The 105854-nt window shown below is 44.9% G+C and overlaps 2 protein-coding genes across 3 annotated transcripts; one reads left to right on the top strand and one right to left on the bottom strand.

The window, feature by feature from the left end:
* The first annotated feature begins 20610 nt into the window (after nucleotides 1-20610).
* Nucleotides 20611-81757, top strand: RHOJ (ras homolog family member J). Of its 2 annotated transcripts, XM_063399552.1 has the most exons (6): nucleotides 20611-20730; nucleotides 21799-22005; nucleotides 66193-66251; nucleotides 71559-71723; nucleotides 72839-72934; nucleotides 74204-81757. In XM_063399552.1, exons 2-6 carry the CDS (start codon nucleotides 21828-21830, stop codon nucleotides 74348-74350), a joined length of 645 nt encoding a protein of 214 aa, XP_063255622.1. In that variant the 5' UTR covers nucleotides 20611-20730; nucleotides 21799-21827; the 3' UTR covers nucleotides 74351-81757. The 2 variants fall into 2 exon arrangements, with proteins under 2 accessions (XP_063255622.1, XP_063255623.1); XM_063399553.1 differs by lacking the exon at nucleotides 20611-20730 and having other exon boundaries at nucleotides 21341-22005.
* Nucleotides 81758-84565: 2808 nt separating this feature from the next.
* GPHB5 (glycoprotein hormone subunit beta 5) lies at nucleotides 84566-90021 on the bottom strand. Its single transcript, XM_063397373.1, has 2 exons — nucleotides 89236-90021; nucleotides 84566-86257 (listed from the first exon to the last, which is right to left on the bottom strand). The coding sequence occupies exons 1-2, from the start codon at nucleotides 89431-89433 to the stop codon at nucleotides 86069-86071; spliced, it is 387 nt and encodes a 128-aa protein (XP_063253443.1). The 5' UTR covers nucleotides 89434-90021; the 3' UTR covers nucleotides 84566-86068.
* Between the last annotated feature and the right edge of the window lie 15833 nt (nucleotides 90022-105854).

Raw genomic sequence — 105854 nt, 5'->3', positions numbered from 1 at the left:
CCCTCAAATCTTCAGTCAATACTAATTTATTTTCTTAGACAGATTTCCTGTTTCCCCTAATTAAGCACATTCTGTCTCAGACATCACACATAAAACATTATTTAACATTTAAGTATATCCTAGCATTTATTTTTAATTTTTTTCTCCATCAGTCTCTCCTGGTCTTTGAGCACCATCAGCTCTTTCCAAGGGAGCAAAAATGAAGCAAAACCTTAGTCCTAGCAAACATCTTGCTGCCTGCCTTCAGGAGGTATCTAATGAATTTGTATTCCCTGTCAAAGGAGAAGGCTTCAGCTTTCGTGTGTTTTGTAGGTTATTGTGGAGCTGTGCATTTCTTTGTCTCTCCAAAGCCAGTAAGAGAAGTATCCCCTGTTTCCTCAGCAGATTGTCACTGCTATGTCCTCTGTACCTTCAGAGACAGCTTCAGAGGGCCAGCAACTTGCCAGCCTGAATTATGGATGGCCTGACTGCTCAAATATCACTTAACAAGGTTTTATTTTAAAAAAATAACCCCATGAGGTAGGGCAAGCCAGGCAATTAACCAGGAAAAAAAGAAATGTGTACTTTGTCCTCATGTCCCTTTCACTGACTTAGGATGTGGACCCAGATTCTCTACCATTTTTAAAAGGTTACATATATTCCAGCTTTTTCAACACCCTGTTTTGAAAGTGTAATTTGCTCAGTCCCTGCTCTTTCTGGGTGGTTGATGTCAATTCATCATCTTCAAGTAACACTCCATGGTTGATTTCTGCTATTTATCTATTTAATGTTTCATATTGACAGGGACAGATGCTCTCCTGAGTTGCTTTAGAAGTGTTGCACAGCTAAGTCAGTGAGGTTGTTACCAAAATAGAGGAGTGTTTGCACCAAAGGCTGTTCAACACCTCCAGAGTATTCCTAAATATCCCCTCATGCCAGTGCCACGGGGGTAATGTTGTTGTCACTGCCCACTTTCACCTCACTTTTATTTAGATATATTCTTTGGATGCCAGATGTTGTTTCCTTAGTCATGGTCATTTTGTCAGCCACAAAAGAAAGAAAAAAAGGGATTGTGTTTGTCTTGTGAGATGTCTCCCCGGGTATGGTTTGTTAAAGGATAATAGGTCTTGCAGTCACCACAGTCCTTCCTACCCACGGGGTCCCACAGGTTTCTCCATTACCAGGGAACACCAGGACACCAGTACTGAAGCCAGTACTCCTGATCCCACTGAAAGCAAAGGATTCATTTTCCTAAGCAACCTTTGGGTCACTTCCCCAAGAACCAAGGTGAGTGCACTTTGCAGCTGGTCTCAAACATTTACTGCACACCACCACACTGACAGGTTTTTCTGAAGGACTTCCCTTTATACTGCTAGTGACCCCACAGTCAAATCTTCCACGTTTTAAGTACTCTTTTAGGGAGAGACCTACATAAGTGAGCTGCAGTCTGTCCTGTGAGCTTCCCATTAAATTGTCCCCAAAGCTCTGTGAACTTGGCTGCAGCTCCTGTTCATTATGTCTGCAGACACTTGACTGAGAGCTCTCTGTAATGGAAATATTTAGCAACTGGGCTTTGTGACCATTTTTTCTGCTGCCTTAATTTCTTCTGACCAAATACTGAAGGAATGAAGATGAGATCTGTTTGAAATAATGAGGATATTTGACTTGGGAACATGATGCAGCTGCTTTATTATTAAAAAAAAATAATCACTTACAAATTATTTTGTCTGTCACGTGGAGAAGCACTGCAGAAAGGCACTGGGAAAAGAAAGCTGCTTGACATCAGCAAAGGTTGTTGAAAACTCATGGTGGGAAGGAAAGAACACAATGATGGAACTCAAAGAGAACCTAATTTGGCAACTTTTATCATGAGCCAGCTGTTCCTAGGTGGCCAAGGAGGCCAGTGGCACCTGGCCTGTATCAGCAAGAGTGTGGCCAGCAGGACCAGGGAACTGATCCCCTGTACTGGGCATTGGTGAGGCCTCACCTCAAATCCTGGGTTCATTTTTGGGCTAAAATATTCCCTCAGGAATTCAGTCATCCCCTTGCTTCCTTCAGAGTGTTGACTTGCATGGCCATGCACAGGACTCACATTTCATAGCAAGGGGCTAAGGTAGAGACACAATCCTGCACTGTAAAGACAGAACCCCAGGAATTACTGCAATCCCATCACAATTCCTCCTTAACATTAAATAAAAAATATTTTGTGTAATGGTACACATCAAGAGTGCTAGAAACTGAAATTCATTATGACAGAATGATGGGATTTCCCCAAATTTTCACCTTCTAAGCTGTGAGGAACAGAAGTTACAAACACAGATCCAAGATAGCAATGGTACACTTAGATTTAAGCATTCACTTTCCTTAATGGAAAGACAGGCAAAGGGAAAATTATGAAGTTATTAAAGATAAAAGTGTCTTCTGAATTCTCTGTACTGTTGCCTTGTGTTGTGTTCTGAACAATAAAAAGAATGCAGCAAGATAATAGTTTTCATAAGGGATGTTTGTGTCTAGCACAGCTTATTAAGAAACTTTATATAAGCATCATGTCTCAGTACCTAATCCACCAAAATAGGTCAATCAAGCATTGCCAAAGAAAAAGAAACGTTTTTAAAAAATAAACTGTTTGGGAACTTAGTTCAGTTTTCATTAAACTACAGAGTTCTTTCATTTTTTTTTTTCAAGACCAGGGATTGATGTGGGTATGACAGAAGTTTCATGTCTGACTCTGGCCTGTCAGTGCTTTCAGTCCATCCTTGCACTCTGGAAAAGGCAGGTTTGGCTTTTCCACGCTGGGAGATGGACAGCAGTGCACCTCTGCCAAGATATCAAAACACCAGCAGCCAAATACCCAAATGTTTGGGTTCTGGTGATGCTCCAGCATGTGCAATTCTTGTCTGGAAGACACTTTTCTCCCTGCAGCCCCTCCTGACTGAGCCACCACTGCTGCCACCCACCCTCTGCAGAGGTGGGATGCTGCTGCTGGCACAGCCTTTCCCTGCTGCCTTGTTATCTCTCTGAACATTCAGGTCCTGCCACTGCTGTTGCTCCTGTTTAATCCTCAGGATGACTCAGAACAGTTCCTACAATGCAATATTAGTTTGCTGTTTCTTTGCATAAAATGTTTTGTGTTGCACACCAGGAGAGTAAAGAGAGTACCTCTCACTTTTAAAGGGGCAAAATGAGGGTCTGGGGAACCAAAAATCCATCAGTCTGGGAAAAAAAATAGTGCAAATTATTAAACAGTCTGTTTATAAACACCAGGAGAACTATAAAGTGATTTTTAAAAAGCTAGAGTGAACGTCAAGAACATGTTGTACGCAACCCAAACTCATTTTCCTCTTTGACAGGAAGAGTGGGAAAGCAGGAGGTGGTAGATGTTGGATGTCTTGATTTCAGTGATGAGAAACAAGGGAAGTGTGGTTTCCAGGAGCTTCCAAAAAGGTGTCCCAATAATCTGTCCTCAAACTGAGAGCACACGTGGCCACTGAGCTCCTGAAGTCGTCCCTCTTGCTCAGTTGCACTCAGTATTTCCATTCATCACTTTAATGACCTACAGTAAAGCTTCAGAAACATGCAGGTGGCCTCAGCTGAGAGGGTCCTACCCACCAAGGAGGGCAGGACATGCCCACAGCCAAACCAGAACCGGTGTGACCAGGCAGGACCAGGAGATGGGATGCTGGTGGGGAAGGGGATGCACTCCCCCTCCATGCTTACAGAGCTGTGTGATGCATCATCAGCCACACACCCCTACAAACACACCCTTTAGGTGTTCAAGGTGTAAATTAGGGTTAGCTGTCTACTTAACCTAACTTGCAATTAGTCAGTTAATCTACATTTCACTGCCTTGACAGCTTCTCTGCCACCCTCTGTAAGGGAAACATCTACTGAAAATAAAAATATAAAAACCCCAAGATGTCTAACATTGGCTGTCAGTAATATCTTATTTAAGCAAGCCAATGTGTCCACAGCCCTGTCCCATGCTGTTATATATTTCAGAACAGTTAGCAATAAATATCTGACTGTGTGTTTAGAGAAAGCGACAGCAGCTGGGAACATTGACAAGCAAGCTCCATTTCCCTGTTATTTACTGTTCAGCAGAGGTATTGATAAAAGAGCTAGAGACAGGATGCACATCTCTCTCCATCTGCTTTATTATACCACTGTAAGGCACAGCATGAAGGTCTCTGTAGAGTCAATTGGAGAAAATAATAACTAGGTTTCAGATGAGAAGGAATTTAACTTGCACTTCTTCCATCCCAAACTGATCCCACTGTACCTTTCAGAAACGTGGTGTCACATGTGGAAACCTTCTGCCAGGCCTTTTTTCTCCTCCTCACCTGAGCCACACGATAATTTGATCCCTTCCCATGGGCTTTCAGATTCTCCTCCTGGTTTAGGTATTTATAAAGACAAAGTCAGTCTGACACCTGGGACAAGCGGTGGGAAGTCTGAGGGGAGATGTCTGTCTTCTCCCCAGGGAAGCTTGTCCCAATTTGCTAGAGCTGAGAGCAGTTCAGATCTCAGTTAAAACACTTTATTAGTGTGCAGGAGGGGAAGGCTCATCAGCAAGCAGTGAACTGGGAACCCCAGGTGAGATGGTGGAGTAGCACTGTGAGCGAGCAACCTCTGAGTCCCTCCTCTACCCAGTGCCCCACAGATCACCTGGGTCTGTGTCCAGAGGTGCGGCACAAAGAGCTCAGAGCAGCCTTAAGTTCCATTTTCTACAAAATTCTTCTGGGAAGTTTGGCTGTTGGAGCATGAGCTGATGATCCAGAGCCCTGCCCTGGCCCTGCCTCCACAGGTGGGACAGGACAGAGGCTCCCTGGGACTCTTCTGGCTGGAGAGAAGGACACTCAAGCTGCCCTGTAAATGATAAACCTCTGTCAGCACTTTTGGCATTGCTGCAGTCTTTAATTACAGTTTTCAACTTTCATTTTCCAAGTTTTACTCACAGCAAGAAAAATATCATTACCGTCATTTCACAGCTGCAGATTAACAAAATTGCAGTGAAGCTCTGGGAAACGCAGCAGGAGATCATCCAGTTCTGAGGCAGGGAGACATCCCTGGGTAACCCAGAGTCAGCACATATGGAAAATAACCCAGTGAGGTCTTGTCACCTGCTCTAGAAGAGGGGTAGCAAAAAAAAAAAAGCACTTCTTTCCCAGAAAAGACCCCTCCCAAAGGATATGTGTGGCGAGCAGTCTCAGGGAGGGCAGTGGAATGTCTGGTGTACTGTGATCATATTTTTGCCTCACATATATTTTCCTCATGTTACTGATAACACCTTAGGGCATCAGAAGAATTCAAACTTTGCTTTCACTGCTTACTCTCCTGACTTCCTTATTCATATTTAGGCCAGTCAGCATCAGCTCTGCTTAACATCAACATTCATTTTAATTTCATGTTCCTCTCCCCTCACCCGATGCCACACTGTTTGCAGAAAGAATTAACCACAGCCAGGCCAAGCACACTGTTGAGTAATGAAGATGTTTCTGTGCCTGTCACATTTCAAACTTGCTCTCACTCACCACAAAACCCACAGAAGGAGGATCCCAGTGTAAAGAGAAATCAGTGGCCACAGCCCTGATTTTTGGGTTGGCCACAATCCAATCATTGGTTCACAGTTGTTTCCTGCCATCACTTCAGTTTCTTACCCTCACCTTATTTTAAGAGTGTATTGGGAAAAAAAGGGAATCCTCCAGGGATGCTCCTCTCTGCTTTTATCTGAGCTAGCTAACCTACACCAAAGAGAGCAACTCCCTTTATCTGCTCCCTGATTTTCCCATTTCGTCGAAAAATCAGAAAGTGGATCTGCTGCTGAGCACCCTGGTTGAGGCTGCTGTCCTGTTAAAAGGCTCTTAGTGACCACTAGGTGGGGAGAGAAACTTATTGTCCTTAAACCCCACGGAAAATACGCGGGCAGCACGGCATGCTCTCTCCAAACGCTCAGTGTTTAACCTGGTCTTTTCCCTCCCTTCCCAGATGAGTAGTGGGGCCATGAACTCGATGTGATTAGAAGAAAAAAAAATCTCAGTATGATCTGCAGGTTTCATTTATGACCTGTAGCTTTTCTGGACTCTGTTGCAATCCCTGAGATATAGAATCTTAAATTTGCTGATGGTGCAGGAGTAAGTTTGCTATTATGTACAGGAAATGTTGGGCCAAAGTAATTTTTAGGGGTGAGTTCCTTACTGACAGATTTATTTGGCAGAGGGATTTGGACTATTGTGTATTTCTTTGGTTATTAAATAGAAGGTACTTTTAAAAAGAACTGGGTTTGCAACTTGTGAGTCCTAGGAGAGAATGATCAGATGCAGAGAGTTTAAGAAAGATGACTGAAGAATTATCTCTCCAGTTATCTCAGAGGTGCCAATATTCCCTCTTTCCAAAGATTCCCTCAGCTAAGTTCTCATGAGATGAGTACTTACAGGGCTGCTTGGGGTCTGTGGAGGGGTGGATCTCCCCAAAGAATCACCAATTCTCTGTTGGCAAACAGAAGCCCCAAGTCAGCCACTTTTATGAGCTGCATTCCTCTGTCTGGCATGACCCTGAGCCTGTGTGCCTGAATGCTGCCTTGCAGAGCACCGTGGGCCCTGGCAGTGTTAGCTCTGGGCAGAAATGCATTCTTCACCATTTTCCCCTGAAAACAGACAGGGCTGAAGAGCTCAGCATTGCCGTGGCCAGTCCCTACTCACACCCAGCTGGCTTCTTCACCCTGGGCTGGGTCTGCAGCACAAACACGTCCCCAGAAACCCAACTCCTGCTATTTGCTTTAGAGACAGAACCAGCAGCTCTCCTTCTCACTTGCAGCCTGAGCTGAGAACTACAACAGCGCCCACAAACAACTGTGGTTGCTATAAAAAATGTCTCTTAGTCACCTTTCAGTAGCAAATACCTTGAAAGCATTTGGCTTCAGTAGCTGCAAGTTTCTCACTTCATGCCTGGTAGTAAACAACATTATCCTTCAAACAAGATGTGAAGGTTGCCATGGAGCTCCCAAATCTTGCTGGTCCAAGAGAAGTTACCCAACTACAGCATTTTGATGAGGATATTCTGTGTGGTCCTATTTTCCTCCACATTCTCTGATGGAGGGATCATTACCTATGACCAAATAAGAGAAGCACTTGGCAGCTACTGCCCTCATCTACCAGGTTCAGTGTAATGTACTTCCAAGAGGAACATCTGGCTCTGTAATTTTGTTCCTTGGCAATGCAGCTGTTGTCTGCATGGCTGGCTACCCCTCTCTGCTGGCAGCTGTGAAACTGCAGTGGGGTGTGCTTTGGACACAGACTGCTGCTTTGGGATGTCTGGATGTTCTCTGTCCTTTCCTTCTTCCCCAAACTGCCTGCACCTAGCAATGAGTTCACTTTGCAAATGAATGCAAGGTGCAGTTCCTCAAATTTCACCTCACTGCAGACGGAAGCAGCTAGGGGAGAGCAGCAGCATGTGCCTGTTTACCTACTCAGCAGAATTAGCAGCAGGTGGTAGTGAATTTAACACCCCACCTGCAGTTAACAGGCACATATCACCACATATGCTGCCCTCATGCAAGGGAAGAAAGAACTGTCTCAATCACAGGCCATTTCATGGAAGCTTCGCTGAGAATTTAGGTGAATCTGAGGTGGAAAATAGTGAGTTTTCAAAGGAGATTAAATGTCGGATTTATCTGTTTAACAATAGTAAAAATTTAGGATGTACAGGTCTCAGGCCACCACCTGCAGAGGATGAATGCAGAATTAATAATTACAGTGCTGCTTAAACACAGAGGAAATAGCATGAACCTCAGTAGGGGGAGGTCTAGGGAAAAGTTTTTCTCCCCTAGGGTGCTTGGCCACTGGAACAGGCTCCCCAGGGAAGTGGTCACAGCACCAAGCCTGACAGAGCTCAAGAAGCATTTACAAAATGCTCTCAGACACGTGGTGTGATTCTTGGGGTGTCCTGTGCAGGGCCAGGGGTCGGACTCCGTGATCCTGATGGGTCTCTTCTAACTCAGCATATTCTGTCATTCTCTCATTCTACACTGACAGCTGACTGGTCTGTCACTCAACTGTCCAGTGCACTCAAATCTTTTCAGAAACAATTCAGATTTTACAAAAGACTCATGGGATAAGCATCCCAGAGCAATGCCTAACACTAAAAGAATTAGAGATTTGCATTTATGCTGGAGGAGAAACTCTTAGGCGGAAGAACCAAGGTATGGGTTAAGAAAAGGTGAAAATGCCAGTAATGCAATGGATACCTTTAAAGCCACCTTCGTGGGGGGAGAAATGAGCCTTGCAAGGGACATGTGAAACAAATTGGTTAATATTCTATAATGACAGAATCATTAAGGTTGGAAAAGACCTCTGAGATCACTGAGTCCAACTGGTAACCCAGCAGTACCCTGTTACCACTGAACCATGTCCTGAGCACCAGAGAGCACTGAATGATGTCTTTGTGTAGACACCACACCCTTCCTTGCTGAAGGGGTATCTGCAAGATGGGCAACAACAGGAGAAAACACAGAATAGACTGTAAATTACTGAAGAATGATGTGTCAATAAGGGGAGGACAAGTTCTTGACTGTAGCAACCAGATCATGCCTGGAATTTGAGGTAAAGTCAAGATACTCCATATGAATAAAGAAGTATCTTCCAACAGAGTGCTTCAATTTCTTCAAGGACAGGATGAAAGGAAATACCCCTGTTCAGGTAGAGAAAACACTGGGTGAACACTGCCATCAAATTTCATTCGAATAAAGGACCCTGAGACAAAACACCACATGAGACCAAAAGTTTGAGTCTACTGGAAAAAAAAAACAAACTAAATCAAACCAAACCAAACCAAACAACCTTGCACATACTGTGGCCATTGTCACAGTGTCTGGCCCCAAAAACAGGCAATTCAAGGTGTCCAAGAATTACTGTGCAACAGTGTGCTCCCACCAGAAATGGGCAGAGCTGGAGCAAAGTGATCACAAGAGCGAGAACAGATCACAACTGAGAACAGGTTTTTGTAGAAACAACAGAAAAGCCCACTTCAGAAAATGAAAAAATTCTCCATCAGCTAACAAATGAATAAACAAAACCTTTATTTAAAATTATTTTGGAGGTGACAGGGCTGTGTCCCCTGAGGAACAGTGACATTAAGGGTGTTAGAAGTCCCCTACCTCCCTGCTGCACATGGAGTGGGAATTTGGACAGACCACGATAACAGAGCTCAGTAGCTCAAGGTGACACAAACCCTGTGTTCAAACTGTAATGTTCCCACTTTAGTGCTCCGTGTTTTTTCCATCAAACTGTTGGAGCAGATCCCCAGGATCCAAACCACAGTTGGCCTCTGACGCTTGGAATAACCTTTTGAGCAGATAAACTCCCCATTTTCTGTCAGGTACAGCTGAGTGTTTGTTACAGCTCCCCGGTGAGTTGCTATGAAAACCCGTGTCAAATTAATAAAAGCCTTAGGAAAAAAATGTCACAGGGTCAGACACTGCTCCATATTTGGGGCTGCTAATTACAGAGAGGCAGGAGGGGCTGAGATTTCACCTGCTGGGACTCTGCTCACCACGACTCGTGAAACAGAAAATGCCTTCACGGCTGGACACGGAGGTCAGCTGTGGGAAGAGAGAGAGAAGGAGAAGCAAATAGCTTGTTAGGGTTTGAAAGCTCAAGTTCTCCCCCTGCATCTTAACAGCAAAGCTGTGTGTATCCACAGTAGGAAACAGCAGCTGTGAGCAGCTGCCTGCTGTGAGAAGTAACCTCGTGGTTATGAGAAATGGCTTGCCCCACCAGATCCCTCCTACTCAGATGTAAATGTGGTTTCTACACCCTGAAAGGAAGAAAAGGCGGGATGCAATTGTGCACCTGAGAAGATCTCGTCTCTATATTGTCATATCTTTTTGTATTCCAAGCCCATTTTGAGCCCACACTTCTGAAAACGCCAAAATTTGCCAGTTTGTTGGTTCCCACACTGTTTTTTGTTGGCTGGGAACCAAGAGACTTGCCAACCAAAGAAATTTAGTCACAGGAAGTATCCAGACTTGGATTTTGCCTCTTGGGGCAGAATGAGCAGCAGCTGGTAGGAGCTGTGTGATGCAACAAGTTCAAGCACAAATTCAAGCCCAGTCAATGGGATGGTCTCAACAGGGAGAGGCAACAACAGGAGAATGAAAGAGCTGAACTAAGGAAAGGCCCCTGTGTCATCAGGTGTTCATTGCTGATGTCTTCACAGTCTTTGATACTGCTGGGTAGGGAGAAGGAATGTACTTTCCTAAAGGATATTTCCAGGCAAACATCTCTGCTGTAACAGAGAGAAGCAGAGGAGCCCTGACCTGAGCCCTGAGAATTGTCTGCTCTGCTTGAGTGACACCTGAAGAGCAAGTTACACAGATATCACAGAATCACAGAATCACAGAATCACAGAAAGGTTTGGGTTGGAAGGGACCTCAAAAACCACCTAGTTCCAACCTCCCTGCCATGGGCAGGGACACCTTCCACCAGACCAGGTTGATCAAAGCCACATCCAACTTGACCTTGAATATTTCCAGGGATGGGGCATCTACAGCTGCTCTGGGGAACCTGTGCCAGGGCCTCAGCATCCTATCAGTCAATGTTTCCTTTTCCTAGTACCATATCCATATGTACCCTCTTTCAGTTTGAAGCCATTCCTCCCTGTCCTATCATGCTGTGCCCATATAAACAATTCCTCTTCAGCTCTCCTGGAGTCCTTTTTGATACTCAAAGGTCACAATATACTCACTCCAGAGCCCTCTCTTCTCCAGGCTGAATAGTCCCAACTCTCTCAGCCTTTCCTTGTAGCAGAAGAGCTCCATCCCTCTGAGCATCTGCACAGCCTCCTCTGGCCTCGCTCCAGCAGCTTTTTATCTTTCAATTTTAGCACCTTACACTCAGCCCTTCCAAAGTGCTGCAGAGTAGCAGGTCCCACAGCAGGAAAATCCCATAAACAGCTACTCTGGCCCCCAGCTTGCACTCAGAGCAACCTGCTTTAGGCACAGCACATGACTCAAAGGCATTTATCTCAGCCTTTGAGATAACCAGTGGTCATGGGTCAAGGGCACGGGCTGCTATTTCTGGCAACCCCAGAACCTCACACGTCAGCTGGACAACACTTCCCCTTCTGGTTCCCCTGCTGTCACTTGCACCTTTGGCCTGCTGGAGTGTCCCTGTCCCTCTGCACAGTGCTGGTGTGACAGGAGCCTCCTCGAGGCACTGCTGGCTGCAAACCCTGCGTGCCAGCACAGAGCCATGGGAGCAGGGGCCGCGGCGACAGGAGGGCATTTAAATCAGGATGTTGTGCAAACATTCACTGAGAACACAAACCAGGCCTTCCACAGAAATAAAAAAGCACTGGTTAAGTTTTCCCTGGTTTCCACGAGCACGCACTCACCCCAGTTCCATCAAAAGCAAGGCAGGCAGTGACATGGTTGGGTGCTGAAAGGCTGTTGCTCTGCTGTTCACGGCATGACAAGTTGCAGAAAGAGCTGTCACATGAACCCACTCTCAGATGATTTCCCAGTGGACTGTTTTCTGGTCTTCCTTACCTCAGCACTAATTTGGAAAAGGACTGTTAACAGGACCTGGTCAAAAAAGTTGGGAAATCTCTTGCGGAGAGATTTCTGAAGAGCTTGACAGCTCCTTTTCTGGGAAAACCTATAAAGTAAATTTATTTGTGTCATTCCATGTATTTCTCTTTTTATTTTTTCTTTTTCTTTTTCACCAAAAATTAAAATGTAGCCCAAAAATTATCTTGGTGAAATTGAAAGAGACATTGAAATAGTAGCAAACTAAGCTGTATTTCCAAACTGGTAAAAAAAATTAGCAGTGCTCAAAGGCATCTAAGAAAGAGGGGAAATGTAAGTTAGCACCGTGCCATTATTCAGATGTCATGCCACTATTCAGATATTTAATGAATGGCTTTAAATGGGGATTATCATTTGCAATGGTTAACCAGTAACTAAAATAGGAAAATTGGTCTCAATGAGAGTTTGGAAAGTGGACAAAGCTCTGAGGATGAGCTACAGGAAGGACTAAAACCACTGGAGGATTTCAAACAGTATGACAGCAACAGGCTGAAATGAAGCCTCTTATTCCTGCTGTTCATTTGCAAACAAAGGATAAGGCTGTCACCCATGACGGAGGGAAAGTCACAACATACTCCAGGATTCCAGCTCTTTCCCTCCTCAGGTGGGGCTGAGACACCTGCAGAGAGGACAGGAAGGACTGAAATGCTCTTGGAAGCCATCTGCCCTCTTTGCTGTTGTGCACCTGAACAGGATGTGCCATGTGGGTTTCCTGGCTCAGCTGATGATGGTGATGAAGGCTGGTGGGCTCAGGACTGAGTTTAGGAGCCTGGCTGTGCTTCACCATCACCACAAACCCTGTGGCCCTGTGGAGAAATTGCTCTGGAGGGTGTGAACACGATGGGATTTCTGCAGCTCAGTGCCCTCAGGCTGCTTGGGTACCCAGGTGGAAAAAGGCAACAGGCTGTGACAAAAGGAAGGCTTCACAGCTGGGAGCCCTGGCAAATCCAGGGCAACACATGGTCACAGGGCTCAGATGAGCACAGTGGGCTTTGGGAAAACCCTTTCCAAGGAAATGCTCTACTGGATGATGCCTACTGAGATCAGGCTGTGTGTCCAGATTGCCTGCAGAAAAATGGGGGCTGTTCTGCTCCTACCAGTGATGAGAAAAATCCATCACAGAAGTCTGTTTATCTCCACGCTGTACTGATCCCCTCCTGAGAGAAGACACAGTGGCCTCTGCCCAAAATCCACCACCATAGGCAAGGAGGAGAAATTATGTGCCCTCTGCTTATCAGAAAATGTAGAGTTCATCCCAATGCAACCCAAATAATCAAGTCTGTCACCTGCAGGGTGCAAATCAGAGAGACAAGAAAGAAAACAAATCTATCTGACCACTTCCTAAACATCTGCTGTAACAATAGCAACCTGTATCTGGCTATTACCAAATATCTCCTGAAAACAGTAGAAAAAATATGTTTAAGTTCAGTCAATAATATTTCACTGGAAATTGATCTACATATTGTGACATTGTAGTTGTCATCTACATCATATTTGTTCCATCAAACAAAATTGGAGAATCTTAGGAGTCAATTTTGCCCACTAAATCTCTGGAAGTATCACCAGTGCAAAACACACTGCCGTGAAGACAGAGGGGCCCCAACTGCTCTTAAACTGAGGAAAATAACCCACAGGGATTCCTGCCATTGGGGAGATGGGTTTTTTTCCTTTATCTCTTGTAACTCCAGGAGGGAGGGGGGTGGATGCCTTCTGATAACAGCCAGCTGTTGAAACCACGTGGGTCAGTGTTTCTTATCTCTTTCACCACTGTCCGCCCTTGGGGATATCTTCTGTTCATGGGCCATTAAGGCTCACCAGTGACTGACACATTCCATCATCCCATTGGGAGATGCTCTGCCCCGTGGAGGGGTCCCTGTGTCCCTATTCCCTACCCAGATAAAAATGGGGACACAGGGACCCCAGACATCCTCTTTTCCACTGGATTCCCAGAGGTAGACCAGACTCATCTCACCATCACTGAACCTGTCTACAGGATCATCTCTACTCCAACAGAACCACATCTGTCACTCCAGGAGGATTTATTTGGACTGCTTCCAACACCCTGGCCAACAGGGTGTCAGGTGATATTCCTGACTCTGTCAGGGTTTTCTAAGACTTTTGTTTGTTTGCTTGTTTGTTTTTTGGTTTTTGTTTTGTTTTGTTATGGTTTTTGTACTACTGCATTTGCATTTTTAATATTCCTAGTAAAGAACTGTTATTCCTATTCCCATATTTTTGCCTGAAAGCTCCTAATTGCAAAATTATAATAATCTGGAGGGAGAGGTTTTTACATTCTCCATTCCAAGGGAAATTCCAGTTTTCCCTGACAGATACCTGTCTTTCCAAACCAAGACAGCCATGAATGCCCACCATGGTGCGTCTGCAGGGCTGTGCCTGCAGCTCCTGCCACACACAAACCACACACATCAGCACAGGTACACTGACAGCTGAGTTACCTGCTGCAAAAGTGCTGCTGCTGACTATTTTCCACCTCTCCCTCCCCCTTCCATTGCATGCTTAGCTATTTGTGGGTCCTGAGGCTCTGACTAAGGCCTTAACCCTAAGCCTGATGCTGTTTTTGAACATTTCAGCAGCCTAGGTAGGGTGCCCACGTTCCTCACTCGTTTTACCGCCACACCCAGACACCTTTAAAGCAAGAGCATGATTTGGCAGTGCAAATAAAACCTCCAATTCCTACAAAAGGAGCAAGGTAACCCACTGCTGCCAGCACATCTCCCAAAATTCTCACCACTTGTGGAAAATCAAGCTGTCCCTACAGCGGGCTGGGGGATGTCAGCCTGCAGAAAACCAATGCCAAGGGGGAAAAAAGAGCAGAAGAGTCTTCTATGCATTTTCTCCTTTAAAAAGCTCATTGTCAGCTTAGACCAAGCATTTTCTGGGTGCAATCAGCAAGTTGGTTTAGTTGTGTTGTGGGCCCACACCCTTCAAACAAGGCAGGAGCTGGTCCCTGCCCTGAAGATCAGCAGTGTAAATAGATAAAAAAAAAAAAAGGAAGCATTCCTCATTCCTATTTCACTCATAGGGGCTTTACTCATGTGCCAGTCTGAGCAGCAGGTGTGGAAATGGTGCTCCTGGGTCCCATTGCAGTGCTCTGGCACAGGGCTCTGCTGAGAATAGGCTCAGCAAGGAGACACAGCATAAAAACTGTGACACCCCTTTGCTTGCCACCTTGGTCCCCCTCCCGTCTGCCTGCTCCTGCAGTGTGGAGGCAGCAGCAGCCTTCTGCTTATTTTTGAGCGGAGGCAGGAAGATCACATGAAGCAAAAAAGCACATTCCCTTCCTGGAAGCAGCCTGCTCCCTTCTTTCCAAGAGAGTAAAAACTCTGCATGAATGTTTTATGAATCAGACGTGTGTTCATTTCAACCATAAAGCCAGCTTGGCAATTTGGGCTGGAAAGGGGGAAGCTGCAAACCTACAGATTCCAGCTGGCATGTTTTTAGACACGAACCTCTTCCCCCCTTTGGAAACATTACATTTGGACCCATCTAACTTGGGGAAGTTTCTCTGCTTTTAAAGAAATTGCAGATTATGTCCCAAGCATTACTCAGAGGTGAACAAAACAGATTTGTCCCTGTAATGACTTCACTGAGTACCTGCACACACGGTGCTAATTGATCAAATCAGTGCTGCTTGATTTCCTGATTGCAGCCCTTTTAAATGCCCAGCAGCCCACCATCTGCAAAGAAAAATGCCATTTCGAGATGCAGAAGAGGCATAGATGAGGTTTCTCTTTGTTTAGCCTCCTGCTGTACTGCTCAACCTAAAATAAATGTAATTTAGGAAAAAAAATCTCTAGGGAAAACATCATAGGTAGGGAGAAAGAAATTGCCTGAAGTGATTTTTTTTTTATGCTATGCTAATCCCAGGCTGAATTCTTACCTAAGTCCACTTCTCCCCACTGTGAGGAGAGGAGAGGAGAGGAGAGGAGAGGAGAGGAGAGGAGAGGAGAGGAGAGGAGAGGAGAGGAGAGGAGAGGAGAGGAGAGGAGAGGAGAGGAGAGGAGAGGAGAGGAGAGGAGAGGAGAGGAGAGGAGAGGAGAGGAGAGGAGAGGAGAGCCATGCAAGAACAAAACGAGAAGGCAGAGGCAACAGCCAGTGATTTTCTGGAAGGAAATGAGAGAATTCTGATGCAAACAGGGAGAATGTGCACCAGGTGCAGATATTCCACTCTCCAGAGGGAACTTTCACACCTCCAAGGAAAACTCATCCTCAAAGTCCAAATTGAAATACCTCTGAACAGAAAACAGCTGGAAATGCAGGCTCTGGATAAGCACCACCAGCTGGGGGGTGGGTGACACAGGCAGAGCACTGCCTGCAGTCAGTGCTGCAGAATTAACTGTGAGGTAACAGGGAGCACCGCCTGCCCTAGCTGCAAACTGCCCTCCCCATTCACAGACACACAAATACAACGTGTGCAGTTCTCATTTTACAGCAGCCCCCTCTGGGAAGCAAGAGGGTTCTCTGCTGGACGGGACATGAAACTTCCTTTGCCTCTTGTTTTATTAGCTCACCTTTGCAAAGGGAAATGCAATGGCACTAATTCTATCCGTGGCAACAGATGAAGCAGGGGAGCCCCACTTAGCTGGCATGGACCACCACGGTGGTGCTGCCTGATGGGTGGGATGGCTGGAGAGAGGCTTGCTCTCTCTCAACAGGCCTCAAAGCTGACTCTCAGCACCTGCCCATCAGCAAGATGCCTTTAAAAAGGCTTCACACAGGGCGCTTCCACCCCTCCTGTGGTCACTGTTAAACTATCATTTTTTTCCTCTCCTGAATTTGCTGCTTCTGCTTTTCAATATATGAAATTCACTGGAGGTCTCGGTGAGCACTTCACTGGGGTGGGAGGCTATGAATGGGGCTGACAGAAAGAAATAGGAAGAGAGGATGGAGGGAATAAAGATAAAATGCTCTCATTTAATTAAATCTTAGCTCAATGTGGAGGGCAATCCAGGCAACCCTAGAACAAACAGGAGCCACCCCAACATCTAAGATTGGAGGTGAGGGATATGGTGACTGTGGGGATGTCTTAAAGTCCCAAAGATTTTTTTTACTGCAAAAGGCTGGCTCTTACAACAACATAGCCCAGGCAAGGTCCTGAATTTGATGGCCAGGGAAACTTGGTTTTGAGCAGAACAATGATAGTTAAGCTTAAGATAGTTCTGCTATGTTCAATCCAATATTAACACAATCCCTGCCCTAAAAAAACCTCAAAATCTAAACAGATTAGACAAAGGATAAGAAAAAAAAAATGTGAGAAGATTTGCCTGAAATCAATTTACAGTTCAGTAGTAGTGCCAGAAACTTCATTTCCTCATCAACACTGGTAGGTGGAAGGAGAGTGGCTGAATGTGTCTATTTCTAGCAGCAAGACATGGGGAGGGAAGCTTCACAGCAGTGTTGCCACCTTCAGAATCCCCCACCCTGGGGAGCTTCTCGAGGGTGAGAATGTAGAGACAGATCTGCTTGGTTTAGGCCAGGAGAGGATTTAGGAGAACAAGACCCAAGGAAGAGTAAGACCCCCCTAAAATCAGTCAGGTCTGGTGAGAAAAACAGTTAATGCAGAACTTTGCTCTGACTCTCAAGTTTCAAACTCATGAGATTGCCCAAAGTTAGATCACTGAATTTCAGGAGGCACTGAAGGAATGTGGGAGTGAAAGGCTGGACAGGAGAAGAGAGCAGGGAGACCACAACTGAACATCATATCCCTCTTTTCCTCCTGTAAGCCTGAACAGAAATGCAAAATAATTGGCCAAGACATTGCTAATTGCAGAGCTAATTTGCAAGTCCTTCGTGTCCTGCAGATCTTCTCACCTAATTTTTTTGCACCAGCTTTGAATTTGCTAATCCCCAAGGAAGCAGTCCCAGGCACCCCTGTCTGACCTGTGCTGATGAAGATGAAGGTGATGCATCCCCACAGCACCTGGGAGCTGGAGATACTCTGCAGTCTTAGGAATCCATCTGCTGCCAGTAAATTCATTAATTAGCAAAAGGTCAGAGGCACTTCATCTGGAGCAGAGATTGCCTGAGAAACTTGGCTAGAAAGCTGACATCTTCACATCTTCACAGTGCTCACAGCACCTGCCCTCATCTGTTTGTGCTGTGGTGCCCTTGGCTAGAAACTTGTAAAATCAGTGGGAAACAAACTGGGCTGGATACCTGAGAGCTACACACATTTAAACAAGATTTCCAAGCATTCAGACTAGTTGGCTTTACTTTTTTAATGGTGGGGTTTTTTGGTTTTCTTTTGCTTCAGACACATCTTTCCAAACTGTGACTCGTAACCAGCCCGCTCTTATTGGGCTGTGAGATGCTAGTGGCTGAAATCTTGTGCAAAAATCTGACCAATTCCAACCTGATTAGTGAAACAACAAAAAATAAAAGCCCAGGATCTAGACTAAATCATTAGACCTTCTGACATTTGCTAATGATTACCAGTAACCCCATGGCTTCCAGGCTGGGGCTTGAAGGCAGCTCCATGGTTCAGAAGTGCTCTTAGGGGAGCTGAAACCTGCACAGCAGTGCAGAAGGGTCAGCTTAACCTACAGAATTCCACTTGCCATTTTTACAGGTTAACAAATCTGTAAAATGCAACAGGATTTCCTCAAACTCTGCCAGAGTGCTAGATGACAGGTCTGGCCTGCTAATTCACACAGCAAAGTCAGGGCCAACTTGATAAGTAAAACTACAACAACCCCAGAGTAGCAGGGGGGTAAATGCTCTTTCAGTCCCCTGAGTAAAGTGGTGAAAACAAGGTGATCAAACTTTGCTGAAGCTAAACCAGCTCTGAAAAGCTGGTTGTGATCCAGCTGATCTAAACGGTGCCAAAATGAGTTAAAATCATGAGATTGCAAAGAGCATGTGTTTTTAGTCCGAATACAATTCTTACTTTATAACTTTATCATAACTCATCTAAAGCTGCACATACCACCTACACAGGTAAAGCAAACTCGTACCACTGAGTTCTGCAGGTCACATGTCAGCCTTCCTCACCTTCCAGATAAACTCCTCCTGTTGGTTTATTCCAGGCCATCCATTATTTAGGCTCTGGCTTCAAAGCTGCACTTCCATTATTCACACTGAGGGATGTAAGGCCTTTTATTGATGCATTTTTAACTAAAACTGGTTCCCCACAGAGTGTCCCATGCACCAGAGCTTGGAATTGGAAGGGTCTGCAAAGACCTAAGGAGACCAGGAAGAATTTCTCCCTTGGAAGGATGGTCCAGCATTGGAATGGGCTGCCCAGGGAGGTGGTGGAGTCACCACCCAGGGAAGTGTTCAAGAAATTATTGGATGTGGCACTCAGTGCTGTCATTTAGTTGACAGGTGTTAATGGAGCAAAGGTTGGACTCGATAATCTTGGACATTTTTTCCAACCCTAATGATTCTGGGATTTTCTGATTCTGTGACCCTCCAGTTCAGCGCCTTGATAGCATGAGAAAACCTTTAAATTTTGGAAGATCCTTTTTTTAAAGAGGAAGAGAGAATAAAGTCATTTTAATCCTCTAGAAAAAAAACAGCAAGGAAATTTCATCACTTAACCTCTTGCAAAAGAAGTGGAGGTGGGCACAGTCCTGCTGAGACTTGCCCAGCTTTATGATCAGGGAGGAATGAGCCACAGGGATTTAATTGCAGGCCTAAATCTGGCCCAAGTAGCATTAAATCTTGCCTTAACTGGAGTATGTCTGAAAAAAGCTTGCAGATAGATTATGCCAGTGTAAAATGGGAAGCAAGACAGCTTTTGCTTTTGTCTGATAGAGGCAGTGGGGAACTGAACCATGAATTGTTGGAATGTTTTTCTTCCTCAGGCTCTGCAGTTACCTTGCAACAGCATGCACCTACGTATTTGGCAAACTTTCCCCACAAGGTCACCAGGCTGGTGAGCAAAGGCACAGAGGGGATCAGGGTGCCCACTCAGCTGCACAGCCACTAAACAGAGCACAGCCTTGGAGTTTGACCTCGATTACAACCAGAAATAAGCTTAAAGAATAAATCCCTGTAACATGTGCTGCACCCCAGGATGAGCCAGCCAGGTTGCTGGTGGTGGAAGTGATCAGCAGAGCTTGCAGAATGGGGGTCTGATGCCCAGAGCTCACAGGTTTTCTTGGATGAAGCTCAGCCTTGGGCTGTAGTTTGAAGCTAGGGGGATGCACCTGATCTCCTGACTCTGGGAAACATTTTAGTGATGCCTGTGATAGCAGGTGTGATGCTGGGCCTGACACTGCCTGCTCAGATCCCTCTTATCAGCAGAGAGGGGGGTGAAGGAGGTGAAGGTCACAAATCACTGAATGACCAAGACTGCTGGTTAGAGACAGAAAACAGCTCCTGGGGCTCTCCAGGTGAACAGACAAACCTTGTTCACATCTTTTATCCATCTCCCATCCCTTGAAGTGGTCAGTGCCAGGTTGGATGGGGCTGGGAGCAACCTGGTCTAGTGGAAGGTGTCCCATGGCAGGGGGATTAGGACTAGATGATCTTTGAGGTCCCATCTCACCCAAACAGGATTCTGTAATTCTACCACCTCCTGGAGAAGGTGTCCAGAGCTGCTCCAGCACAGATAGTTCATTGAAGAGCTCTGACAGACTTAGCCTGTCCAGGGGAAGTTGCTGTGGGTCTGCTGTGCCCTTTCACCACAAAAAATTAAAGGACACACATTTTGGGATTACAGAGTTCCATTATTATGGCTTTGTTCATCTTTACTCACACAGTTTGGGGCTGAAAGACTTCCTTTCTAAGGCTCTGTTGGTCTTTGCACTTCCAGGTGTGCCCTACCCCAAGCTTGTGTGTACTTTTGTGCATTTATGTCTCTCCAGGTGTGAGCAGGGCAGGGGAAGCCTTTGTCCCCGGTGAGTGCCAGCAGGGGGGTGCTTCCCCCTCTCAAAGCCCTCCAGCCTGGCGGAAGGGAAATGCAGCCAGCAGGATGCGCTGGGCTGCTGCGCTGGGGTTTGTGTCAGTGTCTGGCTCGTTTCTGCTGGAAATTGCAAAATCTTTCCTGTGCGACGAGCGGGAAGTTTTGCCCTTCGTGTACATTTAGATTGTTGTGTATTTAAATGGGGAGAAGGCTTAGGAGCACCAGAACAAACCAGAGGAGGGGGCAGGAATCACACTGTAGTTCAAAGGTGATTTTTCACAGATTGCGATACAGGGGAAAGGTGGGTTTGTTTGTTTGCTTGCTTGTTTGTTTGTTTAATTTCTCTAACTCTTAATTCCACTTTATTCTCTCCGTCTGTGTTTACATCTTTACATTAGGAGGGGGAAATCTGTCTTCTTGGTGAGAGGGGGGAAGCAAAGAGAAACTTCCTGAGCGTGTGAATGAAAAATCAGTTATTTACTCTTTACAGCAAACACTTTAAAGAGCTATAGAGACAGAAGTTTGACATTATCTAGCCACTATACCTCCTTCTCCACCTCCCCCTTTCCCGAACGGGAGAAAATACCTGTCTGAGCTCGGAGGAGGTCGTGCCTGGGATGAGCAGGAATCCCTGGGAATTCCCTATTCCCTGCTCTCCCAAATCCTCCCCGCCGGTGCCGGCAGCCCGGAGAGCAGCTGGAGCGCAGGACGGAGCAGGGAGCCTAAAAAACTTCGTTCTGCAGGGGGACCTCTAGTGTTTTCCTTTCTCCATGTCCTGGCAGAGTTCCTCCAAAGTACAAATACGCACAGAGCTCCCATTGTTTGCAGCCCTTCACAAGCCCACTGATCCTAATATGGAATTCAGCAGGAAACCCATGATTTCCTGACACACAGCAAGCTGGAGAAAGAAAGGAAAAGCTCCATTAAAAACCTCCAGGCTCTCCTCCATGTTAGAAATGAAATGGAAAATGGAGTGGATTTAAGAGGAATCCCTGGTTCCCGCGGCCAGGCTGGAGGAAGGGAGGCGCGGATCGAAGCCGCAGGCTGCTGATGTTTTTTGAAATCGCAATAAAGGCTGAGAACGGCCGGGCAGGATGAGGATTTCCTGACTGGGACAAACGAAAAAGGACAGATCACCCCTTTCCTTATGCTATTCCTCTCTGTGTGTTTAATTTATTCACCTCGATGATCCTCTTGACTGATCTGGTAACTGTTAGAGCGGCTGTGACAGCCTGGAAACATTAGTATGATTTCCTGAGTTTGAGATTTGCTGCTCCCCAACCCCCCCACCCCCAACCCCCCTCCTTCTCCAAACTCAGGAAAAGTCAATACAATCGCACTTCATCTTTCCTTCATGTGCACTTGGAAGCCCTGGGAGCAGCGAGAGCAGCAGCAAGAATGAACTGCAGGGAGGAAAATGACAACTGCACTGACGGCAGCAGGAGCGGCACCAAGAAGATGCTGAAGTGCGTGGTGGTTGGGGATGGTGCAGTGGGGAAAACCTGTCTGCTGATGAGCTATGCCAACGATGCCTTCCCAGAGGAGTATGTCCCCACTGTGTTTGACCACTATGCAGGTAAGAAAGTGCTTTAAAAGGGATTTAATCGAGAGTCTGCGGGACAGCCAGGTGGGAGGCGAGGGAAGCTCGAGGAGAGGACAGTTCAAAAGGGATGCATGGGTTACTTCTTGTCCAGGAATGTCATTCAGGCCTGGATGGTTGCCAGGCAGCTTAGATGGCAGCTCATGAAACTGGGGCAATGCAGGATTTGTTCAGAGAACTTATTTGTTTGCTTCTGATTTTTGTCTTGTCTTTGGCAAATAAGAAGCATTCGGGCTGCAGTTAAATCCACTGTGTTTTGGGACAACAGATGTAATTCAGCCTCTATCAATTCATATTCTTGGTTCGTTTCTGGAGTTCTGAAGTTCTGAGCTTTGCGGTCTGCAGTTAAGAAGACTATATATATATATATATATATAATATCACAATCTTGTCCCTCTTGGCAAATGATGCATAAATTACAATATTTATATCCTATTTAAGGAATAATCTTTGAGAATATATCCAGTTTAAGGAGTGATCTTTGCGAAAACCAGCATAGTCTCTTTCCAAGCTGTCAGTATATAACTCTCCTTTCATATATGTTTGTTACTCCATCTATAAATAGATTTAATACTATAACTTGATGGCAGTGAAAAGCAGAAGAGATGACTGATTTGAATCCTTCATAGTAGGGGAATTTGTAGTATAAGAAAAAAACACAGACATAATCAAGGTTATCAATTGTATTCACTGCATGGCTGTGCAGAACAGACCCACAGATTAAGTACAATACAGGCCTCTTTCTGTAGCAATTTCTGACTTTATCCAGCTGTGTCCAAAGTTATCACGCAGATGTTTCATAGGCTAAAACTGGTGTTCAAACATCTGCTTGGATGTTACTATCCCAAATTCTGCTGTTTTTCTTCTCACAGTGCTCCTTTGGCTTATGGGGGTTTTTTACGAGATCCTTGACACACAGATTCTAGAAGCTCTGCAAAACTCATTGCTTATCTTGCAGCAGCAGTTGGAGTTTCCCTCATTCTCTTCCCACCTCCTTAAAAACTGAATTTTCATGGCATGGCTTATCATAGATTTGGTATTCTGTAATGGGAAAAATCCCTGTTTGCATTCTGGCTCTGTGTCAGGTTTAGCAGATGAACTGGCCAAACAAAGCTGTGCAATTGCAGAATCTGATCCATGGAAATGTGAAGACCTTTTCCTCCACAAGAGTGGGCAGCGTCACTTCTAATGCAAGCAGCCCTCTCTTTTCTCTGCCCTTCCCACCAGAGAGATTGAGTGATCACTTTAGAAAAAAACATTTCCACAGACGAGATACACGACAGAATATTGCCTGTTGGAAATGTGTGCTTCCACGAGCCAAAATCCTTAAGGGCTGCCTTATATTGCAACAGCAGCCACTTTCATGAGATAACTTAGATCTGCTCATCCTTTACACAATCCTGATCCCAGCACTCACTGCCCTTCTCCTACCCTCCTCCATGCCCTGCACATACCTCTGCCTATGGAAAAGCCATCCAAATGCTGGTGCCAGACCATGTGGACATCAGTTTTGGTGGTTTTGGTGTGAGCCTGAGGGTACACACACGTGTGGGGGCTGTGCAGACACAAGGGCAGTGACTCCAGCCAGGCAGGCTGGCACTCGGTGGGGGCTCCACTCTGAGTTTCTGCTCCCTAACCAGCCACAGGTGACTCGCAGGGACTTGCTTTGATTCCATTTCCTCTGTCAAAAGTGTTGGAAATTGCCAGTGGGCTCAAAAGTTACTGAGGGATACGAGGGCTGAGAGGAGGATGGGAAGATGAAGCAGCGTAATCCTGATTTCCTTGGGGTGAAAGGAGTATGCAGGCACCTTTAAATCAAGCCTCATTTGCAGGGTTTGAAGATTTAGCCTCTAAAATATCTCCAGCTATTTTTATCTGCCTTCTTAACGACTATAGCACATAAATATAAAAGTATTTTCAATGTGAAAACTCATAAAGATAAGGGGAAAAAATAGCTCTGTATATTAACATGTGTTCTGAGACAATCCCTGTCCAGCAGCAGTGGTCAAAACTAGCACTGATCACAAATGGAATCAGGTTTTTTGAGGAATCCCATCATTTATTAAACCAATTTCACTACAAAATTGCACACAGAGTCGAGCAGTAGGAATCACTTCTAAAGCAGAGTGCTGGAAAAATTCCCACTCATAAAAATATTACATGGCATAAAGCATACCACAGACTATTTAAAATAATGTGGGTATTGACTGAGCAAAGAACTCATTTGGGGCAATGTTACCCCTGAGCTTACAGTTTTTAGGATCTTCCACTAGATTTTCTATATCCATCTGTGTAGCAGCCCATGATGAAGAGGAGAGGTGGCAGGGCAGTACCATGGTCACAGAAGTGCCATGGGCATGGTGACAGCACAGGCAGCACAACACATGGGAAAGCTGCCTACATGGACAGATCCTGAAGGGTGTAGGAGACCCTGGAAAATCACATTTGAATTTACCCCAGGGAACTGCTTTGTCTACCCCTGTCCTTGCCTCTGCTGAAACCAATTGTTTCTGTTTTCCCAAACAAGCTGAGAACATCAGATTCAATGGTTCATTTCTGTGCTGGAAATGCTCAAAAGCAATTAATTGCTGCAGATTTTTTGCAAAGCTTCACTTTCCATGGAAGGTTTTCCACCCAGGCATTATTACCAGCAGCGGTGTGTTAGCAAGGGCTTCCTCTTGCCTCACCAGGTCACAGCCTGGTTGTGACTGCTGGGGCATTTATCAGTTCACTTCTCTCTGATGGAAAATGGAGGGGGTGGGGAGGGGAAGCATTAAAACCCAAGGATTCCAGTGGTGATCTCAGAGCAGTTTCTCACTGCCACGACTCCAGCGACTCGGGGGAGACAGTGATGCTCTCCAGCCCGGCTTTGGGAAAGGCTCCAGCTGCACCAGGGCCGTGGCCAAGGCGTTAACTGTTCATGGCCCTGAGGCAGCAGCTCTGTGCACTTGCCCTGCTGCTCCATCTCCTTAGCTCCTGCAGGTGGACGTGGCCACAGGAGTGGTCCAGAGGAAGCAAACAGCTGAGCTCCTGCAGTATTAGAGCTGCACCGTGCTTATTCAGTGCCTTTCACATGAAAGAGCTTGAAACCACTTTATAAAAGTTGGGCCCAGCCTGCCTCTAAGGAAATCAAAGGCAGTAGCAGAATGTGACCCAGGGAAGGGGCAGATATTCCTGAGATAACTCACACAGCATTTACAACTCTTATGCAGCGGTGCCTGGTACGAAAAGCTCATGGTGGCTCACCACGTGTGCAGCTGTACAAAAGTCCAGACCAGTTATTAGCTCCAAACTGGCAATATTCTGCCACAGATTTCACCCACAGCCCACAAAACCGAATTTCTTCAGGGCCTGTTGCCAGGGTTGGGATGTGACGGGTGTAGAGTAGGATCAGAGCAGTGCCAGACAGATGGGAAGGGCAAATTTGTTCCTGGGATATGAAAATGGTTTCTTTCATTGGATGCATGGAATTTTATGAGTCTGGTTATTTCTCAAGGCATTTGGAAGAGGTTTTGCTGGAGGCCAGAGCACTGAGTAGGTTTCCTTGCTTTGGTGAATTTCCAAGTCCTGCACTGGAAGTGTTTAGCCACAAGGCAAGTGGCTCTTACTAGGGCAGGCTCACCAAAGTGCTATCCCAGGACAAACAGGATATTGCTGGCAATAACTGTAACAATAGGGGCTGTTTGGATAGTGAGTAGATGCTTTAACATGCTGGTTCCACTCTGTCTTTTGAACATCAAATGCTGGTTTTCTGTGAGCAAAGGTCTCTCAGCCAGGGTGACTTGTATTGTGCCTAACTATGTGAGGTTACAAATGTTTATTTAGGGCTGAGGTTGGACCAACAAAAAACCTCAATTCAACAACTAGCAGAGTTGGTTTAACAGTACCAAAGTTAGCTGGCTTGCTCTGTGAAATACAGAAATAAAATGTGTGTTGTTATTTAGGAAGCCACTATATCCCATTTTATATTCATGAAGACTAAAAACATAGGAATTTTAAGCATGAAATTTATTTGCTTTAAACTTTATATTCAGGCTTCCTGGAGATGTGATCAATGCCCCAAGGCTGTCAGTGTTTAATAAGCATTTGTATAATGCCCTTAATGATGTGCTGTGAGTTTTGGTCAGCCCTGAAATGATCGAGCAGTTGGACCAGATGATCACTGTAGGTCCCATCCAACTGAAACGACTCTATTCCATCCTATTCTGTTCCAAAAGTGCATTTCTTGTAAGTAAAAAACCAAAAACTCTCCATGCTTAAAGAGCCATAGCATTGGCATACAGCTAATTTGTCCCACTGTGCAGACAAAGGTGATTGGACCCATTAGATGGCTGAAGTCTGAGGAGAAGAGGGTTTTGAGTCTTAAATTCAACTCTAGTTCAGGCACAGTACAGAGATGAATACCATACAAACAGCTTTAGCAGCCAGAGTTGCATTTTTGATAAATGAGAGAGGTCAATCCCTCCAAAGGAGAGCTGCAAAGCATCTGCAAAAAGTGGATGGGGTAAATACGTCCCTCCCTCCCCTCGTGTGTCAGCACAGACTGGTGAACATTTATAAATAGTGAACCCATTTGAAAAAAATTAGCATTGCCATGTGATCAGCTAATTAATAGCATACAGAACAGCTCAGCCCTGACTGGGGCTCTGTACATGAACAGCAATATAGAAGAAGAATTTTACTTACTGTTAGGAAACATGGTTGTTGTTCTACGGTGATGATTCAATGTAATCTGTCTGACTTTGCACTGAAGTGGGCTGGAGCATCACCAGCCTCACAGAGCAGGGATCCCAACCTTGCTGGCCAGACAAGCTGTGCCAGAAGGGAGAGTGTCCTGCTCTGGCATTTTTAGAAGCATGGAAGCAGAACTACTGCTCTTGCCCAGAGCAGGCAGCTTGTACCTGTGCAAATCCACAAATCTATTATATCCTGCCTGTGTGTCACAGCACTGACCCAAATCTTTGTTCCTCATATCCTCCCATGAAAGAAAGGAGCTGCAGGTGGGCTATCCTGGGGCTGCCCATGGCTGGTTGCTCTCTGTCCTGGGGCAGGCAGGAGCACCCAGGGGAGACAGGCCAAGCAGCAGGCAGCTCTGCCTTGCAGCCTCTCCCCAAGGGGCAGGAAACAGCAGTCAAGACATGGCAGAAACCCAGTGGGAGCCCTAACATCCCAAATTTCTCCAGCTACAGGCACATCTGTCCACGCTTTTGGTGTGCTAGCCATTTTTCATTGATTGCTAATGCACTCTGGTTTCAACCCATCCCTGCTTGCCATGCTGTGTAAGTGATAACTTTTACCCCCAGACCATCACTTTTTTTCCTCTGTTGAAATTCTGCCAGGAAGAGACTGCCCAAGTAGATCTGCAATTTCTGCACGGGTGCTGCCGTGGGAGTCTTCACACTGCCACATTCTTGAGACAGTTATCTCCTATAAACAGTCTTGGTAGCACATTAGAGAAACTCTTCATACAATGTTTGGGGTCATTAAACTCAAATAGATATAAATAGCACTGAAAGAGGGCTGTGATGTTTATTTGCATGGATATTTGCAGTGGGTTTTTTTTTTTCCTTTTAATGTTCATCCAGTTTTGATCACACAGATTTGAACATTATCCTTAAGACAAGAAAGCATTGACTCTTTTAAGATCTGGCTCTTTAATCTGGCAGCCACTGAACAGAAATGTTCACTTTGCCTCTCAGGAGCTGAAGAGACTTCTCTGCCACTCTTCCTGCTATCATCTAGGGAGATATTTTTTATTGAGACCAGGGATCTCAATAAAACATTCAAAGTATGACAACACAACAGAAACACACCAGTTCAATTCAGATGCTTTCATGGCTGGATTTTTTGAAGATGAATTTTACAGAACCACTAATTCTCAGTCTCCCCACAGAAGACTTTATTCTGTCCTGAGTCATACAAGTCAGAGGTGATGTAGTGATCCTCAGGCTTTTTCACATCCAGGAAGCCTGAACAGTACTTTTCTCAAAAAGATGCCTTTTGCCTGAATCACCATGGTTATTCCACACTCATTTGAGAGGCTCCACATACACCCCCAAGCATCTGAGGGCCTTTTCCTTCTGAAGGTGTTTCCAGCATGCAAAGACCCGAGATAACTATCGCTGCTATCTCTTCCTCACACACATCCCTGTATTGTCCTGCCACTGCACAATCCACTTGGAGCCCATGGAGACAGAGGTGTGTGCTTTGGGTTTCTGTTTCTCAGGGCAGATGGTTTCTGCAGTGCTCTGAGCACTGTGGTGACCAAGTCCCCATTGTCCCCTGCGTCTACAGGTGGGAATGGGGATGAGCCTGCAGCACCTGAGCTGCTTCTTACCTTTGCCTCTGGCTGTGTTATGCAGCTTCTCTTAGTACTGCTGCTGCTCCTGGTTTGGTTTGACTTTGACCTGGTGCTCCAGAGAGGCCCAGAAGAGCTCTGCACCAATCCCACACCCACCAGCACTCAGCTGGCAGCCAGGAGCTGCAGCAGCCCAACACAGAACTGATCCCTCCAGCCCATGTCAGCAGCCAGGGGATGTCCTTGTGCTTCAAGCACAGCAGGGGACAACACAGCCTGCCAATGTCACTGTGAGTGACATTGGCAGGCTGAAAACTGGGTGTAGAGAACAAGCAAACTACAGCACACATCACTAAGGAAAGATAGTGCCAGGAATTAGAGGAGTGGATGGAGCAGCCATGCTGCTTTATCCAGATTTATCCAGCCTAAATTCCACCTAAGCCCCGCTGTCTACTCTTTTGTATTAGCTATGTGGTGCTTGAAGGGCAAGAGGAATCACAAAGAATACTAAACAAGGAGTTAGACCATTTGAATGTGTGGTGGTGGTTTGGATGGAGAGTGATGGGATTTTTCTTAAGGTCAGCCACAGGCCTGAGGGAATGGATTGGGAAGATGAAAAAGTCAAATGGCTTAAAAAGAAATATATCTTTGCATGGTGTGTGATTAACCCAGGGAACTTATCACTTTATAAAAGTTCTTGAGGACAAAATTTTAACAAGGTTTGCAAAAAAGAGGGTGTTGAACCATGTATCAGGGAGATTGAGTTCTATCATAAGCTAATGAAAAAGACTTCTGCAAGAAATGAGCTGGCACAACCTTGGTTTAGAGTTCAGGACAACACTTAAATTGGCCTGGTGAATAGCAAATTATCTTAAAGCTGCTCACTGTTATGTCAGAGATGAAGACACCAGGCTGTGAGTTTGACCCAACAAGAGCCTCATGCCGACTCAGGGCTTTAGAAAACAGCTTTTTGGCATGATTCTTCTGAGATGTAGATGGGCAAAGAGGTTTTGAAATTTTGCTTGCCCAGCAATGGGCTGCTGCAAAGAGACAGAAAGGGATTTGAAAAAATGACCTTTTTCTTCTCCACTACTCCAAGATAGCCAGGCCTAGTCTTTCCCTCCCCTTGTCATCTGCTTGGCATTGCAGGAGGTGACATCAGCTGAGAACACCAGAACTGAAACTGTGGCCTCTGGCCCTTGAAGGACAATCTCTACAGCATGAACTTTATCACATCCACTATCTCAAAATCAATAACTGACTCAGTACGTGTGGCCAAGCAATTCACAAGAGGGGACAAAGCCACTTTATGGGTGGTGCCAGACCAGGCAGCCAAGCAGATGCTTCACAGCAGATCTCCACATGCAGGAAAGAAAAACAAAAATTTAGCAAAGCAGTCTAAGAAACCAAATTCCTAGACACATAAAAACTTTGTTTCTGCCAGATGTGGCAGTGTTTTCACTAAGTCATCATTGCAGTGGCTTAGTTACTGATCAAGTCAATGCTAAATATCTCCACTAAAACTTACTTCTCCTTTTCTGCTCCCTTGATAGACTTGATACTTTGATGTCTGCACTAGTGATGCCCATCGTGGCTACTCTGCATCACTGAGTAGATTTTGCCATGCAGGCAGTGCCTTTCCTATGTTCTAACTTTCCAGTTGTTATGGCCAGACCTACTGACATCATGGAAATGGCAAGGGGTAAGGAAGAGCAAACATATTTCCTTCAATTGTTCTATTCAGACAAAGTCATTAAACAGTAATGACATCTCCTGTCAAATTATTATTTATCTTTGCAATGAAAAAATACAAGTTATTCTGTTTCTCATCTGCTTTGAAGAGTGACCATTTGCCATTCTCCACTTATATTGTCCTTCTACCTCGAGCTATGGGTCTTCCACCTAAGTCAGGGAATATGTTACTAAAGAATGAAAGTTTTATGAATTGTCACACAATGTTTTATGCCAGGGGGCATGAATGAATGAATTCTAAGCAAGATTATTGAACTAGTATTCATCTCCCTTTTTTTCCCCAAATAATAGCTGGGAAAATGAGTTTTAAAGTAACATCAAATAATTAAAAGATTACAAAAACAATGATTTACCTTATTTAATATCTAGCATCACTTGCATTCAAAATGAGAGGTCTCCCCCCTTCATGAATTTAAGGCCTAGATCAAAACCCTCTTCTTAAGTGGGAACTCATATGGGAGGCAAGATGGCTTGGAAGAGTCCTGGGGGACAGGGTCACCTGCTGGGAGTTGTTGTCCCCTAGCTAGTCCTCATATCCAAAGGGATGTTTGGGGTCTCAGGGAAAGGGAAGGCATGAAAGACCATGACAGGCTGTTATTTCAGCTAACACAGTTCTCCAGATTCCGTGTGTGTCCAGGGGAACAGCAAAGCCAGCAGTGGGGTTGCCCCAGGGTTGCCTTTTTACCTTGGGAACTGGCACAGCAATGAATCCATAAATACCCCAACCACCCTCAGGGGAAGAAGAGGCTGGAAAAAAAACTTTCACTGACAGGAGAAGCACTGAAAAAAAAACCAAACTCCCAAAGGAAGGAGATGGACAGCTGTAAAAATATTCCCAAGCACAGTGGCACAGGAGGCACAGTCAGGAGGGTGATGGCATTGGAGCAAGAGGGAAAAAGCAGCACAGTGCTGTATCAACATCCTCACTCCTGGTTCAGGACAGTGTGCAAGTGTCTCTTGGAGACAGTGGTCCCAGGGATGAGCACAGGAGCCAGCACTGAGGCACCTGAAAGGCTTCAAGAGGGCTGTGCAGAGGGGATGGACAGAGAGGTCCTGCCACAGTGCAGGAGGATGCCTGAGATGTCTCACTGGAGCTGCTTTCCAACCCCTCAAACAGAGGCCACGTCTCTTCCTAAAGACTCTCTGGCACTGACTCCAGCTGTAACTTTGAAGTAATGGCATTAACAGTGTCTGCTCATGCTCGGCTTTCTGCAGCCTTTAAGGAAAAGCACAGCTTCAGCCATGAGTGGGAAAACATACATGTTCAAACATAACATTAATTTCTGTCCCCTGGGAGATGGGACCAAAAGAGCATCTATTTGCAATAATATGCTGCTTTGCTGAGAACAGGCTTAAAGGAAAATCCCATAAGGTTGGAAAATGTGTTTTGAGTTCACAAACTGTCTCATGCCCCATCTTCAGAGCTGGCAGGCATCCAGGTGCTGTGTCCTCACAGGCCAGACCCTCCCCATCTAGGACACACATGGTTTCTGAGCAAACCCTCCAGCTCCATTTCAGAACTGAATTTCTCCAATAACTAGGTATAAAGTCAACATCTATGTCTAATTTTGGGAGTCCAGTTGCTGAAGTCCCTGTCCACGAACAGTAGAAATGCAGAGACTTGATTTTTTATTTAAAAGCTGAGGCATTTCCACCACGGAATCTCAGCTCTGGCACAAACTCACACTGAAAATGCCTCCTGGGACCATCTATTTTATGCTGTCTATATCAAGCAGTGGCCTGTGGCAGTAAATGCCCAGGACTTCATGTTGTCCATTCCAGCTAGGACAAGAGCACTGCTAGTGACACTTTGGGCTGTATGATCCTCCTTCCCAAATGGCTCCACATGGGCACACAAACTTCACTGAGGGCTCATGGTGTATCTGCACAGAAATCACAAAATAGCTCTAGAGAGCTGTTTTGAAACTGCATCTTTATTTTTGTTCAGCTATATCTACACATAAACCTTTTCAGCCGTATCAAGAACACAAAGGGGACTGTAGAATTGCTTGTAGTTCTGTCTAGTTTGAGCCCATTTTTGCTCCTTGAAAACTTGCCATCAAAATTTTCAGCAGAAGTATGAACACCTTCTAGGAGGCCATTAGGATGCTGTTATTTAAGCTCCTAGAAAGACTCTTTACCTCCACAGTACAGCTCTGCTTTGTTCTGGGTAGCCAGTAATGTAACCAGTGAATTGCAAAAATCCAGCCCAGTTCCCTTCATCTCATTACCTTCTAGTTACTGCTCAGGATATTTTAAGCCGGTTCCAGGAATACAAGGGAGCAGCAGCTCTCATTAAAAAAATATATACATGTGAAGTACAGCTTTAAGAAAATAATTTTCCAGGAATATCAGCCATGAAAACAGGATCAATCTCAACATTTAAAGAGGAGTTCGTACTCAAAATAATTCAGCTAATCTGCCAGAAACCAAGCCTTATGGATGAAGTCCAAATTAGCTGAGCCAGTTCATGATATCATTAATATGGAGAATTTTCCTTGCCACGCATAGAAATAGTCCCTCATGGGTTGTGCCACTTGAAGATCTGCTGGGCATTTACCTAAACCATTCGGTTTGGTTCAAGTCCAGATGGGTGAGGTTGCTGTGGTTCTTTTATTTTAATATTTTTGGGTGTTAAGTGCATTTTCTCCCTCGAGTGTCCCTCACAGGAAACTGCTAAAATGGTGAAATAATTCATTCTTCCATGATTTGAATCACATTGCCCAATTTATTTCCTTTCCTGTAAAGAGCTCCATGTAGCAATACCATAAGTCCCTCCCGATGCTTCCAAGGAAGGAAGAAGCAACAGGGAGTGCGAATACAAAATGAGGTCCCAAATCTGAAATAATGTTTGACAAAGGAAATCTGTGCCAAGATAATGGGGGAACAGCAATAACTTGTGATCTCTCCATATGGTGCTCCCAACTGGGTTTCTCTCCCCCTGCCTTCTATTTAAATGCATGAACGTGAGAGATTAGAAAAGAAAAATAATAATACAAGTCTTGCAAGGATTTTGCAAGGAAAACAGTATTTTGAGACTATTTCCAACAGGGTGGAAAATCCTGAAGACACAGAGGAGTCTTGTCCCTGGCCAAATGCATTCACAGTAGTCTTGGTGAAGTTCATGAGACAATTCTTACAAAAAACCTCCTGACCAGAAAGCACCTTGTATTTTCTGTCACATCATGTCTTTCCAGGTCCTGATCCCCTTTCTGCTGCTCCCTCCAGCTTTCAGAATGAGTAGCCACATTTCCTTTTCTTGGTATTTATTTTCCACGCTGCTTTTTTTCTCACGAGCAGGGCTTTTCCACCTGAAATGCTGAAGAGAAAGAAAGACAGTTTGTCTTCCCAAAGCTTTCCTGGGTACAGCACAGGCCGTGGAGCTGGCCAGAACCAGATATGGACCCTGCAGAGCCACTTCTGAGCCAGCTGGGTCCAAACCCAAACCACAGGCATTGCACACATAGCGGCTGCCCCACACGCCTGGGTGATGATTATTAGCAGTGCCTCTTCTGATTCTCTCCCACCCTGCCGAGCTGGCCATGGCCAAGGGCATGAGAGCAGATGTTCCTCCTCCTGGCAGATGTCACCTCTGCCCTGTGGAAAATGTCATCTGAGATGAGTGAGAACCAGCAAGCAGCCAGGCAGGGCTTTGTGGGGTGGTGGTGGGACCACCCCACGGTGACCGCTCTCCCTTCCAGCAGCCACATCTTTCCTGGCAAACCCCTGCCACAGCATTCCATAAAAATATTATCTCAGCATTGGCTCTTGTGAGTAAGCTGGAGAAGGTCAAACGAGCCAAGGAGATGCATGGTTTTGGTTCAAGGAGAACCAAAAAGTGCCCAAGTTAAAAGGAGAGACAAAGTGGGGAAGTGTGGGAAAGAAATGTATATCCTCAGAGGATGGAGGGGAAAGGTATATTTAAGAGCAGACAGTCCAGAAGAGGTCCATAAATCACAAAACAAGTGATTTGTACCAACTGTGTTTTGGGGGATGTGACTCATAGTTTTGAACTTTTGGGGTTAGCAAAAGTTCTGGCCAGAGCATTTTCATGAACTGTCCCACCAAGAGAAAATGCTGATTCACAAAAGCTGAAGCATTTTTTAAATACTTGAAAGGACAAATTCTTGAGGTCCAGGGCCCTCTGGTTATTTCTGACAGTGCAGCAAAAAAGGCCCAAATTGAAAACATAATATCTGAAGGTTTTGTTTTCATTCCATTGTAAAATGAAAACAAATTGTAAAACCTCAGAAGTTGTCGCAAAGCTGAATTATCATCCCCCTGGCCAGTTCCAGTTGGTTGCTGTTATTATCCTTTTTACAGTTACTGTATTGCAATCATTATTAGCCAAGGGCAAGCTTCCTCTAAATGAAATATTTGTTCAGCAAAGACAAAAATTTCCAAGGAAAATTCTTCGAATAGCATGAGTTCAGGTGTGGTTTTGGGCTCTCTCAATAAGAAGAGCTGCAGTGGCTGCAGGGAGAGGCTGGCAATCCTCACAAGCCTTGGCAAACCTGATGGCAGAAGCAGGCAAGTGCTTAGAAGAAGGGAAAACAGTCTTTGAGCTGAGTGTTTCTCATTGTGTCTTTACTCTCTCTGGTACAGGCTGCTGCAGAGAGGTTTTTTCCTTCTCTCTTTTAATGGCTTTTGTTATCACTTCTATGTCCAATAATTCCACATTCCCGATTTGTAAGATGATATGTTTGGTGCCCAGAAGAAGGAAGTTACTCCAAACACTCTCAAAGGTTTTCAGGGGACATCTTCCCTCAGCCAGACACAATCTTGCTCCAGTGAGTGGTCCCCAAAGTTCGTGACACGGGAACAAGGACTTAGCTGTGGTGCCCAGAGGACATGGAGGGAGGTGGCTGTGGCCACATTCTAGAGAGGGTGCTTGTAAATTATGGAGTAAATATAAAGTAAAGGACCTTACTGGGAGCCCGTTCTGCTTTCACAAAGGAAGAATACCATTATAGTTAAGGGAATTGGGTTCTGTGCAATCAGTTCAGTTGAAATTCAACCCATATTCCCATTTCTGTCACATCACCTCCAGGATCCCTCCCATATATCTGCATTTCTGTTGTTTGTCATGTTAACAAACCAAGGCACTGCTGTTTGATAGGAGGGATTAATTCCATAAGCCTGGAGCTAAAACAGTCAGTCCTTCCCAGGAGCCTCTCCAGGGAGGGCTCAAAATCCTGTCATAAGTATGAATTACATCTGACCTAAGGAAGTTCATTTGGGGTGTCTGAGGACCACTGAATTTCAGATTTCCTATATGGGCAACCCTTTTGAATGTGTTCCTGCTGTGAGCTGTCAGGCAAGAAATAAAACAGGGACAACAGAAGCAGTGAGAAGTCACTACTCATGGTGCCTAATGGATTTTCTTCATTAGAAGAGCTGGAAGCACAACCTGAAAGGGACTGGTTTCCTTTCCCAGTCAGCATGGTGGGTGTGGGTGCCTAAAATTAGATGTAGCCTCTATTAGTTGTAAATATTTACGCCTGTTGCCATAATAAATGGCTTTTAGTCTGACCACCTTCAGTGTGAAGAAATTGTGGTAAATACCTTTTCAGATCAAAAAAGGAAGAAGTAATAGATTTTTAGGCAATCCTTTTCAAGGCTGGCTGTGCTCACACAAGACTTAGGTTCATCTGGTTTTGGAAGGCTCACAGAGCTGGGGCCAAGCAAATCTAAGTCAGGAAACCCTTGAAGTGAAGGAATGTATGACATATGATAAAGAGAGAAATAGATGAATAAAATAAGAAAAAGAATCAGGTATTTTAATTGATGCAATTCTGTGCAAAATTCAAAGCTCCCAAGGAATCAGAATAAAGATATTTATGATGCACAGTAGATAATTTCTCAAGAAGGAACTATCAGTTTTCCCCTTAAATATTTACAGAATGTGCAGGGAAATATTAATATATTAATAATTCTACACTTTATTTTTGTCAAAGAATTAGATTACAAAGAAGCCATGTGTTAGGGGATTTTTCTTCCTGAATTTCGATCTTTTTTGTATTAATTTGTATAAGCAATTAGAGAAGGACCTTCTCTAGAAATAGTTTCTATTTCAGGGAATTTTCCCCAAAACCATTTCACAAATGCCTCTTGCTAAGCAAAGACAACAGTTCCAATGTCCCTCTCTATTTCACAGATGCAACCTCTGTTAATTACAGGGCTCATTAATGAGCTTTATTTCTCTCTATGTTTTGTAATAATCAAAGGAATAAGGGGTTGATCAGCAGGGGAATACAAATGCCATTTCTCCAGTCCTGGGAGGTCTCCCATGTACCTGCTCAGAGAAAAGCAACCCCACCAAAATCCTGGTAGGGGCCAGAGTTCACCAGCAACAATAGGAGGGAACAGTAACAGGAACCAGAAAGTCAGGCCAGATCAGGCAAAATAAACACCAACTTCAAAAAATGTGCAGAGCCCAGAAGGAAACTGGACTTTGGCATTCACACTGTACAATGGAGGCTTTCCCAGGGTAGAAAAATATGTAGTTGGCTGGAAAAGTTTTCTCTCTTGCCTGCACACCTCAGGCCATAACCAGATGTGAGAGGATGAAAAATATATCTATCTCTTATGGAAAATTAGGTCAGGGGTTTTGAAGCCACCTTGTACAGCTGGAGATCCCATTCAAATTCAACTTGGAAACAGACATTTTGGGTTCCTCGGGAAATCTCTCCCCTCATTTTGACTTCCAAGGTGTTCAAATCCCCTCATTCAGCTTCCTGAGCTGCTGAAGGTTCCCAGCTCCTCCATGGCCAAGAATCCTGTCACAGACATCAGGGCCTCCCCTGCAGGCCACCAGCAAGCCCACCCTCAGCACCCCATGCTTTAGTTCACAGAGTGGCTTTTTTGGGTGACTGTTAAACCCTTGGCTATGGAAATTACAAATGTTCAGTAGGAGTCTCAGTATCGGAGACTTTGGGAGCTGTAGCAGAGGATGTTTGACATCACAATTCCTGCAGTCACCCCGTTGGAGGGAGGGCCACAAATTCCCTTAGCTCAGCAAAAATACAGAGTAGCTGGGAGATGATCACTGGCACAGGGAGTGCAGTGGATGCACTCCAGATGTCTCTTTAACATCTGCTGGGATTTGTGTTCACCCATTGGCAGATGGGAAACCTCAGTTCTGGGGGAAAAAAAAAATCTATGGGCTGAGTTTATAGTAAGGTAGCCAAGACCAAAACTTCTAGTGGTTTGTTTGTCATCTAGCTATTTCTAGAATACCTCCCTCTGCCCTCTTGGACACCAGGGTGTGTATTTCCCAGACTTGCAGCTGTCTTAAAAGAAAACAGATCTTATACCAGGAAGAAGTGAGACTGTGGAGATCAATATGTCTGAAGGAACAGGGGTGGGAAAAACTCCAGAGAAATATGTTCAAAAGGGAAAGCATATTTGCTAGAAAAAACCTCTGCAGTTTGCCATCAGCCACGTAGCCTTGGGTGAAAAAAGAGCTTTTTTGGAGTCAACAAACATAGGCAAACCTGGCAGCACAGGCTAAAGGATGTGGTCCTGAGTTCAAAAGGATACGGCCCTTGTTTCACCTTGTAATTACAAAGTGAACAGAAGGTTATGAGGATCAAATTATTTGTAAGATTGAGTTAATTTGTCCCTGGTGTGTTTCTGCGATTACAAGAAGATGTAATTTTTCCATAACTCACCCCCAGCTTACTTCAGCCCTGGTTTTCTGGACACCAATCCATCAGTGACCAGGTAGATACAACCTGAGGAGTGTCTGACTTCCTCCATCCCTTAGTTAAATGTCAGGGAGCCCACTCAGGCACCCCAGGCTGCTTTATGAACATACCAGAAACAATTTAGCATTTTAACTGGAGGGGATGGGTTTGAAGAGATATGTAGGGGTACATTTCCACATTTCCTGACATTTTTCTCATTCTAATTTCTCCAGAGGGTCTCAGCAGTGGTCAATCCATTTTTTATTTGAGAATCTGCTCCTAACTCAAAGTCTAAAGATCCTGTGTGTACAGAGGAATGTTGCTGTTCTGAGAGGGCAGAGATTTTTGAGAAACCCCTTTGTTTTGAAATCCTCTTAAAACCAAACCAAACCAGTTTCTTAGTGGTTCTCAGTGGTACGGTATAAACAAGATTTAATTCTCATATCTTTGCCATTTGCTCACTGCTTTCCCCACTGAAATGGCACCAGCTGGCCATTATTATTTCACACTCTGGAGGGTTCAAATGTTCATGAGCTCTCCAGTTCTGGGAGCTCTCATTACCAAGAGCAAGAAAGGTTTCTGGGCTGTTTGGTCAAAAAACACACTTCATATATGAGCACGGCATAATAACACACACACTGCCTAATGTCAAGCAGGCACACTCTTGCACACTATTGAATGCTTAAAAACAAAATGGAGCACTGTTGTTTTAGATGATCTTGATCATTAAAGCCCTGCAGGCAGCAGGCATCACAGCAGTTAATAGTAACAGTATTTAACATCAAGGAGTAGGATGTATTAAGCAAACATCAAGTTCAACCCATAAGCAGTCTCTAGTATAAGCACAGCAATGCATAAAAGGAGGTTTGTGTCAATACTCACATTTTATTTGGAGGGAGACACTGCCTTGGGAGGATCACACAGCTGCAGGGCAGGAATCATGGCCAAATCATCTGTGTCATGGACCAAAGCCTTGCCCGCAGCCCGCCCCGCCTGCCCCCGCCATGTGCGCAGAAGTTGCTCCTGCCTTTATTTTTCCCCTGGAAGAGCTCGAGGTTTAAGCCCTGTTTGCTTTGTCAAAACAGTTCCCAGTTGGCCATCACATTGTGATTTCTTCTCTGTTTCAGTGTCTGTTCACACACAGGGAGTGGAATCACTCTGCTGAAGGCGATATTCCCGTTGGCGTGGCCAGGATTTCACCCTGTGCCCCAAAGCCTTTCTTTCCATCTGGGCATCCAGGCTTTGCCTCTACTGCCCTTCACACTGTTTCTCCCAGCATTGCTGAGTCCATTGCCACATGAGGGATGCTGGAGATCACTGAACTCTGCCCTGAGGGGAGCAGCAGAGATACAGAGTGAGGCACTATGGACTACAGCAAGTTCGTGTGCTCTCTGCCACAAATCCTCCCTTCGTGTCTTCATTCAGCCCCTGTGCAGGTGCAATTACACGTTTGCCTCCATGCATGGCGAGGAAAGTCCTTCCCATCAGCATGTTTACCCTCATCTGGGCTTAAACACTCATTAAAGATAAGCACACACTTGCGTGTTCTGCTGAAAAAAAAATCCAGAATGAGGAAAGTCAGAATTACGCAATATGGAAAGAATACTCTCCATTTATTAAGCGTGTCTTGACAGTACATAAAAAAAACATTCTGGAGCTTTCTTCTGGGCCAAATATTTCTCCCACTTCATACCATAGGTATGCTCCAATTGTGCTGGGAGCAGAATGGCAATACTATGACTCACTCCATATTGTAGGCTGGAAGCACCGTATTTTGTTCCAGAATGAAACAGATCGTAGGCATAAGATTTAAAAGGCAGATTTTTGTAAACTTTGCTCTAGTGTGTTCTGGAGCACGTTTTGACCAGTTGCACCATCCAGTCCCTCTCCAACTACAGCCCTGGCTGTGCTTATTTCTAAATTTACAACTGTGCTGGGAATGTAGCATGTCCAAATTACCTTACAGTGGCGAGGGGGGGAGTTAAATGAATTTTTTATGTTTCTTTCCAGAGCAACCCTCACGGCAGTAATTGCTGCCTCACACTTTTGCCATCAATTCAGCACTGTGACTGTGCTGAAGCACTCAGGCACAGATGAAATGATACTGCTCTTGCATCTCATAAGGTCCTACTGAAGTGAACCAAACCTTTTTGTCTGCCAGCCTAAAGGGAGTGAGAATGATCATCCTCCTGCATTGGTTTTGCATAAATTACACAGGATTAGCCCCCCAAGAGCACCACAGGCTGAAGGTTTAGATTTAAGGTTTTTTTGGTAGGGTGGAGGGAAAAAAATAATTTAATTCCTGGTATTTAGCAGATGATGCAAAGGCTCTATGCTGTTTAGCACCAGTTTCATTTGTAACAATCCAGCATTGTCCCCTCTGCGTAGGCTCTGACACCAGCCAGCATCACTGGCCCCAGCACAGCCAAAGTGGAAACTTCAGAGGAGAACAGGCAGTCCCTAAAAAACATCCACAGGGTTAAAAAACAAACCCTGGGAAACAGTCCCCTGACCCACAGCCTTTCTCACTAGGACTGCAGCATTTTTAAATACAACTGCCTGTCTCAAAACTGTTGCTGGTGTTTACTCTGGAAGTGCCTTAAGCACCAGCCGTGTTTTTCACTCCTGACAAGCAAAGCCCATGTGGCAGAGCTTTGGCAGCCACATCAGCCAGCCACGCTTTCTAGGGCTTGCCTCTGAAAAAAATAGCATCAGTATCCCTCAGTGGAACACACAGAAATCATGTAAAGTGGTGGAGGTTCCTGCATGCCCCAGCCCAGCAGGATACAGGCTGAAAAGCAAAGGTTCCTCGCTGCAATTCTGATTTTATACCTTTGATTTGTGTTTACCCAGCCAAGCCTTCGACTGCCCTCCACACACCTCAGTGACTGTTCCACGTCCAAGAAATCAGGGCAGAGAGAGCAGTGCTGTAAATCTCCAGCTGCCTGGCCTTGGGTTCCAGCCAGGAATCCTTCCTTCCCCCTCCATGGCCCACTCAGCCCCTCGTAAGCCCTGAGCTTTCCTGGGATCAGCTGCACCTGTCGCCTTCGGTTCAGGGCCACATTCCTCCAGGGAGCTTTGAATCCCTCAAAGGGTCTGCTCCAGGCAGGGTTTTTTTTTCTTCCCTTAGGAAACCAACAGTGCTGGATAGCAGAGACTCCCTTCAGGGGATGTAAGTGCAGATAAAGCCTTAAATCTGTTGGTTGTGTGGAAATAGTTGGATGGCAGACAGAGGCATTTTGCTTCTGGTGGCAGCATCCTCCAGAGACAGCCTTCCCCATCAACACAGCAACCCACACAGCTCTGGGAAAGCTCCACAATCCCATGGGTGCAAACAGAGCTGTGCACAGCACTTGTGGGAGCATGGGGAATGACACTGCAGGGTTAAAACCACACGCTATCAGGGTGTAAAAACATGTCTTGTAAGACTGGGTTGGGATTATTTTTCTCTATACCAAGTCTGTCTTGCAAAGAATGCTCTTGAAATAGAAAATATCCCAAAAGGTCACAAAAATAATAGGAGGTTTCAAAAATAAGGTGTGTAAAGGAAAAAAAATTCCAGCATTGCAGACATCAAAGCCAGGGACTGCGTGGAAAAACAATACAGAGCAGCAAGGTAAAAGTCCAGAGGGACAGGGAGGAAGAGAGAATAGGAAGCTCGGGGCAGAAGGATCCTCTTCTTTTAATGGAGTTCATACCTACAGAATAGCCTAAATGACCTTCAGCTGCCCTAAATTTAGAATAGAAGTTTTCTACTAAAATTCAGCTGCCCAGTGAAATTCCTGTGGCACAGTCAATGCAGATAAACAGTTCAGAGGAAGGATGGGCAGGGAGTGGATGCTCATCCACATGGCCCAACATCACATCTTCACCTTCAAAAGTCACACTGTCTGTTCTTGTCCTGTTTATCTGGTCAAATAAGAACCTACAGTAATATCCAAATAAAGCCATTGTACCGTCAGCATACTGTGATGGTTGAAGAGTGCACAGGCAAAGTAAAACAACCCTCACAGCATCCCTCCATCCTGAATCCAGTGGAAGTCCCAAGGAGAAGGGCACGTCTGTGGTGTCCCATTTGCTGTTGATATAGCCTCTGGTTTTGAGTTTTAAACCTTCTGTGTAATAATGAGATTTCCATTTCTTTTATGACGTGCTTGGGGCCTGCAGGTTATTGAGTTTAAAAGCCAAAACATACAGACATCGAATTTTGCTTCAGGGTTGAAAAAACATCTAACCTATTGGAAGGGTGGGATCAAGTTAGCCTTTGTTCTCCCAAATTTCACATAAACAAGCATGCTCATGTATCATGTACAAGGCAAGCAAAATCAAGAGTGCCTTTCTGAACTGGAATATTACTAGCCCATGGTGGGTGGCAGGAACGTATGTGCAAGTTATAAGGCTTGAAAGTTAGGACTTTGCTCCATAAGATGCCCACATGGATCAGATGAGAGACTGAATGTGGACTGGGTCAGAGCCTGACAGCCTGGGCCACCTGGGACAGCATTTGCAGGCAGTATGTGCATCAGAATTTGGTCAGAGATATTTTGGTCCTCAGCAGTATTATTTGCCAGTGAATTGTTCTTGGGAAATATGCATTGACAACATGCAGGGACTGATGCAAAATAAAACCACGACAATATAAAACAAGTAATTTCCAAATCCTGTAGTGGATAATACTTTATGATGCATGAAATAGCTGTAATGCAGAAATAAAACAGAACAGACAGAATGCAGATTAATGATTTGGGGTTTTTTTAAATCGTGATAATTATCCTTATGACTCCAATATAACCATATAATTATACATTGAAACATATATTCTGCCTTTATAAGACTTCTAGTGTCGTTTCTCAGCCATTCAAAGCAGTCATTAAATGATGCTGGGAAACATTCCACATTGTCTGATGTATTGCCTGCCTCCTCCCCCTCTGCTTTTGTGTGTTCTTCCTCTCTCCTCCTCCTCCTCCTCCCAATCAATTTCAGAGCTACAAAATAGCACTGCCTGCCTCAAACTGTGGAAACCAGGAGCAATTCCACCAAAGGCAAACCTGGGGGTGGTGGATCTCTTCAAACACTGAGGGAGCCTCCTCTTCAGAGAAGGGGTTGAAGCCAGCTCATGGCAAGTGATGCCAAGAGTGCTTCAAATCTGCAAAGTCCATCTGAAACTCTCTCTAAATGTAAATGTGAGGGCCTGTTTGTGTGCAAATATGTGCCTACAGAAAACCATTCACTTTAGAATACCAATAATTGGTGTAAACGAGTCCCCTAAGGACATTAACTGAGTACAAGGATAACCAGATCCGTAGCAGAGCCCATGGCAGATTCTCTTTTGCCATATTTAGCATATCTTCATGAGGTGTTACATGTGTGCAAAATATTAGACACTGAATCACCTGTCAGCACCTCTGGGAGATATCTGCCATCTGCTATTTTCCAACTAGCTGCCATTTCCTATTTCCATTTCCTATCTTTGGGCTGGCAGGTAAATATGCAGTCAGGAGGTTTCCTGGGACCCTATTTCTACCCTATCCCTTCTCGTGGACATGCCTGTAGTATCTTCAAGCCTCACATAATTCTCTTTGGAGAGCTGTGTTGCGTGAGCTGAGAGCTTTTTTGTTAAAGGTTACTCGTCAAAGGAACAAGGACAAAAAGCAATAATTAAATCTAAAGAGACAGGGAAGGGAGAGAGAGAGAGAGAGAGAGGAGGAGGAGGAGGACAAGAAAACTATGACAACTTTCACCCCTTTATGTAAAATTATGTGCAAACATTCTCTGCTGTGAAAAGCAATTTATATCTAAATATATATGGCCAGATGGGTATGGTAACTCAGTGCTGCTTGAGTCACAGGATCATTGAAAAAGGAATTATTATCATTAAAGCAGGCCCTTCCCAAGCTATGCAAGGACTGGCTTCTGATTCTGGTAGTTGTTTTAAATTATATTATGTTTTGCTCAATAATAGAGAATCAAAAGCACAACTTAATTTCCAGACCAGTTCTAACCTCTTAACCAAAATAATTGAAAATTTTTAAAAAATGTCAGGAGAAGATAGGAAAGCTCATCACAATGCTTTTGCTGTCATTGCTCTGTTTTCCCAGGGACAGCTGATGGAGGGCTGTTCCACTGGAGGTGGAATTTCAATTAAGGATTTAACATATTAGTAAGTAGAGACTGTAAGAAGGAACTTGTGGAAGCAGAACAGCCATATTAACCGTATTTATGGATTTGCATTCAGGCTGTGCCTGGAAAGGACAATGCAGGCTCTTTCATTTCCTATGGAAAGCTGGGTACAACAGAGCCATTCTCCTGAGCATGCTGCATACTGCAGAGGCACTGGCTGGTTCTCATGTTGGGCAGAGTTCAGCCTCACTACTCTCAGCAAATGGAGTCCCCGTTGTGTTCCAGAAGCAGCACACACATCTGAGTACAGCAAATGATCCAGAGTTGCCTCTCTTCTGAAGTGAAAATGAGTCTTCAGTTTCTGCAGAACTTAGTGCTTCTCAAAGCTCCTTCCTGCAGTATTTTGTTCTTCCTTTCTCCTGTTTTCTCAGTCCGAATATGTATGTATATGTGAGCAACATTTCTTGTGCCTGGGCTGAAGACAGTAGGGTATCCCAGCCAACAAGCTCAGCTGCAATCACCTTTATTCATCATGACATGCAGCCTGTGAGTGTGCCTCCAGAGCAAGGGCAAGCTCTCCTGGGTGATCTGAGAGTCCAAAGCAGTGCCCTAAACTTCAGCTGTCATTTGGTGTTGGATCACACAGCCACGTGCTGCTTGAGAGCTGATTTCCATACAGCCACAGAAGGGGCATCACATCAGGTGTGAAGCTCCTGTGATTTATTAATGGGACAGAACTCCAAATGACCATTTTCTTCTGGTTTGGCTGATCTTGAACACCAGCTTAAATCATCTGACATGGCTCATGATCTGTTGTTTTGGTGGGTTTTTTTTCATATTCAAAGTGACAGCTCTTAAACCTCCTGTGCCAATGGCCATTACTGTCCTAAAGAAAGATCTCTAAAACCAGAGCATAACAGAGTACACAGGGGTGAACACAAGTATCCACTTTGCACAGTGATTTTGCTTTTAAGGGTGACAGTCAACCTCCATTCCTAGGCTATTATTACCCTTCTAGCTGCACATGTTGTGAATTACAGTCAGTGTCAAGGTCAGATTAGGAAGAGGGTATTAAAAGCCAGTTCCAGCTTTCAATACTATCAACACAATTTTTCCATTGAGTCACTGGGATTCTACCCAAGAGAGACATCAGAAATGCTGAAACACCAAAGAACAGAAAAGATAACCAAAGCTATAGGCTGGGGGCTCTGGGCATCTACACAAAAGATCTACATCTACATCTACACCTACAGCAGCTCTGGGCATCTACACAAAAGATCTACATCTACATCTACACCTACAGCAGCTCTGGGCATCTACACAAAAGATCTACATCTACATCTACACCTACAGCAGCAGAAGAGCAGGCTGAAGAACACCAAGTTTGGTAGCACAGTCGATGGAGTTTCTCTACATTTTTAAGCTTACACAGCAATAGAAAAAAAAAGACAACTCACTCAGCCTCGGGGTGTGCTAACCAGATTGTCCCACTATTTGCTGTCATGTAAGATTTTCAAGTCTCATGGTGAAACATGAACTTGGGAAGCCTGGAAGGGAAGAGAGCTTTTAGGAACAGACGTTTCTTGGGAGCACAGCTCCTACGTGCTCTCCAGACAAATTTGAGACTGTGTCACTGACAGACAAACAAACAGCCACCTTGGCAGGACAAACTTCTGGGACAGCTTCTAGCAGCAGAAAGACAGAAGTGGTGTGGTCTCACTTAAAGTTCACTGTCACAAACCTTACAGGAGCTCTGTTCTCTCAGTTCCCATTTCTGCCACAAAAAAAAAACTCAGCTGCACACACAAAACCTAGGTCCTAATATCTGAAACTAAATGGTCAACAATGACCTTAATGTCTGCTGGTTTGTCATCAAAAAGATTTGAGTAAAAAAAATCAAGATTCACCTAAAACATAATTTTGGTTGTAGACAATTTAATAATTTTTCATACTCCAGGAATCACTAAGTAATGCAGCATGCCCATGCAAACCTCATGGACCTCTGTGTGTTCCCATGCAAGACTAATCTAATCCTTTATCTAGCTGGTGTCTAATTGGTTGAAGATGAGGAATTTGCATGAACAGCTGAGGGCAAAATTCAGGCCCTCATGGCTGGTAATTAGGTAGGACTTACCAGGATAGAAAAAATGTAAATGTTTGGATGAGGAAAAAAAAAATTAGAAAGATTTAGGCAATTTCTTAAATAATAAAGCAACTTTAGAGTTTTTTCAAAAGAGCCTGTACTTCATTTCTGATATACAGTTCCCAGTGAGAATTGGTGGTTTTGTGCTCTTCTGTCATTCATCTGCCTCTCAAAATTCTTTGCTAATACCCTGTCCAGCAAGAAGCTCAAGGCAAATAGCTGACTTAAAAAATATGTGTCCTCTCCCAGCAGGCAGAGAGGGTCTGCAGGAACAGAGGCATCTGCCCACACACACCCAACTGCAAGATCACTGCCAAAGTGTTTATCAGTGGAACCTCACCAGAAATTTTTTTTAGATCTGTTTGCATAAATGTCAGCAGTGGCTTCTAAGCTTTTCCTCAATTTGACAGCAAGTGACATTTAAAGGGACAAAAGATCTTTTCACACACAGAGCAACAGAGGCAGTCACGCAACTGTAAAGTCTGTAGTGTAACCACGCAAGTCCAGAGGCACAAGCACCATATCCCCTCAGATGAATGCTGTCGTCTCCTCAGTCTTCTGCAAGGAAAGCACGTGCCTGTCAGATGCATTTCCCTGTCTTCTAACTCTGCTGTTGGCACAACTGTCACTTGTTTGCTAGTCTACACACATGGAGTAACCTTCCCAAGAACAGTCTTAAGGTTTGCACGCACAGAAGCAGTTTGACAGTGAGGGGAATGTGGACAGCACTCACAACCTGTGATACAGGGGGAGGAAAAAGTCATATGTCTTCCATCCAGGTCCAAAAGGTTTTCTTCCTTCCTTCCTTCATTCCTTCTTTCCTTCCTTCTGAGGTGTGGATAAAAGATATCATAGAACAGTGGAATGGTTTGGGTGGAAAGGAACCTTTAAGATCATCTCATTCCAACCTCCTTGCCCCTGGCAGGGACACCTTCCTCTAGGTCAGGTTTCTTAGAGCCCACTCCAGCTTGGCCTTGAACACTTCCAGGGATGGGGCATCCATATCTTCCCTGAGCTATATTGCAGCAGCCACAATTCTCAACAGAACTGATTAAAACCAGCCTTCCTTTTCCCCCCCGTCATTTCATTCAATTCAATATTTTCCAAAGAAACACCTACAGCTCCCACTTAATCTGTCTTTAGAGAAAAGTAATCAGTTTCACCTTTCATAGACAACATTTCCTTTTATAGACTTCAATTGAAAAGGAAATTTCTTAGGAAATGGCCATTCTTTTAAATTAACATATTACAAAAAGCCAGCATAAGACACAGGGAAAAACTCTTTTTGGCATTCATTGCTGAGTTAGTTGTGATGCTCTGGGCACCTTGTGGGTCCAGAGGGATGATCTTTAAGATCACTTCAACCCAAATCATTTTATGATTTTATGATTCCACGATTCTGTGACTTCAGAAGGTAAATTGTTTGAAGTGGACCACATTAGAGCAAGCCACAAGCACATTAAGCACCTCCCTGGCTGCCTCTCTCTGCCGTACCCACTGCAGCTGAGGGAGCCGTGCTGTCATTCAGAGCACTCGAGCCATGAGCTGTAGTGACAAACAGCAACTCTGACTCATTGTTGATGTACCTCCAATGCCAAGTGTGTCTAATTCCCACTGAGTGTGTCTAATGAGTTGATATTTTATGGGTATTTCCTCAGCACTGTAATATGAGTCCTACAGATCCCCGTGCTGGAAGTTAGCCCGCTGTTCTCTGAACACGAGTCTTGGAGCTGCAAGCCAGCAGTGGCTGGGGAAGTCCTGCTTTCTGTGGGGTGAGCACAGCGTGGCAGAGAGGGCAGGGCTTCACTCAGTGTTGGTGTGAGTGGGGAGGATGCAGTGCTCCGTGCCTGGTGCAGAGGGAGGATGCAGTGTGTGAGCAGAGCCCATCCCTTTTTCCATCTGCTCGCTCTGGCCCAGCTGCCAGACTGACTCAGAGGCAGGAAATCTCTCCCCCAGTGGGGAAGGCTGCAGGACAGGGCAGCGTGAACCACCAGAGCAAGATTACCACCAGTGATGACCTGGTGGGGAAAGGGGAAAATGAGACTCCAGCATTTGAGAGGAACATCCTCAGAAGGGATTCATCAGGCCTTTCCTGGCAATTTATTGAACTGTGACAAACCCACTGGAAGTGTGTCTCACTCTCCTCTGTACCCACATGGTAAGATCAGTCCTTTTGAGTAAGGACCCCAGAGCAGTGGTGGGATCAGGATCAGCCTCTTTCCCTGGCTGAGAGAAAGATGATCTGCAAGTCACAATGCAGCAAAATTCCAGGAAGAAAAAAATGCCATGGACTCAGGGAAATCATTGGCCTCTGGCCCTTGGCTGCCTTTGCACAGACACACCGTGGCTCCTCTCTGTGCAGCTGCTTTGGATTCACAGCAAGCACCAGCCACGGCCAGGGGCCAGCAGCAAAGTTCAAGAATTAAATGATGCTTTTGACTCTTCACTGACCTGTGGAGCTGGGTGATCTGCTAATAACCAGATTAGAGGTGGGTTGCCTCTCTACATTAGTCAGGGGAAACGGCACCAAGGTGTGAGCTTCTTAAAAATGGAGTAGGTAAAATCAGGACTAGAATATCTAACCAGCTTGTCCAGACACATGGGAGCAGCAGGCTCCTGCTCTCCAGGCAGAATTGCTGCATAAATCTTTAGGATGGCAAGGGTGTACTGACATTTCAGTATCTAGGGCGAGGTGCTGTTCCTTCCTGGTGGCACAGGCAGCACTGCCTTGCAGACATCTCCGTACATGTGGACTAGAGACACATTTCAAAACAGCCAGAAAAGACAGAAGTATGGCAAGATGAAAGGGAAATTATTCAGGAATATGCAGCAAGCATATTCCATCCATCTGAGCCTCAGCAGTGAAGCCTGCCAGCTTGCATCAGACCAGACTCATCACTGACCGTGCAGTAAAATTGCCAAAAATAGTGCTGTGCACCTCAGACAGAGAGACTCTGCTCCTGTGCCAGGCTTCTGCATCACATCCCTCTGTCACAGAGCTGTGGCTCCAATGATTTGGGCAGAGGGATTTCCACAACAGATTCTGATTCACAGCTCTTGTGCTGGTTTTAACCAATGGGATGTGGTGCAGTTACACCAACAGGCACAGAAAAATCCTGCAGTGAGACGAGGCTGCAGGCGTGCCTGTGCTCTCTCTTTTCCATCCTCCTCCAAACCCTGGTTCTGATTTACAGAGGATCCCTAATCCTTACATATTTCAACAGTTACTAAATCAACTGCTTTACATGGCTACCACTATCTCCAGTCTAAGTTGTCTCCAAGGATGAAACCAGCCAGGAAGGCACTCCCAGCTTTCTGTCTCCAAGTGGTCGCTCTCCAAGAAGACCAGGAAGCCTGTCAATGTTGCCATATATATATCCACTGAAAGAGCTGCCCATTTCCCCATGCCTCTCTCTAAGAACCATAGCAAACTGAAATGGTGGTCAGGCACTGGAACAGGCTGCCCAGGAAAGTGGTGGAATCACCATCCCCAAAAGTGTTCAAAAGACATGTGGATGTGGCACCTGGGGACATGGCTTAGTGACAACATGGCAGAGATGGATTTAATGTCTGGGCTCAACAATCTTATGTTCCAACCTTAATTAATCTGTGATTCTATGAAATACAACCCTGTCAATCTAATATGAAAGTATGTGTGTGAAACCAGAGAAAGCCCTCCATGAATATTTTCAGTCTTATTTAATAATGCAGGTAGAGCCCACAGATATTGTAGCTTACTTTTCAGCTATGATGCTAAAAGCTTTGAAAATAAACAACGAAGTGGCTGTTTGGCAGAGGAGAAAAAGAGGAACAGCAGGTTCCCTTTGTGTGGTAGGAAAGGGCAGGAATTGCAGTGCATCTGTTGGCAGCACAGGTTTGCTGCATGCAGCAGATCAAATTGTTAGAAAGGGGAGCTCTGAGCTTGGGGAGGGTGAAGGAAAAAGAGCTGAAACCACAGCTGTTCAGACAAATGGGCTAATCACAGCCTGGGTTACACATATGTGCAGGTGCAGACTGATCCCAGGCAGCATCTGTGGGAAATGTCACTTGGCACAGGGGCACGTCCCACCAAGCAAACGCTGTGTGCACTGCTGGGAAAGGGTCCTCTGGGGTCTCCATTGCATCATGGCCTCTCAGAAGGGCATGTAAAATGTCCTATTCCATCAGGGCTGGGTCAGTTCAGGTGCAGCAGAGCTGTTTTCCTGAGCTGCAGAGGGGCTCTGGCTGATGGGGAGCCCTGGGGGAGCTGCCATGAGAGCTGGCAGAGGGGCAGCAGTGCAGGGAAGGAGGGGGCTGCGAGGCTGAGACTGGAATAAACACACCACCCCAAGCAGTATTTTTCTCACCTTCCTGCACACAGTTCCACATGGTCGAGATTGCACAGCCCTTCCCTTGCCTCTGCTCCCTGCCTCCCTGCCCCGTGTAACATCTGCAGCTAACCCTTTCATACACAGGTTTTGTCCTGTTTCTCCTTTGATGTAAGAGCCCTGGATAACCCTGGGATCAAAGAAAAAGACAAAGAGATAAAGTACACGAGGTGAAAGCAACTTATTCTGAGCTCATTCTGCCTCCCGCATTTCACTTATGCCCTGCCTCCCTGTGAGAAATGCTGGGTGGAACGAGAACAGAAAAACACAGGCAGAAGGAAAATAGAAATTATGTTTTTCTCAGAGTACTAGAAATATCAGAAATTTAAACAAAAGTTATTCATTTTGTTGTACTTTAGCTGTGCCTTTGGGCTTTTGGACACAGCTCTGTGGGCCACGCTTGCTTCGTCTTCCTTTCCACTTCGTTTGGCTCCAAGCTGTGGCTGAGCACACAATGTGGTCACTGACTGCAGAGCAGAGTTCCCAGTGCATCAGAGCCTTAGCTGGCAGCTGGACAGACAGATTTACACATCCCAGATGTCCAGGGTGCTGCCTCCAACTCATGCAGGCAGCGTCAGAGAGGGTTTAAAACCAGCAGCATGCCCCCCCTTGAAATTCTCTCCCAGTGCAGCTTGGTGGCAGCTCTCCTTATATGGATGGGTTAGAAAGCAGTCAAAGGGATATCCTTAATAATTCCAGCCTGTGGAAGCAACAAAGATCTTCAAAATGCAACCTGGGGTTGCTACATGAGAGCCCTGGCCACACCCAGGCAAATCCAAGTTTCCACCCCTGCAGCCTTTCGAAACCATTTCTCCACACCAGAGCTCACCCACACCACTGGCATGAGTGAGAGTGTGGCACAAAATAGCTAAACCCATCCAAGAATCATAGAATAATTTGGGTTGGAAATTATCTTAAAGAGCATCTAGTTCTGACCCCCCTGCCACAGGCAGAGACAATTTTCAGTAGACTAAGTTGCTCAAAGCCCTGTCCAGCCTGACCTTGAACACTTCCAGCAATGGGCCATCTGAAATTCCTCTGGGCTTGGTTTAAAATGCTTCAGACTGTTTTGTTCGCTTCAATTTGGTGACACCAAGAGAGGTGAGAGTTTTTTCAGTCTTTTCTAAAGTTGTTGCTATGAGAATGCACAAAAATGCTCAAAAACCTTTTAAACAAGAAAAAAAAAGCAAACTTGGCTTTTCTCTATGCAGAGAAGTATGTTTCAGCTGAGCTCAGAGGTGTCTAAGTTAATATCTGTTTTACTTAATCTGGCAGCCTGATTTCTTTGAGGATGTATTTTCTGAATTGATTTCTGTGCACCTGTCAGACACATTGCTCTGACAAGGCAGGAACTGGGAATAAATGTTATCTGATGAGTTCAGCTCTGGACAAAATCAGCACGAGACCCTGAGGTGCATTTTTACACAAGCATCAGCACTGTTTCATTAAAAATCAATAGAAAATTGCAGAATGCCTAAAAACTCAGCAACATCCCAGCGACTACAGAGAAACAGGCCCTGCCAGGCAGCTGTGGCTGAGAGGAGCGCGTGCCTTGCTGATGCTCAACATCAATTTCCAGCAGCAACCATGCTTCACCACTCTAATCGTGTTGTCAGGGAAATCAGCTCAAATAAAACGTTTCTGGGGCTCTAACTTTCCAAAAGCACAAGTGGACAATGCACTCCTTTTCCTGCAGCTGCCAGAGCAAAGGGTTCAAGAAACAAGTAGACACGGATCCTGACATCCAGTTTTGTGTGTGGTGGCATGGGTGAAAGGGTGGGCTGGATCACCTTGGAGAGCCTTTCCAACCCTAATGATTCTGTGATTCTGTGATTCTGTGACCTGGGAGCACCCTGCAGGGATGAGCAGGACACAGCAGCCAGGCTCTGGGCCACAGCTCCAGTCCTGAGTCCAGTTCTGCGCCCCTCAGTTTGGGAAGGACATTGAGGGGCTGGAGCAGGTTCAAAGATGGGCAGTGAAGCTGGTGAAGGGTCTGGAGCACAGATTCTGTGGAAGCAGCTGAGGGATCTGGGGGTATTTAGCCAGGGGAAGAGGAGGCTCAGGGGGGACTTTATTGCTTTGCCACTCCCTGACAGGAGGCTGTAGCCAAATGAGGGTTGGGTTCTTCTCCCAGGCAGCCAGCGACAGGACAAGAGGACAAGGCTTCAAACTGCTGGGGGAGATTCCTGGACATCAGGAGGAATTTCTTCACAGAAAGGGTGATCAGACACTGGAATGGGATGTCCAGGGAGGAGCTGGAATCACTGTCCCTGGGAGTGTTTAAGGACAGGCTGGATGGGGCACTCAGGGCCGTGGTTTGGTGGTATTTGGACTGGCTGATCCCAGAGGTCTTTTCCAGCCCCTTTGGTTCTGTGATTCCATGATTACTCAGCAGGATGTGCTGCCTTTAAGGATGGCCAAAACCAATCCCTGTGCTGAGATGAAGCCACGGACTGAGGCCCCAGCTTTGTTCCCCAGCTGCCCAGCATAGCCCTGAAGAGCCCCGTCCCCTCTGTGCACTTTGTTTCCCTCACTGTGAAACAGGAAATTTCCTTTCTCCACCTTCATTGTTGGTGTGTTTGCTCTGCAGGGCCTCTCTCGGCCTGTTTGCCCCAGCCTAATACAATGGAATTACAATCTGAGGTGTTGCCATTGCAAAAATAGAAACTGAGAACAATGTCGCTCTTCAAAACAAGACTTTTCATGTATCTCATTGTGTAAAATACACTGCTTAAAACCCATTCACTGTGCTAAGCAGCAGCTCAAATCAAAGGCAGAATTCACATCATACTTGGTAATCAATTGCGTGAAGTAGCTGTGGATTTTCTACCTTGATTCATTCCTCCTTTATTTGCAATTTTCTGTGATTTTTCTTCAAAGTCCCTTTCCTCTGAAGTCAGATGGGATCCCCATTAGTGGCACTTTCATGTAGGTGAAGAAGTGTGTCAACGTTTTCTAATATAGATTAAAGCTCCAGAAAACAAGAGGGAATGAACTGCTGGGCTCTCAGGAGAGCAGTGGGAAACAGAAAAATTACCAGGCATGATGTTTAAGACTCTCTCAGAATGCTTAAGAGCTGTGTATTTCAGTCAATCCTTAAGCAAATACAACTTTAAATAAAGCTGGGTATAAAATAAATAATATTTATGCCAGGTAAAAGAATAATTTAGAGACATACCCAATTTCATATAGGCTAATATTCTGATTTTTAATTGAGCTCTTTGCTGCTATCCTATATTTTTCTGACTGTGTTCCTTTCTCACCTGAGGGAAAAAAATCAAACATTATAAAAATAATAATTTCCTCATAAATTTCTACTCTCTGCACTCAGTGACCATTGCATGCATAACATTTTAACAGCAATTTATATTAAAATAAACAGTGCTTGTTTCAAAATTAGTTCACTTGTTTTTCAGTGATGTGATTGATGTTTCTCCCAAACAAAAGTAGCTCCTCTGAGCTCAGCAGAGCTGCCTCTGATGTTCACAAGGCGGCAGAGAACGTGAATTAAACCTAATAAATCTTTTCAAGAGTAAATACACTCTAAATGGAGTTATAGCTAACAGGCAGTACAAGAAATTCGTGGAAATACCACTGAATTAGAACATTTGATTCAGATATTGTATTCAAGCATGGAATGATTAACAGAACAGTTAAATTATTTAATCCTAACACGAGAGTTAGAAGTTTAAAGAGCTTTGATTAGGGCAGAAACACATCACTAATTCCTGTCACTTGGAAAAGCTACACATTTCAGAATTCATTTTCATTGTACATGTAGATGAAAGGTTTAAAATTATAACATTTTCATAAGAACAAACTTCCTGCAAATAAGAAAATAAATAAATGGATCTGCTGAAAAAACCTCAATTGTTTAATTTCAAAACTTTTAAATCAAAATGAGGGTCTGCTTATCCATGCCAGCAGTTTAATGCATTTCCAACAGCCTGAAAAATCTGGACTCTGTGCTAAACCTCATTTTCACCTTTGTGTAGAGCCCTCCATAGCAGCTGCAGGACCAGGTCTGGTTATTTGTGTTTGCTCTCAGTCCAGGCTGCAGTTCTGGTCTCCCAGAAATCCACCAGTTGTCCCAGTGGCCGTGGTGCCTCCTTGGCACCCCAGGGCTGTGTTTCCATCCAGGGTCACTGCCTCAGGTGCAGGAGTCACTGTCACTGGCAGGGAAACAGCTCTGCTTGAACTGGCTCAGGTCTTCCTAACAGGGGGAACAGTTCACATCAGGGTGAGTTAGTTCACACCATCTCACCTCATTGCTCCCAGTGGAAACATCTGAACTCCTCTGTTGAAAGTGATAGCTTCCTATGGAAACTTTGGATTCTGTAGAAATCACATTTTATAGCTGAAAATTCCTCTCAAGCTCTACGGAGGAATTTGAATTTAGTTTTTCTGTTCAAATGAAAAGTCCTCTGGCCTCAGCTCAACCAGGCACTTCAGCACCTCCTCTGTACACCCTGGGCTGCTGCCAACCTGCAGCCTCTTGCTCTCCTCAGAGGGGCCTGCAAGACCCAGCTCTGTGCTGAAAGGGCCACCAAATCATCCCTAGAAATTACCCACCTGAGATCATGGGGTATCACACTCTGCTTCATGTGAGTGCAACCATGCTGAAATAAAGGATAAGGGTGTCCAGAGCTGAGGAATGCTCTCACCTCTCCCTTTCACAGGCACATAAAAACACACCGAGGGTTAAGGCCATTTTATCCATCTCCATCTGTTGCTTTTCCAACATTACAATCACTTCATTGTCTGCAGTGGCTGCCACACTGGACAGGAAAGTGGAAAGATCCTCAGCAGGGAGTAGAGAAAGCATTAGCAGCACTTAAAACCTTTGTGGTAGCCAAGACAAAAACAATAATTCCTAACTTCAAATTTTCTTATCAGAAAGTTTAAATATTTCCAAGACTTTTGTTTACAGTGTTTTAACATTTCTGCTTCTCAAGCCTTAAAGGCTTAGAGCTGCTGCCCAAATGTTTGGCTAATCTCTGCAAGCTGCAGGGCAAATAGCAGCTGAGGTTTGATCATGGTGCAAAGGACAACAGGCCTGATTCTTTTTCTGGGACATGCAAAGCAGAGTTTCTGTCCTGGTCCTCCTTAGGTTCAGGAACAGGTATTTTGTTTTCAAGCCTCTCAAGCAACACCTCGTGGGGTAAAGTGCATGGGAAAACCCAGCATTAAGGTCAGACTTAAACAAGATGCAGACAAAGTGTCAGAGAGGGATTGGGAAGGGGCTGCAAAACACCATTTAATCTTCCCTCTGCCCAAAACAGGACTGATGGCATGTAAAATGCCAGCTACAGGAGCAGTGAGTTTGGGCAAACCTGATGCTCCTGAGCTCTCACACTGACCTCAGTGTTACACTGGAGCCTGCTGGATTCAGTTCAGTGTGCCAAACATGCCCCTGCCCCATCAGTTCACAGCTCAGAGGAGCAGATGCTATTTTAAACCACAGTACCCAGAGTCATCAGATGCTATTTTAAGTTACTAAACTGCCCTAACTCTGGAGTGATGCCCGAGGCTGTGCTGTGCTCACTGAGCCAGGGAGTGGCTCTGACTGCAGAGGTCTCACTGAAATGTCCATGGCAGTGCCTGGGACACACACACACACACGTGTCCTGCAGGTCTGTGTCTAAATACAGCACCCAAAACACCTCAGCCTGGCACTAGACACATCTTGGTTTTAGGTACCACAGCCAGCTCAGGACAGGCCTGCCCAGCTTACCTGAGGTTGAGGAAGAGGAGTCCCAGGCTCTTTGTACAGACAGCAGCCAAGCTGTGGCTGGTTTGTATTCCCATATTATGTTATAAATCATATTTCCCCTAATATCAGGTTCTTACAGAAAACACATTCTTGCCCCCATCTTGTATAACAGGCAGATTTTTTCCTTCCTTTCTAGCTTTGGTATCTGTGCTTTCTGTTGAAGATGCTGGCAATCAGAAAAGCCATTTTTTCCCCCTGAATCACACCTGGTGGAGGTAGGATGTGCCACAGTGCTCTGCCAGTATTGATAGGGCCTCTGCCAGTGTAAGTCACTGGGACAGAGTCACTCCATCTCTGCAAGGTCCAGCCCTCAGTGGGGACAAGCCATCCACTGCAGAGGTGACTTTCTGTGCCCTTCCATCAGCATTATCTGCTCCCACTGTCATCTAACCTGGACCAAAGCAGTTCACCACAGGTTTTAGAAGGACACCTAGAGCAAAGGGCCAGCTCCGTTAGGCAGCACTGCCTCTCCAGGCTGCATTCCTCTCTTCTCCAGGGAGAAATATCCCCCAGTTCTGGCCTTTGAGCAGTGCAAGAAGTGTAGAGATGTGCTGCCTTGATTCCCCCCAGCCACACAGGAAGACTTGTCCTCCCATGCTCTGGGAAACACCCTGAGTGTTGATCCAGGGAACACCCTGGATACATTTCAGTGCAATTTGTTTCATTTTGACACTAATCTCCCATTTATTCCGATGCTATTTACTAAGTCTCATGTTCCCTTGATAACCAGATGCCTGACATAACTTTGGGGATGTTCTTTTCCCCAACACTCAGCTGAGTTAGAGGAATGACTTTTGCCTCACATGAACAGTAGAAAGGAGACAGGTCAAAAACTCTCTGTATTCTTATATTTTTCTCCCTTTATTCCCACTTTTTGCCTTTGGTGAAAAATTCCTACTCCTTTCTCTGCTTACCACGATCTCAGGATCACTGTTAGGAGACTCCTAATATATCCTTCACTGTTAGGTTTCAAGATTTTATTAAAGAATCCTGACTTTTTCTGTATTAAAAGAAACTGAAAATGCTGTAGTATCTGGACTTTTACAAGTCAGGTCAGCATAACCAGTTAAAATACAAATAAAGATACTCCAATTATCAGTTACACTTTAATAACCTCAGAGCTTTACTTTGTTTGTTATTGACTTGAGTTACAAACTCAGCTCCGAAAAATAGGTTTTCCTAAATATTGTGCTAGTGATGGAAACTTCAAAAATATTTAGTAGAGCTAAAAATATAAAAGAATCTAGGTGTTGCCTTTTTCTTTTCTCTTGTAATATGTTTACACTACAGTCATAGCCAAAATTTTGTTCTTTCATTCATTTCAATGTCACAGACAATCACATGGTCTCAGAAAAGGCATTTCCCCTCCATCAGGATTAGGATAATATCCAGTACCCCTCATTGTTTAGGAACAATCTTTTTTTTTTAAGAACATGATCAGGTTCTATCTAGTTCTATTGCTCAATAATATAGTTGTTACTCTGTCTTGCATTTGGTTGGATTTAGTTCTGTAACTTTCAGTAAAGAACAAAAAGACCTTCAATTAGATTACCATTGAAATCTGCACATCAGAGCCTATTTGTCTGCAAATTTACTACATTTATCTGGGCAGTTATTATTAGTTTCTACCTCAGGAGCAGAACTGCCTTCCATGAGGACAGCTGATGGTGCGGAGGGAGCTGAAACTCTCAGGAAGCACCTCCCAGCCTGTGGCAGTGCTTAGCCCTCCATTTAAAACAGAACAGAATCTAACAAAACACTCTTGGACACAAAGTCAATTGCTCTTCAATTCCCCAAGCACTTTAATTGTGTTTGCCTTTTCCATCCAGCATGGCTTTGCACAACCTTGAGGTCCCAGGAGCTCCCTCCTCACTGTGTTACTGGAGAAACTGGGCACGCTGTTCTTGCAAACAGAGACCCCAAGGTTGCTTGGACTCTGCGATCAGTGGAGCTGAATTTGCTCAAGGATTGATTAGCACAGCAATAATTCATGGGGATACAGGGGAAATCCTCCGGTGCTGATTTTACAAACAATGAAGTCAATGATTCCAATAAATCAACTTCCTTCATGCTGTCTGTAAATAAGTAATGTCCCAGACTGGGAAGAAGCTGGCTCGTGATGTAGTGTTGTGCTTGTTCTGAAAGCTTTGGGAATTTCCATTCTCTTTCATCCATTTCTGGACCAAATTCATTCTGTTTCATTTTCCTAATCAGCCTCCACTGCTTTTGTGTTCCATGTCATGTATGCTGGCCAGTGCTGAAGTCTGACTTCTCAATGCATTTTCAAAGATTTAGAACATTTCATTTGAGCTGCCTGATTAAAAATGATTGGTCAACTGGTACATCTCCTCTGTTTGCTGTCTCTGAGTGGCAAATACCCAGCTGTGAAGAGCTGCATCCTTTTTCCCTCTAAAAAACCCACACAGCACAAGTGGTGAATCCTCTAGGAGGGCACCATCCACATGAACTTATTGCTGTTGCAGAATGGGACAATGGAATTGTCATTTGGTGGCAGCCTCCTTCCCCAGTGAGGCTGCAGCACGAGTCAGGATTGGGCATTTTCCCACTAATTCCACTGGAATCCTCAAACCTGTATGGACAAGGAAGAGGGGACGTGGTGCCCCTTGCTGTGTGGGAGAGGTAAGAGCCCAGGGTGAAGAGCAGTCCCTGGAGGCAGTGGAGAGATGTCTGGAAAGAAAACATTGAGAAGTGTTTAGATTTCATTTCCCTGACCTGAAACCTTCTGTTGAAGAAGCTTGTCACTGCACAGGCAACCCCAGACTTCCCAAAGCCTTTAATGCTGGCTTCCAAAAAACCTTTAATGCTGACTTCCACACTCTGGGAGCATTGCAGGAGCGTGGCTGTTCCCCTCCCCTTTTGTGAGATGCCTTCAGTGGGTGTTTGAGCTACAGTCTCCAGATTTTCCACTCAGCCACAGAGCTGAAAAAGAATGTAATAAAAAGGCTTGCAAATACAAAAGCCAAGAATGACTGGACTTTAGCCTTAAGAAAGGAATAAAGCACTGCAAGACTCATTAAATAATGAGAATAATCCACCAATGAGAGCTTTAGATGAGCCAATGGGGGATGGCAGGTAGGAATAGGAAAGTCATGTTACCTCTGGCTAGATCATTAATGAAACCATTGCTAGACCACACTGTCTGGTCACAGCAACTGCTCAAGAAAAAAACTGGAAAACAGCTGCAAGAATGATTGAAGAACAAGAAAATATGCCTCGTAGGAAGACACTAGATAAGCTATTTAGAGCAGAATAAATGATGCTCTGAATCCTATCTGGCTTTAGAATCACTACATGTCTGTGGCCTAAAGACAAAGCAGCGAATTCCTCACCACCTCATTAGACCAAGAGCTACATGGACTGAAATTAGCTGAATCCCAGCCCTGGAGGCCTCTCTGTGCTCCCACCACAGGGAGCAGACTGGAAATGTTTTTCAGATATTGTAAATATCAGATGGGCAGAAGTATTTGCTCAGCAGAACATAGATCTCATCCATTGATGAGGTGACAGGAAATGGTGAGGTTTACTCAGAGCCCTTCTTTTGGAAAACACTGACCCTCAGAGGTCTCTGTGTGATTGGTGGTAGATGATTACAGGAGCAATTAAAAGCATTTAGTAAAATTTACATATTTAGTGGGGTATTTAGGCCAATTACAGGGTAAAATGGCTTGCTTTTGATTTCTTTTCAGAAGGATGTAGCTAAGCTGCAGGGTAAGTTTGGGGTAGAACACCGATTTGGCTGCAATCAAATCTTGTTTGTCATGAAGAAGGGAGTGGGGGAACATTCCTTGAGCATCAAGTCACTCAAATTCCTGGAGATGACCCTTATGCATGGAAGTGAAGGAAGGCCCAGGCTTGAGTCACAGACCCTCAGTGAGCCAAGGGTCCTGGAACACCAGCTCTTACCTGCCCTGGGCGTGTTGGCCACAAAATATTGCAGGATTGCCTTTCAGCCAAAGCAAAAGGGATATTTCCAAGGACAGCACTGCAAGAGACCCTTCTGGCTAAAAAGTGTCCACCAGTCACAGAGCTCAGCTGAGCTGATCATCATGGACTGGCCTGGAGGTCTGTCCTTAAGGTCTTTCTTACTCCTTTTTTTTTTTTTTACTGTTTTCCTTTGCTGGCTGCTGGATTGTGGCATCCCCAGGGCTTTGATTTGCAGTCTCCAGAGCATTCCCAGCTTCAGTTGCAGCAGTGCAACATCTTCTGAAGGGTGGTCCATACCAACAGAATTTAAGTTTCCCAGACAGTGACCCAAATAAAATCAAAGCAGTGTGTGACACACCTAATCCCTGAGGTTTATATTCTCCACCTGGATTAGCCAAAGAAAGATATTCTGAAGAAAAATACTACCCAAAATAGGATTCAGAAATGCAGGAGGCACTTAGAAGGTGCTGTAAAAATGTTCTTCCCACATTCACTTTTTTTTTCTGATGGAATATTCAAAGATCTTATTTCTTAAAGCCTGGGATATGTAGTTCCAGTTCAGTTATTTAGATGTCTGACCATTATGTGAACCAAAGGGAACTAGAGATCTGAAGAACTTTGATCTAAATGCCTTTGAGGTGTTTTTGAGTCCCTAGTTGAGACAGGGATCCTCCAATTACAGCCACAGAGACCCTTATTTAGAAGCTATGTGGTACAAAAAGAAGGCAATTTATAAACCAGATTTTTGAAACCACTCTTCTTCAAACAAACTCCTACCAGAACACTCCTGTCCTGTCTGGGGCAAGCTCAGAGAGCAGAAGACATCTGAAGAGTGGAGGGGAATTCCCAGTTCATTACAAGGGATTTCACAAAACTGCATTTAGGAAGGAAGGAAAAGTGTTACCCAGTGAGCAAACATGCAGTCAGTATCCCCAGGGACATCAGCAGCTGGAGAACAGACCACAGTCACTGTATCAGTAACTCCACATCACAGAAATCACCCTGAAAGGTGCCTTACAAGGAATCTGCTGACCAAGATCTGTCCTTTTGCCCATGCTCTGATTTTATATTTTTTTCCCAGCTGAAAAAGAAACAGACTTGGGCATTTCTCGTGCCAGCAGGTCCACCAGAACTGCAGCTGTTCTCATCCTGGTGGCCATCCCTGGGAGTGTTCAACTGGATGGGGCATTGAGCAACCTGGTCTAGTGCCAGGTATCTCTGCCAAGAAGGGGGCTTGGAACCAGACTGTCTTTAAGTTCCCTTCCATCCCAATCATTTTATCATTTTATGATTAGTCTGTGTTAATGCACCGGGTACATTTAATCACAGTGGACAGTCAAATGCACAGATTAATACTCAGAGCTTGCTGGCCAGGGCAGAAGATGGCCCTTGTGCAAGTTTGAGGCTTGGAGCAGGCTAATTTGCCCAAAACCATGAGAAAGTCTTTCCACCCAGGCAGGTGCCACCATCCCTGCTTGCTCACAGGCTCCTGGCTTCCTTCTCTGAAGCAGCTGGACCTTAATTTGTTGGCAGGAAGGCACTAGAATAAATGGATGACTTTTCCCATCTGATGTCACGTCAGACACTGCTTGGCTGTTGTGTGTATTCTGCTGGTGGTTTCACAGTCTCTGGGTTCTGCAAGCACTTCTTCACTGGCACAGAAAAATTCCCCCTGATGTGCAAATCCACTCTCCCTTGCCACAGCTAAGCATGGCTGAGATATTGCATCCTAGCCTGGTGTCATACCAGAGATTTATGTGTTGCTTTGCTCCATTAATCAAACTTAAGATGTTCTGAGAGTTCAGCAGACAGTTTATGTCCCATTTCTGTCAGTACAGGCCGTGAGCATTGCTGCTGTCTGCCTGGAGAGCTCTTCCAGGAGTGCAGTTCAGTCCCAAAAAGTTACCAAACAAAGCCCAAACAATGGGAGAAGAGTTTGGGCAAGATTGGCCACTGACAGGTGCATCTGGGGCAAACTGGGCATTGAGAACATCAATGAAAATTGTCACATAGTCCCCAGAAACACAAAATAAGCACGGATTTAAAAGCAGAGCTCCCAGCTCAGACCAGTTCATGGTCCACACACCAGGTCCATCCCACACAATATCCATCTACACCTTGCCCTTCTGCTGTAGTGTTGAGGCCCATGAGCAGGACCCCAGACACACAGACCTGTGACGAAGCCTTGGAAGTGGCCCAAAAGAGTTATTCAAGCGCTAGTGAGCAATACCCAGCTAATTTATGACCTAGCAATCATTTTAAAAGCAGTGTTTTACACATTCTGCACTTGGTTAAAAGCACCTAGTGAAGGGAGGGGAACATCTGCCCTGCTGCATCAATTGGAGCAACCCAGACTAGAGAGAAATGAGGTCCAGGACTGTGCAAATATTCAGACTTTACCACAGTCCCTACTGCACTCAGTGCTAAAAGCCAGGTGGTTTCAGTGCTTAATCAATATATCAATATAGTCAGTAAATGACAAGGGGAGTTCATATTTGTCTTGTTACTCCAAGGCTGCTCATAAAGTCGAGTTCATAATCCCACAAATGAGCCTGCATTACCCCAGTGGCTGGGAAGGAATTCCACATTGGCTTCCCATAGGCCTGTCCACTGAGAGAACAGGAAAAGATAATAACAGGGTAAGTAAGAGTAAACTGGAATAAAGCCAAAAGTAAGGCCTACAAATCTAGCAGGGCAATCTCAGCTCATAAGCATGACCCACCAAGTGGATACTCTGAACAGACTTTTGCCTGACAGAGGCAGCCAAATAAACTCATGGTATAAAAACACCATGAAGTTTTCACAGGCAAAAGCCATTTATTTTCACATCTGCCTGCTTGAAAGTGTGGTGGAAATTCTAGCACCAATACACTGATCTAGACAGCAGTGTTCCAAGAGCCAGGGATCATTTGATCCTCACTGCATTCAGAGCCAGGAATCCAAAGACAACCCTGGAGGTTTAGCCAACAAGGCAGTTTTACTGGGGTGGTAGAGGTGATGTGCAAATTCAGAGGTGATATGGGCAGGAAGAATATCCTCTGGTGATCAGACTGGTTAGAACTATTGACAAGAAGAAAGAAAATATAAAGTTTGATGGGCAAAAGAAAAAGCAGAGGAAGAGGGGAATATGGAGGGAAAAAGTAAAAAGGAGAGAAAGAAAGAGAGGAAAAGAAAGAGAGAAAAAGGAAAAATATCAGACTGATGCCATGCAGAGATTCACAGCAGGACCCATATGGGTCAAGATGCTAGAAGGAGAGTTTAAATGTGATGTGCAAACTGGGTAGACTCAGGATATATTTTTCCAAGAGCTCTTGCAATTCTTATATCTTGCGTGGGGGAAGAGTAATGGTAGGAGACCACCAATCTCTTTATTCCCCCTCAGCATTTCCCAGAGGCGACCAAGAGCCTAACTGAACTGCACAAACCATCAATCACAGCTCAGTGTGTGGCTTCACAGACCTGCTGCAAAACATCCACCGTGACTGCAAGGACCACAAAGCACAGATAAGAGTCTGGGAGTGATATCCTTCTGGCAAAGTGTAGCACAGCTGAGGTGGACTGACCCTCTACCCAAATAGCTTATCTCCAAACCATATTAATTGCTGGAACACGGCAGAAATTCCTATCTGCACCAGGGCTTTTTGCCAGTGCAGCTCTTTCAGTCAGATGCCACCAAGAAAGAGATGGGCCAGCAAAGCTTCACAGCAGAGTGAATTTCAGTGCAGCTTTTAAGTTTTTTAAGCACTGAAGACGTGAGCTGATCTTTGCAAGCAGGACCCAAGCCAGTTTGCCTGTGCTGAGGATGAGCCAGCAGGAGAGGCAGAGCTGGATAACCCTGTCAGCACTGATGCATGGCACATGTCCCTTCATATTCATCAGAAACATCCCCTGACCTGCACCTCCATGAGCCTCACAGCTGTCCTAGGAGCATCCTGCTTTGGAGGAGCTCTGCAGGCTCCATGCAAATTCCACCAAGGACTGAGAGTGCAACTGCTGTTTGCAGCCCTAGGAACCGTGTGTCCTCCTAAACCCCACCTCTGCCAGCTGTGCATTGCAGCTGGAAATTTGCCTTCAGCTGAGGGGCACATCTTCCTTCCCACAGCTGCTCCTTGAGCAGAGCACAATCTGCAGGTCTGCCTCCTGCATTTCTTGGCACGAGGGCAGACTGGAGCCTTGCCAAAGTTGCAGCTGGGGGAGAAAACAAGCACATGTCCCACTGCCCCTGTGAGCTGTGCTGACCACCTGTAACCCCCACGGCTCCTGAGAAGGCAGCAAAGAAAAGCAGGAGTGCTGCCAGTAACTCACACAGTTCATACCCCTGCTGGGACATGCTGGGGTTCCCTACACCACAAGAAGTTGAAAACCACAGCGCCAGGGAGGATTATTTTAAATTGTTTTGTTCAAGTCAGGCTGAAGGAAGAGGATGAGGCATCTGGACTGTTTGCTGTCTGTATCAGTGCCCATCTCCCCACTCTTGCACTTCTTCCCCAAGCTCTCCCACCCTTGGGCATCCATGCCCAGTGTCCATGAGTTCCCCTGGAAGCTGTGCAGGGCAGAGCTACCTCTGAGATGAGGAGAGGGAACTCCCTCCCCTTCCCCACCTCCTCTTCCAGTGCACATCACCAGGCAGCCCCAGCAGTGGGTGAGTGCAGCCCATCATTCTCTCATCAGCAAGTCTGGTCCTCACTGAGCCTTTGTACTTCCAGGATGTCAGGTTTGCTCTGTTTGTGTGCTGACAACACTGCTGTGTCTCTTTGAAAGCAAATAAAGCTGCTGAATAATCAGCCTGTCCAGTCACACTGGCAGAGACTTTCAGTCCAAGAGGTTTCAGACAGGACATTGTTCCCCAGTGCAGGAGCTATTAAATTCCATAAGTTTGTATCTGCTTTTGTACTATAAATTTTATCACCAAAAAAAAAAATTAAAAAAAAATCAGTAAGATGCTGCATGATGTTTTCAAGTTTGGGGGTTTTTTAATCCAAAATAACTATTACTCATTCCCAGCCTTCATTAATTGCAAGTTGTGATCACCTGATGGGCACCAGTCTGAGCCTCCTCCCCCATTCCTGACAAAGCTTTATGTTCATTCTTATGTTCAGCCACTTGTCCTAATGGTTAAAAAAATTAATAATCCATGTGCTGCAACAATATCATTATTTTAAGCAACCTTCCTGACAAATGTTTGGAGGCTTCCTGTTGACTAATGGGTGGGACTGGACTGCCTCACTTTCTTTCCAGTTGAGTAGCAATGATTTAAGCAGATTAACTGGATAACTAAATGTCATTACCCCAGATCATGTCCTTTACACAAAATAACACTAGTTACAGGAATTCCTGGTTACAGGAATCTGCTAATAATGGGGCTCATCCAAAGGCAATGAGAAAACATTTTTGTCAGTGTCAAAATGTGCCAATGGGCTCAAAATGAAGTTCAGTGTGATTTCTGCTAAAGGAGTAAATGTGCTGTGTTCAACAAACTAAGCCATGCTTTCCTTCATTTGCAACAGAATATGGTCAACATCCCTGAAAATATTCAAGCTCCTCTTCCTTCAAATCATCCACCACATAGCCCCAGGTACTAAACACTGCCACATCCCCTGTGATGGCACAGGGCAGGACACTGCACCTCCAGTGACACCCACCAAACACCAGCCACTGCTGGAGGCTTCATCACTTCACAGCCTGATAGAAATAAAATAATAAAAATCTCCCCCAGTGATCCATGACCAACCCATCCCAAAGCCCATGGTGGTGAGGCAGGAATCCTGTATTTTCAAGGCCAGGATGTTCAGTTGGTGGCTGCAGAGACAGGCAAACCTCCCCCTGTCTCTGGGATAGCAGCAGCGTGTGCAGCTCATCACCCATGGCTGTCTGTACAGAAATAAGCTCTTGGCACAAAGGGTTTGCTTTTGTTGTGACTTAGGTTGCCTTCAGTTTGGGTTGAATGAACGTGCTTGGTTCGGGATGCCCAGTGGAGGACGTGTGCTAATGTGTCTATTGGCATTTTGGGATTAAAAAACATCAAAATGAGGCCACTGGCTTGTGCATAAACAGCATTTCTTGTTTCTCTCTTCCAGTAACCGTGACTGTGGGAGGACAACAACACTTGCTGGGGCTTTATGACACTGCAGGACAGGTAAAGGACTGCACAACATTTATCATTTTCCTTTCCCATGGTTAGTTGTTACTGTCATACACTTCTGTTTGTTGTTTATAATGTTTGTGGAGTTTCACAAACAATAACAATCAGGTTTGATTTGTGATGGTTGAACTGCTGACCTTCTCCCTTTTGTTTTCATTCTGTTTCAACAGTAAAATACACACAAATACTCTCATTCCTAAGACTGTGTTTTGTCTAATCAAAAAAACAAAGCCTGATGAGGCTGTGCAACCCCCATATGTGCACCTCCCACTGCAAATACGATGTTTTGTGTAGTCAGTGTTTTCTTACCTTTACCACATGGTGGCATTGAAGATACAGAGAATAATTCCCACTTTCACGATCAGAAAACTGGTATAATTCAGCACCAGTCTATCAGTCACCAGCTGTTGACTTTTTAAGTGGTAACACAGCCAGACTTGCATCCCAATATCCCAATATTCTTCTTCCAGGACAAGGGTGTCCATTACAAGAGAGTCTCTATCCCATGCTTAGTTACATTTAGAATGCTTTTGCTGTTTCCACTGTCCACACTCTGGTGTGATTGCACTCAAAGCTTGCAGAATAATTTCACCCCCTGGAGTGGAGGAGAAATTATTTCTCACTGCTTTGCTCTGCTAGCAGAAGGGCAGAAGAAAGTACAGGGAGCAACACATTTTTTATTTTTGGTGAAATTTCCCTGTCCTAACTCCAAATGCCAGTGAGTGACAAAATAAAGAAAGGGACATAGTCTGCACAGAAACCTTGCAAAAAATCATCTGCTGAGAGCAGAGGGAGCATGTTCCAGGTTCCTCACAGACTGGGAATGTTTTAACCCACATCCACCAGCTCCTCCAGTCAGAGCTGACACTGAAGCCAACAGGAGAGAAAGCAGATTTGGGAACTTGCTTCACTCTCTCTGGGTTCCAGCAGCCCTGGAATGCAGAGCTTTGCTTTCACCAGGAGCTCTGCTTGGCTGTGCCAGTTTTGGCCATGGCTGACTGCTATGAAAGGCACAAACAGTGCAGAAGGAGACCCTCCTGTCTGCAAAAGGCCACTTCTTGCAGAATATACTTTGCAGCACTGTGCAGAGAGATCAAAAAACCCACACCAGAGCAGACTGTCACTTCCAGAAAAACCTGCACTCAGCAGAACTGGGGCTTTGATGCTTTGGGTTTCACTTTCTTTCATTTTATCCTTGTCATGTTTCTGTAGGCAGCAGCAGTCTTAGCTGGTTTGGTGGCCCTTACAGACCACACATCTTTCCTATCCACATGGTGCAAGCAGACGATCCAAAAGCCAGCCCCAAAATATGACCCGAGTCCTTGCCCCATGTCCAAAGCCTGTTCAGTCTTTTATTCTGTGTTCACAAGCTCAGAGCTCAGAGCCTGTGTCAGGATCCAACAGCCCTGCAAGCCTTTGCAAGCCAGACTGGAGTTATATTCAGTTCCCAGTCAGTTTTCACCCCGTGCCTTAATATTCCTACTTGTTTTGTAGGGCTGACAGTTCCACCTGCCACCCATTTCCACAGCAACACCTCCTCTCATTTGTCCTCCTGAGCCAGAAGGAACACTCAGCTGTCTCTTTGACAAGCCTCACCCCTCCATCCATTCCTCCACATCATTTTGCCATCCCCTTTTTCAAACTAGACAGTTCACCACCTGCCTCCAAACCATTTTCTCCAGCTTGCCAAGCTCATGTCCCTTCCAGACCGTGGTCCAGAGGATGTGGCCATCTAGCCAGAGCTCAGCGAGTGAATCAGCCCTTGATGACTAGATTGTCTCCGTGGAGGCTGGAGGGATGATGCTTCCCACATGCTCCAGTTATAACAACAGATCATCTGGGTTGTTTCCTCCCTCCTTCTCCTTGTGCTGTGTGGCTTTCCAAAGGCATCAGTGTGAAGTCATAGCCAGAAATAGCCCTTGACACTGCGATGCTATAAAACATACGCTAATGAAATAACAATTGGAAAGTGTACTCCTGCAGCAGGACCCTCTGTCAGCCTGAAGGGAGAGCTGGCAGAGACCCCAGATTTGAGGTATCTGGCTTTCTGTACCCCTGGCACAAACAGTCCTGGGTGGAAAAAACTGTGGTTATTTTGCTGGTGCAAAATGCTTTAGCAGAGTGTACAAGAGATCAGCACAGCAACAACATAAAAACAAAAGCAAAAGCCAGTTTTGCTGCATTTTTGGGGCCCAAACACTGCTGAGCTGATGGCTGAGATGGAGGGGAGGAAGCAGCACCAGCTGATCTCGGCCCTGGCACGTCACAGTCAGGTAACACAGCAAGGCCAGGTCTGGCACTGGCATTTCCAGGGCAAACCAGTGGCCAGGCCAGGTTAACTGGGAAGCCTCGAGCTCCCTACATAGCAGGCTGCACAATGCAAGCAGGAGCTGGGAAAATAAATAAATAAAAATGAGTTATTGCTCAGCCACAGCCCAAGCCCACAAGGACTCAAGTCCCTTCCCAAGCACGGCTGTCACTCGCTGCAGCTCCTCTGGATATATCCCACACCTATACAAATGTCCAGTCCCTTTTTTATATTATTTATTTGCTTGACTTCAACCATCTGTGAATGAGAAATGACCTTGTAGGGCTGTCTTTTCTAAAGGTCCATTGCAAGGTTTTGTAGCCTTCTCCTGGAGAGCAGGCACAGAGAAAAGGTCCTTGGCTGATCTGGTCTGGAGGGTCCTGTGCATGTACAGGAGCCCAGATCAACTTTTATCCATGATATTTGTGTTTTAACCTGTCTGTGAAAAATCCCATGAGCCCTGGTGGGAGGTGAGACCTCTGCTATGACATGCATGGCTGGCCCTGCTTACAACTTATATAATGTTCTGTGCTCACAGCTCAAATCAGGGATGCTCTTCTTGAAAAAGGATTTTCTAGGGATTCGGAAGGAACAAGGAAAATAAAATTAAATGCATGCTCCTGTAGCTGTCACAGCCAGGCAGAGCGCTCATGGCTTTAATCTGTAGTTTTAATGGTACAGTAAGTCCCAGCCCCTCTAAATATGCACGTCTGGCATATTGGAATTGGCTATATTTAGCCAATTTCGTCCCAAAACTCCTAGATGAGAATTCCTTGAGGCTTGCTGCCACCACGTGGCTGGTTCAGGAGCCTGACTTGCAGCAGCTAAACCAAAACCACAGAAAGGATCTTTGCCAAGCACCCGGTATCAGCCCGTGGTGCCTGTGCCACAATTAATGTCAGGATTGATGTTCTGGGTTAAAATAATGTCCCATGATCAGGCCAGGCTTTCCTAACCCACACCATCCACATAAAACTGTCTCTACAATGCAATTTCTCCTCTGATCCCATCACTTTGACATCCACTTTGTCTCTATTAACCTCTGCTGGGAGCCCGCTGACATCTCCAGAGCCTTGGATAAATCTCCTGTCACTGACTTTGCTTTTTCATGAGCTGCATCACTGGAGTACCCACAAATATCTCTGAGGGGCTTTTTCCTGCTATTCCTTGAATGCAGAGGCTCCTCTTTCTTGGGAGGTGATATAACCAAATATCTCTTTTTGTAAATGCTTCTTGAGATCCACACTTTCTATGTCACTGGAAAAACATAATTATGTCAGTTAAAAAAACCTCTGGTTTTAACCCAAATACTGTGGCTGGCAGGGCTGTTGGTAGTAAATGAGAATTTATTCTTCCTGTCAGAGTGTGTTTGAGACAATGAACATCCAGTTAGACAAAACAAAACATTTTGTTTGTGTTTTAGGATGCTTTTTTAAAACTTTTCTTTCATGACACAGAGCTAAATTTGGGCTCCTGCTTCCTTTCAGAATAAATAATTAAAGTTTTGGGGATTTTTTTAGAAAGAGTTGGTGCCAACAGTTTTTGAGTAATTCATTAGTATATTTTGGAAACTAGTGTTGATGCACAAGTAGGCTGAGTCAATTTATTACTGTATAGTCAGGGAAAAAGAGACTTCAGAAAGTTGATTTACCAGGCTCAATTCACAATTAAGTCCTCTCATTTGCTGACCCAATCAAAGCAAGGCAGAAGTAAGGCTGCACTAAAACATCATCTATTTTGACACACACTGATGCAGTCCTGCAGCACTTTCTCCTGCAGGACAGGCAGCAGCTTGCATTGTTCCTGCCCCTAATGTGGGTTTTCCCTGCCTAAAATAAATGTTCTCTTGTCTGAGAAACAGCACCCAAGTGTCTTTTTTACCCCATTTTATTGGCCTTATTTCCTTTTATTAACTAGTCTGTATCTGCAAAGCAAATCCACACCAGTTGGATTATCACACAGTTAGAACCAAAAGCAACCACACTGCAGAGGTTTGAGACTTGTCCAGAATGTAGAAACTATAAACTGCAGATCTACATCGCAGTCAGGCTCGACAGCAGCATGTATTATTGTTTCCCACACTCCAACTCTGTGTTCCTTCCCTCTTTTCAATTCTGCACCCCCTAAAAAAGCCTTTGGAACAGATGTATCCCCTCTAAAAAGCATCTGCTTCATTGCACTGAAGTTTTCTAACAGGTTTCATTGAACAGTGCCCACCAGACACAGCTACAAATGCTCCCACTGTCAGAAAGAGCCAGACTATCCCTTTCACGTGGCTTGCAAAACCTTTGCTGGCTCTCAGCTTCTCAAGCCTGAAAACAGACCTAAATTCTTCCTTGAAACTCAGCTATCAAAGCCAGCTCGTGACATATCACAGCTGTGATTCGAGTGTTTGAGAATTCACCCTCTTCACCACTAGCCCATGGAGAGAACATCTCTCCTTCCACCATCCATGGCCTGTGGAAACCCTGAATCACCCACAGTGAGCACCCAGGTACTGCGGGCTGGGTTTGATCTGCTTTCTGCTTTCAGCATGAGTGTCTTCTGCTGACAGGCACATTGCTGTGCACCAGGCAGGACTGTTCAGCATCACCTTCTGCACCAACAGCTTCACACATAACACAAACAAAACTTGTTCACACAGTCCCAGGATGATTGAGGTGGAAGGGATGTTCAAAATTATCTAATTACACACACACACACCCCAGCAGGGACAGGGACACCTTTCACTAGACCAGGTTGCTCACAGCCCCATCCAACATGGCTTTGAACACTTCCAGAGATGGGGCATCTTCCAGCTCTTTTTGGTAAAATGCTGATAAATCAGCACCCTTGTCCTGCCAGGGGTGGTTCCCCTCCTCTCCAGCAGCCACCTGGAATCTTGGAAGTGTGAATGAATATGAACAGTGTTGTTCACCTCATCAAACCCAACGTGACAGCCCCCCTTGCAGTCATCCCCTCCTTGTGACCCTCTTGCTGCTCTCCCCTGGCAGGAGGACTACAACCAGCTGAGACCCCTGTCCTACCCCAACACAGACGTGTTCCTGATCTGCTTCTCCGTGGTGAATCCTGCCTCCTACCACAACGTGCAGGAGGAGTGGGTGCCCGAGCTGAAAGTCTGCATGCCCAACGTGCCTTACGTCCTCATAGGGACACAGGTAAAGCTTCTCCTGAGAATCTGGAAAGGTTTCTTCTTTAACTCATGGGGAATTCAGCCAGATTTTCCCATTAGAGGAAAACTCAGGGACTGGGAATGGAAACCAATGAGCAGGTGTCCAGACTGGCAAAGCTCATCCCATCTTTTTAGTCAAATGTATTTTAACATGGTGACAAGTCATAAATACCTATGGGAAGAAAGGTTTTCATACAGGTCTCTAATGAAAAAAAAAAAAACACATCAAAGTTTGTGGCTAGAAGCTGAAGCTAAACTTCAAACTAAATTTTAAGAATGGGAGTAATTAGCCAAATGACATGGGAAGGAAGTAGCTTCCCTTCATGCTTTTACATCAGCATTACAACTGGTGACTCACCATCCTGCTTGTGCTACAGGAATTGTCAGACTGAATGACCAAACCCCTTTAGTTTGGCCTTAACATCTATGCATCTGTCAATCAAATTAAAAAATCCCTTAATATGGGTTTGTTACCAAGACACAAAGTGGATAAAGACTGTGAGAGTATGGATACAACAACATAGAAAATGCCAGAGCACTGGACAGTAACCTAAGTCAAATTGGAGAAAAGATCAAATTCTGGTTAAAAACCAAAATCTTCATGCCACAGGAAAGGCAATTAATCCAAACACTGGCTTTGTTTTCTACACTGGAATAATCTGAAACACCCATTTAAAAATAAAAGCATTGTCCTTTGGATCACACACTCTGAAAATGGACAGGTTTGAAATGCCAGAATGCTTCACTTTGATGTTTTCTGTGGAAAGAAAGGATTTTGTTTCAAGTCAGACTGAGCTGTGTCTGTCTGGCCTGTCAGGGTGGGGTTCAGGTGATACAATGCAGGATTGCAGCAGCTTCCTCTGCCGGTGGGGCTCTTTGCTGTATCACACCCATCTGAGCTGTGGCCCAATGACCTGCAAAGGAGAATTAAATCATGGTAAACTGAAAAAAAATACATATTAAAAGGTAAGTAAAGGTGCAATTCATTTCTGAAGTATCACCTGAGTTCAGGAGTGATACAGATGCCCTGATGTGGGTCTGCAAAGCCATGAATATCTGCCTCAAGAGTTTCAGGATGGGTTTTTTTGTGTTTTCCACTAGATTGACCTCCGGGATGATCCCAAAACTTTGGCACGGCTGCTTTACATGAAGGAGAAACCACTCACCTATGAGCACGGAGTGAAGCTGGCAAAGGAGGTAAGAGCTTCTCCTGATGCCACAGATCTGAGCACAGCTTCCCACTGGGCTTCTTTCATTCAAGGCTCCTCCAAAGCCCACTAGTTCCAGACAGAGATTAAAGCCTCTGTTCAAACAGGCTGGACCCAGGCACACACTGTGACCCCTGAGCCTGCACTTCCACTGCAATGTCAGTTCAAATATTGAATGCCCTGAGTGGGAACGGATCCAAAAAAGACAACAAGTCCAACTCCTGGGCATGAACAAGACAACCCCAAGAATCACACCATGTGTCAGAGAGAATTGTCCAAACACTTCTGATTTCTGGCAGGTGCCACGACTAAGCTCTAAGAAAAGCACTGAGGAACATAGGGCAGCAGGTGGCAAATGGGCATCAAAACAGATTTTACTGCCTGAAAGTCAAGTGCTTCTTGCTCAGGGTTCTGCCTGAAGGTGCAAGTGGCAAACCCCTCTCTGCAGCCAAGCCACCTCCTGTCAAACTCCTCCCTATCCCTTTACAAAAGCACAGATAACTGGATTCCCACTTATCCATTGCACTTCAGGCAGCAGAGAAGGCGCTCCCAAAGTTTCTGTGGCATTGTACATTTCTCCTGGAAAGGCAGGGGGTGAGAAGCACTCCCCAAGCCCTGGGATGCAGGATTCTGCATCCTGGCCTTGTCCCTTTATAAGCTGCAGGTGCTATTATTGTCCCTGACCCTCAAAATCCGAGCATCCATGAGCAGAACAAACTGAATAAGCCACAAGGTTGCTGAATAAGCTGAGGCTGCTTTCCCAGGCCTCTGTGGGTGTTTGTGTCATGTCAGCACACCTGGAAGGCTCCTACCTCAAAATGATGCTTTCCCATTCCCAGAAATCAGCTGGAAGCCCTCCCTAGGAGGAGGCAGGACACAATTGTGACAGTTCAGGGGAGGAGAGCCAAGTGTGTGAAGGGGTTCAGCTACAACCCAGCGTTTTCTTGAAGCCTCCCCTGCTGCCCAGGAGCTTGGGGACCAAGCTCCTGGTCCAGCACTAGAACATGGGTGCAGCCCCCTCTCTGCAGGCTGGTGCAGGGAATTCCTGCAGCCCATTCACCCCCATGTGCAGAGATACCCATGCTGATGCTGATTCCTCCTCTCTTGCTCAGGATGGCCACGTGAGCTTGTCTCTTCATCCCACTGATACAGAACAGAGAAATTGTCTGACCTCTTTCTTAGTGTAGAAAGATGCTGGAACAGCATCACTGTCTCTAAAAAGTGGATGCTCACTCTCATTTTCCCTCTTCTCTTTCAGATTGGAGCCCAGTGCTATCTGGAGTGCTCAGCACTCACACAGAAAGGCCTTAAGACTGTCTTTGATGAGGCAATCATGACCATTTTCCACCCCAAGAAGAAGAAGAAGCGCTGTGCAAAGTGCCACAGGTGCTGCACCCTTGTGTGACGTTCCCTGGGCAGCAGAGCCAGCTGAGTTCAGTGAAACCAAGCAGGTCAGAAAGGCAACGAAGGTCACACACAACTGGAATGGGGAGCATGACCAGAAAAAGGTCCTTCCCACCCAAACACAGGAGCTCTCCGTTCTGTGAAACCTCCAAGCTGTATCACCCTTGGCCAACTCCTGTCTCTGTGCTTTCCTAACCCTCCAGAGCTGCTTTGCAGCTTCTTCCCACTGCTGCAGACTGCACCAAGAGAAACCCGGATGCCTGCTTGGCTCCCCACCTTTAGGAATAAGGAGAAGGTGGCTTGTGACAAAACAAAGAGCTAAAGACAGCAGAAGAAACAGGAGAAATCCTTTTGTGGCCTTAAGTAAGAATTGATCAAAATTTGGGATTTGCAGTCCTTAGGAATTGAATCTGAATTGACTGAAAGCACGTGGAGATCTGTAGAAATCTAATATGTAAGATATTACACTATAGGTAAGATGTACTTTAAAATTGCTTTTCTTTAATAAGACTTGCTAGTTCAGGAGATACTTTAGTTTGTTCAAACCACATGGAAGCAGAGGTGGAGTGATTCCAGTTTGTTTTCACTTAATGGTCAAACTTCACAGCATCATCAGGATGTTTGCTGCACCCAAGCTATCAAAATGGATCAACATTTACCTCCAGACTTAAGGAATGTTCTTACAACTAAAAAAAAATGCAAATAACTGTATTTTTTACAGAGGAATGTTCAGGCTGAGCCATGTTTCCATAAGCTGGGAAAGGAAATACAGAGCTGTAGCATTAATGTACTGAAACAAAGAAATTCTGCCACCAAAGAATATTGCCCTGGACATGAAATAGCAGCATGGAACAATCTCTCTTCCAGCTGAGAATAAGGACGAGACACATTGCCATGGCAACTGAGAATTTACCTTATAGATCAGCTGGATTTCTACATCTCACCCAACAGCCAAGAACAGGAAAAAAAAAAAAGCCAAAGGTCATAGTAGCTTTAAGTGCTTTGAGGTGATCCAATTGCCTTAAAATTATCCTTTTTTTATGAAGTATTTCTGTAAAAAAACTCATCAAAGTGGAGTTGTGAACTTGTTGACTTATTGTAGCCTCCCTCCTCCCATCCATTTCTTCTCTCTCTGCTCTCATTTTTCCATCTTCACAGAGAGTGCTGTTTCAGCTACAGCATGGCTGCAATCCTCAGGAGTGGACTTTTCCACCATGGAGATGGGAAATCCAGCCCACAGGGGAAGGGAGGCTCCTGTGATCTCCCCTTGCTGCTGGGGAAGTTGTGCCTTTTCCCTGAAGCCTCTCCCGGGATCCTGCAGCTTTGCACATCACAGCAACACAGACACTCAGAGGTGAACTCGAAGGGTGTTACTTGCAGCTGCCTCTGGGTGCCCTGGCAGAGCCACAGGACTGTCTTCTCATGGATTTCATTCCCCAAGCAGGAAATCCCAGCACCAGCACACAAGATCTGAAGATGGAACTCCTTGCAAAAGCTGTGTCTGTAGGCAGCATGTCCAGAAGTGCCCAGAGGGAGCAAGTGCCAGCCATGCCTCATCCTCGAGCCCAGCCCTGCTCCCCTCTGCACCCACGGCATGAGGCTGGCAGCCCTCTCCTCCTGGGCACACAGAGCCCTGGCTGAGAACACAGCAGCCCCCAGAGCAGCCAGGGCACTCCAGAGCTGGGGATGCCCAGAGCAGGGAGTGCCTGCAGCAGGACCAGGGCACGGGAAGGGACCAGGCTTGGTGCAGTGCCCAGCCCTGCATCAGAACCAGGCTTAGGGACCTGAGCTCCTCCTTCAGCACAGATTCCATTTCAAAAATTGTAGAATGGTTTGGGTTGGAAGGGACCTCCAAGGTCATCTAATAGCAATCCCCAGTTTACCATGGACAGCTACAGAAACCCGGACAAAAGTCATCAGACTTGAGGCAAATGCTTTGCTCTGTTTTTACCCAGTGGCTTGCACTCACCATCCCTTTCCCCTTGCACACAAACATGGATGAAAACAAAGCTCTGCCATACCTGGGACATACAAGTTCTCCTTGCTGCTGGTGATTTTTGAGAGAATATTTTCTCATATTTTCTGTTCTGTTTTATTAAGTCCCAGGCATTTACTTCAGATGGTCTGGCTGCTAAAGTCCAGCTCAGAGTGAGGTCAGGGGTCTACACCATGCCACAGAGTTTGTGTCCTTGCCCAGGCATAGCAGTGAGTGTCAACAGGACACTGTCTATCAGCTGAACTATAATGTGTAAAAATATATTAGAGGAGTGTGAGGAGAAATAGGCATGGATTAAATAAATAATTAAGCTTATAACATGACTAGAAGTCCACTGAAACAACAACAACAACAGCAAAAAGCCTTTAACAGATTTCAGGGAAATTATATCAGCACTGTGCTGCCTTTTACTTCAGTGGAAATTAATTAGGATGATTGTTTTAGCTCATGTAGGTTGCTGGAGAGTGATGTATGAGTCTCTGGTGGAAGAAGGTGAAGTCTGGTTTAGCTGAAGCACAATGGAAATGCTCAGGTTGGAGCTGCCTGGTTTTCTTAGAGCTTCAAAAAATGTGGAAATAGAGGAAATAGAAACTGCAGAGTGACAGCTGAGCTCATCCTGACATAATGAGCTGGAAAAGTGAAATGGAGCGCCCTGGCATGCATCAGGGAAAGCCACAAATAATCAAATTGGGTTTTTTTGCCACTGAGTACCAGGGGTGATTGTTAATCTTAATGGAATGGCATAGGATAGGCAGTAAAATCAAAAATCAAGTGGGAAGTTGTAGCATTAAAGTAACTGCAGTGGTTTGAGGGAAGTTAACTACAAAACCTATGCTGCTAATGTCCTAATGTGTTAAACTGCAGCATCCTGAACAAATCTTTCCTAGAGGAAGCAGACAAAAAAGTGTTATATACAGACAAAAAATGTTAAGGCTAAGCAGGGGTTTCTTTGTCCTTACAAAATGGAGCACGTCAGGCTTGTGAGGCAGTAAAATTACAAGTTTTTCAAACTGATTTTGACGCAAGTTTGAATTCTGGGAGCTGCAAGAGAGGGAGAGTGGTCACAGTCCACTGAGAAATGGCCTCTGCACTCCATTTATTTTAATTTTTCTTCCAGCAAAAATAAATATTTTTTGAAAAGCCATGTTTAATGGCAGGTCCCCATAAACATTATTCCCGTGTTATGTTATGTACACACACCTGCCCATGAAATGTGGTAATTTCTCAAGGATCTGCCCTGTTACATTACTTTTTTGGGGAGGCAGGTACAGCACAGACCAAGAGGCTTTAGAAAGGGATTGTAGGCAGATGTAAGAAGAGTCATTGACTATCTGGCAAGTCATACCTAATGCCTTTTTTAAAAGCAGCAGATGGTGTGTGAACAGGCAGTAAAGCTTATTTTCACGAAAACCACAACACCAGACATAGTGCAAGTGCAGGCATAAGGCCACAGATACAAACTTCAAGTTATTTTCAAGCCCCACTAGTAATAAGGAAAGAAAATCAATAAAGGACTGCCAGGTGAAGAGAGATGGGTTTACTCACTGTGAGACCAGCTAGAAATCAGATCCCAATTTCACCTTAAAAGGAACACTGCTAAAGAGAGTCATAAAGGTTAGAAACCATCCCTGGAGCTTATTTGACAACATCCCCTTAATGCAGCTGATGTCAAAGCCTCTCCTGACAGACCTGCCTCTGCTAATGGTCTGCTGTCATTTCAAAAGCACTCACAACTTATAGGAAACTTGTTGGATCCTGTAAAACCCATCTCCTTTGGCCTCTTCTGAAACCTTCCTCTCCTACCAAGAGCTCTTAAGCTGAAGTTGCAGTTTCAAAGAGTGTTCCCAAAGCATTTTCATGCAAACCCCTGCGAGGAGATATTAGAGGTATTTGAGAGAGATCTCAATTCATCAGAGAGTTGCTATCACATTAAAACCACCTACAGGTGCCTCTGCCCTTGAGAGTCCTGTGAAAACACCAGGACAGTGGGACTGGGACAGTCCTGCCACTTCCAGCATGACTTGAAGGAGGTCCCACAAAAACTCACAGCTCGTCTGTACCTCCCAGAGCTCTGAAAAGTTGGGGAGAAGACAGAAAGAAGGCTCTAACCCCACTCAGGTCCATTCTCATTTGTTCAACTGGATATACGCCCTGTGTAGGTACAGACTTCACCCCAAGTCCAGCATGGCAACCAAAACAATCATTTCAGCAGCTGACGTTGATATTTCTCACCTTTTTTCTCTTTTTAAGCACTCAAAGCCTTCAAAATAGACACAGAATTATATATAGCAATGCATCTTAATATGAAATAAAGTTATTCCAAATACTTTTATTACAGGGACAGATTTTGGCAGTTCTCATACTGAAGAGAATCTCACTTCACAAGGAGCTGTCTCCAAGCTGTTCATGTCTCATTCAACCCCATTGGCACTGCTCAGGTCATGAGGGAGGCTGATTTGTGACCCATTCTTGTAGTTTAATTACCAGAAAGCCTCTTCCAGCCCTCTGCTGTTGGTGGCCTGTGTTCTTTGGAATACCTTCAGGAATGGTGACTCAATCACTTCCCTGGGCCTATCTCTCCCTTTAATTCATATATGAAAAATGCCCATCTGCTTTTATACCTTGCTTACAGGCCATGACCTTTTCCTGGACCTTTTTTTCCCAAGTGACACAGCAAATACCTCTTGAATACCACATGGAAACCTCACCTGGATTAAAAATAATTTGCAGTGGCATCAATCTGTCTCAGGCCAGGATTGTCTGAGAGCACATTTGTCTTCTCCAACAAAGCAATCCATATGCTCACATTGGCCCAGGGACCATTTGTTAAACAAAGAGGTAGAATGTAGGGGCCTGGCTGCACATGCCTTTCTCCATGTATTGTCTTTTTCCCTGAGGAGGACCTGTGATGTTCTTTCATCCTATATTAAAAAAAGAAAATCTGGAAATAACAGAACATTTTGTTGGTTCACCACTCTACAGGACTGGAGGAGCATCTGCTGTGACAGGAGGTGAGCATGGAGTGACCCACGTCAGATAACTTCTAGACACCTTTGAGCTCCTTGCAAAAATGAAGACAAATTTCCACTATGAATGTTTATTTTCCTCTTCATGAATAAAGACCATCTGAAAGCAGGAAAAAGCCTCCCACTGATTTCTGTAGTGGCTTGTGATCTCAGCTGTCTTCACCTATCAAAACAAAACAGGAACAGAAATAGTTTTGCATCAAAAAGTCAGGACAAAATCACCAATTAGAAGTCATGAATGCAACAGAATCACTTCTGCTTCGGGGGAGAGCTGCAAAATCAGGGCCCAGAGCCACAATTAGTCAGTTTGATCCTCAACCTTAGATTTCATTTTAAGATGTTAAGGGGACGCCCATAACTAGAACAGCAACAATGAAAAGTCTTCAAATTCTCTTTTCTTTGTTTCAGTTAAAGCTTTCAGAAACGTGGGAACAATAATCTGCTCTCTTGGGCAGTTCCAGGAACCACACCATAACAGCAAAAAGAGTCAGAAGCTCATTGTAAGAGGAAAACAAGTTCAGAAACCCAGAGCAACAAGCAAAAAATCATGTGAATTGCTGTCAGTGGTGAAAAATCTCTTTAAATTTGAAAATATGGATCCTCATCCCTTTCCAGATTGTACAGACCATAATGCAGCCTTTGGCTGCTTCTAACTATAATGGTAGGGTGGGATTTTCAAAGATGCTCTATGTTGGCTTCATTTCAGTCCTCATGAAGGCAATGGAAAATGTCAATGGGGTCCACACATGACTAATGTGGAAAACGTTTGAGAGTCTTTGTATTTCCTCCTTTTCTGACCTTTTAATTTGGCTGACCAAGCCTTGAGCCAGGTCCAAGAATTTTTTATACCTTCTGGCTGCTCCTGAAAGGAGTTGGGGCATCCACAGACTTTGCTGATCTCACCTTTGGAGGCTGGATCTGAAACACCTCACTACTGAGCTGAAGATGAAAGTGGTTACATTAACAATGTAATATTCAAGACATATGATTATCTTTGCTTAAAGAACCTGAAATCATTGCTATCACTTAATTTCATCTCATCCCATTCAGGGCACCAGGTTTGATGTGGTTTTGGTGAAGATCATTTTGAGCTCTCACTGACACCAGCTCTGGTGGATTTTGACTTTGATTGGAGGTTAACAAATTCAGAGGAAACAGTTGTCACCAGTCTACAGTTTCCAGATCTTCCAACACAACATTTGTTTGTATTGATAACATGTAGAAAAATTTGTCTGATGTCTGTCAAAGTAGTTTGTGGGTAAATCATATCCAGAGTGTGGCTATCATGTCATCTCTCTCAATAGTTTTCCCCTAAATAATCAGCTGTTCTAACTGCATCACAGACTGGCAGGCACTGAACTGCCCTGTCAGCGTGGAGCAAATGAGCCCAAACTCTCCCAAAGCTTGTAAATATTAATTCACTAATAAGCAATAACAAAAGGTTTTGTGAGAGGGGAAAGACACTGGCAAAGTCTTCTTCACTCATGAGCAGAGGTGACCAAAGCCCAGGGTGCCAGGTGGGGAATGCTACAGAGGAAGATGTGGTATGGTGGCCCTGATGCAGCCCAAAAAATATGGGTTGAGGCTGGTGAGTGGGCTGGGAGGTGTCTCTGTGGAGTCACAGCTCAGCAGCACCTCGAGACTGGGAGGACTTCAAAGAAGGCTGCAGGGAGGAGCAGGGAGATGGAGTGTGAGGAAAACTGCATCCAGTTTAATGTGTTGTGATGCTGATGCACTCACACAAATACAAGAATTTCACTGCACAGAGATTCTCTGCTCCCCCGAGAACACAAAGACAAGGACACTTCATTCCTTTCTTTTTGTGCTTACTTGATAGTGATACTTAAAATTATTCCTTTAAGAAATGCTTAAAACTAACAGTTCAAAAAGTTATTCTGGTGGAGTTTGTGAAGCAGATGCAATGACCTCAACACAAATCAGGACCTAACTCATCACCAGTCAGGTGTTAGCCAGTTAGGAGAAAGAGTCATTTACTTGATGTGAGCAACTGAATGTTTCTCTCTTAAAAGTTGCTGTGTGCAATATTGCTGGAATATGGGGCTGGTGAAACCAAAGGATGGGCACTAAAAGAGTATGTGTGACTTTTGAGTGGTATGCCTCTTTTTCAAAGATTAACCAAATCTTCAGAATTCAAAGCAAAACAATTTCAAACCAAGGAAATCCAGTTTTCAAGCAAATGCGTTCTGCATAGTTTAAAAATCATGTAAACACTATTAATTTCCTATTTACAGCACATAATTCTGTACTCTTTTGTTTATCATCTTTTAAACATGTAATTACTGTATATTGTAATGCACATTAATGTCATTTACTGTACATAGTTTATTTTAACAAAATAAATGTATTACAAACTATTTTGACAGCATCCTTTTGGGCGGGTCTGCTGTTGTGTTTGCTTTCCCAGATGCTGATCACATGCACCTTGCAGGATGTTTCAGGTAGGAAAAACACCTACCAACACATTGGCAAGGAAGATGATGAGCTGTGCACCCTGTGGTGCAGCAGCCAGGACAGGCAGAATCAGGAGGGAAAGTGAAAGGCTTATGGTGATGAAGGAGTTACATGATGAGGAAAGACAGCCCTGCTGGTCTGGAAATAAGGATATGGCTGGCTCCAGTCTTCCAGGGATTCAGTGCAGAGATGTGGATCTCGTTTTTAAAAAAATATCAAAATTAATTACAGAAAAAATAAGTGGTTTTGTTACCCAGCTGTTCATTAAAATTCATTTCAAGACCAGAAGGTATCTCATTGACCAGCTGGTCTGGTCTTCAAATTAAGCCTAGAAATGCCACCATTCCTGAGCAACATCCCTCATCTTGATTGGACCAAAGCAAGTTTCACCAGAGAAAGTCTCTTTTCGCATTCCTGCAGCTTCTGAATCTCAGCAGGTTTAACTAGCCCTGCCTGGAGCACTTGCAGAGAAAAGACAAAGCATATCAAGGTTTATTCCTAATAAAAAAGGCACTGCAGGCCAAATCCCTGGCTGCTATAATGATACATCCTTAGAGGAGCCAGGACAATTCAAGGGGGCACAGCATATAGCCTGGAATATATTTTATTCACCTTCCCCAGAGGAAGATGGTATTACTCACCAGACTCATCCATGGTTTGATTTTATCTGGGAAGAAGTGGCACAGAGGACCCACATGCCTGGGGTTAACAGCAAAGGCATCCCCCAGAGCAGAAAATTCCTAAATTGCTGCCAGATGAGGCTGGGTGGGTGTAGCCAAGGGAAGGATTCCTCCATGCAGCCCTGATGCTTTCACATTTCCCTGAATAGCCACAGCTGGCTACACTCCCTGGCAGGATGTTGGGCGAGATAGGCTTTGCTCATACCTGGCGTTTTCATGTGAGTACAATGAGAGCAGGAGGCAGCTGCCTGTGTCTCCCAAAGAGAAATCCAGCCAGTGCAGGGAGCACCCATCCAGGGAGGCATCCTGTCCTCCCTCTCGTGGCAACTCAGGTCTGTAGGTGGGGTAAAATACTCTGATTTCTGGCATGGTCATTCAGGCTGGGCACACCAGCTGCAGGGAGCTGAGCTCCCAGGGCCAGAACTGTGGCTGTCACAGAACAGGAGGGTGTTTTGACAAATCAAAGCACTGCGTGGCAGTGATGACCACTGGTCAGCTTAAATGAGCTACAATAAACCTGAGGCACTGAGGGCACTGCAGATGTGACTGCTCAAGGGACCTTACAGCCTATACACTGCACTGTAGAGAGGAAAAAATCATCTGTAGCATCCTTTCCAAAAGGGAAACTGAAGCACAAAAGAAATCCACTGCTTTTGGTGGGAGACAGAATGTGGTGTCACAGCCTTCGTGACAAACACTCCTTGCAAACACATGCCAAAGGCAGACTGTTGAACTGCTTTGGACAGGTTGGGTGGTGAGATCTAAATCCGTGGCTTTAAAGAGCATTTAAATGCTCCCAAGGAGGTGATATTTGCCTGGGAAGAAGCTTCTCATGCTTCATGCATATGTGGGCTGTGTTGACTGCCTACAAATTCTGAGCAGGACGTGCCACCCCAGCTGCAGCATTAAGAACATGAAAACTAAAGACCTGGTCACAAATCACAGGACAAGGAGTGATGGTTTTAAACAAAAAGAGGGTTGATTTATACAAGAGGTTTTTTACCATGAGGATGGTGAAACATTGGCCAGAGAGGTGCTGGATGCCCTATCCCTGGAAGCATTCTAGGTGAGGTTGGACAGGGCTCTGAGGAATCTGGTCTATTGGAAGATGTTCATGCTCTTTGCAGGCAGGCTGGACTAGAAACAGCTCAAACTATTCTATGATTCTAAATATGAAAATTGATGAGCTTTTAACAGAATTAAGACCTAATAGTGTAATAACTTCTGGGGGGGGGAAAGTCACACATTTGCAATCTGGTGTTGATTCTATCACTCAGGGCAGATCCACAGCATCTCTTTGGCTCTCCTCCTTGAAAGATTACCTCAAAGTGGCCTTTTGCTGCCTTGGTTTCAGTCAGCACATCCTTCTCACCTCCCCCTTCTGCTCCCCAGCCTGCTGCATCAGTCAAAGCCCTTTTCCCACCCTGCAGTGTTTTGTTCTGATCACTTGCTGAGGTCTCTGCTGTCTCACCGTGTCCGGGTACAGCCCTGATTTCCTGCTGGCTGCAAAGGAAGGAAGCTTGCCACTTTCTAACCCTGCCTCTAATCCTGAGACTGCAGCACAGCCAGACTCCACCAGAGAAATTCAGTGAAGGAAATGACTTCACACCAACGAGATGTTTTGCAGGTGTTCACAGCTCTGGCAAAGAGTTTGTAGGAGCTTATAGATATTCTACGTGAGAAATCTCTACACACAGAGAAAGAGGGACACATTGCTTTGAATTGCTTTCTACAGCTTTGAGGTTTCTTAAGGACACAAAGCAATTTGCAGATTTCCCATAATAACTGTAATGACAATTGACAATATCAGAGGGATTGTGAGATGCAATTTGAAACAAAACATGAGAACTTTTTAAAGGGTAGTTAAACTCTCCATCAGCAAAAGAAACTGCTCCAGTTGCTGTTGGACACAGCAGTGTCTATTCAGAATTACAGAAAGTAAGGTGATAAAATCACCTTCTTCCTACTCAGTCACAGTGCAGCTTTTACACATAAAAAAAATATATCAGCTAATAAATTACAGGTTAAATTTAATCTGTCTCAGTGTGGACTGGACACCTGGGGAAGTTTCAAGCATGCATCCCTGCAAATGAAGGTGACTGCATCCGGGAGACAAGGCACTGAGTGGGGGGAGACAGGTGCAGGCATTACTCTGAGCAGCAATTCTCTCCTAATGGCTATCTGAGAAGGTGTCTTTGCTTTGTGAGCTCCTGTGGGCCTCTCCCACTTGGCAAATCTTCTTCCTTTCACTTAATTTCCCATTTTGCTCACGGGAGAAATGAGGGATGAATGTGAGTGTGTCCTCCTGCAGGTGGGAACCAGGGAACAAAGGCTCTTGTGTGGCTGTGGTCACAGGGGGCTCACAGCCCCCAGGTGTCCCCCTAGTTTGTAAAGCGTGGGTGTGAGGAGGTGTGAAGTGTCCTGTGGAACGTCTGCTCTCTTTCCTGTGCTGGACTTGTCTCACCCACCATTACTGGACACTCCACAGCTTTCCTGCAAGCACACCTGGCTGTCCCCCAGCTCTGTGTGCACCCTCAGAGGAGCAGGTCTCCCTGGAGCTGAGCAGCTCAGGGAACTGTGGGAACACCCTTCCTCAGCCCCCTCTTTCCCACCCCCTCAGCCAGGGGCTCGCTGGAACCCAACCATGATCCTTGCATTTTGACTTGGTCCTCTGACTCTGGAAATTGTCAGGAGAGATGCCTTGGGCTCTGCAGGGTCTCACTGATTCCACGTGAAGCCATTTCCCCCCCAATCCCTGGACAAAAGCAGATGGTTCTGCACATTTAATGTGTTTTCATTTTTTTTCTTTTTTTTTCAGGAATTGTCCCTCGTGAGATTTTTTTTTTCCAACAAAATGGCTCCAATTAAGCAAAGCAATGAAATACATGCTTAACTGTAAAAGTCCACTGATATTAAGCAAAACACTTAATCATGAGCTTAAGTCCTTGGCTGAGTCAGGGCTGAGTATGCATTCCCCCTAATTTCAAGGTAGTGATCTGAATGCTTATTTCCATTTCATTTGAAACCTTGAGACCTTTTTCTTTGACTGTTATTCCTGAATGACTGCAGGGTAAGATTAACTAATGGGGCTGGGAAGGGGAGGTGGTGGAAAAGTTGGTAACTGCATTTATGTTATGCACAATGGGAAGAAGCTGAAAAGAAGCTAAACCCCAAATGAATCAGGCTGTTATGGAGCAGGCAATGCCTTTGTGGGATGTTTCCACAGCCCAGTGGCTGCTCTGTCCATGTGCACTTTTTGCAGGGAGAAAGGTCACACAGAGTGAAAAGCTCACGAGGAAGGGAAACTGCAGCATTTCTTCTCACCACGGGATTTGCTGTTGTAAGGCTGAGGGTTTCTACAGCAATAACACTTTGAGCAGCAGGAGGAGAGGGGATAAAGCCTCACCTGCCCAGAAGAGTCAGTGATTAGGAGCATTGCAGGGCGAGATCAGATTCTGGGCAGGTTCACACCCTCCAGAACACCGGAGGGACCAGGGGTGTGGAGCTGGGGGAGGGTTCATCCCCTCCCGGGCTGAGCTGGGCGGTCAGAAGGTCTCACACTCGGTGGTGGCGGTGGAGCAGAGGTCGCAGTCACAGCGGATGGCCACCGGGTAGGTGTAGAAGGGGTCCACGCCGGGGGCACAGCGCGGCAGCTTCACCGTCACCATCCTGGTCTCGTTGTAGGTGCAGATGCGGTGGTGGGACTCGATGTAGGGCGGCTCCAGGATCGGCTTCTGCAGGGGAGACACGCAAAAAAGGTGAGACAAACACCTGGGGCAACCAGATTCCACAGGGGGATTGACTTTGTGTGAACAGAGGAGCTACTGCATCAGCTGGAAGGGGCTGTGGAAATAAATTTTAGGCTACATCCTTCGATGCTTGCCTCTTGGAGCCCTGCCACGGAGGGGAGTGGGTGCAAGTACGTGTTCCAGTTTGTTTAAAGCATAAAGCCTCCGTTAAAACCTGCTTGAAGGAAGGCAAAAGATTATCCCAAAAGCTGGTTTTTAGCAGAGTATGAGTGTTTCGACCAAAGGCTGCCAAAAGCAGCTGCTTTTTTCCAAAAGCGTTGATTTTCCATTAAACACGTTCTGCTGGAAACCCCTCAAGTACACGAGCTGCTTAAGAGCAGGGGTGCATGCAGGTGCCAAAGGCTGGGGTTTTTTCTCAGCCAGACCAATCTTCCCTGTCAGGCTGCACTTCCCACAAATCCCAGTGGCTGAACACTGCGGGGAAACCTCTCAGCACAGCAGCCAGCACAGAAATCTGCAATTCCTCCTGAAAATATCAGCTTGGCCAGAGACCTCAGCCATCAGAAGATGATGGGAGCCTGAAGGCCTTGAAACCCACCCTGCCATGTGGTATCACAGTGGCATTGGTTTTGCTGAAAAATCAGTTTCTCCTTAGCGGGGACACCCATTTTCCAAAGACTCCAGCAATGAATGGGCAGCACACACAGGAATGGGAGCTCTCTGCCTAAGGTAACACATCCAGGAGACATTTTAATTTCTTTCTTTCCCTCTGTGCTGTGCCAAGAGCCCTCCCTGGGACCAGGAAGGACGGAGTGGGAGAGAACAGATGCAACATTTCAGCAAGAAGGTGCAGACACCCTCCCTCTTACAAAGCCCCTGTCCAAACACATCGTGGTGCCTTTTGGAAGCTGTTGAACTCACAGCCAGGTGCATTCAGCTGAATTGCACCCCAGGGGCACTGCAATAGAGCAAGAGAAGCTGCAAGGTCTGAGCTCCCAGAGGAGCTTGGGAGCAAGGGAAGCAGGGGTCAAGAGACCCCTCAAAGGAACCTCATCCCAGAGTGATGGCCTTTCCCCTCATCCCATGAAGAAGGGGAGTCAGGGCTGGCACACAGACTCTGGATACTCTCTGGTCACTTACGTAGCATCCTTGTCTTCATGTGGACAAAATCCCTCTGAGTTACTCAATGTTTTCTGAACAAATTAAACTGGGATTGGCCCCTTAAGCTTTCCAGTTGCAGAACAGCAAAGGCAGTCAGAAACTTGTTCTCTGATGTGTGTGGATGTCCTTAAACTCTTTCTTCCTCTGTACACCCCCAAACTTTAGTACTTCATATTTACACAGGGCTGTGACTTAAACTGGACCAAATTAGAAACAGACATTATCTTTGGGATTTGCTTTTTGGAACAAAATATATTTACCCATCAATCGGGAGCTCCATCTTAATCTCCAAGGAATACTTCCTTTTTATTCCAAGCAAAGTAATAAAGTCCCCCTCTCCTTAAGTGTTCAAGCTGTAAGAGGCTTTCAGACTACGCAGTAAGAGCATTACGTAAGTGCTTCATTAATGTCATCACATGGCTCCCATTTCCCTGTGGGGCAGTGGGAGGAGGGAGGGGACAACCAACAGCAAAGGCTGGCAGGGACAGCCAGGGGGACACGGAGCAGGACACTGTGTTGGATCCCTGGGCACTGAGAGTTCCAGACTTTCTGTGCTAACAGGCACTGACCCCCAAGAGAACACTACATTTGACCTGAGGCCTTGGAAAAAGGCTTCCAGAATTGAATGACAGCACTGGGATTATGGGCGTGTAGTTTGAATAGAAGTGTGTAATGTCACAGGGTGGAAAATTTAGAGTTTAAGGTTTTAGAATATAGCAATATATATAAAGCAATATGGAGGTTTTAGGGCGTAGGCTGAGTCCTTCTTTTTCACATTCTTCCTCATGGGTCTGGGTAGTTTCTTGTAGTTGGGTAAAAATGTCTGCATTGTGGAGCATGGGTGGTTGGTTACTGGATTAAAAGTAAAGATAATATAGGTGTCATCTCATAATTGGACAGCTTGTTCTTAAAAGGCCTTGTAGAGAGGTAGAGACAGAGCCATTTTTCACTTTATCAGCTAAAACTCACAGCTTGTGAGACTGTAACAAAGATAGGAATTAATAAACATCCGAGTCCAAACACGAAACAACATCTCTCAAGCATTTAACCCCAGCTCTAACAGAAAAGATTAAAAAACCAAGATAAAAACCCAACAAGTTGGTGTCCTTGGAGGGTTTTTCCTAGGGGCCAAGCACCAGCCAGGGGTGTCCCTGGGCCCAGCCTTGTTGGAGTCCAGGGCATTCCTCCTTGTGCCCTGAGGGGTCTGGGACCCTGGCACAGAGCCCAGAATGACACTGGCTTTAATCTCAGCCCATGGAAAAGACTACCAACATTACATGAAGAATTAAGAGCCACAAGAGTGTGAAATAAATAGCAATTAAGTTTGCCATAGGGTGAAAATGTAGAATTTGGGATTTTTAGAATGGAGGTTGGGAAGCCAAGGTGGAGGAATCAGGATGTTGTCCTGTTCTTCTTCCTCTTCTTCAGACTCCGTCTTATGACAGAGCACACAAGATTGGTTTAGGGAGCACTTATGTGTTTAGAATAGGTATGAATAAATTACTGTAGAATTGTAAACAAAAAGAGTTTGTAGAAGGTGGTTGGGTCAGAGAACTGGTAGGAAAAAGGTCTGGGACCTCCCGACCTCAGGGGAGTCTGCTCATGCTGTGCTCTGCAGCGGGACGCTGAGCAGGGCAGAGAGAGAACAGAGAGATAAGGAGGAATAAACAAAGTTAAAAACCTGAGCTTGCAGACTCCATCCTTCTTTTCTAGCTCAGGCGTGGGGCTTTCAAGAAAAAAAAAAAAAAAAAAACCTCAAAGCTCACATATCTCGGAGAAAAGCAGCGCGGAGGCAGCCTCACCTCCCAGGTCTGGCAGCGGCCCCAGCAGGCGTCGGTGGTGACGCGCAGGCCGCGGCAGCCCGGTTTCCTGGCCACGAAGGAGAACTCCCTCACGGCGCAGCCCACGAACGTCCGCAGCTCCACGGCTGAGGCCTCCGTGCCCGCACTGCTCCCGGACAGCAGCACAAGGAGAGCTCCCAGCAGGCAGGAGAGCTTCATGCTGAGGGCAGGAGGGAGAGGAGGGGAGGGTCAGCACAAGGGCAAGTGGACGGGCTCAGCTGAAGCCCTTCGGGGGCTCGGCTGTAGCCCTTGCTCCCTTCAAACACGGGGTTAGCCATCCTCACTCAGCCTGGGAGAAGAGGGGCACGGGGAGGAATGAGTGGTCACCACTCACAGAAGGGGGAAACCTCAGTAAAAAGGTCTGTCACAGAATGCAACAGTGTGAAGAATTTGCTTGCAGAGCAGTGGGAGTTTGCCTGGAAGGCACGAAGTCCCCAGCCCCACTGAAATCTCCATTTTGCAGATTTGTTTTGCAGCACATGCCTTTCTGCCACCCTGTTGGGGTTGTCCTGGGCTCACACAAAGCTGCACAGTTGGGAGCCAAGCATCCCTGAATTTGTGCTATAATCTCAGCATCTCCCAGAGGTGTTACTGGAGCTGCCAGATCCACACCCTGGATTTGTAGCGTTCCTCTCCCAGGGCTGCAGCCGGCGGGGCTGGCTGTCCCTCCAGCACAGCTCACACCCAGCCCAGGCTGCCAAACTCATCAGAGCTGGTCAGACAGGGGGGACATGGCCAAGGTGACCAGAGAACCCTGAATTCCTCACACCTGAGCAGCCCAGCGTCCACCAAGACCCTCTGGTACCTGTTGAACTTCTGTCTCAGCAAAGAAAGCAAGCAAGTTCTCTGGAACAGCTCCTCTGTCAAAAAAAAAAGAGAGCTGGAAAGTAGCCCTAAGCCATGAGGTCCATTTTACCATTCATATACTAACACTGCATTTAAATACATCTATCTCAGAAACCCCAGATTTGACCCTTAATTTTGAGAACATCAGCTACTGGATGTGGCACAGGCTGGTGTGTGTGTCCTCAGCTGGACAGACCAAAATTAAGTGAGCTGGGACTGCCATTTGCCTGGCTGATGCTTGAGTCTCTAGACTCCTGTTAAACAAAATGATTTAAATTTACTAAATCAGAGCTTAGGTCAGCACATGATGTTTGCATCATATATATCACCATGTGTACACTAGAGTCTTACATGTGACTAAAGAGAGTATGTTTATACACAGCCTTCAACAGGATAAAAAAATGCTAAAAATCCTTATTTTTAAAAGAAGATACGTAGAGCAAAATAGACAAACTTCAGAACAAATCAAATATTTATCCTTTGCCACTTCAGCAAATTCTGCTGCTTTATTCATGAGCCAGAGCCATGACAGGGAGCAAACACAGACATGCACTCACCTAACTCGTTGGAGTCACAATTCCTTTTGCAGTTTTAAACTGCAGATGGTGTTTCGGGATGTCAGAGTGAGCAGCAGGAGACCTGCACTGCAGTCTCTGTGTTTGTGATCAGTAGATCTCCCCAGCAGCTGCTACTGGGATGTCTAATTGCTCAAATTTATAGAAAGGGTCTTGTCAGTCAAGGCAGATCCTTACTTGAACTACCCAAGGCATCGAAGTCATTGACTGTAAAGCAAGGCTCCCCTTTCCAGCAGTGATTAGCTTCAAGGGAATTATTGTTCTCGCAGGTTATTGTTTCATAAGCTAATCAAAAAAGGAGTATCTCGATGAGTGAAATTATGAACATGCACTGGGGCAAAATGGATCTTCTTCTCCATAATGGAATTTCAACACCTTTGCAAAGGAATCAGAAGCTGGCTCTGAAATTATCATTACCCCCTCTAAACAAGCCCTAAGTAAACATCCTCAAGGGAGACTTCTCAGATATTTGTACCAAAAAATGCCTGGATTTTTGTCAGCTGCAGGAGATCTTTTTTTTTTTTTTACTCCATTTCTCTGTACAAGCAAGGGATGGGGGGAGGACATGTGAGCTTGCAAGGAAAGAAAATGTTCTCTTGGTGAGCCAGGCAGCTGAAACACAGATGAGCACCTCTGTGAAAGGAAGTTTAGATATCATGTCCTCTGCCTTCACTGTGCAAACCCAACTTTCAGCTGTCCACAGGACAGGGAGCAGCTGAGGAACTTGGTTCTGTGAAAAACTTGGTCAGTGAGTTCATAAAAGGTGAGTGGAAGAGAGAAGTGGAGCCATAAGCTCACACCTGGAAAAAGTCATCTCCCTTCCTTTCCATCATGGCTGGATGGTGACTTTCCAGCTCCAGTACCCAGAAACATCCAGAAAAGACAGGGCAAGTGTCAGGGATTATGGACCCTCAGGATGATGCTGTCAGAGGCAGCCACAGCAATACAACCCAGCCATGAGAATGAAAAGCACAGGGGAAACCTTGGTTCAAATAAAATCCATGTTACAGTGCTTTAGAGGGAAAACCAAAATGAGCAGAGAGCAAAATAAGAGTAGAGAAAAAAAATACAACAACCAAGCAAAACAGCATCTGTTGATGTCCAGAACATGCATCTTATCAAATATGAAGCAGTGATTACTATGAGCTTGTTAATTCACCTTACAAATACCCAATACATACTTCTGATGGATTGCATTCAGGCTTCCTGTGGTATGAGTCATGGAAAACAGCAAATGCCATTGAGGAAATGAGATATTGAACCATTCAGGACCAAGGGAGGTACACCACACCGATGCTGTCCCTTTTTAAGGGTGAATAACCCATGGCTCGAGGTCCTTGTCTCACTGCCAAGGTCTGCAGCCCACATTTGGTGCAGCAGCAGAGCCCACACTTGTTCTCAGACCCCTGGGACCCCCAGAGCACTTGCTGTGTTTCATTATTCATCTTGGAGCAGCCACACAAGCTGGAATGCAAAAGGCTGGTTATTTACTCTCAAGGTCTACCTTTGCTGTCTAAATTAGGAAACAGTGATTGGAACAAGTGAAAGAGGGAAGGGATTGTCTGGAAAATAGAAGAGCAGCAGGCATTTAGTGCTGTTGCCCTTATTGCCTTCATGACATGGGAAACAACTGCTTCAAAAATTAATTCACTTAACAGGAACCAAAAGGAAAAAAATAGAAGGAACAGAATTTTTAATAAAAGATTTGAAAAGTTGGGAGGGAGGGGTTGTTTAAAATCCATCCCAGTATTCTCCCTCATTATTTTTCCCAGTGTCACTGGCAGCAAAGGACTCCAGGTTCAAGTGAAGGGTGATCAGGTGAGACACTGAGGGGGGAATACTGAATGGAGGTGCTGTAAATGTCTCCATCAGATCACCAGACAATGTCCCAGGCACTTTTTTCCCCCATTGAAACCAACAGGGAAAAGCAGGAAATTCAAAGACAAATGAAATCACAGGGAAGTCAAGAGGATCAGCCAAAGGCTTGTCACTGATCTAAAACGATCAGCAACCTTTCACTAAAATAACCCTAAAACTACTTTAATTAATAATTATTTAATAATTTAATTAATAATTTTCACTGATAAATAAAAATTTATTTTTATTTATCAAAATAAAGCTAGAAAATGAACTTTTAAAGCTTTTACAAAAATACACAGTTTAAAAGTTCCTGATTTACAGGGAGAGCATGTAAAAGTGAAAATACTGAGCTTAAATCCCCTTTATTTGATTCTGGAAATATGCCAACAAAAATCAGCCCAAGATTAGAGACAGGTACAGGAAATACGTGCCAGATGACAGATGAACCAACTTTGACAGATGCCTCTTCTTCTATGGATTAAAAAACCAGGTGCTGGAGTTTTTTGTGTAATTCAGCTTGGTTTCAGTGACTTCAGCTAAGTAAGATCCTGTTCTCTCATCTCCATTTGCACTGAGCAGCCTCTTAAGGTGAAACAAAAGAGAAATTGCAGACTCTCACTTATTCTGTCTCCAGAAAATCCTGTCTGTTTTTGGGACAGACACCAATTCCCCAAGGATTTGCACTGTGTTTTATGGAAAGCCTGAGTGCTGGCTTTTTCCCACACAGAGTTTTGCTGTCCTACTGTTCTGTGAGCTTCTCTCATTTAAGCTGATCAATAAATATACCAGTAGGATTTCAAATTGTGTTGGTCATGAGAAAGGAGCTGGGATGAGCTATTTAATGAGACAGACCCAGGGAAATACCAGTGCTGAGAGCAAGCACTACAGAGCCATGTAGGCTGTGGCAGGCCAGAAGAACCTGGTGACCATTCAGGCAAGAAAAGACAGTGACAGGACAGGAGATATTTAGTGCACTGCACACGAGAGGGGTTTGGAAAGATGGGTGTGAGTCCAAAAGTGAGACAGAAGGAGAAATGGGTGAGGAGTCAAGGGGGTATGGGATGGCTGGCCAAGTTCACAGGAGGTGGCATCCAAGAGAGGTTAGGGTTCAGTTTAGAACAGAGTCATAAAATTATCAGGTAGGATACATAGCTATAAATGTTAGATATAAATTAATGAACTCACAGAAAAAAATAGCACTAGAATGACTTTTCCCTATACAAGTTAACACTGGACTTTGTCAATAGCTTGTTTACTCTTTGCTGGTAGTTTTGAGAAAAAAAAAATAACCTTTATGTCCTGAAAACAGCAAACAAGTGCATTAAGATTATTTAATCCATCCCCACAGCTGCTGCATGTTTGCTTTGGAGTGTGACTTCCTGTCATTTTCTACATTTTGAAAGAATGCAAAGAGTTGGTTTGTAAAGGGACAGACAAAGCAGGTTTAACCTTGAGAGGGCATGGCTGATCTGTAAATGAAAATCAAAGCAGCAAGTAAAGCTCCTCGAAAGGCTCTGATGGAAACACTGCCAAGTGCAAGCACGGAGAGCAAAATGCAGCCATCAGGAGATGTGTTCCTGGGCAGGAATTGGATAAATGTGGGCTCTCCCTGCTAACAATGGGACACCAGTCCCCACTGAAAGTCTTGGGCACACAAAGCCAATTCTGCTTTAAAAGACTTTCAGCTCATTTTGCTTTCTGGGCTTAACACAACAAGAGCTGGCACGGCTGAATGAGCATTAGGGGGAGAAGAATGTAGTGGAGAAAGAGGATTTCTTGAGGCTGCTGTGGCAGTAAATCACACCACACTCAGTACTCAGGGGGATGACCCCTCTCACAGAGGAGATAAACACTTCTGGCAGTGTTGGGCGTACCTGTGTTAAGAATGGCAGAACAGCCCAGTGAGCACACCTGTAAAATCCAGCCCCAGATGTGAAATGCTGTGGAAAAGCTCTGTGCTGACTGCAGCAAAACCACAGCTGTCTCAGCACAGACATGGCTGTTAGGAGGAATCTATCAGACAATATTCTCCTCTTCCTTTTCCATCACACTTGGAAAATGAAGTCCAAGGGTGAGGCTTAACAGTAACAAAGAGCGTTAATCCACAGTTTGCTTGAGGCACATCTATCCTGGAGAGATAACACTCTTTTGCTAAAAAGGGCCTGTAGCTATGATGGATTCAATCCAGGAGAGGACTAATGAAGGTCCTACAGGCACTGGAAGAGCTGAAGCTTCTAAAATTTGGTAGTGTTCATCTCTAACACACAGGTATTGCACCCAAAACAAGGTAATTCCAATAAAGATAAATCCATAGCAGAAATGCACGTTCAGTTCAGAACCTGATTTCATACTATATGGACAAAAACAATAGTTTGAACACATTTACTAAAACTCCTTTTTTATGTGTTTATATACAGGGTACCTCAGAAAAGCTAATTTCTCAAAATTTGAGAAAAGTGCTCTGCAAGTAAAAACCAGAAGGAAAAGAACAAAGGCAAAAAAGGAAGAAAAGTCTCTCCATTGTCAAAAAAATAACATGTTCCAACAAAATTCATCCTGAGCCAATGGCATAGGATAGCAAAATTTAAAATAAAAGATGTGATAGACCAGACCAGTTTGTCTGATATCTGTCCCAGTCTGACTAGTGCAAATATTGATTCCAGAGTCCTACTCTGCTGTGGCTGTAAGTTACAGGTTGCAAAGATTAACACCTGCTGAAGACACAGTTCTCAAAGACTGACTGGCAGGAAGAATTTACCTGCAAAAGGAGCATTCCTGGGGAGTTCCCTGAAGGTTTAGGGGTTGTGATGTATACCATGGTAAGGGGAAAAACACAAAATCACACATCCAGAATGGATGAAGAGGAGAGTAAAGATACAGCACTGAGCCCAGGCTGCAGAACTCCTTTGTCATGATCCTTAGGAAAGTCAGGACACTCATTACTTAAAGCTGCCATATCCCTGCTCTGGAAAGGTGTGTTTGTCAAGCATAGCTGCTGACAGTAAGCAATCAAACACCACATCACTGTTGGTAACATTCTTCTCAGTTTTCTCAGGCACTTTGGAAGCCCGTGCACCCTTACAGTGTCATCAAACTCAGCCACATTTTCTTCCCTATTAAAGTGTCCCTTCATGGTGATGATGCTGATCACATTCAGCCCAGAATGTGAATTCAAGAATTCAAATCCAGTGGAATTGGTTGAATATTGGTGTGTGAGAGAACTGGGCTCTCTAATTGTACACCAGGGAATTGCCTGGAGATTTGACCTTGAGCTCATTGCAGTGGGGAAAAGATTTTTCCAATAAATACAGATGCTATGCAAACTTTATGTGGCTGACAATAACCACTTATGCTCAAACCACCTCTGCACTCCATAGCTTTCCTCTAAAAGCCTTCTTTGAAAAGACATTTAAGTCTTTTAGAACAGACTAATGAGCAATGGCACAGCTGCTCTGGGCTCAGAATTTGAAGATGAAGCTTCTTAATCAAAACTACAGAAGTTCAAAGATACATTACCTTAATTCAATAATTTCCCTACTGTTCATGGCCAGTGCACTGGAAAACAGACACCTTGTCTGACTCACATCACCCCCAGTGCTAATGCTCCATTTTTAACATTGCCTTCGTGATGAGTGAAGCTTGCAAATTAGACAAAGCTAGAAATGAAGTCTCCTGAAACAAAGCTACTGTCCCTTCCTGTGAATCCTGTCAGAATAAACTCATGGAACTATTGAACTAATCAAAGTCCAGCCGGGAAAACAAACATGGTAAGAGTCCCAAACCCCAGAGAGGCGCCCGGCCAAATCAAACCTCGGCACAGCACAGACCCAGACAGTAACAGACAGATAGAACCAAATCTTCCATCCTGAACTCTTTCTACCCTCTGGGGAAATGTGGATCTCAGTCAACACTTTTTGAGTCCTCAGACTATTTCCATTTTGGTTCTTCACCCTGTTCCCACTGATTTTAACAAGCTCCTTGTGGGTGCAGATTCATCCCATGTCATGGGATCAGCAGGGCCCACAGAGGCCAGGAAGAAAAAATGGTTCCAGCAGTCAGAAACAAACCCCCCCCACCACACAGAGACAGCTGAGGAACCAGAGGCTGCCCAGGTTTCTGCTGTCTATATTGAGTCACCAACTTATCAGCAACTGAAGGATCACCAGGGGAGGAAGATAAGAAGAGTGAGAGATAACAAAGATCCATATTTCACCTCTGAGCACCACTGCCACAGCACAGCACAGCGTGACTGTCTCACCACCCTCTCAGGGAAGAGTTACTTCCTAATTAACATCACTCATAGTTTACAGCTTATTTACAAATTCTGCTATCACAGTGGTAATGATTTCACCTGAGCTAAAAGTTCAGGTCAACTCTCCTGCATATGGATTAATCAATAGAGATTAACTGGAAAAGTACCACAAATTCAATTTTATCATGTTAATGCCACGCATCTTTGCCTTGCTTCAACCATGCTTTTTATTCTGCAGGCTTTGTAAACTATGTCTACTTTAATTAGATCAGACAGATAAATCCTGATTTAAAAAAAACACTTTTGTCATTTAAAGACACTTTGAAACCAGACATTAATTTATAAAGATTGGACAGTCTAACAAGACAAGTTTCATGTTTCACAGAGCTCCATACAGTATTTGACTTTGACAATGTCAGCTGTATCCTCTGAAGTTCAAAGGTCAAATATGTAAATCATGGCTGAGTATAACAATTTCTTGCTTTGCTTGCAGCTGGCATGTGGCAAATAGATGCTGAAATCCAGCTGCTTAAATCCTCGATCATCCATTTAAGTTTTAACCCAGCAGTGAAATGACTAAAAGGTATGTTTGCAGAGGTGTGTGCCAAACTGCACCCCAGGGACTCCCACTCCACTCAAAGAACTGAAAGACTCTGAACTTCTTGGACATGTAAAGAATACAACATACAGATGTTGCTTTATGAGGAAAATGCATTACAAATGACTCACAGATTAGGCTGGAAAGATAATAAAGTGCTGGGTTTGACTCGAAACATAAGGCTAGAAAATTAAATTTAAGATTTGCCTCTTTAATTAGCATCAGGGATCAGTTGTCCTGCAGGCTCCAGTTTCTGAACACTTTATAAAGCATCACCCAAGAGCAGTAAGCACTGTAGGTTTAATTTACTGGGGTTAGCAATGGCCAAATCTCCACTGACACTGAAAAGGGAAAGCTGCTGGTCTGTACCTTCTTTAGAAAACCCTCCTCACAGAGATTGGCCACAGGATGCCAAGAAGACTCAGAACAAACTCCAGAGCCACAGCCCAACACTTACTGGTTTTCCTGCTTTGGGGGACATTCCCTGCACAGCATGAAGAGCACTATAACTTATAACTATAACACTATAACTATAACTAACTAAAGAGACTGGTACCAATGACAGCTTCTAGACATCACAGTTGCACAGCCTTTTTCAACTGAGAAATCACCTTATTTTTTTTAATCCAAGGAGCCTGAATGTTGAGAGATAGATTAAAACTGGCTGACCTGCTCTCTTCCCCCATTTAAGTTGTTTGAGTGCATGCACAGGACCGTGTCCAGGCTAAGGTTATCCAAACCTTCTAATTAATACATAAGAAACAGACAGTGGCTGCAGGCAGAACAACACAGATTTTACCTGACCCAAGGGTAAAAGGGGAATAAAAAGGATTCTCTATGTCACAGGAAAGTGGGAGCTTCAAACCATGGTCCAAGAAACCCTGCTTTAAGTGTGGTGTTCTTGTCATCCTCGTCATGGGGTTTTTAATCATCAAAGCCATGGGACACTGAATTTTCATACATTTTTTAAAAGGCTCAGGGCATTTCATCCAGACATGGCATTATTCAGATCCTCTCCTCTGCCAAACCTGTTTGGCACATGCAGATAGGAAATTACTGGAGACACTAAATACGACTCCCCACTCCTTCTTTTGCCCTCTCCTCAGCACTGAAGAGAAGCACAACAACCTCTCTAAACCCCACACAGAGGTCAGCCTAAAATAGTCACATGGACAGGTAAAACCACGGAATCATTAGGGTTGGAAAATACTTTTAAGATCATGGAGTCCCACTGGTAATCCAGCACTGCCAAGCCCACCACTAAACCATGTCCCCAAGTGCAAATCTTTCTTTCTGCAGATCTTTCAAATACCTCAGGGAATGGTGATTTCATTTCCCCAAGCAGCCTCTGCCAGTGCTTGACCACCCTTTTGGTGAAGAAATTTTTCCCAATGCCCAATCCAAATGTCCTCTGACACAACTTGAGGTGGTTTCTCTTGTCCTGTTCCTTGTTACTTGGGAAAAGAGACCAACTCCCACCTGGCTCCAGCTTCCCTTCAGGGAGCTGTAGAGAGTGGGGAGGTCTCCCCTGAGTCTCCTTTTCTCTGGGCTGAGCCCCTCCAGGTCCCTCAGCTGCTCCTCACAGGACTTGTTCTCCAGACTCTTCTCCAGCTCTGTTTCCTTCTCTGACCTGTTCCAACCCCCCAAGGTCCTTCTTGTAGTGAGGGGCCCAGAACTGACCCCAGGATCTGAGGTGAGGCCTCACCAGTGCCCAGCACAGGGGGACAATCACTGCCCTGGCCCTGCTGGCCACACTCTTGCTGACACAGGCCAGGTTCCTTTGGCCTTTTTGGCCACCTGGGCACACCTGGGCTCATTTTCAGCCACTGCTGACCAGCACCCCCAGGCAGTCAGAGCATGAGATCCAGATTGACATGGCTGAGATAACCCAATCCTGAGGTACTGGGCAATAGGAGTAAAGTGTTTTTGTGGACATAAGGCACATGTGGCATCTTCAAAAATGCGTTGTCTCCTTAGTTCCTTAAACACCTGATCATCTTTTAAGGCAGATAAACGTTTGAACAGATTTTGATTGGTCTTTTCACCTCACAGTAGCACCTCCAGTAGCTCTAAAACTTCATTCCAAACCCACATTTTTCCCCAGTGTCCCCTCTCCTCTCAGGTCTGGGGCAGAGCAGCACACTCCATACAAGATCCCTTTTTCCACAGCCCACAAAGTGCTGGTCCACTTCCATGACAGGGTGCCAAAACAGATGGCACACACCTTGCTTCTCAGCATCACAGTGACATTTACTGCAGTCCTGCAGTACTGCATTTACTCTCCTGGATGCATTTGATATTCTCTAAACAAACAAGTGAAGTTATACTGTTTACTTTCCATTTTTTTTCTCATGACAAAGAATAGGTGAGCAGGTTTTTTTCACAAGACAACATGTTTTATGTAATTAATAATAATGGAGAGTCTCAAAGGAGAAAAGTTTAAGTAACACTGGTCATGAAATGACAACTGCACCAGGAAAGGGCAGTTCCCAGCTCTGAAAGAAAAAAAAAAATCTTTTCCATTTCCCCAGTAGCAGAATAACATCTTTTGAACAATGCTGCCCTGTTCATAACCAAATTCTTTTGTAGGCAGACACTGTGTCTAGACAGCCTCAGAAAAACTGCTTCACTTAACATCGCAGGGCTGGGGTTCACTGCGTGTGCTGAAGTGTTTACCTGAGTGCTCAGGTACAGCTCACAAATAAGGCAGCAGAGATTTACTCTGTTTTTCTCTGGAGCTGATGGGTGTCATTGTAAAACAGGCAGGAAGCAGACTGGGATCACACATTCCCTCTGAAGCTCATACCCATAAAAGCTTTCTAGAGGTCAGGCAGACAATGCACACACAATAGTGGATGATGTGAGTAGGATCCATTTACTGCAGGAAGGGGAAATGAGTGCACGTCACCCCTCCCAGTGCTGACCACTTTCCCACATAGACACACCAGATTTGTCCAATCTCCTCACAGGTCTTTATTTTACTTTTGGTGACAGCAATAGAACTTCCATCATTGACCCTGGCAGGAAGAGAATTAAGTCCTGCAGTTTACAGAAGAGCTGTACTTAATCTGTCTTGTCATGTTTCTGTACTTGGAAAAGGCAAGATCTCCATCATTCAAGCTCGTATTAGTGCAGTCATGGTAAAAAAAAATACTGTATTCTTTATAAAACCCCTGAACCTTAGCCCTGGATAGAAAACCATTTGATTTATCTTTGAGATTTAAACTAAATCCCCTTCTGCAGAGGGACAAACTCTATTCCAGACTAGCACAAACCTTTTTTATGCATATCCTCCCCTGCAGGCATCTGATTCTTTGGGAAGTGAAGAACTCAGGGAAGTGTGTAATGGGATGGAACACCTAAGGACTGGGGGATCCAATGGGGAGTTTTTAAAGGTTACCCCACAGCCCTCTGTCCTCAGGGAAAGGAGGAACCACACAGGGAGCAGGGATGTCCTCCCTGCATCGCTCACACTCTCACCCCACTGGCACAGAGATGCCAGAAACTCTTCTCCTCTTCCTCCTTCTCAGTTTGAGGGCAAAGAGATAACAGCCCCAGCTCTGGAGAGAGACACTTCCAGAAGGTGAGACACCCACCTGGAAAATGTATTAGCATGAATGGCCTGATGGGGAAAATGGATGGGAATGAGAGAACGTGAACACATGGAAAACAATTCAAGGTTACAGTAAAGGAAAATACATTTTAAAGATGTGTTTTAGGGAGTTCATCTGCTGCCAAGTCAGGCAGCACAGAAGGAGACAAGCCAGTGTGGAAGTAAGGTCACAGAAGTTTAACTGGCTACCAGATTTCCATAGCAAGCTTGAAATCATTGCTCCCAAGCCTTTCCTGCATTTTGCCCACCCTGGATACTTAAAAAGAATGTTGTTATAGAAATGCTTTCTTTTAATCTTATTTTTCTGATTCTGGTCAATAACACACTGGGATATAAAACTGAATCCATTTCTGCCTTGAATTACCCTGCCACAAGGAATGAAGGTCAGCCCAAGAGCAATCCCATGAAATCAGGCTTATATTGAAGCAACAACTTAAGCATTAGAAATCAAGTTTTATTTATTGCTGCAAGATCTGGATCCCATGCCCACACTCCCTGCTGCACTGATGATGCAATCAAAACAGGATATTCTACATCAGTGACTAATTGATACCCAAATTTTAAAAAATGCCATTATGACATTCAATGGCTTATTTATAAATTCTGTTTTCCTAGACAATTATTTCAAGCATATAAATTAAATTATTAGATTTCAAATCCTAGTAATAGATTGGATATTGTCCCATGAAATTATAGACAGCATACATATCATTGCCAATGACTTTAGAGGGGGGTTGGCAAATTAGAATAAGTGAGAAGCAGTTTGATGGTGGATTTAGCAGCAACATAAATTATCAAAATTATTATTGAGAGAGGAAAATTTGTGTGTGTATGTGTTTTACAGTCTAATTTCCTTTTCCAAGGAACTGAAATCATAGGGCAAAGGGTACATTCTGGATCCCTGCTGGAAGAATGTTCTCTTGCACCTGAATGCCAGGGCCCTTTCTTGGTTTGGTCAAGTCTGAAGCACTCAATGCAATCCAGGGGGATCTTTGTTACAAGAGTGTATCTGAACTGCAGAGAAAGTCACTAACACTCAGGGCAAGAAAACCAGATTAAAAGTTCAGGGGAAAAAAAGAAGGTGGAAAATTGAAAGTTGAGGGAATAAAATTCCATGGGACAAGCAGCCACCTCTGCTCTGTGAAAATTAGACAAAAAACTACAAGCAAGCAGGAACTCTTGCACATGCTTGGCCTGTCTAAGCTGTATTAGCAGAAGAATCCATAAGGTTTGTGCAGCTTGTGAGCTTCAGGTCTTTGCAGATATTGATCAGAGGATTTCCTTATGACAGTATCTAGTGAGAGGACAAATGGGAATGGCTTCAAACCGATGGAGAGCAGGGTTAGACAATATATTAGGAAGAAATTCTTTATTGTGAGAGTGGTGAAACCCTGGCACAGGCTGTCCAGAGAAGCTGTGGTGCCCCATCCCTGGGAGTGTTCAAGCCACACTGGATGGGGCTTGAAACAACCTGATCTGGTGAAAGGACCTCTAAAATTATCCCATTTCTTCAGCTGACCACATGGAAAGGCATTTGCTTGGAAAAGGCTGAAATGCCCCCTGGTCTGTAGTTCTCTTCCCCTTATGACAATCTCCACTAGAACAGCACATTTTGCTGAAATTCAGCCCATTACAAGTCCTTACACTTGTGTTTGCAGAACTCAGTGCAGCACAGGAGAAAGAGGGGCTGGAGGCACCACACTGCAGTGGGAAATATTATTTTCTTTGTATTCCTGAGTCATTTTTGTCTGGCCAGAACTTAAAATCGAAGTGCAAAACCACTAACTGTGACAATTATCACCTGATGAGTGTCACGGAGAGCAAATAGCAATAATATCCCCTTGTGCTTGTGAAATAGTCTGTGGACTAACAAACTAATTACCACTGTCTGAGTTCCACACTTCCATCCTCCAGAAATCAAGAGTGTCCTTTGCCAAGTTACAGTTTATTCCAAGATCTGGCACCTGCAGACTTGGGCCTGGTGCCTCCAAAATACCTGAAATGGAAGATTATGTAATGCAGATGCCCACGTTGGTTGGAGACAGTTAAATAAATATACAGGGATTTTCCCCTCATGCACATCATATACATTGCTAAACATCTAAAAAAGCAGGGGAGTTGCTGCATAGCCTTTAGGATGACAGATGAGCATAAGCTCAGCACACTTTGCAGAATTAACATTGCAACCTAAAACTGAGCTGGATCATTTGTCCAGTCTGCTCACACAGCTCAACCGTGTGTGCTGAAGGTTCAAAAGGTGAAGATTCAGACCTGAACCGAGCGTGCTCAGTTCACAAAAGGTTTGCAGGTAACCTCTGCCTTTACTGCTGGAGGGCTGCACAAATCCTCATGCAAAGATCTTTCTTTCCTTTGTGGCTGTCAGAGCCATTCTGCTCCCTGCTCCTGCTGTGGCTGGGGCTCCAGGAACACTCACTGCTGGGTCACTCTGTCAGGAAAATGAGAGGCTTCTTACACAAGGAAAAGCTTGCAAAGTAAGAATTTTGACAAGATTCAGGTGGTGTACAGAATATTCCTTTCTCTTTTTGGAAGCCCTTCCCAGATGCAGGGATAACACCAAGTTCCCAGACACTTTAAGTGTGTATCGAAGTATGAACCACTGTATAAAAACCAGACATTTCTTTAAATGCATCTCAAGCTTCCCATCCTCCTCGACTTCTCACACCTCCAGTGCCCTCAAGGGGGGATAATACTGTATAGACAATATGGACAGGGGGAAACAAAACCAAACAAACATAAAAATAGAGCAAGATAAAATTTTGGTATGACCATTTCTAATGTCATGGAAACTCCCAGAAGAGCCTGTGGTCACTGCTCACAGTGGGTTAGCACAGTTGCTTTCAAGGTATTTACTAACAAATTCAGGATGTTTGCTTCAGCTCCGGTGTTTAATCTTTAAAACCACAGATGAGAATTTGAGACCTTGTATCAGTGTCCAGCTCAACTCCCAAGCTATTCATTCCTTCACGGTACACTGAGGCACTGATTTAAATGCAGCCTGGGGAACAGCCTTTACCTGTGCACAAAACTACTTTTGTAGGCTACACACTTGTGATCTGAGGTCCAAACTTCTTGTAAGATAAACCAGATATTCTGCTGCTGCATGAGAACCCAAAACATCCCTGAGAAGGAAAGACCAAGAGGAAAAATCAGCAAAGCAATTATCATAACTGAAAGTAGGAAACTAATTTAAGTTTTTAATTCCAATCCTGTAAAGGTTGATTTCTAACTTGCAAGTTAAGAAGACAAATCCTACCCTGGAGGCCAACTTACTGCATGTTCCTTTTTTTAAAACTTCTTTAGAAAATACTTGCCTTGCAATAAGAGAGATGTGAAGTTGTTAAGTGTTCTGAATATTGTCTTACAAGTATTTAAAGGGATTTGTGGTAGTGAGCTCTTCTAACAAAGACAAGCAAGTTGGAAAAAGAAATGGAAAACGATAGGGATTAGACTATTGGAATAAATCAAGTAAAAAACGCAGTATTTAAAAATCAGACGTTTAATATATATTTTCCCATTTTATTGAGGCAACCATCTCTCCTCCACTGCTGCTCAAGCCATTCACCTGCAGTGCCCCTCTCCAGGCTCCATCCCAGGCTCTCCAGAGGGTTTCCCCCATGTACGTGACCACCTCCAGCCTTCCCCCTCGCCTCCAAACTGCAAGGCAGAACAGCACGAGGACTGAAATGCTGCCACAAAGGAACAAATTCCTTCACCAGCTGCGAAGTGTAAGGCTCAGAGGGTTCCTAAAGAACACTGAGTGGCTTTAATGCCTCTTTCCTGCAGCCACTGCTCCTGATCTCCCGCACACGGGAGGTACAAGGATACTCACCAGCATCAGAGGAACTTTGGAAAAAATGAACTTAATGAAAACCGAGTGTTTATTACAGTAATTCTGGCTGAAACTGAAATTACCACCTCATTGCTTCATTGTTTGGTGTTTTTTTTCCTGCAGACAAGAGTCCTTACATTTGATACGTGTGGATGGGTACCTGACAGCTGCAAGTTCACTGATGAACAGGCTCATGAGGTTTAGATGGGAAGAGGTGGAAAAAAAAGCCAAGCACCTGGAAAACACTTCATTGCTTCTTTATTTAGATGCACCCACAGTACAGAGCCCCTTGAGCATGTGCAAAAGAGGAAGATAACACATTTATAGCTGGGAGCACCATTGAGTTTGAGTTTCTTTGATACCATTTTTAAGAAAGTAAACTGTTTCCAAAGAATGACATTAGAATCCAAGAGTTAAGACCGGCTTGTACTTTATCCAGAGGTGGAAGATATTTTTATTATTACTTGGATGTAGTGTAGAAGACATTTTCACAGTCTGGTTGGACCAGTCTATATATTTTCATATGCACCTTTTAATATATATAAAAAAGTTTCGTTTTTCCCCCCTACCCACAGATAGTTAGATGCACCTAAGTTTAAAAACAGTAATGGGACCAGAGCATTCCTATGGGGAAAAATGAACTTTTGCTGCCCTCTCCTGCTTAAACAATGAAATGCTAAAATATTAAGATCTATGGATCTAAATGCTAACCTTGAAACAAAAAGCATGACATTCGCTATACTACAATCAAAAATAGGACAACAAGAAATGTATCGGTACTATTTATATTTGAAAACTCCTCATGGCTCCATGAGGTTATGAATACAACATATTTACAGCAGGTGATCCAAGTAACAAAAACTCTTACTCAGAGAGGTCGTGATAAAAAGCGCACGCTTCTGTGGATGGGAAGCAACACTTGGATAAAAGTTTTCGACCAAAAGTAGTTCCATTCTGTTTCAAGATGCTGTTTCAGAGTTCAAAAT

Source organism: Prinia subflava, chromosome 5 (genome assembly GCF_021018805.1).
Source record: "Prinia subflava isolate CZ2003 ecotype Zambia chromosome 5, Cam_Psub_1.2, whole genome shotgun sequence".
Lineage (NCBI taxonomy): Eukaryota > Metazoa > Chordata > Aves > Passeriformes > Cisticolidae > Prinia > Prinia subflava.
Note: the sequence above shows the minus strand (reverse complement) of the source record. Positions and strands in the feature narration are given on the sequence as shown.

Excerpts from the sequence above, each read along its gene's own strand:
- RHOJ (XM_063399552.1), top strand. The coding sequence starts at position 21,828 with ATGAACTGCAGGGAGGAAAATGACAACTGCACTGACGGCAGCAGGAGC. Across the intron at positions 66,252-71,558 it reads TTTATGACACTGCAGGACAG|GAGGACTACAACCAGCTGAG; the intron begins GTAAAGGACTGC and ends CTCCCCTGGCAG. Across the intron at positions 72,935-74,203 it reads GAGTGAAGCTGGCAAAGGAG|ATTGGAGCCCAGTGCTATCT; the intron begins GTAAGAGCTTCT and ends CTTCTCTTTCAG.
- GPHB5 (XM_063397373.1), bottom strand. The coding sequence starts at position 89,433 with ATGAAGCTCTCCTGCCTGCTGGGAGCTCTCCTTGTGCTGCTGTCCGGG. Across the intron at positions 86,258-89,235 it reads GCCGCTGCCAGACCTGGGAG|AAGCCGATCCTGGAGCCGCC; the intron begins GTGAGGCTGCCT and ends TCTCCCCTGCAG.